At 35.4% G+C, this 144,179-nt stretch overlaps 2 protein-coding genes across 2 annotated transcripts; both read right to left on the reverse strand.

Annotated features, from left to right (window-relative positions):
• Positions 1 to 12,336: 12,336 nt before the first annotated feature.
• On the reverse strand, positions 12,337 to 17,243 carry LOC139898547 (uncharacterized). The gene is made up of 13 exons (XM_071881298.1): positions 17,079 to 17,243; positions 16,885 to 16,983; positions 16,566 to 16,709; positions 16,336 to 16,451; positions 15,868 to 16,022; positions 15,066 to 15,154; positions 14,430 to 14,967; positions 13,830 to 13,931; positions 13,587 to 13,741; positions 13,415 to 13,494; positions 12,901 to 13,012; positions 12,737 to 12,811; positions 12,337 to 12,649 (listed from the first exon to the last, which is right to left on the reverse strand). The coding sequence occupies exons 2-13, from the start codon at positions 16,972 to 16,974 to the stop codon at positions 12,521 to 12,523; spliced, it is 1,785 nt and encodes a 594-aa protein (XP_071737399.1). The 5' UTR covers positions 16,975 to 16,983; positions 17,079 to 17,243; the 3' UTR covers positions 12,337 to 12,520.
• A 5,411-nt stretch (positions 17,244 to 22,654) lies between these two features.
• LOC139902036 (protein ALP1-like) lies at positions 22,655 to 95,532 on the reverse strand. Its single transcript, XM_071884695.1, has 2 exons — positions 94,300 to 95,532; positions 22,655 to 22,681 (listed from the first exon to the last, which is right to left on the reverse strand). Exons 1-2 carry the CDS (start codon positions 95,530 to 95,532, stop codon positions 22,655 to 22,657), a joined length of 1,260 nt encoding a protein of 419 aa, XP_071740796.1.
• Positions 95,533 to 144,179: the final 48,647 nt, after the last annotated feature.

Genomic DNA, 144,179 nt, shown 5'->3' on the forward strand with positions numbered 1-144,179 from the left:
GAAATCGTTTTCGGAATTATTCGACTTGGCTAGAGGTTTCGAGTCGTATTCACGATCGAAGAGGGGTGAATCTTCAAGTGAGAGAAGAGTTGTTTCTTATGGTGCTCCGAGTAAGAGGACTAAGGGTCCGAGTGTGAGCACGGGTGGTACGCGAACGGATATATCGGATTCTAGTGCGGCTAGATGTTACAATTGTGGCGTAAGGGGTCACAAGTCTTGGGAATGTTCGGTACCAAAGGGTGGTAGTATGGTGTGCTTCAATTGCCAAAAGGAAGGACATCGTAAGTCGGAATGTCCCAAGTTAGCGGGGACGGGTGCGGCGAGGAGACGTTAAGGTACGTTTCATTTTAATAAATAGGTCTTTTGATTATTTATAAAATGCCGGTTGAGTTTGAGTTGTATGCCTTTGTTGTGCATGTTATGCTATGGGTGACGTTCCTAATGGAAGTACCCTAAGGTGATGTTTGATTGTCGGGCGAAGGGCGTAAGACTTGGTGCAACCAAGCATTCCTTAGTATTTGGGGTATGTTTCTACCAAGCCACGGAAATGGTTTTGGTGTTCGATTGTTAAGCGCGTGTTCGCTTGTGTGTTGAAGTTGATGAACCACGAGGTTCGTCGGGTGATTGGAACCTTTGAGATCGAGTGTTTAAAATCTCGATGTGCGTTGGTAATGGAGTCTTTATGACGCGACATTAGGTGCCTCTTTTATACCTACTAGCGTGGTGTCGACTCCGATTGTGTTGTAGTTACATTGTACTTAGGATACCGGGAGGAACCCTTAAGTACACGAGTGACTCGGTGAAATTGACAACTATAGTAATTGGATGATTGCGAGGGTGTAGTTTGTGTAATGCGTGGTACACTTTTCGTTCGAAATGTTTAAGGATTGTTTGAAATCCTTCGTATGCTCAAGGTTGGAGCAAGATGTGATAATGGGTCGTGTGTACCCAATCGTTGGTAAAGTCTACATTTGGTAGCATTGTACGGTTGTACGAGTGTGATATAGGAACGTGGTTCCAAGAGGGGGAGTCGCATTTCCGCACGAGGAAGTTTTAGTGTGATATTTCGGATGATGTTTTTGGTAGATCCGGAAATTTCGTTGAGACCTAGTTTTGGTCAACTTGCGGTAGAGTACAATTTTGGTTAAATTATACTTATGATATTGGATTGGAATTACCACTGAGGTGGTAATGTGGTAAATCTCGTTGAGAGATAATGGACGTGTTTGGTGAGCAAGGTGAAATCCTTCGGTTAAGGGAGGTGTGTGTCGGATTCTCTTTTGGGGAATCATTGTTTGGTACCTATGTTCGATATAGGTGGTTCTTGCTCGATTGTGGGGATGGTTAGTGGTATCCGTTAGGATTCACTATAGTGTAGCAGTGCGCGATGTTGCACTACTCGTTGTTTGAGGCCGAAAGTGCGTATGTGATAGATGAAGCATGACTTTCGGAGTCCGCTGACTTCATCATGGGATTGTGATTAATGAAGCATGATCTTCGGGTCCGCTGACTTCATTATGGTATGGTTGATTGATGAAGCATGATCTTTAGGGTCCGCTGACTTCATCATGGGAGTACGTGATTGGTGGAGCATGACTTTCGGGTCCGCTGACTTCATCATGAGCGTGGTGTTATATCGGTGAAGCATGATCTTCGGGTCCGCTGACTTTATCCGGTGTTGAGATTGGTGAAGCATGATCTTCGGGTCCGCTGACTTCATCATGGTTGTGAATCGCGTGTGTTTTCGGATTCACGATGACGCGTGTAGTTTCGGTCATCTTAACGAATGAATCTCGTGTAGTTCGGATTCATGGTGACTCGTGTAGTTCGGTCATCTTATTGAGGTAGTAATCTCGTGTGGTTTCGGATTACTAAGGCTCGTGTAGTTCGGCCAACCTCGATGTTGTGGAAGTGAATCTCGTGTAGTTCGGATTCACAAATGACTCGTGTGGTTTCGGTCATTGTATTGAGGAGTGAGTCTCGTGTAGTTCGGATTCACAATTGACTCGTGTAGTTCGGTCATTCCTCCGGGATAGTGACTCTCGTGTAGTTCGGATTCACTATGGCGCGTGTAGTTCGGCCATTCCCGATTGTTGTTGTGGTGAAGGTAGTGAGTCGCGTGTAGTTCGGATTCACTAAGGCGCGTGTGTTTTCGGCCAGCCTTCGTGTTGTGTGATCTGTCGGTTGTTTTATACACCGATGGTGGGGTCGTGAGGACCATGTTGTGTGATTAGTGATGCGATAGCCGTGTTTCGCTCACATGTTGTTACGGGTGTGACGAAAGTCGATTTTGTACACCTTGGGTTCTAGCGTTGCCATGATTGTTTCGGGCGTTATCGGTTTTAACCGTTTGTTATGATGTTACGGTAGTTGCGCTTTGGTCGTATTGCGCACTACAAGGGATGTTAGTGGTTGGTGTTGTCCGTAAGGATTCGTTTGGTTCGGTCTTCATCGTTTCGGGTTGTTGACCTTAGGTTGAGACTTGGTTGCTTTTAGCGTTGCACTCGGTAACAGTACGCTAAGGGATTTATATCTCGGTACGAGATTGGTTGAGTTTTCCTGATGTTAGGGAATGAGCATGGTTTTAGTGCTCGGATGGTGATTTGAATAAATCGCGGGTGACGATTTAGTTGTGGAAGGCGATTCGTTGGGAAGGAATTGCTTAGGAAAGTCGGATTGGGACTTATGTCGGGAACCGTAGAGTGAGGTCCACTTGGTTAAGTGATGAGGATCACGAGGACGTGATCGAGTTTAAGTGGGGGAGAGTTGTAAGACCCGAATATTTATCTTGCTTGTTTGTGTATTAAGACGTTCGAGATTGGGTTTCGCGGATTATTTATATAAAGTTTAAAATGCAAAAGAATCTGTTTCAGTTAGGTCGCGCGCCGCGCGGGGATTCGGCGCGCCGCGCCGTTTGCTGCTGACAGAATCCCTTGTTTTTTAATTGGTTTAAATGAAGGGCAAATGGGTAATTTCACTTGAGGCCGGATTTGTGAGGCTTATGAGCTAGTTTGGATCAGTTTTGGATCCCATTCACATCCACTCATCATCTTCATCCATTTTTAGAGAGAGAGTAAGAGTTTAGAGAGAGATTGGAGGTTTTGGTGAGGAAGAAGCTCGAATCGTTCAAAGTCTCGGGTTTTAAAGTTGTTCCTTTCGTTCTCGGCTACACGGTGATAGTATTGGTAAGCTCAAACTCCGAATTTCAATTATCTAATTTGATATTCAAGTTAGGGTTTTGAGTTAATTTGTTGTAAAACCCTTTTAGGTGATGAAGTGACTTTAGTGATGCTAGTAATCGGGTTTATTGTTATTGTTGGTGGGTTTCGGTTTGGTGAACAAATTGGTTATGTTTAGAACTTGAAATTGGGTTTAATCACTAGGTTTAGTGATTGTGGAAGTATTGAAACCTATTTAGGGTTATTTGGTTGACTAACTTTGACTTTGGGTCAAATTAGGGTTTGGTGGTGATTATGACCCAATTGGCGATTTAATGAAGTTTATAAACTTAAAATGGATTAAGTTGAAGTATAAAACCGAGTTAAATGTGTTTTGGTGTCAAAACTTGTAAAGAATGAGATTTTGACCTTTATGGGTCAAAATTAGGGTTTAAGTGTCATTTTGGGCAAGATAGGTGTTTAACACCTATGATCGGGTTTAATTGGCGTATTAAGACCATTCTCACTTGTGTTAGTGATTATTGATTAGTTTTGGGCACGGTTTGTGCTTGGAAGTGCATTTGGGTCGAAATTGCACTAAGTGACGAATTGGGCTGATTTGTAAATCCACTCTAAGTGTATTGTTGTAATTGTGATAATGGAATAGGTATTTTCCATTGGCGAGTTGCGGATTACTTGGAAGCTTTCTTCAAGACTTCAAGGTGAGTGATATTATCCTATGTACATATGTATGTGTAGGATGGGTGCGGGTCGGGTGAAGTGATTCTCGGCTATAGAGCTCACTTCACATGTAGGTGGACTTGATGGACTTTTGTATAAGTCCAATTGGCACGGTTGTGCGTTTTGGTTGACCATCTTTGGCGAAGTACACGTTCGTGTGTACATTATCACACGTGATTGTGATTTGGATGTTGTGGCCCCGATGTGGTGGATTTTATAATCCCGTGACCGTGGGTTTGAGTTGGAGAAGTGAATCGCGTGTGGTTTCGGATTCACGATGACGCGTGTAGTTTCGGTCATCTTATCGAATGAATCTCGTGTAGTTCGGATTCATGGTGACTCGTGTAGTTCGGTCATCTTATTGAGGTAGTAATCTCGTGTGGTTTCGGATTACTAAGGCTCGTGTAGTTCGGCCAACCTCGATGTTGTGAAGATAGTAATCTCGTGTGGTTTCGGATTACTAAGGCTCGTGTAGTTCGGCCAATCTTCATTGTGGTATTTGGTTCTCGGTATTGGGTTAAGGTGTTAACCTTGTTCGTTTATATTGTTATACATATTAATGTATTGTTGTGTTGTAGCTAACCCTCCGGGTGTAGCTATTTGGAGATGTTCACTTTGTCGTTGGTGGACTCATATTTGTTGTTGTACCTTTAGCTTGATGCTTAGAGATTGTACGGTATGCTTAGTGTAGTTGCTTTATATTTGGATGCTACGGTATGCGGTATTTGTTGTGTGGCGTATTCATTTTATACATATATATGTATGTAGTATATTATCATTCACTAAGCGTTAGCTTACCCTCTCGTTGTTGACTCTTTTTATAGATTGCATGCGGATGGTGGCTCGGGTAAGCGCGAGGATTAGAGGACTTGCATAGTTTGCGTAGAAGGCTTGCTTTTGGATTTATTAGGATTGGGTAGTGTATCCCCAATCGCCATGCTCGGCTTTGTTTTGTATTAAGAGTTTTATGGTCTAAAATTGTATTTTTATACTTAAAGGGTAATTTGGGCACGTGTGGGCCCCACTTTGTAAAACTCGCTCAAACCTTAGTTATGTGCTAGTTTTACATATATTAATGTACGGTTAAAAGCGTTTTGGCTAAATGTGTCGGGAACTAGTCAAACATTTTCGTTAAATTGACTTCCGGGGACAGCGGGCTGTCCAGGTGATTTGGCGCGCCGCGCGCCCACCTGGCGCGCCGCGCGGATGAACTGCACCAGAAATTTTTTTTTATGTTGTGAAAATTAACGGGGTTTTGACGTGGTTTGGTTTGGGTTGTTACAATGTATATAAATAATAAATAATGTAATTTTGTGATGACCCGAAAATTTTTGACCAAATTTAAACTTAATCTTTGTATGATTAACATTTTCGACACGATAAGCAAAGTCTGTAAAACTGAATCTCAAAATTTTTGAACTACTTTTATATATTTAAATACCCTTCGGTTATTTTCGACGATTCGCGAACAATTATATGTAAATAGATACATATATACTATAACTTGAAAATGTAATAATGTATTAATTATTTGATACCGTACATGAAATTTATTGGTTTAAATATCTATTTGAATATATATGATAAGTTGAAATATTTATTATTAAAATTTATTTATAAATAACTTCCAATGTGTATTTAAAAACTGATTTATGTATATTAAAAAAAATATATATACATATATATAATTTCAAGTTATTTAGTAAACGATAGTAACATTTTCAAATTGCTACAGTACCCAAAATGCTACAGTGTTTTCGAAAATCACTATTTGCTACAGTGAAATTGACTTTGCTACAGTGAATTGCTACAGTAAAAATTGACTTTGCTACAGTAACTTTGCTACAGTAAACACTATTTTAAAATGTATTTCAAAAAAATAGTGAGACGATGATTTATAGAAGTAAATGACCAAAACACTCAAATGTATAAGTTATATTTTGAGAGGTATAATTTAGGGATAATCTAAGTCTATATTTTGACAAGTGTACGTGTTACAAAACGTAAAATGCTAGTTTTCTAAGCGTACGAAAATGCGTTTGAAAATCCGGAACCGGGACCCGAGTCAAGAAGAAACGCCCGACGCAACGGACCAAAAATATCTAGTCTACTATGCACAAGAATAAAATATAATATATAAATAATTATATTAATTATTTATATATTTATATTTATTTTATATTATGTCGACAAGCTAGGAGCCAAAACAATGTGAGCTGTCCCTGGTCCTCATGCGAGTCGCATGGCCAGAAGGCCATTTCCATGCGAGTCGCATGACTCCAGATTTCAGGCCAGGTTCTATAAATTGCAACATTTTCTGCCGAGTAAAGAAAGAAAAAAAAAACACACACACATATATTACTCCGTATTTATTATTATTATTATTATTATTATTATTATTATTATTATTATTATTATTATTATTATTATTATTATTATTGTTATTATTAAGATTAATATTATTATTAATCTTATTATTATTATTAGTAGTATTAATATTATACATAAAATACTACGACGAGGTCTTGAGCGTGTCACTTTCAAAACGAGTTTCCGAGCGAGCTAGAGCTAAGGAAAATATGGGTTATTACCAAGGAGGTTATGGGTAATGTTCGGGGGTATTTTTGTGAAGCAAACCTCGTGTTTATCATCTCCGATGCGTCTACGTGCTTTCCTACAATATTGTATATCAATATTAAACAGTGAGTTTCATATGATCCCTTTTACTCAATATATTTTTGGGCTGAGAATACATGCGACTGTTTATAAATACTGAAAATACCAGATTTACATGCGCAGTTTTATAAACTGTTTTACCAAATGGATACAAATACTAAAACTGATTTTGTGTGAGTTTCATAAGATCCCTTTTACTCTCTACATTTTTGGGCTGAGAATACATGCAAATGCTTTATTAACCGATATACAATATTTATATGCGTGAGTTTCATTTGCTCCCTTTTTAATTGCTTTTGCAATCTATATTTTTGGGCTGAGAATACATGCACTTTATTTTAAACGCAATGGATACAAGTACATACTAAATTCTACACCGAGTTTGAACCGAAAATCCCTTAGCTTTGGTAACTAGTAACTGCCAGTTATAAGAACTGGTGGGCGCGAGTAGTAGTATATGGATCCATAGGGCTTGATATCCCCGTCCGAGCTAGAGCACTAGCCTTTTAACGGACGTATGCTATTTGAGAAGCGTACACGTTGGTTTGCGTGTATTATTAAGATGATTATACAAAGGGTACAAATTATATAAGCATTAAAGTTTAGTTACCAGGGTGCTCAATTTTGTAGAACCGATTAATAAACGTTTCGGATGAAACAACTGAAATCTTGTGATCCACCTTTTATGTAAAACCTATTGATAAACGTTTTGAATAAAACAACTGAACTTTTGTAATCCACATTGATATACGGATTATGTGTAATATTAAAACTATGAACTCACCAACCTTTGTGTTGACACTTGAAGCATGTTTATTCTCAGGTTTCTAGAAGTCTTCCGCTGTTTGCTTATATGTTAGACAAGCTATGTGCATGGAGTCATACATGGCATATTTTTCAAGGAAACGTTGCATTCACCAAATCATCACCATGTATCTTATTTTGACTGTACTGTCAACGGAAGTACTATTGTAAACTATTATTTACAGTGATTGTCTATATGTAGAAATCATCAGATGTTGAAAACCTTTGATTTAAATATTCATTTATGGTGTGCCTTTTCAAAAGAATGCAATGTTTACAAAACGTATCATATAGAGGTCAAATACCTCGCAATGAAATCAATGAATGACGTATTGTCCATATGGATTTGGAGTGATCGTCACAAATTTAAATATAAAATAATAAAGGTGAGGGTGTGATTAGGAAGAAGTATGTCATGATTGAAAGTTGTATGCGATGACCATGTGATGGAGAGGAAATTGAGAGAAAATGTTGATGCAGCGCTGATATAGCTGCGTTCCGGAATAAAAGAATTTCATGGTTGAGATTGGTCTAATAAAAAATTTTCTTTGGTTCTTAATTATTTAAGATTAATGTATCAACGTATTATGTAGAAAAGATAGTGATTGTTTTACCAACTACTCATCAATATATTAATTTATAATAACAAGACCAGTGATCGTATAAATGGTATAAGTGAGTGACATCGTTAATTGTTAGATGATTTCAATTATCTACCTCGTACGAAATTTTAATAATTACACTTTTATACGTGTTTAACAATTGTACGATCTTAAAAGTAAACAAGAGTGAAGTTTCTTATGATGGACATTATATGTGTAACATATTTGCAAAATAAAACTACAATAAATAGTGCATCTTTCCAACAATAAAAACATTTAATGCTCGTCAACAAATATGATGAAACATACAATGCACCAACACACTTCTAATCAATACTTTAGGATGGAATTGCAACGGTTCATAAGTTGTAGGGACTACATGGCAAAACTTTATGCAAGTTTGACCAAATGTTTTCTTTTTCTTGACGATTGATTAAACAAACATTAGTTATTACTCCGTAGTTATTAGTTATATTAGATTTTTGCAATACTACACTACTCTACTACTCTCTCCCTCTCAATATAATTGTCTGCGCTCTTTTCAAAATATATCAAATTAACGATTCGCTTTTATAAATAAATACTTTTTTTAAAGCATAACTTATATATTAAACTCAACAAAAGTTACACAAGAAAGAGGCCTTAACAATTGCCAAGCCCCTCACAACATCTCAAAATCTCACAGCCTGTATGTACATTGTCTATTGTTGCTAAGATAGTAACCAATTGACAAACTTCACACTAGAAGACCAAATGGTAATTGGTCTGACGGTATCGTGATGACCCTGTTAATCAAGAGGTTGAGGGTTCAAGTCTCGTTGTGAACACATTTCGTGAATTATTGTAAATATTCGTGTAAAGTGGGTGAATTTGCCTTTTAAAAAAAAAAAAAAAAAAAAAAAAAAAAAAAACTTCACACTAGATGATAACAAACTTCACACTAAGAATGTGAATTATGTGACCAACTATCCCAATCTATTTGTTTCGACTTGCACCTTTTCGCAATTCAATTGTAGCTTAACACTTGAATCCCGCTAAGGGCTACCGGACTAGTCCAACACAACCTTTTGATTACGACTTTTTCAAATGAGGTAATCACTCGTCCATTCAACCGTTTGCCATATCTTTGCACCCTTTTCCGACATCACATGATTTGCATTACCTTCGAATAATTCACTAATACTCAAATTTGTTACACCACCAAATCCCCACCAATTGTAAATCTTGGACCATATCTCGAAATTTAGAGGGCAAAGAACAAGCGAGTGGTCAACCGACTCAACGCCGCATCACAAATAAGGCAACTGACGGAGTTCAAGTCGATACCTCGCTTATCTAATTCCTCCAATACTGGAAGACACCTTCGCTTATATACTGCTATTTCAAACTTGAATTCAAGCTCAATTCGAACTCGTTTGAACTCGTTTATGATCATAAAAAATCTTTGGATAACTAATATTTCTTGAATAATTAATAAAAATTAACTAATTTTTCTAATGTTGATTTAGTTGTGTAATGCTTGTATTTATAAATATCACATTTCAACATTTAAAATTTATGGAATCCTTACATATAGATTTATAGTTCTCTCATTTCATCTCACTTTCTTTTTTAATTCAATGTGGGATGAAGTAAATAAAGGAATTTCATCCCACGTTGAATGTGAGAAAAAAAATGATACCAAGAAGGTGTTTATAAATATAAGACTCAAGCGTTGATTGTTTCATATAATTAACATTTATATTTTACTAGTTAAAGTTTAACTTTCTAGTTACATACTCTAGTTATAAATTTAGTACTAATATGTATAAGTCTTAAATTAATATTATAACTTTTCATACAAGCTTGCTCGACATGCTCGCTTAGTTTGGCTCGTGTAGCTCGACTCGTCTAAACATAACTGAGCATACGAACTATTCGAGCCATATAAGCTCGCTTACTCGTTCGATTATTAAACGAGTTTTCGAGCGAGTCGAGTCGGATATCAACTTTTCCATACTCAGCTTGTGAAACTAACCGAACAATATTTTTGTTCGAACTCGGCTTGAATTCGAATTCGTTAAAGCTCAAACTCGAAATAAGTGAGCTCGAACTCGAGTAGCTCATTAAAAGCTCGGTTCGTTAATGACCCTAGGTATATCTAGGGTCGTGTTTGCTAGTGGGCTAAGTGGACAATGGCACCGAGCACCATCAGGATAAGTGGCACCATTTATTTATACCCAATAGAGTATATTAGGGTCATTTTTATGTGCAAATATAATATTAATTTTGATCATCATTTAGTCCAAAAAAATTATATACAATCATTCAATGTGTCCAAAAGTTTATAAATTGAATTTTTTTTGTAAAGAGACACCAACGTCAATGTCATTTGGTTGTAAACCTATTCCAACAATTTAGGAGTTCCTCAAATTGTAAGATTGGCATTTAATAATATAATTCGACGTGCGAATGAGTCGTCTAACTTGCTCCAAACCCTTAAAATGTATTAGTTATGTTAATCCATATTTATTTAAATTATCAATATTCAAATCGGTTCGTACACGCCCCTATAGAGAATATGAACATGGCATTATTAAGCATTACTCCAATTAGTTAGTTAATATGGTTGTTGGATTACCGTATTGTGTTTTCTGACTTTCTGTTTTATTTTAATTTTAAAGAAATAAAATGAAATGAAATGAAATGCTATATTTAATCTTTATTTCTGACTTTCTGTTTTGGTTTAATAATATTTGCCTTTCAAAAAAAGAAATAAAATGAAAATTTAAAATGAAATGATACTTCGTATGATTTACATGTCATCCATAGTATAGCACTCCGAGTAGTTTGATATGCTATATTTAATCCTTATTTTATGGTATTCGGAACTTGGTGGCCTATTATGCCATATAAATAAAACCTTAAAGAAGTAATAATAAGGATAACCTTTAAGTTAACCATTAATTACAAAGTTAATATTTTCAACATAAAAATACATATTTCAATAAATAAATTAACCTATAAATTCAAGTATGTAAAATAATATGAACAATTAACACTTGACAAAAAACGCTTAAACGTAGCTCTTAATGCTACATTTAAAATTGTACATAAATTTATAACCAATTACGAATAATATACTTTGGTAAAAGGTACAAATCATGAGTCATGGCTGACAAAAATAAATTATTAATGTGTTTTTCTCACTGGAAAATGAAAACCATACAGAAAAACTCGCATACAGTTTATAACTGATACACTCAAGTCGTATGTACTTATGTAGTATTACAATAGATTAACCTTGATACTAAACCACAAATACCAAAGGGTGTCGATTTATATGGTGGTATCATCCATCAACCATGGCCAGTTTTGCAAAAGTAGGTCGTGGTGGCTAGGAGACCTCCCAGACTTGTTTCCGACTTTGTCAAAGTCGGTTAAAATGTCGGTCAAAGTCGGTCGAGACATCCCGAGAAAGTCAAAGTCGGTCAGAGTCAACGAAAGTCAAAGAAGAATATGATAAAGGCTTCTTTTTTGTGTATAACTCAACGTTGATCAACGACCATCTGGACCCCGTCTCGACCAACTAGTCCCACACAGGTCCCGACCGTCTCGTCTCTGTCTCACGACTTATTCAACCTTGACCACATCAACACATCCGTCATGAGCCACCGCCCACAACCTCACAACGCTACGTTACACACACTACAATCACACAACTATACATCTATACACACAACATAGTAGACTAGGGCCATGGGCTCATCTTTATTGCACGCATACTATAGCAGACTAGAGCCACCAGTGTATACAGTAGCAGCATAGATGATGACATAACATCACCTTTTGGGGTTGAAGATCCTAATAGTTGTATAATTGTCTAAACTCTAAACACATCCATTTGTATGGAAAACAGCCTTAGACAATAAACTCAAATTCATGGAAAAGTATATCCTTTGATACATGTAAAGGTGATTTAAGTAAAACAAGATTCTTAGCTTGTGAGTGTGAAGAATATGTTCTCATTTGCGACGAGGATGAGGTCGATAAGGATCTAGTGACGGACTCAAACCCGTCACGTTTAACTACGGGTCAAAACAGGCCAGTACACTTTGGTCCAAAAACACTAGCTCGTCCATACTCCATAATATTACAGTACATAGCTAAGGTGTTAACTATCATCACATCAACGATACAACTACAATAATCGCTTTAAAGCATTTAATTTAATACATATGAATTAGAAACTTGTGGGCATTTAATATAGATTTTGGGTCAAAATTCAAGTAAATGGGTCAAAATCGTCACCTCTAAATGAGCTCCAGCCACAGTTTCTAAATGAAACAAAAGATAACAGAATGTAGAAAGGACTAGTAAGAACAATGATTTTTCTGATTTTCTGTAAATATAGCTTACAAGACTCTGTCAATACACACATCTAAAGTCTATTATCTCAACCATGACACAAAAATTTTAGGACACCAAACTTGCAAATTCTTAAGGCAAAATTGCATTTGTAGAACATTTAGAACCTATGCTTGTGTTTCCAAAACTGACCTAGTTATTATCATCACTAGTATTTTCCGATTCGTCTTCATCGTCATAAAGTATATCTTCTTCATCCTCATCTTCACTTTCTTCGTCTTCGTCTTTCGAAACTTGACTTTTGTCAACAGCCTTATTGAACTGCAAAGAATTTGATAACAAGTTACTAATATAAAAATATGAACATATTACACAGATATTTTATATGATGCTTTTGATGAGAGAAACCTGTGCGGCCAAAAGTTGAAAGCGTCCTGATAACTGCAATAAAGACTGAATACCATCTCCTTTTGACTTCGTAAGCTGCAATAGATTATAAAAATATATTAGGCCAACAAATATAATTCATAACAATGCATTGTAATAAGGCATAAATAAATAAATAATTGTACCTTATACAAGGAATCGATTAGTTGTGATGTTTGGTCTTCAGATTTGAGGTAGTTGCCATGATGCACTAATAAGCAACAAACCCATGGAAGAACGTATTCTCCATTTATCGATCTGTAACAGAATGTCTCAAATAGATTAGAACACTGTGTTCATTTAAAACGTAAATGTTCATTCGGGTTTCGGGTAAGTTGAATATTAGGAGGTGGCAAATGGGTCAGGAAATGTGTTAAAACAGGCTCAGGGTAATATTAGCCCAAAACTTACTAGTATTTAATATTAGTGTTTTAACTTAGTGGAACAATCAGGATTACAAATCACATCATTTCGATAAAATCTAATGTGTTAAGAAACTGGATTTTTTAAGATATTGCAATAAAAAAAACTTCAGGCAACTTTTGAACTCTTTCTTTTTTAGCTACTTTATTAATTTAAAAACAATAACCGATTCAATGTATCTATAAGTAAGAAAATTAAAAAAGAAAAAAAAAACACTTAAGAATATGAGGAACACACCTTGATTGCCACATGGCCAACAATAACTTAAACAATGTAGACGCATCATCTGGTGTCATAGACGAAACAGCTGCTTTCATCTGTTGATATTGATATAGTAAAAATACGAATATGAAACAGCGGGCTACGTGAAGAAAAAAAACACAATCCGAATATGTGAATGACCAAAAACCTGTTTTTGTGGTACATTAGCTTCAATGTTGACACCGTTTAAAAGTTTAGATAGCAAAATTGTATTAGACGTAAGATCCTTATAACTTGATAGGATGCCTTCAGCTCTCAAACGGTCTTCCAGGCATAAGGTTACTCTATCCACTTCCATATCATCTGACCATCAAATTGAATGATATTTAACTAAAAATATGTCATAATTATAGCTACAAATAGTATTTGCAATAAATATAAAATATGATACCTTTAGTTGAAGGCATATCTTGGCTTTTGGCATCAGAAAGATTATGAATACTGGGAACGGGTAGTAACGCGCCTTCAGTATTTGCACGGTCTAAAGCTGTAACTGTTGAAATTAAATTACAAGGTTGTTATTATATGATACACAGATAGCAAAGGGTAGCACACGTATTACTGTTGTAAAATTCAGCAGACGCGTCGGTTTGGGGACTAGCATGTCCCGACTTGCCCAAAAACGCCTTAAAAGTCATTCAACGCTAAAAACGGGTCAAAGTCGGGCTGAGTCAGCTGAGTCGGGTCTAAGTCAGTCAGAGTCAACGTTGCATAAAAAAAATTTGTACTTTTTAAAATTAGATTTTGTGTCATATATCTATGTTTAATGTTTAATATCTTACGTGTAACATATACATATGTTTAATTTACCTCCCCCATACGAGATTAGTTATTGTTGTTGTATATATATGTTCAAATTATTTAATACTAAAAGTCAACAATGGTCAATGCTCGACTCGTGCCTGACGTCCCTCCAAGGTCCCGACCGACTCGTCCCCGACTCGCGACTTTTACAAACTTGGTTATTGTGATAATGAAAACAACCACTTACCGTGATTCTGCTTGTCTAACCCTTTCTTTGACTTTTGAAATTGGGTCAAAGGTAAGAGAATCCCGTCCATGGAGCTTGTTAGTTTTGCATCTGTGCCACACTGTATTGAGATTTTCTCAAACGTCGGTTTTATTAGCAGTCCATGGGCAAGAAAAGCATGCCCGGTTGCAGGTTTTGAGAAATTCTGTAATTTTGCAGAGAATATAGTGGGGACAGCACCCTTGTAATTCTTGGATAAATCATCGTCTACGGATACCATGACTTTTGTTGATTTTGACTTGTGTAATTCCTCAATATCTGTTCCAGTCCAAAAGTAACAAACACCCATTTCTGAAATGGCGAGCACAGATAGACCTGAATTATCTACACCGTACGACTTGCTATCAATAAAGATAGCAGGATGGTCCATCGCAAGTACGCAACAAGCTGACTTCTTTTTGCTGCCGTCTATTTCCCAAACCGCAACGTATCGTTCTCCAACAGCAGATGAAAGTACGTATTTACCGTTATCGGAGAAGGTCATACACCGAACAGAACCCTATTAAAAAATTAGTGATTTAGAAAAATTACAACAGAAAGGCATTTATTTATATGTTCAAATTTTAGCAAGGGATAAATATAAGTTTATGAACTTACAGGATGTCCAGAAAACTTTTGCATCTTTTTAAGGTCTGAACAGTTGAAGATCTTTAATTGAGCAGCCGCAGTTGCTATATGCTTCCCATCTGATGTTAGGGATTATAAACGCAAATTAACACAAACTCTCCAAAAAAAACTAAGCCACAAGAACCATATGAATGAAATTTATTAAGACAATACAAAATTAACCCTAAAATAAACACACTCTCTCCAAAGGTTCAGAGTGGATTATAAAAGGGATTTTTCTATTTGTAGCTCTTACTAACTTCCATCAAGAAACCGAGAACCTGTCACGCGGTAACTGTTAAATTGTGGATTTAAAAAATGACGTCGAGTTTTTAACCGTTTATGAGCAACCACAAAAACATCAACAACAAAACCCAATCCCTCACTTGCGAGGTATGGGGGAAGTGAGATGTAGACAATCCTTCATCTACTCTAGAATAGAAAAAGGTCGTTTCTCCACCCACGTGTCGAGAAAGAATTCTCCACCCACGGGAAGAGAAAGTCCTCCCTCTCTCTACTCGAGGAGAGAGAGATTGCTTCCTAGAGGACCTCCGGCCAACAGTAAAAAAAAACAAAATAAATAAATAAATAACAATATGTACATGAGTGTGGTACACGGCTCTCAAGAGAAAAGCAAGAGCGGAGCGATAGACATAAATAAACACATAAACGTACATACAAAACATTCATTTAAACATACATACATGCATTCATTCATTCATTCATTCATACATACATATATAGCCATAGCCCTTATACAAATAGCAAAGTCGTTATAAAAGATGTAGTATACCTGATGAAACAGACATCGAAGATACGGCTTTTGAAGAGGCTTTAAACTTGCGCAACAAGTTCCCTGTCATGGAATCAAGTTCACATACCATCCCATCAGCACCAGCAGTATACACATACGATCCAACTGCAGGAGATGATATAGCAGTGACACCCCTGCACGTTTTAGCCAAAATAAACACACAACGAGATACTTAAATTGCAACTAGTTGATTCCCATCAAGATTAAAATACATATACCGTCTCTTTTTCAATTAACCTCGGTATCCGACCCGCTTTGTAAGCTGACTAATCCTATGGCGACCACCCAGTTACAAATATCATCTTTATGACATTAAGTTTGGTTTTGACAAATTAGAATCCTTGAGTTCAATTCATCTTTACAAATTTAGTTATTTTATTTACCTCTTGATATAATGGATAAAAAAGCAACGAATGATATCCGCCAAAGAATGAAACCGAGACTCACCCAGGATGGCAATCACTAACCCTCCACTTTGATTGACCAACAGATACATCCAACGCCAATACATCACCACCTCCGGTTCCTAATATCAGCAACGAATTTCGCTGCTTCCTTTTTTTCTAATCAAAAAACACTCCAGTTAGCCAATAACATATTAACCATACCTTACTTTCTGTAGCAAACAAAGCATGCATTTCGTTTATAATTATAACAACATAAAGAAAAAAGTAAACCTTCTTCTCCATGCTCAACCACTTCATACAAGTATAATCAACCGACAAGTGTCCACCTTTCGGTTTAGCGAAAAAGTCTGTTTCATCTGTGGACGCAATATTCGCAAAGTCTGTCTGTATATGGCCCTTAATTGTGTCCCAAATCTAAAATGCATAATGAAATACATCTCACAATTAACACCAGATAATAAATTTTACACAGTATGGAAAATTAATGAACTGCTAAACCATTTATAAACTATATTATTATTATTATAATTAATTAATTAATTAAGATATTTAGCTAATAGAACAGAAATAAAATATAAAAAAATAAAACCTTAATTCGGCCGTCACCGGAGCTAATAGCAAGGAATTCAAATGATGGGCTGAAGCATGTCAATACATCTCTGATATTTGTTGACTCCATTATAAAACCCTAAATATACACACATGAGAGTTGGATAAACTTAAACTGGAAAAAAAGTCAATAGATATATGGATTGAAGTGATGGCACGAAGAAATGGAGATACCTGAGCTACAAGATATGGGGTGATAGGACTGTGGCGGAGGAAAGTGGCGGCGCCGGTGAAACGGTGGTGGTTGTTTTTAAATATACTCGTGAACTGTGGAGCTAGCGGCGCCTTTTTTGTGCTAGTTAAGGGATGGTTCGAAAATTAAACCCTCTCCGTTTTTATGAAAACCCAACCCTTTCTATGTTCTAAAAATGTTTGTTACTCCTTGCAAAAATTGTTTAGTGTCAAATCTATTTAAAAAAAAAAAACATAGAGTTTAAAAACTACTTTTTTTTTTTTTTTTTTTTAAGTTTTATCACTTACTTTTATCTATCTTTTTGTTTACATGTATAAAGTAGTGGCACAAAACAACTTTACCACATTATTTTTCTACATTTATGAAAGTAGAAAATTAATTTGGGAAATGCTTAAAAGGAATAGTAGACAGCAGAATTGAGATTAAGAAAGTACTATTTTATTCCGGCAATAAAACTCAAAATTTATATAAATCTATTGACCGATGAAAGACCATATCAAAATATAAAGGATTTCTAGCGAGTCTCGCAACAAAAGTAAACAAACCTAGAGCAACCTAGCCAAAAAGCTTAACTAAGGATGAGTGGAGTCGGAGCGGAGCAACCGAACCACTGACAAGCACAACACTACACAAACAACTAGAATAAATCTGGATAAACAAAAAAAAAAAAAAACTACATATCAAACAAAGAACTAGACGTGCATCTCTTAAACAAAACACACAACACCGAAACTAAATCAAAATAAAGACATAAAAGCACAATAAATTGAAGAAAAAAAATAACCATCTCAAACAAGCCAACAAATGAACCACAGCAGACCAAACGATCACTTAAAACACAATTGAAGCAAACCAACTCAATCACATCCGAGCTTATCAGTGACTTGTGAGGCTTTCTTTCCACTCGACCCCGCTTGAACAATTTTCCATCGACCTTCACAAATCTAACAGACATTTTTGATCGGGTCGAGAATGAATAAACTTTAGGCGAGCAGAAAGAGGCGGACCCCACTAATTTGTCTTCAACCGTAAACGGACCAATCAACGATACATAGAAATAACCCACTGGAACACTCAATTGCTCCCAAACTCAGGATCACCGTCTTTGACGCGCAAAACAAAAGAAGTATTGCTACCAGAAAGAGGCGGACCCCACTAATTTGTCTTCAACCGTAAACGGACCAATCAACGATACAAAGAAATAACCCACTGGAACACTCAATTGCTCCCAAACTCAGGATCACCGTCTTTGACGCGCAAAACAAAAGAAGTATTGCCACCAAAACCATTCTTCTTTGATTTCGTCTTAGATTTTCCCCAAGGTGCTTCATTCTTACTAGAACCTAAGCCCGAGGTTATTGATGGAGTTTTGAGTGAAATTTCACCCATGCGTCTCTTAAATAGAGTACTGCATGAATCGTCAACACACATATATTTTTTTAAAAAAAAAAACTAAATTTATCATCATGAACACACTCTCATGTTGTTAATTGCAAACTGAACCTCATTAGATGCCAAACCAAACACAGGGGCGGAACCATGAACCAAGCAATTAGAATGAGCAACACAGGCCACATTAGAACCTAAACCACAAATTTTCTTAGAATTTATGTATGTGATATTTTGATTGCATTTTCATGCATGAGGGATTGCCAAATATTCTCAACTCATTCTCTTATCTTCATGTTTTACAGATATGTTAGTATTCCTCCTTTTGTTTAAGAACCACTATAAGATGAATATGGTCGAACTGATGTTACAATTCATTCTATCCATATGGTTGTAAATAAGATAACCAACTATTATTTTGATATTTCAACCCTTTTATGTATGAGTGGATTGTTGCCAAAGTTATGTTGTACATGAATGTCTTATATAGTTTTTTAGATACATTTGAGTTTTGTAAATCAATATTATTACCAGTCACATAAGAAAGTTTTTCAGACTGTGGAAATATGTAAACATGTGGCAAGGTAAGTTTCATGAGCAATCTCTGTCATGTCCTGTTGTCGGCTTAGTAGACGTATAATTTTTCAAATTCCATAATTTTTGACACCATTGAGTTTGACAGTTTGTATCCGAATTGGTTTGCAGTATCTGAATTGGTTTGGACTATTTATATTTTTGCTGTCAGTAGCAATGGTACACATGTATTTGGTGATAGTGTCTATGGTTAAACTTACCTTTAGTATCTATAGGTGCAGCTGTTTGTAACAATTATTTGAACAAAGTCATGTGTCTATTTAGACATGAAGGTTGATCTCTCTTGTATGATAAGTCTATTGTGTGTTATAAATTGATTTCTTGATTTATAATAGTTTTGTTATATGTTGAATGTCAATGAAGTTGTCATACCTTTTCATTTTGTAGCAACTTTAGAGTTTCTAGTATGAGAGCATGTTGATAAGTTTGTTGCTCAGGATGAAACGTTTAAGGGTATTTGTTAATACACCCTTTTATTTAAAGGCTAAATTATCTTTTTGGTAACGATCGTGATAGTTCTCATCCTCACATATATGTCAAATTCTTTGAAAAAGATTGTTCATATTAAACTTTTCCCACTCAACCATACACCATTCCTTCGCCATTCATTAATGTCTTCTTGTGCAATCTATAAGAAAAACTCTCAAAAATCCAAACCTCTCAATAAAAAGAAGGTGATTGCTAGTGCTCATTATAGCCCGTCAAAGGGGCACAAAAGGAAGAAATTGAAGGCCAGAGAGTTAATTGAAGAAGTGGAAGTTGAGTATGAAGAAGTTGGAGGTCAAACGTAGGCTGTTCAAACTCCTCGATTTCCTAGCAAACCAATTAAAAGTCAGTGGTAAGCGTTTAAACCTCAAGAAAAACCCTAATGATAGAAAAAAAAAATGAGGAATTCGACAACTTTTTAGAAGGTATGTTCGATAGTAGTGAACGCCCGAATAAATCTAAGCCTTGAGGATAGCGATGTGGAACAATAGGGGAGTTGGAAATAATGATAAAGGGCGTAGGGTTGTATAGCGAGGCTAGAACACATGCCTTATTTCTTTACTACCATCACCTCATTAACGAATAATCTCGACATCGTCCCCTTGAGGTTAAAAAATCTAACTTTGTTGCCCATATGGTGGTCGATAATTACATTCGAGTTAGGAGCTAATTTGGAAAATTATAATAGCTAATTCTTTTGGTGCTGGTCCTCATCGGAACATTTTTTCAGACTTGTCACGCTTTAAATCGTGTAATCTTTCTCCTGTGTGGTGTGAACTGATGTAACTTCAAAATTCGAATGCATTATTCGATATTCCACAAAGTTGGCAATGTGAGATTGGTAATTGATCGAATATATCACTTTGAAGGGATATTTGGGTGGGAGTTTCCAAACTTGGGAATTTCGACTTCTATGGATTTGTATGAAGTCAATTGTATACTTTATTGTCTTATTGGATCCTTCTGATCTCGATCCTTATAAAGAAGATGAGATACATGGAGTACTTTCAATTGAAAAGGTTTTCAATTGGGGAGAGGATTCGAATTATGCCGCTTTCGTTGCTCGGATAAAGATGAAAGTCTTTCAGTGGTTAGTAAGCTTGAAGATATGTGTGAGTCTCTAATTCTATGTATGGAAGACCGATCCGTGGATGCTACTGTATAAGTGTTTATTTGTAATGCTTGTAATCTTAATTTGGCATTTGCTTGATTGTGAATGTTGCTGCAGTTTGGAAGGTATGTGAAATTTGCTAGAGTTTGTAAGGCCTTTTTATATATGGTGAGCTTTTTCAAGTAGACAAAGTATTGTGCAAGTCCACTTGTTTCTTTTGTACTTTGAAATTTTTCACTACTTTGCGAAAATTTTATGAATTTAATTCCTGTTTTTTGCAAAAAACAAAAAAACAAAAGGATAACTTTATCTTCAAATAGATTTATAGATTTATCTAAATAACTAGTGAAATGACCTGTGAAATCACGAATTTGTTTAAACGAAACAATTTAATGACATGTTTTAGGTATTAAGTGAATGTAAATGCTAAAGTCATTTATTTTAGTGACCCGTTTGACTAAGAAATTTGTCGATGTTTTTACAAATATACAGAGACATTTATTTTCGCATACATATGTAACGTAATTAATTTCGTAAAAAATAATCCATATTTAAATATTAATAATATAATAATTATAATTATTTTATTAAAAGTAAGTAATAATAATAAAGCTCGCTCAAAGTTGAGTATTTATATTTTTAATAATAATAATTATTATTAGTAATAATATGCCCTTTAAATTTTTTTAGAGAATTAAAATACAATTATTATACAAAGGTTGTACAATATGCTTTAAAATTTGGGTGTTCTATAGAAGATTTTACAATTTAGGAGAGATTAGTATTTCTTTTTATAAAAAAATTAGTATTATTTTTTTAATTAAATTAATATAAAATTATGACATCATCATTATGAAAATTGAAGAGTAATTATCTTAATGATGATATCATTATTTTAGAACTTTATATGACTATATAGATATAGATGGATACATAGATACGGATTATTATATTTATGATTTATGGATATACTTGTTAGACCATTCGTAATGGTGACCGGTGTCACTTTTGGTGCCACTTGCCTTTTTGCACTTTTTTGCTGAGTAGGACGTGTTACTTTTCTGAGTGGAGTAGTGGTGGTGTTACTTTTCTGGTGTTACTTTTAGTGGAATGCTGAGGTGACATTTTATTTTTCTTTTTTCTGTTTTATTTAATTTTATTTATATTATTATATGATTATATTTATTTTTTAAAAATATTTTAAAATTCTAACGGCTATATTTATAACCGTTTTTTGTTTTTTTTTAAACGGCTAGTTTTTTTACCCCTATATATACAACCACTCTTCTCAAATCATAAACACGCACTTCATCTCTTCTAAAACTCTCAAACTATAAACACACACACTTCAAAATGAGCCAGTTGAATGTTGTTGTTAAAGTTCACTACGGAGGTGAATTTTGATCGCGAAATGATGAATTATAACGAGTGTGAAACACGAGATTATTACATGGATTTTTGTAAGTGTCCAAGTTATATATGGTTGCTTGAGTTGCTACAGCGAGACATAATCTACCTCACTAAACAAATCTGGTTTTTCAAAAAACCCAACGCTCGTGCCTCGCTACTAGAAGAAGATCACGATTGGTTTGGTGCGATTGGGCGAGCCTTGTTACGTAACCAACCAATTAACATTTACACCGAATTGATTGATGAAAGCTACTCCATTTCTGCAAGTGAAGATGAAGCTGCTCCTGAATCTCAGCCGTGGCAGCAATACGATATTCGCGATTACGAAGATTGATGAATGTGTTTGTTGAAAATAGCCGTCAGGAATTAATGTAATCATTTTTAGGAACTAAGTTGTTTTTCTATTTATAAGAAATAATGTAATCGTTTTTAGGAATTATTATAATAAACGGCTATATTTTATGAAATATCAATCTATCATTACAACTAAACGTGAATTACATTAATTGAAATTACATAATTTAAAAAATCATTAACGAAACTATAAAATACGTAACAAATTACTCATTATTTGTGACGTCCTCCAGATAGGGCCTGGAAGAATAACGTCATTAAATATATCAAATCACAATTGTATAAACGAGAACTACCCTATATGAGACGTTTTATTGAGTTTTGCAGCGGAAGATAAATAGATTACATTGTATTTAATGAACAATGCATTAAATGTCTTTAATTGATATGATATGAAATGCATGACTCCAAGCATGGCAAGCAATCATCATCAAAGTAGCAGATATACAGCGGAAGCAATATTTAAGTACCTGAGAATAAACATGCTTAAAGTGTCAACACAAAGGTTGAGTGAGTTCATAGGTTTGTCATAAATAATGATTTCAGTAATAGTGTTAGACCACAAGATTTTTGTTCATAAGCTTGGCCTCGCAGGGACCAATTAGTAGATCTCGCAGATCCAAAAGTTGTTCATGAAGTTGGTCTCGCAGGGACCAAAAAGAAGATCACGCAGACCCAAAAGTTATTCATAAGCTTGTCTCACAAGAACCAATTAGTAGATCACGCAGATCCAAAAGTTGTTTATAAGCTTGGTCTCACATGGACCAATTAGTAGATCACGCAGATCCAAAAGTTGTTCATAAGCTTGGTCTCGCAGGAACCAATTAGTAGATCACGTAGATCCAAAAGTTGTTCATAGTTTGCCCCAAAGACAAGTTGTGTTTATACTTGTCGGTTAGGAACTTAGTCGGACATAGTTGGGTATAGCATAGTTTAAAGTTGGTACTTGTGTCTAGCATATAAAATAGTTATAAAAATTGTGCATGTATTCTCAGCTCAAAAATGTAAAGAGTAAAAGGGAATCAAATAAACTCACGAAAAATCAGTTTTAGTATTTGTATTCATTTCATAAAAACAGTTATAAAAGTAGAGCATGTATTCTCAGCCCAAAATATAGATAAAAAGGGAACTATGAAAACTCACGAAAAATCAGTTTTAGTATTTGTATTCATTTCATAAAAACAGTTATAAAAGTAGCGCATGTATTCTCAGCCCAAAAATATAGATAAAAAGGGAACTATGAAAACTCATGAAAAATCAGTTTTAGTATTTGTATTCATTTCATAAAAATAGTTATAAAAGTAGCGCATGTATTCTCAGCCCAAAATATAGATAAAAAGGGAACTATGAAAACTCACAAAAAAACAGTTTTATATATATTAAAACATATAATGAACATATAATGGTAATCAAACCAGTATTTTTATTATTTATATCTGTTATTGCTTATTTATATTAATAATATATGTGATGCCCCGTACAAAACCATCGTGTACGAATCATCAACAACAGGATCATTACAAGGTTAAGTACTATATGCGTTTTCAAAAAGAGTTTGCATTCAATAATAATGTGATGTCTAAACCAACATCGAATGTTTTACAATCCAAAAGCGTGCTTCACTAAGTAGAAGCAAATAATAAGTGTATGTGACCACAATGGTCGTTACAAGTCATAATTCAAAAGTACTAAAGTTTGAATGCAAGGTAAAGTAGTTCATGCGATGACAACTCTAAGCAGCGGGTGTCTACAGCACGACTAGTACACAGCGGAAGCTAACCTCAAGCACCTGAGAAAAACATGCTTAAAAACGTCAACACAAAGGTTGGTGAGCTATAGATTAAGTATAACAGTATGTAAGGTAGGCCACGAGATTTCAGTGCTACAAAGAGCGTTTCAAAGCAGTATGATAAAGTATATGTTAACCGTGGGCACTTGGTAACTAACTTAACGTTTATACCCCCTGAATAAGGAAATCTTTGATTCTAAATTTTCAATGGAGAGATAGACTCTTCACGTTATACTAGTACTCGCCTCGAGGGTGAATAGTCCTGACGAACGTTTTCAGAAACCGATGAGAACTTGCTCCGACAAACGTTTTTGGAAACAGATAAATCTTTCGCGACGCAAATTTCTTGAGAAACTTGTTCTAACTAACGTTTTCGAGTCCTGATGTACCCGTTCAAACATACCTTACAGAAATGTACCTCATTTCAGATCGAGATTCTTGTTTCACTTCTAGATTTCGGAGTGCTTTACGAAAAGCCCCGGGACCACGTTTAAACATGAGTACAACACATCAACGCCAAAAAAAAAAAAAAAAAAAAACACATACGATTCAAATCTTGGAAATCATAAAACGAATTCGTGTTATCGACTTCAAAATTTTTTGAGAAAAGTCATTGCCTTTACTAATTTCTCTTACGCCGATGGTTATCATTCAAGTCTTAACGTCACACCTTTTGAAATCTTATGTGACCGGAAACGTCATTCTCCTTTTGTAGAACCAAGTAAATGATAATCAAACCACCGAACCCGAGCTAATTCATGGAACAACCAAGAAACTTCTTTAACCTCAGAAAGGCTCGAGACGACCGTAGTCGCCAAAGGAGCTATGCCACTGTTAGACGTAAACTTTTCAAATTCCATGTGGAAAACCGCGTAACGTTAAAAGTCGCACCTTGAAAAGGTGTAGTCCGTTTCGGAAACGTAGAAAGCTAAATCCGCGATATTTTTAGTCCTTTTGAAATTTTGGGGTGTGTTGTGCCCGTTGCTTACCGCTTCGAACTTCCGACTCAAACAAATTCCGTTCATCCTACATTCTGTGTATCAAACTTAAAGGCGTGTCTTGCGAGACAAGAACTTGTTATCCTCTTCGATGAACTTACTATCAACGATAAACCTCACTTCCAAGGAGGACCGGTTGAAACTATAAATCGTGGAACCAAACTTTAAACCAACGTAAAATCGCGACTGTCGAAGTTCGCTGAAATACCCGAGGGAGTACCTTCACTTATTCGTAGGACCGACAACGCAAGATCTCGAGGAAGAAACAACGACTACTACTTCCAACTAAATTTCGGGACGAAATTTCTTTTAAGGTGTAGGTAATGTAACATCCCGCGTTTTTCCGTTAAATTTATTTTTAACACTATCTTTTTTTTTTAAATAATACCTTTCGTTATTTAAATTCGTATTTTTTCCGATGACTAACTTTCTTAATATTCCCGTTATTTAATTATAACATCACTTGTTTACTCGAGCATTTTAAGAAATATTCGTTTGGTTAACTCCCGCACCCGACAACAAACTTGAGGGACTAATCTTGGCATTTGGCCAAATGTTTGGTGACTAGTCACCACCTCCCCATCTCATCCATTCATTTTCCTCTTCTCCTTCTACCTCCTTTCTCTCTTCCATTTTTGAACCATAAACACCCAACTCACAAATTCATCATCTAAATCCGATTGGAGAAGCAAACATCAAAACAAATTACATTTTCGTGATCCTCTCTTCATCCTCTTCGATTTGGTACCAATTTCATAGCTTGGGGTAAAGTTTCTAAAAACTCTAGATTTCTCTAAATTCGTGTTTTTGACTTGAAATGGTGTTAGTTAGTGTCTATGGCTCGTGTATAACATGAATATATGTTTTGTTTGCTCGATTCGTTGTTTTGAGTAACTAGTTTGAACATTTGAAATGGGTGTGCTTAATCTTTGATTTTAGATGAGTTAATGTTGTTAAATTGTTAAAGTTTATGTTTTAAAAGTGTTACTAGCATCTTTAACATCAATTTGATGTGTAGGTTGACTTGGAAAACATCATTTACATGATTATTGGTTTTGTGATTCTTGATTAGGGTTTGATGAACTCTAAAAGGAAATTTTAATGCTTTGAATGCCATGAAATGTTATTAGTTAGTGATTAGTTGTATTGTATGTTTCATTACCTTCAAAACGGCATATCATATGTGTGAATTGCATTCCCGAATCTTGAAATGCGTTTTATGAACTTGAAACTTCGATTTTGAATATTTAACGATCATTTATTGAGGTTTTCATTGTTGTTAATGATGGAATTGATTCATGAAATGTGTTTAGTTGTTTTCCTTGTCAAAATACCTTTCCGATGATATAAGATACATGCTTTGGTTGTTCGCGGGTCATAAATGGTGATTGGTTGAAGTTAGGTTCGTGCATAAAACTTAAAAACTGCCAGAATTCTCTGCACATGTAATGGCACGGCGCGCCATATACCCGCGCGGCGCGCCAAAGTGGTCTGTCCAACTTTGTCGATTTTTGAATAATGTTTGCTATGCTACGCACCTCCGATTCACATGTAACTTGTTCTAACATGCTCATATATGATTAAAAACCTCAGAAAAATAGTTCGGGACCCGACCCGAACGTGTTGACTTTTCGTTGACTTTGACCGACCGAAGTTCGACTTTTTGTCAAACTTAACCAAATGATTGTGCAATCTTCCTAACTTGTTTCTATACTTGTATCTTGCATGAAACTTGACAAATTGATTCACATGCTATATTTAATCGAGTCGTAACGAGCCATAGGACTAATTGAACACATTTCGCCCGACCTTGTGACATAACCGGTTAATTAATACAACTTACTTGTTTAGGTCAAGGCTAAGCAACTATCATGCCCACGTTTACTTTGTGAAGTACTTTTATACTCGTGCACTCGATGTGAGATCATAGTCCCATCTTTCAAACAACTTTTATGCTTTAAACTATGGGATGAGAAACATATACGTATCATACTTTTATACATTGAACACAAGTACAAAAACGAACATTCAACGTACGGGTTTGAACAAAAAGCCTCAATTCAATTATCATTAGTTACACTTGCAGGGTGTAAACGTGAACTTATATTATGTGATCACATGGGCTTGACGAGCCTCATTCGGACGGTTCGCTACCGTTAGCGGATGAAATATATTTTCGGGTCTAGTGTATGTTCTAACACTACGCAAAGGGTGCAAAACAGTTAAGTTTGATAATTGGGTGCCCGGGATACAAACAACAACTTTGGAATGCAAATGATTTTGATAATCATCTTATACTAAATCTTGTGGTTCAAATACAACGTTTACTAAAACACCTATGATTTCACCAACGTTTTTCGTTATGTTTCTCAGGTTCATACATGGCTATTTGATACATGCTTCCGCGTACACTCATACTTGCTTGGGGTCAAGCATACATACATGCATACGCTAGTGATAGCACATGTGGATTCAAACATATTGTTTACATACTTACGCTATTTATAGCAACCGCGATTTTAAACTAATTATGTCGCAAGTTACCTCATTTATAATTTATACTTTTGCAAACTTAAAATTGTTGTCTAACGGTTTTGTAAACTAAACTTTGAAAGCATGATACGTTTCAAAAGAATGCGACATAATTTTGGTCAAACGAGTCTCATATAGGGACTACGACCATGTTTCGGGACCTCAGTTAGCGACGCCGTCAATGACGATTTTGGTCGGGTCGCCACAGATGGTATCAGAGCGTTGGTTGTAGGGAACTAGGATGTGCATTAGTGTGTCTGACAAAGTCGTTGGGACGCATTAGTGAATCTAGACTACAACCGGATAGTTAGCCATTGCATTTTGACATACATTTGCTATAGATAGCACTTACTTGACTACTTGTGCATTATACTTGAATCATTCTTAGGCAAACTTCTTGATGGTACCAAGCTTTCATCATACGAATCCGTATTCTGCCACTTTCTGGTAACACACGTAAATTCAAAATTCATACACGTATGGATGACGACGACTTCATTAGTCACACTTGTTCGGGAACTCTGTCTCCTGGATTGTTATTTGCCACCGTTTCAACTTACTATCGGTTTCCCACTGGTGTTTCTTACTATCTACTTTTTGGTGTTACTACCATCACTACTCTAGGTGAGTATCGTCATCAACATTTATCACTACGGTTCTGTGCTACTCGTTATCATGACTCGTTACTCTTTTCATACCTGAATACATTATTGTCTGACTCGAACCGCATTGACGTGAACAAACATTTATACACTTCCCTCGGGGAACGCTTCTTTAGAATTGCAGAAATTCTTTCGATTTAATACGAGTCACGTTTGAGACGACGTTACACTTTGTTCATTCTAGATCTTCACAGTTACACGAACTTGATGTTATGGAGTGATGTGGGAATGGAGGTATGAGTTAGCGTAATATAACGACACTCAATCAACGTGGTTATATTACGGTAAGCCATACCAAAGTTCTAATGACTCGTGATGGTGATTGGACTCGATCAACCTAATCACCACCATGTGCCATGTACATGACTTCATCTATTCATGTTTGGACATCTGAAAACTCCGAAAGTACTGACAACAACCATACCGGGGACACACCTTCGAATATTGTCGAACCATATTTATGCTTCCGAATGAATGACGAATTCTTTCAACTTCAAACATACGTTATACATGAATACTATCTCGTCCTCGCACAGTTTTATCAACGAACTACAATATACCTGTTATGCTCACACTGAGGTGGAAACTTCTCTCGTATTACACTCGTACTTTCGTATAAGGAAATCTTTGATTCTAAATTTTCAATGGAGAGATAGACTCTTCACGTTATACTAGTACTCGCCTCGAGGGTGAATAGCCCCGACGAACGTTTTCAGAAACCGATGAGAACTTGCTCCGACAAACGTTTTTGGAAACAGATAAATCTTTCGCGACGCAAATTTCTTGAGAAACTTGTTCTAACTAACGTTTTTGAGTCCTGATGTACCCGTTCAAACATACCTTACAGAAATGTACCTCATTTCAGATCGAGATTCTTGTTTCACTTCTAGATTTCGGAGTGCTTTACGAAAAGCCCCGGGACCACGTTTAAACATGAGTACAACACATCAACGCAAAAAAAAAAAAAACACATACGATTCAAATCTTGGAAATCATAAAACGAATTCGTGTTATCGACTTCAAAATTTCTTGAGAAAAGTCATTGCCTTTACTAATTTCTCTTACGCCGATGGTTATCATTCAAGTCTTAACGTCACACCTTTTGAAATCTTATGTGACCGGAAACGTCATTCTCCTTTTGTAGAACCAAGTAAATAATAATCAAACCACCGAACCCGAGCTAATTCATGGAACAACCAAGAAACTTCTTTTACCTCAGAAAGGCTCGAGACGACCGTAGTCGCCAAAGGAGCTATGCCACTGTTAGATGTAAACTTTTCAAATTCCATGTGAAAAACCGCGTAACGTTAAAAGTCGCACCTTGAAAAGGTGTAGTCCATTTCGGAAATGTAGAAAGCTAAATCCGCGATATTTTTAGTCCTTTTGAAATTTTGGGGTGTGTTGTGCCCGTTGCTTACCGCTTCGAACTTCCGACTCAAACAAATTCCGTTCATCCTACATTCTGTGTATCAAACTTAAAGGCGTGTCTTGCGAGACAAGAACTTGTTATCCTCTTCGATGAACTTACTATCAACGATAAACCTCACTTCCAAGGAGGACCGGTTGAAACTATAAATCGTGAAACCAAACTTTAAACCAACGTAAAATCGCGACTGTCGAAGTTCGCTGAAATACCCGAGGGAGTACCTTCACTTATTCGTAGGACCGACAACGCAAGATCTCGAGGAAGAAACAACGACTACTACTTCCAACTAAATTTTGGGACGAAATTTCTTTTAAGGTGTAGGTAATGTAACATCCCGCGTTTTTCCGTTAAATTTATTTTTAACACTATCTTTTTTTTTTAAATAATACCTTTCGTTATTTAAATTCGTATTTTTTCCGATGACTAACGTTCTTAATATTCCCGTTATTTAATTATAACATCACTCGTTTACTCAAGCGTTTTAAGAAATATTCGTTTGGTTAACTCCCGCACCCGACAACAAACTTGAGGGACTAATCTTGGCATTTGGCCAAATGTTTGGTGACTAGTCACCACCTCCCCATTTCATCCATTCATTTTCCTCTTCTCCTTCTACCTCCTTTCTCTCTTCCATTTTTGAACCATAAACACCCAACTCACAAATTCATCATCTAAATCCGATTGGAGAAGCAAACATCAAAACAAATTACATTTTCGTGATCCTCTCTTCATCCTCTTCGATTTGGTACCAATTTCATAGCTTGGGGTAAAGTTTCTAAAAACTCTAGATTTCTCTAAATTCGTGTTTTTGACTTGAAATGGTGTTAGTTAGTGTCTATGGCTCGTGTATAACATGAATATATGTTTTGTTTGCTCGATTCGTTGTTTTGAGTAACTAGTTTGAACATTTGAAATGGGTGTGCTTAATCTTTGATTTTGGATGAGTTAATGTTGTTAAATTGTTAAAGTTTATGTTTTAAAAGTGTTACTAGCATCTTTAGCATCAATTTGATGTGTAGGTTGACTTGGAAAACATCATTTACATGATTATTGGTTTTGTGATTCTTGATTAGGGTTTGATGAACTCTAAAAGGAAATTTTGATGCTTTGAATGCCATGAAATGTTATTAGTTAGTGATTAGTTGTATTGTATGTTTCATTACCTTCAAAACGGCATATCATATGTGTGAATTGCATTCCCGAATCTTGAAATGCGTTTTATGAACTTGAAACTTCGATTTTGAATATTTAACGATCATTTATTGAGGTTTTCATTGTTGTTAATGATGGAATTGATTCATGAAATGTATTTAGTTGTTTTCCTTGTCAAAATACCTTTCCGATGATATAAGATACATGCTTTGGTTGTTCGCGGGTCATAAATGGTGATTGGTTGAAGTTAGGTTCGTGCATAAAACTTAAAAACTGCCAGAATTCTCTGCACAGGTAATGGCGCGGCGCGCCATATACCCGCGCGGCGCGCCAAAGTGGTCTGTCCAACTTTGTCGATTTTTGAATAATGTTTGCTATGCTACGCACCTCCGATTCACATGTAACTTGTTCTAACATGCTCATATATGATTAAAAACCTCAGAAAAATAGTTCGGGACCCGACCCGAACGTGTTGACTTTTCGTTGACTTTGACCGACCGAAGTTCGACTTTTTGTCAAACTTAACCAAATGATTGTTCAATCTTCCTAACTTGTTTATATACTTGTATCTTGCATGAAACTTGACAAATTGATTCACATGCTATATTTAATCGAGTCGTAACGAGCCATAGGACTAATTGAACACATTTCGCCCGACCTTGTGACGTAACCGGTTAATTAATACAACTTACTTGTTTAGGTCAAGGCTAAGCAACTATCATGCACACGTTTACTTTGTGAAGTACTTTTATACTCGTGCACTCGAGGTGAGATCATAGTCCCATCTTTCAAACAACTTTTATGCTTTAAACTATGGGATGAGAAACATATACGTATCATACTTTTATACATTGAACACAAGTACGAAAACGAACATTCCACGTACGGGTTTGAACAAAAAGCCTCAATTCAATTATCATTAGTTACACTTGCAGGGTGTAAACGTGAACTTATATTATGTGATCACATGGGCTTGACGAGCCTCATTCGGACGGTTCGCTACCGTTAGCGGATGAAATATATTTTCGGGTCTAGTGTATGTTCTAACACTACACAAAGGGTGCAAAACAGTTAAGTTTGATAATTGGGTGCCCGGGATACAAACAACAACTTTGGAATGCAAATGATTTTGATAATCATCTTATACTAAATCTTGTGGTTCAAATACAACGTTTACTAAAACACCTATGATTTCACCAACGTTTTTCGTTGACAGTTTTCTATATGTTTCTCAGGTTCATACATAGCTATTTGATACATGCTTCCGCGTACACTCATACTTGCTTGGGGTCAAGCATACATACATGCATACGCTAGTGATAGCACCTGTGGATTCAAACATATTGTTTACATACTTACGCTATTTATAGCAACCGCGATTTTAAACTAATTATGTCGCAAGTTACCTCATTTATAATTTATACTTTTGCAAACTTAAAACTGTTGTCAAACGGTTTTGTAAACTAAACTTTGCAAGCATGATACGTTTCAAAAGAATGCGACATAATTTTGGTCAAACGAGTCTCATATAGGGACTACGACCACGTTTCGGGACCTCAGTTAGCGACGCCGTCAATGACGATTTTGGTCGGGTCGCCACAATGTTTATGCCGTTGTATAACCCACACATATATAAGTTTAATTACTCGTGCCTAGTATGTAAAACATAAAATCCGCATGTATTCTCAGTTCCCAAAATAAATTAAAGTAAAAAGGGAATGCTATAACTCACAATGATAAAGTAGCGGTAAAAGTCGAGTCGGGAAAAGTGTGCAAGTAATCGGTCCGAAAGTCCTCAACCTAAGTCAAATAATACTAAGTCAGTAAATCGTCTGAAAAGGTTCAAAAGTATGTAAATAAGGTCTTAAAGGTCATCATCAATCATCATTTAACAAAAGGTGTATAGTAGGTTTCGTTCATGAAAGTAGTTTAAAACAAAGTCTGACTTTGATCAGTCACCACGGCCTCTACCCTTATTAAATTAAGGTGAGACCAGTGGCCATGGCTCCGTATATGAGTCCTTTAAGTGTGGTAAAATTTACAGAAACAAAATCGTCTTCGTTTGACCGTGACGACGGTCTAAGTGCGAGTAGGTCAGAAATTTCTGCACAACGTTAAAGGACATAGTGACGATCGGAGGGCCATAAATCCTAAACCGTAACTCGGATTAAGTCGAGTCCTATATGAAAAGTTATCTACTCGAAAAGATTTATTTTAAAATCATAATCACAACAGCCCAGGTCTACTGGTCTGTTACAGAAACCCTAAAATAGTAGGTAGCAGACAGAAAGCAGAAAAATAATGGGTTCCGGTGAGTTTGGTGCTTGATGTTCATCATGGTTCTCATCCTTGATGCCTATAGCTTCAAGTGTACAACTCATTGATGTGTTTACATCATCTTTACCAAGTTTTGACCATCATAACCCTAGTGTAAGTCTAAGACATGAAGCACAACTTACTTAAGAGTTGTATGAAGTTTGATGAACCAAAGTTATATCAAAGTCTTAGATCTAACACATACATGAACTTTAAAGCTAATAATAAGTTACAAACTTGAAAATGAACTTGTAAATCAAGATCTTAAGATGTAGAACATAGTTCTTAGTTAGATCTTGAAGATCCAAGACCCAAAAGTCTAGATCAAGCATAAGTATACAAAGTTATTTTTAAAGAAAACCTATTTGTGTGTTCTTGAACTTTCAAAGTTAACTTTTAGTTCAAGATTAATGAGATCAAGGTTAACTAGTAACACTTGACCAATAATAACCAACAAACATAAAATTAAAGTGCAAGTAACTAAATAAACAAGTAAATTATTCATGGTTGTTCATACTTTAAAGATTCAAACCAAAGTTTGATCTTTAGAAAGTAAACTTTAAAGTTTACTTCATGAACTTCAAGTATGCTTTCAACAACACATGAGCTTTAATCTTTGAAACATTATATGTAGAACCTAAACTAGAGAGTTTAGTTCTTGAATGTTCTTGTTAATACAAGATAAAGTGATGAACAAACTAGTGAGTTTGATTCATAATAACATGTAAGTAAAGAAAGATAACAACAACTAGTAATCAACACAAGTAACAAAAGATTTAACAAAAAAGGAATGATGATGATGAATGCCTTAAGATTTCGGTTTTACAAGGAGAAAAAGAAGAGAAAAGAAGTTCATAATGCTTACTAGAGTAGAGAGAATAATGAAAGGAAAAGAAAAGTTGCAAGTATGAAATGAAGAGTGTGTTTGAATGAGAGGATTTGTGAGTGTGTAGTAAGTAAACAAAAAAGATTTGAATCCCTTCTAACCCCCTTGAAAGCCACGGCTGCAGCAGAAAAGAAGGGAGGGAAGCAAGTGTTTGATGGTTACAAGCATGTAGTTGTCCTTAAAGGTGGTTAAAATGGGTGTATGCATGGGGAGAACAACTAACTAGATTCCAATAAGTCTTAAACTAACTAGTTCACATATAATTGATACTTACAAGTGCAAGACATGGGCTACTAAGTCCATTAATAATGTAGGGTGGGCTTAAGAGTCTTTAATCAAGAGTCCATTTACTTAAAACAAGCCCAAGTTCAATAATTCACAAGTTAAAACCAATTAAAAGCCCAAGTAATTAACCAACAACCTTAGTTAATTAAAATGATTAATAAAACTTAATCATGAATGCAAATAATACTTGAAAATATTATTTGTGAAGTTTCGTGTGTCACAAAGACGTTTCGGGCACTTAAAAGTCAAGTACGGGCAATCATGGTAACATGTAAATGTAATAACATACATTCGTGTTATCACGCATATTATTAATAATAATTATTAATAAATAAACGTTGGAAATTCCAGGGTCGTTACATTACCCACTTGTTAAAGAAAATTTCGTCCCGAAATTTAAGCTGAGGTAGATGGAGGAGTCGGGAAAAGGTGAGGATACTTCCGCATCATTTGATCCTCTCGCTCCCAAGTAAACTCAGGTCCTTGTTTGGCATTCCATCGTACTCGGACGATCGGAATCTTGTTGCATTTCAAAGTTTTGATCTTACGATCCATAATTTCAACAGGCTCTTCCACAAAGTGGAGTTTGTCGTTAATTGTAAGTTTCTCAAGTGGTATGATAAGTTCGGGTGCAGCAAGACACTTCTTAAGGTTTGACACATGGAAGGTAGGATGAACTGAGCTCAACTGTGCTGGTAAATCCAAACGGTAAGCAACGGGTCCAACACGTTCCAAGATTTCAAAAGGACCAATGTATCGTGGGTTTAACTTTCCACGTTTTCCAAAGCGAATCACACCTTTCCAAGGTGCAACCTTCAACATTACACGATCACCAACGTTGAATTCAAAATCTTTACGTTTAAGATCAGCATAACTCTTTTGGCAATCACGGGCAGTCTTAAGTCTAGCTTGAATCTGAGCAATCTTCTCCGTTGTTTCGTGGACTACCTCGGGTCCGGTGATTTGCTTTTCGCCTACTTCGGCCCAACAATGCTTCAAAAGGTGCAGCATTAATGCTTGAGTGATAACTGTTGTTGTACGAGAATTCGGCGAGTGGTAAATGCCTTTCCCAAGCCTTTCCAAAATCAATGACACATGCACGTAACATGTCCTCCAAGGTCTGAATCGTTCGTTCACTTTGTCCGTCAGTCTGTGGATGATACGCAGTACTCATGTCAAGACGAGTTCCCATGGCTTCTTGCAAAGAACGCCAAAATCTAGAGGCAAAATGGGGATCGCGATCGGAGATGATCGATAAAGGTACACCGTGATGAGATATAACCTCCTTGATGTATAATTGAGCAAGTCTTTCCATTGTATCAGTTTCCTTCATCGCTAGAAAGTGTGCAGATTTGGTAAGACGGTCAACAATAACCCAAATAGTATCGTATCCGCCCACCGTCTTCGGCAGCTTGGTGATAAAATCCATCGTTATCCGTTCCCACTTCCATTGTGGGATTTCTGGTTGTTGAAGTAAACCAGAAGGTCTCTGATGTTCGGCTTTAACTTTCGAACAAGTCAAACACTTCCCAACATAAGTTGCAACGTCCTTCTTAAGATTCGGCCACCAATACTGTTCTTTAAGGTCGTGGTACATCTTGCCCGCTCCAGGGTGAATTGAATATCTCGATTTGTGTGCTTCATCGAGTATCAGGTTTCGTAGATCTCCATAAAGAGGTACCCAAATCCTTCTGGCATAACATCGGAGTCCAGTATCCCTAACCTCGAATCGAGAGACAAGTATGTTCAAATGTTCGTGAGATATATTCTCCTTCTTGAGAGCCTCATCTTGGGCTACTCTGATCTGGCTGTTGAGGTTCGAATGGATGGTGATGTTCAGAGCCCTAACACGAAGAGGTGTCGTCCTCTCCTTTCGGCTTAAAGCGTCAGCTACAACATTGGCCTTGCCAGGATGATAACGGAGTTCACAATCGTAGTCGTTGAGCGTCTCAATCCATCGACGCTGTCTCATATTCAGTTGCTTCTGATCAAAGATGTGCTGGAGGCTCTTGTGATCGGTGAAGATAGTGCTCTTAGTCCCATACAAATAGTGTCTCCACAATTTGAGTGCAAAGACAACGGCTCCAAGTTCAAGATCATGCGTAGTGTAGTTCCGCTCGTGAATCTTCAATTGTCGGGAGGCATAGGCAATAACCTTTGAGCGTTGCATCAGTACACAACCAAAACCACTTTTCGATGCATCACAATAAACAACAAAGTCGTCACTGCCCTCAGGAAGTGATAGGATAGGTGCGGTGGTTAACTTCTTCTTCAAAGTTTGAAATGCTGATTCGTGTGCGGGTTCCCAAATGAACTTCTTGCCCTTGTGAGTCAGTGCGGTCAAAGGACGCGCAATCAGGGAAAATCCTTCAATGAACCTTCGGTAATAACCAGCGAGACCTAGGAATTGGCGAATATGAGTCGGAGTAGTGGGGGTCTCCCACTTGCTGATGGCTTCAATCTTGGTGGGATCAACTTTGATACCCTGGTCGCTCACAACATGACCCAGAAACTGTACTTCCTTCAACCAAAATTCGCACTTGGAGAATTTGGCGTAAAGTTGCTCTTGTCTTAAGAGTTCAAGCACTAATCGGAGGTGTTGCTCATGTTCTTCTTCGCTCTTAGAGTAGATAAGGATATCATCTATGAATACGATAACAAACTTATCCAAGTACGGCTTACAGACACGATTCATAAGGTCCATGAACACGGCAGGTGCATTTGTTAAACCGAATGGCATCACGAGAAACTCATAATGACCATAACGGGTCCTGAATGCAGTTTTCATCACGTCGCTTTCCTTCACCCTCAAATGGTGATAACCGGATCGCAAATCGATCTTTGAGTAGACACTCGATCCTTGTAGTTGATCAAAAAGATCGTCAATTCGTGGAAGAGGATACCGATTCTTGATAGTCAATTTGTTTAGTTCACGGTAGTCGATACACATACGGAAGGATCCATCCTTCTTTTTCACAAACAGAACAGGTGCGCCCCAAGGCGAGAAGCTTGGTTGGATAAATCCTCGATTAAGTAGTTCTTGTAGTTGGCTTTGTAATTCTTGCATCTCGGAAGGTGCGAGTCTATAAGGTGCGCGAGCTACAGGTGCAGCTCCTGGCACTAAGTCAATCTGAAACTCTACTGCTCTCTGCGGCGGCAATCCAGGCAATTCCTCTGGGAAGACATCGAAAAATTCGTTCACAATTCGAACGTCGTTCACGCTCTTCACCTCAGTTTCTACCGCTTTCACATGTGCTAGGACAGCAAAACGTCCCTTCTTCATAATCTTTTGCGCTTTCACGCAACTAATGAGGTTCAGCTTCGAGGTACATCTCTCTCCATAGATAACCAGGGGTTCGCCATCTCCTTGTGGTATGCGAAGTACTTTATCTCCACAGATAATATCGGCCCTTATCTTGCTCAACCAATCCATACCGACGATCACGTCAAAACTTCCTAGTTTGATAGGTATCAAATTAATTTCGAAATCTGCACCAGCTATGTTGATAATAGCTCCTCGACTAATGTGGTCAACTTTTTCAAGTTTACCGTTGGTGACCTCGACAAGCATACTCTCTTTTAACGGGACTAATGACCAATTAATCTTATCGCAAAAATGTCTACATACATAACTCCTATCCGCACTAGTATCAAACAAGACAGAAGCTAAAAGATTGTTGATTTTGAATATACCTATCACCAAGTCGGGGTTATCGCGTGCATCCCTTGCATTAACATTAAAAGCTATACCACGGGGTGGCCCGCCATCTTTTCGCTTGTTGGGGCATGCATTTCTGAAATGGCCCGTCTGTCCACATTCGTAGCACTTCTTCGGCCCATTGGTGTTTGGCTTCCCATTCAAAGTGGTGACCTTGCAGTCTTTCCCGATATGCCCAGCCCGTTGACACTTCTCACAGACAACATTGCAATACCCAGTGTGGTGTTTGTAACACCTCTTGTATTGTGGTAAGGTTCCTTTGTAGTTCGGGTTGGTGTTGATGTTGTTGTTGGGATTAGGGTTTCCACCGTTGTTGTGCCTCTTGGCGGGGGTTTGATCGTAGTTTCTCCCCCTGTTGTTGTTGTTGTTGTTGTGGTTGTTGTGGTTGTTGTCCCATTTCCTCTTTTCGCTACTACCAGCCTCAAACTTAGCCTTCTCCAGCTCATCAATAATGATTTGGTTCATGAGAGTATGCGCCATGCGCATTGCTTCGGGAACATTCGGTGGTTTGGACGATGTGACGTTTCCTTTGATGGACTTAGGGAGTCCCCAGAAGTATCTCTCCATACACTTGAATTCCGGGGTGACCATTGTCGGACACATAAGAGCTAGTTCCAAAAATCTCCTGTTGTAGCCATCAAGGTCGTTCCCAACGGCCTTTAACTGCATAAATTCGATTTCCATCTTCTGAATTTCGGTTCTCGGACAATACTCATCAATCATAGCAGCCTTGAATTCCTCCCATGGCGTAGCATACGCCTCATCGATGCCTTTTGCTTGAGCTAACGTGTTCCACCACATTAGCGCGCTGTCAGATAGCGTGCACGAAGCAAACTTGGTCTTGTTGTCCTCGGAACAGTTGCTAACTCAGAATACTGATTCAAGTTTCTCGAACCATCTGGTGAGACTAACCGGTCCCTCGGTTCCACTAAAGTTATGCGGTTTGCAGCTCTGGAATTCCTTGTAAGTACACCCATTTCGAACGGGTGGGATAACCGGTGGTGGTGGCGGTGGAGCTTGGAGGTTTCTTTCTGCTAGTGCTGCGGCTACACGTTCTTGGATCATCTCTTCAATTTGAGCAGCAGTAGGTGTGGATCGACCGTTAGCCATGATGTTCTAAACAAAAAATTTGACTCAAGTCAAAATCCAGTATGCAAGTAGTAATAATACAGTATATAGTAACCAACATGGAATCAAAACATCACATGTTATTAAATAACGCATCTAGGTACAAATACCACAGAATCATCATACAGTAATGTAAATAGAACATCGTGCAAAGATTAAATAATGCAAAGTTCCATTAATAATAATAATAAGTTTCATACATCCGAATAAGTCCGTACAATACATGAGTAATACAATAAACTACAACTAGATTAAATAATGAAATCTAAATACAAAAGTCATACGGTGAAGGTGGGTGAAGGATGTCTAAAACCTGAGCCAACTGCTCCTCGAGCTCAGTAACCCGAGCTCGGAGGATTCCTACCTCCCTTGTTAATTCCTCGACAGTGGGAGCTGGTGGGGCAGGCGGTGCCGGCGGTGCAGGTGGTGCCGGTGGTGCTGGTGGTGCCGGTGGTGCAGATGGTGCAGCCCTCACAAAACGAGGTTCAGATGTCCCGGCTCCAGAAATAGTCAGCACGTAACTAGGTGCCTTACGTATGAGTGGGTTGGCAGGGTACGACACAAGCCGCTTACGGGCAGTAACCCTCCGACGCCGACCAAAAGCGTCAGTGAAAGCACGACCTCCATTCACCCCTGGAATAATGGTGCCATCAGGACGGTACCGCTTCTTCGGCGGGGTGGAGGGTGCCTGTATAGGTATATCAGCAGGGTCCTCGTCGTCACTGGAGTCATCCGAAGAGGTGTCGTCTGATGGAGCATCAGTGGAAGACCCGTCGTCTGAATCATGTGGTGGCGACACGGGTGGCTCAACTGGCAGTCCAAAGGCGGCCAACATCTGTCTGTGTCTGCCTGGCGGAATCAGCACTAAACGTCCGTCGGGAGTGCTTCGGCAAGGCGTGCACATATGGTTACGAAATGGCCCTTCCCCGAACTCCGCGGGAATCTCAATCCCACCGATGCGGGGCTGTGACCCCAAGGGTCCGGGAGCAGACGGAGCTGGAATCTCCGTAGGGCCTACGTGTCCATCGGAAGCAGCCACTGGGGCAGGTGTACTACTACTGGCTTCGGAAGTAGAAGCTCCGGGATCACTAATGGGTAGCGGGACTGGTGGATCGGCAACGGTGGTAGGTGGAGTAGCTGAAGAGTCTAAACTGCCCAAAATGCTAGCAGGTGGTACATCCGATATCTGAACAAGGAAAATAAATTTTCCATGTCAGTAAGTCATAAAGCAAGCACGTATTAGGCCAAAAGTTTAAATCATGTATAACAATAAGTAGCATGGCAATAGCAGCAAATCATACGAAGGTAGCATGCAATCGAAAGCAAGTAATAACATGCAGTAGTGAAATCATGTAGTAGCATACGGCATATAGCGGTAACCGTAAGCAGCAGTATGCAGTAAGTTCAGCAGAAACAAGTAAACTAGCAAGTTGTAGATTAGTCCTATTAGTGAATCCTACTCGGGTCAGTCTTAGACTCACTAATGCAACCTAATTCCCTACAACCAATGCTCTGATACCAAATGTGATGCCCCGTACAAAACCATCGTGTACAAATTATCAACAACAGGATCATTACAAGGTTAAATACTATATGCATTTTCAAAAAGAGTTTGCATTCAATAATAATGTGATGTCGAAACCAACATCGAATGTTTTACAATCCAAAAGCATGCTTCACTAAGTAGAAGCAAATAATAAGTGTATGTGACCACAATGGTCGTTACAAGTCATAATTCAAAAGTACTAAAGTTTGAATGCAAGGTAAAGTAGTTCATGCGATGACAACTCTAAGCAGCGGGTGTCTACAGCACGACTAGTACACAGCGGAAGCTAACCTCAAGCACCTGAGAAAAACATGCTTAAAAATGTCAACACAAAGGTTGGTGAGCTATAGTTTAAGTATAACAGTATGTAAGGTAGGCCACGAGATTTCAGTGCTACAAAGAGCGTTTCAAAACAGTATGATAAAGTATATGTTAACCGTGGGCACTTGGTAAATAACTTAACGTTTATACCCCCTGAAAGTACACTTGGCAAGTGCGTATGTTTACGAAGTATTAAACACTCGTTAAATGCTAGCGCTACTAGCCCGAGTGGGGATGTCAAACCCTATGGATCCATATCTAAGATTCGCGTTCACGGTTCAAAAACCAATGATTAAACGTTACCGAGCTAAAGGGAATGTTTATGCCGTTGTATAACCCACACATATATAAGTTTAAGTACTCGTGCCTAGTATGTAAAACATAAAATCCGCATGTATTCTCAGTTCCCAAAATAAGTTAAAGTAAAAAGGGAATGCTATAACTCACAATGATAAAGTAGCGGTAAAAGTCGAGTCGGGAAAAGTGTGCAAGTAATCGGTCCGAAATTCCTCAACCTAAGTCAAATAATACTAAGTCAGTAAATCGCCTGAAAAGGTTCAAAAGTATGTAAATAAGGTCTTAAAGGTCATCATCAATCATCATTTAACAAAAGGTGTATAGTAGGTTTCGTTCATGAAAGTAGTTTAAAACAAAGTCTGACTTTGATCAGTCACCACGGCCTCTACCCTTACTAAATTAAGGTGAGACCAGTGGCCATGGCTCCGCATATGAGTCCTTTAAGTGTGGTAAAATTTACAAAACAAACTCGTCTTCGTTTGACCGTGGCGACGGTCTAAGTGCGAGTAGGTCAGAAATTTCTGCACAACGTTAAAGGACATAGTGACGATCGGAGGGCCATAAATCCTAAACCGTAACTCGGATTAAGTAGAGTCCTATATGAAAAGTTATCTAATCGAAAAGATCTATTTTAAAATCATAATCACAACAGCCCAGGTCTACTGGTCTGTTACATAAACCCTAAAACAGTAGGTAGCAGACAGAAAGCAGAAAAATAATGGGTTCCGGTGAGTTTGGTGCTTGATGTTCATCATGGTTCTCATCCTTGATGCCTATAGCTTCAAGTGTACAACTCATTGATGTGTTTACATCATCTTTACCAAGTTTTGACCATCATAACCCTAGTGTAAGTCTAAGACATGAAGCACAACTTACTTAAGAGTTGTATGAAGTTTGATGAACCAAAGTTATATCAAAGTCTTAGATCTAACACATACATGAACTTTAAAGCTAATAATAAGTTACAAACTTGAAAATGAACTTGTAAATAAAGATCTTAAGATGTAGAACATAGTTCTTAGTTAGATCTTGAAGATCAAAGACCCAAAAGTCTAGATCAAGCATAAGTATACAAAGTTATTTTTAAAGAAAACCTATTTGTGTGTTCTTGAACTTTCAAAGTTAACTTTTAGTTCAAGATTAATGAGATCAAGGTTAACTAGTAACACTTGACCAATAATAACCAACAAACATAAAATTAAAGTGCAAGTAACTAAATAAACAAGTAAATTATTCATGGTTGTTCATACTTTAAAGATTCAAACCAAAGTTTGATCTTTAGAAAGTAAACTTTAAAGTTTACTTCATGAACTTCAAGTATGCTTTCAACAACACATGAACTTTAATCTTTGAAACATTATATGTAGAACCTAAACTAGAGAGTTTAGTTCTTGAATGTTCTTGTTAATACAATATAAAGTGATGAACAAACTAGTGAGTTTGATTCATAATAACATGTAAGTAAAGAAAGATAACAACAACTAGTAATCAACACAAGTAACAAAAGATTTAACAAACAAGGAATGATGATGATGAATGCCATAAGATTTCGGTTTTACAAGGAGAAAAAGAAGAGAAAAGAAGTTCATAATGCTTACTAGAGTAGAGAGAATAATGAAAGGAAAAGAAAAGTTGCAAGTATGAAATGAAGAGTGTGTTTGAATGAGAGGATTTGTGAGTGTGTAGTAAGTAAACAAAAAAGATTTGAATCCCTTCTAACCCCCTTGAAAGCCACGGCTGCAGCAGAAAAGAAGGGAGGGAAGCAAGTGTTTGATGGTTACAAGCATGTAGTTGTCCTTAAAGGTGGTTAAAATGGGTGCATGCATGGGGAGAATGATGTCAAAGCTAAGGGATACGAAATAGTTTATATTTTACTAGGAAAAACTATTAAATACGATAAAATTTTACACAAGATATTTATTTATTTATAGAATGGATATACTTAAACCTTGCTACAACACTTATAGGCAGTGTACCTAATCGTACAGTAGTGTAGTTTTTAGTAAGTCCGGTTCGTTCCACAGGGAATCTTTTTTAAACAAAGCTCAACGCTATATTAATTTACTTTTATAAAAATACAAACATATATATAAGTAATATTATTATTATAAAGGGGGATTTTTACAGTTTAATGACCGGTTTGTCGATTTTAAGATTTTAGTCGCAGTTAAAACCTAATGTAAAATATAAAATAAATACAAGACTTAAATTAAAGCGTAAAGTAAATAACGATAATGAAATTGCGAATAATAAAAGTGCGATAAAATAAACTTGCGATAATTAAAAAGGACGATAATTAAAAGTGCAATTAAATAACAATAAATAAAAGTGCGATAATTAGAAGTGCAATTAAATATAAAATAAAGGAAATTAAATATGAAATAAAAGAATTATGCTTATTTAAACTTCCGTAATCATGATGTTTGACGTGTTGATTTTAGTTTTATGCCCATGGGTTAATTGTCCTTTGTCCTAGATTATTTAATATGTCCGTCTGGTTTTTGTCCATAACAGTCCATCAGTCATAAATATAAAGTGCGAGTGTCCTCGTCAAATTATCCTTATACCCGAAATTAAATATTCCAACTAATTGGGGATTTAAACTGTAACAAGATTTTAATACTTTGTTTAATAATTACACCAGGATGTCGACTGAGTGTAACCCAAGGTTTTAATATTTTGTTATCAATTATACCAAATGTCCTTGTACATAATTTCACCCCTGTTTTAATTATTCTAGTGGCTATTAATCCATTCCCGTGTCCGGTTAAATGAACGATTATTCGTACATATAAATACCCCGCCCATCGTGTCCGATTGAGTGTATATGGTAATTTATAGGGACGCCCAATTGTAAATCTTTATATTAACATTAACAAACTATCATTTAGTTAAACAAATATAAAGTCCATTAATAGCTCATAGTCTGATTTCCACAAGTGTCGTTCTTTTGTCCAAACCCCAATTATGGTACAAAGCCCAATTACCCAATTTTAGTAATTAGCCCAACATCATGATTACTTCGTTTTAAATAAGCATAATAATAACTTAGCTACGAGACATTAATGTAAAAAGGTTGAACATAACTTACAATGATTAAAAATAGCGTAGCGTTACACGGACAGAATTTCGACTTACACCCTTACAATATTCGCTAACATACCCTTATTATTAGAATTATAATTAAAATTAAAATTAAAATATAAATTATAAATATAAATATATCGTATGAATGAGGAGAAAAAAGATGATGATTTGCGATCAGAATTCGGTTGCTTTTATAGGAAAAGTCGACTTTTGAGGCTCCGCGACTCGCGGCATTTTTGCCTTCAAACTCCGCGAGTCGCGGAGAATGAAATTACAGCTCAGTCCCTTGGAGTCTTTCTCTGCCGACGGTTTTTATTTATAAATATAATATATATATAATTAATATAATTAATTATATATTATATTATATTTATATACATAGTTAACTTGTAATTTTTAGTCGAATTAATAATTAATAATTACCGTAATTAATGCTCGATTAGGGTTTCCTGTGCGCGTGTCAGAGAAGCTCCGCGAGTTGCGGTGATTAATGAGGAAAACCCCGCGAGTCGCGGGGATCAGAAATTCAGCTGACATGGTTGAGTTTTTACGCGTTTTCTTTATTTATTTTTTTTTTATTTTATGTTTTCTGTTTTTTAAATAAATAAAAGATTTTAAAATAAAACTTATATTTTTATAAACTAAAATAGAAATAAAGAAACTTATAAAACTTAAATATTTAACAAAATCTTAAAAATGCTTATATTTTTGTTTTTTTTTTCTTTTTATATTTTTAAAACGTATTTTTACAAAAACGAATTTTAATAAAAGTTAACTAATTTTTTTTTTCTTATTAGCGTTGCGCTTCCGGCTTTTAAGAGTGTTCCCCGGCAGCGGCGCCAAAAATACTTGATGTGAAGCGAGGTGTATATAAAATAGCTTATATTTTACTAGGAAAAACTATTAAATACGATACAATTTTACACAAGATATTTATTTATTTATAGAATGGATATACTTAAACCTTGCTACAACACTTATAGGCAGTGTACCTAATCGTACAGTAGTGTAGTTTTTAGTAAGTCCGGTTCGTTCCACAGGGAAATCTTTAAACAAAGCTCAACGCTATATTAGTTTACTTTTATAAAAATACAAATATATATATAGGTAATATTATTATTATAAAGGGGGGTTTTTACCGTTTAATGACCGGTTTGTCGATTTTAAGACTTTAGTCGCAGTTAAAACCTAATGTAAAATAATAAATACAAGACTTAAATTAAAGCGTAAAGTAAATAACGATAATGAAATTGCGAATAATAAAAATGCGATAAAATAAACTTGCGATAATTAAAAAGTACGATAATTAAAAGTGCGATAAAATAAATTAACAATTAATAAAATGCGATAATTAGAAGTGCAATTAAATATAAAATAAAGGAAATTAAATATGATATAAAAGAATTATGCTTATTTAAACTTCCGTAATCATGATGTTTGACGTGTTGATTTTAGTTTTATGCCCATGGGTTAATTGTCCTTTGTCCTGGATTATCTAATATGTCCGTCTGGTTTTTGTCCATAACAGTCCATCAGTCATAAATATAAAGTGCAAGTGTCCTTGTCAAATTATTATTATACCCGAAGTTAAATATTCCAACTAATTGGGGATTCGAATTGTAACAAGGTTTTAATACTTTGTTTAATGAATACACCAGGTTATCGACTGCGTGCAAACCAAGGTTTTACTACTTTGTTAACAATTACACCAATTACCCTTGAATGTAATTTCACCCCTGTTTTAATTATTCTAGTGGCTATTAATCCATTCCCGTGTCCGGTTAGATGAACGATTATTCGTACATATAAATACCCCGCCCATCGTGTCCGATCGAGTGTATATGGTAATTTATAGGGACGCCCAATTGTAAATCTTTATATTAACATTAACAAACTTTCATTTAGTTAAACAAATATAAAGCCCATTAATAGCCCATAGTCTAATTTCCACAAGTGTCGTTCTTTTGTCCAAACCCCAATTATGGTACAAAGCCCAATTACCCAATTTTAGTAATTAGCCCAATATCATGATTACTTCGTTTTAAATAAGCATAATAATAACTTAGCTACGAGACATTAATGTAAAAAGGTTGAACATAACTTACAATGATTAAAAATAGCGTAGCGTTACACGGACAGAATTTCGACTTACACCCTTACAATATTCGCTAACATACCCTTATTATTAGAATTATAATTAAAATTAAAATATAAATTATAAATATAAATATAAATTTTACGTATGAAGAGGAAGAAAAAGATGATGAATTTTGATCAGAATTCGGGTTGCTTTATAGCCAGAGTTGAAAATTGGGGCTCCGCGACTCGCGGCAAAATGCCCTTAAAACTCCGCGAGTCGTGGAGATAGAAATTACAGCTCAGTCCTTGGAGTTTTCTCTGCCGACGGTTTTTAATATATATATATAATATATATATAATTAATATAATTAATTATATATTATATTATATTTATATACATAGTTAACTTGTAATTTTTAGTCCGTTGCGTCGAGCGTTAAGAGTTGACTCTGGTCCCGGTTCCGGATTTTCGAACGTCCTCGCGTACAATTTAATATCTTGTACTTTGCGTTTTGAATCTTGTACTCTTGTGATTTCGAGACGTTTCTTATCAATAATTGGAACCTTTTTGATTGTATTTTGTTCTTTTGAGCTTTTTGGTCGTTTGCGTCTTCAATTCGTCGAATCTGTCTTTTGTCTTCACCTTTTATTATTTAAACGAATATCACTTGTAAATAGAACAATTGCAACTAAAAGCTTGTCTTTCTTGAGGAATAATGCTATGAAATATATGTTCGTTTTTAGCATTATCAAATATTCCCACACTTGAGCGTTGCTTGTCCTCAAGCAATATTGTCTTGAAATACTATAATCACTTCTTTATTCTTCACACTTTGTACATCAGTGATTTCTATACGGCGGTATAAACAATGGTAGTAACGATATGGTTTACAGTCCCACATGACTATAAAAATTTAGATCCATTAAGGAAATTGGATCTTTATGAAAACATTTGATCTTTTGAAAATTAAATCTAGTTTTTACCCTAGATAAGTTTTCCGGAATAACCCTTTACCGGTGTTTGCAAAATATTTTTGTGGGTTTGGTGGGTTTCAGATTTGAAAATTTTAGCTCAAAACTTGCGGTTTTGTGTCACCCACTTGCTAACCTTGTATTTGGAAAGCAACACGTCCAGTTTACTTGTTCCGTATATTACCTTTCGGCAAACTACCGTCCGGTTGTAAAGGAAAGCGTTGAACAAGCAACTGTTAAGGCAATGTCCCGTGACATGCTTTTGATTATGGTCTGTAACGTGTCGGACGCAATTACTATCCTTGGTAGGAGCAATAGTAAAGCTCATCCTTATAATTTGTCGGTTTGGCACAAAGTCCTGTCTTTGACCATGCTATGCAACCACCGTTCTTACGGTTGACACCCGATTTAGTTCAGGTGACCTAATGAATTCCAGGTGAATTCCTAGGATTTTACGTTCAATGGTAATGAACGCATTGAAAATGGGTTTTCAGAAAACAAATCGGTTTGTATTTTTGATCAAAATATTTTCTCGTTCAAGCTCGAGTTTAGATATCATCGAATTCCATGAGTTTGTAATTCTCAATCTTTAAGGTCAATCTCTAGGATTGAGTAATATCAGTCTTAAAAGCTGATTTTTAATCTTTAAGGAGATTATCCTTTCTGGGGATCTGATTCATTAGTCTTATCAAGCTAATTTGCACGGTGCCCCCCCATTGTACGAGATAAATCCTTCTCATGGTTAGGATAAATCTGACCACTTGGCGACCCTGTTTTATGCTGAGGTCCGTGGATTTCCTGCTGATTTTAGTGATGACTTTTCTAGATTTTTCGTCAACCTACAGCTGGTCTGAACGACAACTTTATGACCTAAATCAAGAAGCGCGTTTCTTTTTAGGAAGACTTTACTTCCTTTTAATGATGGAATTGATTCATCATGTAGATCCATCTCTTCTTTTCTTTCATCGGGTAAAACAGTTTAGTTTAGTCCAAAGCAAAAGTATTTTCAGTTATTTGTTACAGATATATGTGACATATGTTTAAGATAACTTGGTAAATTTTCCCACACTTGGCTTTTATTTTCCTTTTTATCGTCCTCTATTCCATTTTAAATGAATTTTAACATTTTAGTTTGTTTCTCAATTTATGTCCTTTCCGAGGTAACAATAATTTCGGTGTTAAAACCTAGTTTTATCGTTCATAAATATGTATAAACATGATTTGAATTCATTTAATTGAAAATTTTTACTAGAATTGGGTAGTCAGTATATAAGACTAGGGCTGTTCTTTTTTATCAGAGAGCACTAGATTCTAATACAACTACTGCTTTACTAGTATTTTTAATGGTAACCAAATGTATAAAGTAAAAAATTTTAAAATCCGAAAGAATTTAACCCCTTCCCACACTTAAGATCTTGCAATGCCCTCATTTGCAAGAAATCAGTAACAATTTAAATTATTGAGGGTGATTTGTGTGAAAATGATTAAATTTTTACCAAAGTTTCCAAATATATTGGCGTTTGTTTGCTGAATGATAAATGGTGCACATCATTTGTTCATTCCGTCTTGTTGTTATTTCACATGTATTTTGCATCTTGTCGTCAAAATTAGTTGCTTTTGCTGAACTTAATGCCAGTCTTTGAAAATGCGTTGTTTTACCCTGTTGTGTACATAAGATAAACTGCAAACATATATACATATTTTTGAAGTTTGGTATATTACCCCACATTCAAAAATTATTAAAATCTAAGAATAAAAGTTAGAAATTATAAAAATGATTACAATATTAACAAAAATATTAAATGTATCAATAATTACAAATTACAAAATAATAAAAAATAATAAGTAAACTAAGGATGATATTGGTACCAATAGGGGTTCCACGCATAACCATAAGTGCTATAGAATGCTTCGGCAGGGTCATACGTAGGATATGGTGGCTGCATCTCTATCGACCAAGGAGGGAAGACGGGTTTCGGTGTAGGAATATAGTTTCTACCTATATGTTGGCAATGCGCTATGATCTGGTTCTGATGAACTTGCCAATCTTCAAATGCTCTCTGTCTAGCATTTTCGTATTCCTGAGAAGCTATAAACCTATGCATTTCTTGCATCTCATTCCCCCCTCCTACATTACCTTGTTCCTGGTTTCTCTCCACCTGTGGATGTCTACCATGGTATCGTACTGCGGCGTTATTTCGCCGCTTCAAAACTTTCGCACCATGGTATACATTTAAACCTATAGTGTCGCGGGGTTCCGGCTCTTCTAGTAATAATCCCCCCCGACTTATATCCACACCGAGATATTCACCAATCAAAGTAATAAAAATACCACCTCCTATTATGCTATGTGGACGCATCCCCCGAACCATAGCTGATAAATAATAACCCACACAATATGGTATACTTACAGCGCTGTGTGGGTCTCGAATACACATATGGTAAAACAAATCCTGTTCATTTACTTTTTCTTTGTTCTTACCCCTTTGTGTAATCGAATTAGCTAAAAACCTATGTATCACTCTTAATTCGGCTCTATCTATATCCAAATAAGAGTAGTTTCCCCCTTTGAAACGGTGATGGCTTGTCATTTGACTCCACACACCGTGTGTATCAAAATTCTCATCTATCTTTCTACCGTTTAGTATCAATCCTCTACAATCGACAGACGCTAACTCCTCAGGCGTATATATACGTAAAGCCTGAGCCATGTCCAGTAAAGACATGTGTCGCATCGAACCGCCTAACAAAAATCTAATAAAAGAACGATCGGTTAAACTAGCTACCCGATCATTCAACTCTATACTACATAACAACTCTTCACACCATACTTTATATACAGGTCTGCGTATGGTGAATAAATGTATCCAGTCATTAAAAGAAGAATTACCATACCTCTGTACCAGTAATTCCCTAATTGGCCCGGCCAATTCTACAGCTTCTAAGGGTCCCCATTCTATGACCCTCGGTACCTCAACAACCTTAGAGTGAAGAGTATGCAAACCCCGTTGATATTTTGGATAATCTATCCAAAGTCTGTCAAATCTCAGGTTCGGGTGCAACTCTTCCAAATGCATATCGGAAAAGGTCATGACTGGATGAGGTACATCCTGCTTGTAGTAGTTATCTACCTCCTGTTGTTCCAAGTTCTCAGCAGGAGCATGGCGGGCTTGGGATGAAGATTCACCCCTTTCATTCTGCAAAACACATCAAACACAAATTTTGTGCATCCAAATATGCATTAGTGTCAGCAAAATCATCAATTAAAATAATTACAATGACATGATCAATTTATATCAAACTTAAGCTTATTTTCACATATTTATCAAATCTACACTTTTTCAAATAAGCATATACGAAAATTTTCGCCAAGTTCATAAGCATTCAACTCAAATAACATGTCAAAATAATCATTACTAGCAAATAAACAAGTCTCAAATGGCATTATCTTTCAAAAATCAAGTTCATGAATTTTGGACTTGAAAAAGTCCACTTTAATTCTCAAAATCATGTTTAGGCTTAAAGTTTGGATCATTTAACTACCTAGACATGTTACACTACTCAATTTAGCAACAATTCATGACAAAAATCGGCCATAACCTGTTTATATCAAAAAGCCCCAAATTTGCTCAAGAACACAAACCCTAGATTATTCAAAATTTGAAGTTTAAGGCTTCTAATCATGTTAAACAGCATCAATCTAGGTTATACAAGCATAATACATAAATAATTTAAGTCTAATTACACTAAAAAGCATCAAAATCAAATTGGGGAAAAAATAGCTCAAGAACACCAAATTTCGAATTAAATGGTGTTTAGGTGTAGAAATTTACCGTTTTTCTTGAGAAATTCTTAGATAGCATCCTTCTTAACATGATTTTAGCAAAAAATTTGGTGATTAACGGTTAAAAATTGGGATTTTTGGGGGTGATTTTCGGGTTTTTTCGGGTCTGTTTTCGCAGTATTTTTGCTGTGTTTTGTGTGGGAGAGTGAACTGATCGTTTGCAGCTCTTATTTTTTTTCTGTAATCCGGTCTCTCCGCGAGTCGCGGAGATTTAGGCTCCAAACTCCGCGAGTCGCGGAGTTTGGTATATTTTTTTTTTTTTTTTTTTATAATAATTAACTTTTGAAAACAATTAAGACATTAATTTTAAAATTTTGTTTCCCTTGTTATTTAGGACGAGGTCGTTTCGGATCGATATCCTAGTCCGTCCCTCGACAAAATTTTAAAATTTGTCTTTTAGTAGCGATTGTTTTAAAAGCTAAGATTTTTGGGTTTTTTAATGTTTTTGGCATACTTTAAATCAATAAGATTAAAAATAATGATAATAAAAGTTCTCGTCCCTCCCTCGGGTAAAGCAATTTCGGTTCAAAGACCTAGTCTTCAACTTACGACGAATTTTAAAAATCATATTCTTAACTTAATGAGATAAAGTAAATTTTTGTTTTTAAATTCACACAACTTAAATATAAAATTCAAAATTAAAAATTAAAAATTAAAAATTCACACCAAACTTAAAATTTGAAATGCATAAAATTAAAATTTCATATTTTAAAAATTAAAAATTCATACCAAACTTAATTTAAAAATTTATATTATAAATTCATATCAAACTTATATTAATTTTTCAAATATTTACAATTTTAAATATATTGTTTTTACAAAGTTTACAATATTAATTTAAGATTTAAATATTAAGATTAAAAACATGGTAAAATTAAAAATCTTTTTGTCTTTTTATCCCACTTTAATCAATCAAATATTATCAAAAATATGCGCCCCTCTTTTCGGTAAAGTAATTTCGGTTCCAAGACCTAATTTAACTCATGACGAATTTTTGAAATATTTTGGGTTGATTGATTAAAGATATTTATACCTTAAGAATAAACGTTAAATTTCGCAGTGATGTAATAAATTTTTGAATGATATCAATAATTTCGGTCGCCAAACCTAATTTTATTCAATACCAATTTAATACTTTTTAGCGAACAAATTAGCGTTTATTATCAAAAGGTTAAAAATAAAAACTAAAAATAAAAACTGTACAGACATACCTGTGAAATAGATTTCTTAGTTATATGATCTATTATATTCATAAGATAGTCGGTTTAATTGATTTTCCATGGCTCCAAAGGCGTAACCTCGAGCATTCAGTGTCTTTTCTTCTAAACATATGAACGGTCCTTCTCTGCATAAAGTAACAAATTCGGTATTTGAATAGGTTTGATTATTTGAACATTTACCTCCATGTGACCATTTTCCGCATTTGTGACATCTTTCTAGGTGTCGTGCTCTTCTTTTCGCTGCGGATTTTGATTTTCCTTTACCAAATTGTAACTTATTATCTTCGCATCTGGATCCTTTTCTAACTCCGTCCATTCTTTCTCTGATTACTGATACTAATTCGCTCGGTAGTATATCATTATTTCGTTTAGTGATCAAAGCGTGTAGCATTAGACCATGGTTTAGTTCACAGGCAGTCTTCATTTCGTAAAAACCTAAAAAAAATAAAAATTCAGAATGGGGGGAGAAGACTAGTTCTTTAGGGTCTGCTAGGGAAAGACCATACGTGTTCCATTTTCGAGAACTACACGAAAACAGACAATCTAACTCTAACAGAAATATATATTATCCTTTAAAGACTTGATTCTCCCCACACTTAGTTAGCTGTGGTATCGAAATTGTGATTAACTTCATTGTCGACTTCCATCGGACCATGTATGTAATGTTTAACTCTGTGACCATTAACTTTAAATTCAATCCCATTTGAATTTATCAATTCTATCGTTCCGTATGGGAAAACTCTTTTGACTACGAATGGTCCAGACCATCTTGATTTCAATTTTCCAGGAAATAGCTTGAATCGTGAATTGAAAAGAAGAACTCTGTCTCCTTCTTTAAATTCTTTTGAACTTCTGATTCTTTTATCATGCCATTTCTTCGTTCTTTCTTTATAGATTAACGAATTTTCGTATGCTTCATGTCTTAATTCTTCTAATTCATTTAGTTGACTTAATCGTAGACGTCCGGCTTCATGTAAATCAAGATTACATGTCTTCAAAGCCCAAAATGCTTTGTGTTCAATTTCTACTGGAAGATGACATGCTTTTCCATAAACAAGTCTAAAAGGTGTGGTTCCAATTGGAGTTTTGTAGGCTGTTCTAAAAGCCCAGAGTGCATCCTCCAATTTAATGGACCATTCCTTCGAATTTGATCCTACGGTTTTCTCTAGAATACGTTTTAAAGCTCGGTTGGTATTTTCAACTTGTCCACTTGTTTGTGGATGATATGCGGTGGAGATTTTATGAGTTACTCCATATCTTTTAAGAACTTTCTCAAGTTGATTATTACAGAAATGAGTACCCCGATCACTTATTAAAGCTTTCGGTGTTCCAAACCTTGCAAAAAGACGTTTTAAAAAGTTGACTACAACTCGTGCATCGTTAGTTGGGAGAGCTTGTGCTTCCGCCCATTTAGATACATAATCAATGGCTACGAGTATATATAAATTATTATGAGATTTTGGAAATGGACCCATAAAGTCAATACCCCAAATGTCAAATACTTCACATACTTGGATGACATTTTGTGGCATTTCATCACGTTGACTTATTTTTCCGGCCCTTTGACATGCATCACAGGATTTGCAAAGAAGGTGTGCGTCTTTGTAAATTGTAGGCCAATAGAATCCAGCTTCATAAACTTTTCTTGCTGTTAGTTGAGGCCCATAATGCCCTCCTGTTGGTCCTGTGTGACAATGGTTTAATATTTTACTAGCTTCATCTCCAAATACACATCGGCGTATTATTCCATCGGGACAACTTTTAAACAGATGTGGATCTTCCCAGAAATAGTATTTTATATCACTGAAGAATTTCTTTCGTCTTTGGTACGATAATCCTTTTTCAAGGAATCCACAAACTAAGTAGTTTGCATAGTCTGCAAACCATGGGATTTCTTTATAATCTATCTTCAATAGATATTCATCAGGAAAGTTGTCTTGTATGGCCGATTCATTTAGAACTTCTAATTCGGGATTTTCAAGACGAGAAAGATGATCAGCGGCGAGATTTTCTGCTCCTTTTTTATCTCGGATTTCAATATCAAACTCTTGTAAGAGTAAGATCCAACGGATTAATCTTGGTTTAGCATCTTGTTTTGAAAATAGGTATCTAAGAGCAGAATGGTCGGTATAGACCACCGTTTTTGCTAGAACGAGATATGATCGAAATTTGTCAAAAGCAAAGACAATAGCAAGGAGTTCTTTTTCAGTAGTTGTATAGTTCGTTTGTGCTCCTTGTAATGTCTTGCTAGCATAATATATAGGTTGAAATCGTTTTTCAATCCTTTGTCCTAAAACGGCTCCCATTGCAAAATCACTTGCATCGCACATTAGTTCAAATGGTAGATTCCAATTTGGTGTTATCATGATCGGCGCATTAGTGAGTTTTTCTTTAAGAATATTAAAAGATTTGATACACTCATCTGAAAAGATGAATGGCGCATCCTTTTCTAGGAGTTTATTCATAGGAGTGGCAATTTTAGAAAAATCTTTTATAAAACGTCGGTAAAAACCGGCATGCCCTAGAAAACTCCTAACTCCTCTAACATTGGTGGGATGTGGAAGTTTAGCAATTACATCTACTTTAGCTCTATCCACTTCAATTCCTTCTTTTGAAATTTTATGTCCAAGAACGATGCCTTCTTTAACCATGAAATGGCATTTCTCCCAATTAAGTACTAGATTTGATTTTTCGCATCTAATTAGCATTCGTTCCAGATTAACTAGACATGATTTAAATGTATCACCGAAGACTGAAAAGTCATCCATGAATACTTCCATGCATTCTTCTATCATGTCGTGAAAAATTGCCATCATACACCTTTGAAAGGTTGCAGGGGCGTTACAAAGTCCAAATGGCATTCTTTTGTAAGCAAAAGTACCATAAGGGCACGTGAATGTGGTTTTCTCTTGGTCCTCGGGTGCTATTGGAATTTGAAAATATCCGGAAAATCCATCTAGAAAACAATAGTAACTATTTCCGGCTAATCTTTCCAACATTTGATCTATAAAAGGTAAGGGAAAGTGATCTTTTCTGGTGGCGTCATTTAATTTTCTATAATCAATACATACACGCCATCCTGTTACAGTCCTAGTAGGAATAAGCTCATTTTTCTCATTTGTAATGACAGTCATGCCACCCTTCTTAGGTACGCATTGAACTGGGCTTACCCATGGACTATCAGAGATTGGATAAATTAAACCTGCATCTAGCAGTTTAATAATCTCTTTCTTAACTACATCTTGCATATTAGGATTTAATCTTCGTTGGCGTTGCACATACGTTTTATGACCTTCTTCCATAAGGATTTTATGTGTGCAATACGAAGGACTTATTCCTTTAATATCATGAATTTTCCATGCAATGGCTGGTTTATGAGCTTTCAACACAGAAATGAGTTGTGATTTCTCATTTTCAGTAAGAGAAGACGATATTATTACAGGTAATTCAGATTCACCATGTAAATAAGCATATTCCAAATGGTTTGGAAGTGGCTTTAACTCTAATTTCGGAGGTTCTTCTATCGATGATTTATATCGATATCTGTCTTCTTCTTTTAGCATTTGAATTTCTTCTGTTGTTGGTTCATATCCATTAGCTATAAGTGTAGCTAACATTTCAGCTTCATCAATTGGTTCATTACCTTCTCCTAAAGAACATTCTCCTGTTCTTTGTAATTCTGGAAATTCTTCTAATAATTCTGCATGTGCATCTATAGTTTGAATATAATAACATGTATCATCTGCAGATTGTGGTTGTTGCATTGCTCTATCAACTGAAAAGGTAACACTCTCATCCTCTATACTTAGGGTCAGTTTCTTACCGAACACGTCTATCATTGCTTTAGCCGTGTTTAAGAATGGTCTTCCTAATATGAGAGGAACTTGGGAATCTTCTTCCATGTCCAAAACAACAAAATCTACTGGAAATACTAAAGTACCAACTTTAACTAGCATGTTCTCCATTATCCCTCTAGGATATTTTATTGATCTATCGGCTAGTTGTATGCTTATTCTGGTTGGTTTCAATTCTCCAAGGTCTAGTTTAGCGTATAGTGAATACGGCATTAGATTTATACTAGCACCTAAGTCTGCCAATGCTTCTATTGAACTAAGACTACCCAGAAAACATGGAATTGTGAAACTTCCTGGATCAGATAGTTTTTCTGGTATCTTATTCAACAGCACTGCTGAACAATTGGCATTCATAGTGACAGCCGAGAGTTCTTCCATTTTCTTTCTATTCGTGATCAGATCTTTCAAGAATTTAGCATATCTAGGCATTCCTGAAATCACATCAATGAAAGGAAGATTTACATTTATCTGTTTAAACATATCCAAGAATTTGGATTGCTCGGCTTCAAGTTTTTCTTTCTTCATTTTACTTGGGTAAGGAAGTGGTGGTTGGTATGGTTTAACATAAGGTTTATCCTTAACTGTGTTATCTTCATTAACCTTTTCAACTACCGGTTCTTTTTCCTTTTCTTGATCAGGTTGTGGTTCTTGTGGAGTAGGAATGGTTTCATCAGAAGTTACAGGTATTTCCGGTGGTTTAAGTGTTGTACCACTTCTTGTGGTAATAGCTTTAGCTGTTTCATTCCGGGGGTTAGCATTTGTATCACTAGGTAGACTTCCCGGTTTTCTTTCACCTATTAACCTTGCTAGGTTACTTACTTCTTGTTCTAGATTTTGAATAGAAGCTTGTTGATTTCTAAATGCTTGAGCATTTTGTTCATTAGTTTGTTTTTGAGATGTGAAAAACTGCGTTTGAGTTTCAACTAGCTTCGTCATCATATCTTCTAAATTCGGCTTTTTATCATCGGTTTGTTGTGGTGGTTTGTTTTGAAAATTAGGTCTTTGCTGATTGTAAGTATTATTGGATACTTGTTGATTGCTAGGACCTTGTTGGTTGTTGTATGGAATATTTCGGTTATAATTCTGGTTTTGATTGTAAATCGGTCTTGGCGGTTGATAATTATTCTGATAATTATTTCCAGGCCTTTGGTTTATGTATGAAATATTCTCTCTTTGTTCCATTGTTAATTCAATACTGAGACAATCTTTTGTCAAATGTGGTCCTCCACACTGCTCACAACTAATTCTTATAGCATGAATATCTTTAGTCATCTTTTCCATTCGTCTCTCGAAAGCATCTATCTTTGCCGAAATGGAATCTAAGTCATGGCTAGAATCGGCTCTAGCTGCTTTAGATGATCTAATGATATCTTTTTCTTGGTGCCACTCATGTGAGTGGGAAGCAGTGTTGTCAATAATTTTGTAAGCATCAGTTTCGGTTTTCTTCATAATAGAACCACCAGCTGCTATATCTATGTCTTTTCTTGTAGTGATGTCGCATCCTCGGTAGAATATTTGTACTATTTGACAGGTGTCTAAACCATGTTGCGGACATCCTCTTAATAACTTTCCATATCTTGTCCACGCCTCATATAGAGTTTCATTTGGCTTCTGTGTGAACGTAACAATTTCTGCTTGAAGTCTTACGGCTTTAGATGCAGGAAAGAATTGTTTAAGAAATTTGTCAATTAAAACATCCCATGTATCAATCGCTTCTTCAGGTAACGATTCCAACCAATCTTTGGCTTCTCCCTTTAAAGTCCAGGGAAATAACATGAGATATATCTGTTCATCTTCCACTTCTCGGATTTTAAATAGTGTGCAGATCCTATTAAAGGTACGTAGATGTTCATTTGGATCTTCCTTCGGCGCACCACTAAATTGGCATTGATTAGTCACCATGTGTAGAATTTGTCCTTTGATTTCATAATCTGGCGCATTAATGTCTGGATGAGTAATTGCGTGACCTTGGCCAGTGCGTTTAGCTCTCATTCGGTCTTCCATACTTAAAGGTTCCAGATTCTCCATAATTGAATTTGTTGACTCGGTATCACTAGATGATTCTGATTTAATGGTTCGTTCCTCAACAATCTCTGTTTGAATGATTGGTGGTTCCGGAGGAAAGTTTAGTGGTTCAGGATCTATGAACCGTTCCTGAATATTCCCCGGATTCTCAATTGTGAGGTTTGTTTCAAAAACTGGATTATCGGAAATTTGAACTGAAGTACTTGGTCGACTGGATGATGATTCTAAAGAAAAATCAACGGCGGTTATATTTGTTAAACGATGTCTTGATCGAGTTACAGGTGGTGAACGTACAAAAGGTGATGTACGTCTTGCTCGGTGCATTCACAGAATATCCTATTAGTTTTAAAAAGGAAAGAAAAATTATAATAAGTTATCCAATCAATAGACTTTTCTGATTTTGCCCACGTTTCGAATAGCCAAAAGATGCAGCAGAGGGGCAGGATTCGTTTGGTCTCAATATAATTGAGGACTGTTTGGCTCCAATAACCCGGTCCACGTACAAATCCAACTATTACTACGAACCAGAAAATTTTGATGTCTATCAATTTAACCACTTAAAATAAATTTTCGTAATTTTAAGAAATTTAGATAAGAAGTAGAATAAAAATCTATGTCCTAAAAACTAGAATAGCGAGAAATAAGAGAGAAAAAGAGTTCGTCGAAAAAGGTTGAAAAAGAAAAAATGGTTGAAAAATAAAAGGTGACGGAAAAATAAAAGAAACTTATAAAAACTTAAAAATACTTGACTAACCTAACCTTATTACTACAACTAACTTAAAATTATAATCGCAAATTGAAATTACTAATTGGAATGATAATTGGTACATAGTAAAAGGTCTAAAAATATTAAAGCTTACAAGAGAAACTAAATCCCAAATGGAAATAACTTAAAAAGAAACTAAAACTTAAAAAGGCGTCGCAAAATTCTAAAGCACCTAAATCTTAGTCTAAAGAAAAAGCACTTAAGGAATTCTACGGCAAAGCCTAAAAATCTAGAAGTAAAAATAACTATGGCAAAAACTAAGTTTAGAATTAAATATGAGCTAAAAAAAATACAAATATTACGCTACAACGATTAAAAAGGTACAAAATATAAAAATATACAAAAAGTTGTAAAAAGTACAATTTTTATAAAAATATTATTTTTATATTATTTATTTTATAAAACTACTAATTTTACAATTTTATTAAACTAATTTATACTAAATACATTAAATTAAATAAAAACTAAAAATAAAACTAAAATTAATAATAATAATAATAATAATAATTAGGTTTAAAATAATAATAATTAATAATTACCGTAATTAATGCTCGATTAGGGTTTCCTGTGCACGTGTCAGAGAAGCTCCGCGAGTTGCGGTGATTAATGAGGAAAACCCCGCGAGTCGCGGGGATCAGAAATTCAGCTGACAGGGTTGAGTTTTTACGCGTTTTCTTTATTTATTTATTTTTTTATTTTATGTTTTCTGTTTTTTAAATAAATAAAAGATTTTAAAATAAAACTTATATTTTTATAAACTAAAATAGAAATAAAGAAACTTATAAAACTTAAATATTTAACAAAATCTTAAAAATGCTTATATTTTTGTTTTTTTTTTCTTTTTATATTTTTAAAACGTATTTTTACAAAAACGAATTTTAATAAAAGTTAACTAATTTTTTTTTTCTTATTAGCGTTGCGCTTCCGGCTTTTAAGAGTGTTCCCCGGCAGCGGCGCCAAAAATACTTGATGTGAAGCGAGGTGTATATAAAATAGCTTATATTTTACTAGGAAAAACTATTAAATACGATACAATTTTACACAAGATATTTATTTATTTATAGAATGGATATACTTAAACCTTGCTACAACACTTATAGGCAGTGTACCTAATCGTACAGTAGTGTAGTTTTTAGTAAGTCCGGTTCGTTCCACAGGGAAATCTTTAAACAAAGCTCAACGCTATATTAGTTTACTTTTATAAAAATACAAATATATATATAGGTAATATTATTATTATAAAGGGGGGTTTTTACCGTTTAATGACCGGTTTGTCGATTTTAAGACTTTAGTCGCAGTTAAAACCTAATGTAAAATAATAAATACAAGACTTAAATTAAAGCGTAAAGTAAATAATGATAATGAAATTGCGAATAATAAAAATGCGATAAAATAAACTTGCGATAATTAAAAAGTACGATAATTAAAAGTGCGATAAAATAAATTAACAATTAATAAAATGCGATAATTAGAAGTGCAATTAAATATAAAATAAAGGAAATTAAATATGATATAAAAGAATTATGCTTATTTAAACTTCCGTAATCATGATGTTTGACGTGTTGATTTTAGTTTTATGCCCATGGGTTAATTGTCCTTTGTCCTGGATTATCTAATATGTCCGTCTGGTTTTTGTCCATAACAGTCCATCAGTCATAAATATAAAGTGCAAGTGTCCTTGTCAAATTATTATTATACCCGAAGTTAAATATTCCAACTAATTGGGGATTCGAATTGTAACAAGGTTTTAATACTTTGTTTAATGAATACACCAGGTTATCGACTGCGTGTAAACCAAGGTTTTACTACTTTGTTAACAATTACACCAATTACCCTTGAATGTAATTTCACCCCTGTTTTAATTATTCTAGTGGCTATTAATCCATTCCCGTGTCCGGTTAGATGAACGATTATTCGTACATATAAATACCCCGCCCATCGTGTCCGATCGAGTGTATATGGTAATTTATAGGGACGCCCAATTGTAAATCTTTATATTAACATTAACAAACTTTCATTTAGTTAAACAAATATAAAGCCCATTAATAGCCCATAGTCTAATTTCCACAAGTGTCGTTCTTTTGTCCAAACCCCAATTATGGTACAAAGCCCAATTACCCAATTTTAGTAATTAGCCCAACATCATGATTACTTCGTTTTAAATAAGCATAATAATAACTTAGCTACGAGACATTAATGTAAAAAGGTTGAACATAACTTACAATGATTAAAAATAGCGTAGCGTTACACGGACAGAATTTCGACTTACACCCTTACAATATTCGCTAACATACCCTTATTATTAGAATTATAATTAAAATTAAAATATAAATTATAAATATAAATATAAATTTTACGTATGAAGAGGAAGAAAAAGATGATGAATTTTGATCAGAATTCGGGTTGCTTTATAGCCAGAGTTGAAAATTGGGGCTCCGCGACTCGCGGCAAAATGCCCTTAAAACTCCGCGAGTCGCGGAGATAGAAATTACAGCTCAGTCCTTGGAGTTTTCTCTGCCGACGGTTTTTAATATATATATATAATATATATATAATTAATATAATTAATTATATATTATATTATATTTATATACATAGTTAACTTGTAATTTTTAGTCCGTTGCGTCGAGCGTTAAGAGTTGACTCTGGTCCCGGTTCCGGATTTTCGAACGTCCTCGCGTACAATTTAATATCTTGTACTTTGCGTTTTGAATCTTGTACTCTTGTGATTTCGAGACGTTTCTTATCAATAATTGGAACCTTTTTGATTGTCTTTTGTTCTTTTGAGCTTTTTGGTCGTTTGCGTCTTCAATTCGTCGAATCTGTCTTTTGTCTTCACCTTTTATTATTTAAACGAATATCACTTGTAAATAGAACAATTGCAACTAAAAGCTTGTCTTTCTTGAGGAATAATGCTATGAAATATATGTTCGTTTTTAGCATTATCAGTAACGTCTTACTAGCATAATATATAGGTTGAAATCGTTTTTCAATCCTTTGTCCTAAAACGGCTCCCATTGCAAAATCACTTGCATTGCACATTAGTTCAAATGGTAGATTCCAATTTGGTGTTATCATGATTGGCGCATTAGTGAGTTTTTCTTTAAGAATATTAAAAGATTTGATACATTCATCTGAAAAGATGAATGGCGCATCCTTTTCTAGGAGTTTATTCATAGGAGTGGCAATTTTAGAAAAATCTTTTATGAAACGTCGGTAAAAACCGGCATGCCCTAGAAAACTCCTAACTCCTCTAACATTGGTGGGATGTGGAAGTTTAGCAATTACATCTACTTTAGCTCTATCCACCTCAATTCCTTCTTTTGAAATTTTATGTCCAAGAACGATGCCTTCTTTAACCATGAAATGGCATTTCTCCCAATTAAGTACTAGATTTGATTGTTCGCATCTAATTAGCATTCGTTCCAGATTAACTAGACGTGATTTAAATGTATCACCGAAGACTGAAAAGTCATCCATGAATACTTCCATGCATTCTTCTATCATGTCATGAAAAATCGCCATCATGCATCTTTGAAAGGTTGCAGGGGCGTTACAAAGTCCAAATGGCATGCGTTTGTAAGCAAAAGTACCATAAGGGCACGTGAATGTGGTTTTCTCTTGATCTTCGGGTGCTATTGGAATTTGAAAATATCCGGAAAATCCATCTAGAAAACAATAGTAACTATTTCCGGCTAATCTTTCCAACATTTGATCTATGAAAGGTAAGGGAAAGTGATCTTTTCTGGTGGCGTCATTTAATTTTCTATAATCAATACACACACGCCATCCTGTTACAGTCCTAGTAGGAATAAGCTCATTTTTTTCATTTGTAATGACAGTCATGCCACCTTTCTTAGGCACGCATTGAACTGGGCTTACCCATGGACTATCAGAAATTGGATATATCAAACCTGCATCTAGCAGTTTAATAATCTCTTTCTTAACTACATCTTGCATATTAGGATTTAGTCTTCGTTGGCGTTGCACATACGTTTTATGACCTTCTTCCATAAGGATTTTATGTGTGCAATACGAAGGACTTATTCCTTTAATATCATGAATCTTCCATGCAATGGCTGGTTTATGAGCTTTCAACATAGAAATGAGTTGTGATTTCTCATTTTCAGTAAGAGAAGACGATATTATTACAGGTAATTCAGATTCACCATGTAAATAAACGTATTCCAAATGGTTTGGAAGTGGCTTTAACTCTAATTTCGGAGGTTCTTCTATCGATGATTTGTATCGATATCTGTCTTATTCTTTTAGCATTTGAATTTCTTCTGTTGTTGGTTCATATCCATTAGCTATTAGTGTAGCTAATATTTCAGCTTCATCAATTGGTTCATTACCTTCTCCTAAAGAACATTCTCCTGTTCCTTGTAATTCTGGAAATTCTTCTAATAATTCTGCATGTGCATCTATAGTTTGAATATAATAACATGTATCATCTGCAGATTGTGGTTGTTGCATTGCTCTATCAACTGAAAAGGTAACACTCTCATCCTCTATACTTAGGGTCAGTTTCTTACCGAACACGTCTATCATTGCTTTAGCCGTGTTTAAGAATGGTCTTCCTAATATGAGAGGAACTTGAGAATCTTCTTCCATGTCCAGAACAACAAAATCTACTGGAAATACTAAAGTACCAACTTTAACTAGCATGTTCTCCATTATCCCTCTAGGATATTTTATTGATCTATCGGCTAGTTGTATGCTTATTCTGGTTGGTTTCAATTCTCCAAGGTCTAGTTTAGCGTATAGTGAATACGGCATTAGATTTATACTAGCACCTAAGTCTGCCAATGCTTCTATTGAACTAAGACTACCCAGAAAACATGAAATTGTGAAACTTCCTGGATCAGATAGTTTTTCTGGTATCTTATTCAACAGCACTGCTGAACAATTAGCATTCATAGTAACAGCCGAGAGTTCTTCCATTTTCTTTCTATTTGAGATTAGATCTTTCAAGAATTTAGCATATCTAGGCATTCCTGAAATCACATCAATGAAAGGAAGATTTACATTTATCTGTTTAAACATATCCAAGAATTTGGATTGCTCGGCTTCAAGTTTCTCTTTCTTCATTTTACTCGGATAAGGAAGTGGTGGTTGGTATGGTTTAACATAAGGTTTATCCTTAACTTTGTTATCTTCATTAACCTTCTCAACTACCGGTTCTTTTTCCTTATCTTGATCAGGTTGTGGTTCTTGTGGAGTAGGAATAGCTTTATCAGAAGTTACAGGTATTTTAGGTGGTTTAAGTGTTGTACCACTTCTTGTGGTAATAGCTTTAGCTGTTTCATTCCGGAGGTTAGCATTTGTATCACTAGGTAGACTTCCCGGTTTTCTTTCACCTATTAACCTTGCTAGGTTACTCACTTCTTGTTCCAGATTTTGAATAGAAGCTTGTTGATTTCTAAATGCTTGAGCATTTTGTTCATTAGTTTGTTTCTGAGATGTGAAAAACTGCGTTTGAGTTTCAACTAGCTTCGTCATCATATCTTCTAAATTCGGCTTTTTATCATCGGTTTGTTGTGGTGGTTTGTTTTGAAAATTAGGTCTTTGCTGATTATAAGTATTATTGGATACTTGTTGATTGCTAGGACCTTGTTGGTTGTTGTATGGAATATTTCGGTTATAATTCTGGTTTTGATTGTAAATCGGTCTTGGCGGTTGATAATTATTCTGATAATTATTTCCAGGCCTTTGGTTTATGTATGAAATATTCTCTCTTTGTTCCATTGTTAATTCAATACTGAGACAATCTTTTGTCAAATGTGGTCCTCCACACTGCTCACGACTAATTCGTATTGAGTGAATATCCTTAGTCATCTTTTCCATTCGTCGTTCCACAGCATCTATCTTTGCGGAAATGGAATCTAAGTCATGGCTAGAATCGGCTCTAGCTGCTTTAGATGATCTAATGATATCTTTTTCTTGGTGCCACTCATGTGAGTGGGAAGCAGTGTTATCAATAATTTTGTAAGCATCAGTTTCGGTTTTCTTCATAATAGAACCACCAGCTGCTATATCTATGTCTTTCCTTGTAGTGATGTCGCATCCTTGGTAGAATATTTGTACTATTTGACAGGTGTCTAAACCATGTTGCGGACATCCTCTTAACAACTTTCCATATCTAGTCCAAGCCTCATATAGAGTTTCATTTGGTTTCTGTGTAAACGTAACAATTTCTGCTTGAAGTCTTACGGCTTTAGATGCAGGAAAGAATTGTTTAAGAAATTTTTCAACTAAAACGTCCCATGTATCAATCGCCCCTTCAGGTAACGATTCCAACCAATCTTTGGCTTCTCCCTTTAAAGTCCAGGGAAATAACATGAGATATATCTGTTCATCCTCCACTTCTCGGATTTTAAATAGTGTGCAGATCCTATTAAAGGTACGTAGATGTTCATTTGGATCTTCCTTCGGCGTACCACTAAATTGGCATTGATTAGTCACCATGTGTAGAATTTGTCCTTTGATCTCATAATCTGGCGCATTAATGTCTGGATGAGTAATTGCGTGACCTTGGCCAGTGCGTTTAGCTCTCATTCGGTCTTCCATACTTAAAGGTTCCAGATTCTCCATAATTGAATTTGTTGAATCGGTATCACTAGATGATTCTGATTTAATGGTTCATTCCTCAACAATCTCTGTTTGAATGATTGGTGGCTCCGGAGGAAAGTTTAGTGGTTCAGGATCTACGAACCGTTCCTGAATATTCTCCGGATTCTCAATTGTGAGGTTGGGTTCAAAAAATGGATTATCGGAAATTTGAACTGAAGTACTTGGTCTACTGGATGACGATTCTAAAGAAAAATCAACGGCGGTTATATTTGCTAAATGTCTTGATCTAGTTACAGGTGGTGAACGTACAAAAGGTGATGAACGTCTTGCTCTGTGCATTCACTGAATATCCTATTAGTTTTAAAAAGGAAAGAAAAATTATAATAAGTTATCCAACCAATAGACTTTTCTGATTTTGCCCACGTTTTGAATAGCCAAAAGATGCAGCAGAGGGGCAGGATTCGTTTGGTCTCAATATAATTGAGGACTGTTTGGCTCCAATAACCCGGTCCACGTACAAATCCAACTATTACTACGAACCAGAAAATTTTGATGTCTATCAATTTAACCACTTAAAATAAATTTTCGTAATTTTAAGAAATTTTAGATAAGAAGTAGAAAAAATTCTAAGTCCTAAAAACTAGAATGGTGAGAAATAAGAGAGAAAAAGAGTTCGTCGAAAAAAAAAAGGTTGAAAAATAAAAAGTGACGGAAAAATAAAAGAAACTTATAAAAACTTAAAAGTACTTTGACTAACCTAACCTTATTACTACAACTAACTTAAAATTATAATCGCAAATTGAAATTACTAATTGGAATGATAATTGATACATAGTAAAAGGTGTCTAAAAATATTAAAGCTTACAGGAAAAACTGAATCCCAAATGGAAATAACTTAAAAAGAAACTAAAACTTAAAAAGGCGTCGCAAAATTCTAGAGTACCTAAATCTTAGTCTAAAGAAAAAGCACTTAAGGAATTCTACGGCAAAGCCTAAAAATCTAGGAGTAAAAATGACTATGGCAAAAACTAAGTTTAAAATTAAATATGAGCTAAAAATACAAATATTACGCTACAACGCTTAAAAAGGGACAAAATATAAAAATATACAAAAAGTTGTAAAAAGTACAATTTTTATAAAAATATTATTTTTATATTATTTATTTTATTAAACTATTAATTTTACAATTTAATTAAACTAATTTAACTAAAATATAAATTAAATAAAACTTAAATTAAAAATAAACTTAATTATAATAATAATAATAATTAGGGTTAATAATAATAATAATTAATAATAATCCGTAATAAATGCAGGATTAGGGTTTTGTCGCCTGTCAGAAAGTCTCTTTGAGTCGCGGTATTTATTGCATCAAACCCCGCGAGTCGCGGGGTTCAGAAATTCAACTCTGGAGCTGTTTTAATTTACGCGTTTTTTTTTTATGTTTTCTAATTTTCTGTTTTAATATAAATAAAAGATATTTAAATAAAACTTATATTTTTATAAACTAAAATAAAAATAAAGAAACTTATAAAACTTTTTAACAAACTCTTAAAAATATATAAATTTTTGTTTTTCTTTTTATATTTTCGAATATTCAAAACGTATTTTTACAAAAGCGAATTTTAATAAAAGTAAATAAAAAATCTTTTTTTTTATATTAGCGTTGCGCTTCCGGCTTTTAAGATAGTTCCCCGGCAGCGGCGCCAAAAATACTTGATGTCAAAGCTAAGGGATACGAAATAGTTTATATTTTACTAGGAAAAACTATTAAATACGATAAAATTTTACACAAGATATTTATTTATTTATAGAATGGATATACTTAAACCTTGCTACAACACTTATAGGCAGTGTACCTAATCATACAGTAGTTTAGTTTTTAGTAAGTCCGGTTCGTTCCACAGGGAATCTTTTTTAAACAAAGCTCAACGCTATATTAATTTACTTTTATAAAAATACAAACATATATATAAGTAATATTATTATTATAAAGGGGGGTTTTTACCGTTTAATGACCGGTTTGTCGATTTTAAGACTTTAGTCGCAGTTAAAACCTAATGTAAAATATAAAATAAATACAAGACTTAAATTAAAGCGTAAAGTAAATAACGATAATGAAATTGCGAATAATAAAAGTGCGATAAAATAAACTTGCGATAATTAAAAAGGACGATAATTAAAAGTGCAATTAAATAACAATAAATAAAAGTGCGATAATTAGAAGTGCAATTAAATATAAAATAAAGGAAATTAAATATGAAATAAAAGAATTATGCTTATTTAAACTTCCGTAATCATGATGTTTGACGTGTTGATTTTAGTTTTATGCCCATGGGTTAATTGTCCTTTGTCCTAGATTATTTAATATGTCCGTCTGGTTTTTGTCCATAACAGTCCATCAGTCATAAATATAAAGTGTGAGTGTCCTCGTCAAATTATCCTTATACCCGAAGTTAAATATTCCAACTAATTGGGGATTTAAACTGTAACAAGATTTTAATACTTTGTTTAATAATTACACCAGGATGTCGACTGAGTGTAACCCAAGGTTTTAATATTTTGTTATCAATTATACCAAATGTCCTTGTACATAATTTCACCCTTGTTTTAATTATTCTAGTGGCTATTAATCCATTCCCGTGTCCGGTTAAATGAACGATTATTCGTACATATAAATACCCCGCCCATCGTGTCCGATTGAGTGTATATGGTAATTTATAGGGACGCCCAATTGTAAATCTTTATATTAACATTAACAAACTATCATTTAGTTAAACAAATATAAAGCCCATTAATAGCTCATAGTCTGATTTCCACAAGTGTCGTTCTTTTGTCCAAACCCCAATTATGGTACAAAGTTCAATTACCCAATTTTAGTAATTAGCCCAACATCATGATTACTTCGTTTTAAATAAGCATAATAATAACTTAGCTACGAGACATTAATGTAAAAAGGTTGAACATAACTTACAATGATTAAAAATAACGTAGCGTTACACGGACAGAATTTCGACTTACACCCTTACAATATTCGCTAACATACCCTTATTATTAGAATTATAATTAAAATTAAAATTAAAATATAAATTATAAATATAAATATATCGTATGAATGAGGAGAAAAAAGATGATGATTTGCGATCAGAATTCGGTTGCTTTTATAGGAAAAGTCGACTTTTGGGGCTCCGCGACTCGCGGCATTTTTGCCTTCAAACTCCGCGAGTCGCGGAGAATGAAATTACAGCTCAGTCCCTTGGAGTCTTTCTCTGCCGACGGTTTTTATTTATAAATATAATATATATATAATTAATATAATTAATTATATATTATATTATATTTATATACATAGTTAACTTGTAATTTTTAGTCCGTTGTGTCGAGCGTTAAGAGTTGACTCTAGTCCCGGTTCCGGATTTTCAAACGTCCTTGCGTACAATTTAATATCTTGTACTTTGCGTTTTGAATCTTGTACTCTTGTAATTTCGAGACGTTTCTTATCAATAATTGGAACCTCTTTGATTGTCTTTTATTCTTTTGAGCTTTTTGGTTATTTGCGTCTTCAATTCGTCGAATCTGTCTTTTATCTTCACCTTTTATTATTTAAACGAATATCACTTGTAAATAGAACAATTGCAACTAAAAGCTTGTCTTTCTTGAGAAATAATGCTATGAAATATATGTTCGTTTTTAGCATTATCAGAGAACAACTAACTAGATTCCAATAAGTCTTAAACTAACTAGTTCACATATAATTGATACTTACAAGTGCAAGACATGGGCTACTAAGTCCATTAATAATGTAGGGTGGGCTTAAGAGTCTTTAATCAAGAGTCCATTTACTTAAAACAAGCCCAAGTTCAATAATTCACAAGTTAAAACCAATTAAAAGCCCAAGTAATTAACCAACAACCTTAGTTAATTAAAATGATTAATAAAACTTAATCATGAATGCAAATAATACTTGAAAATATTATTCGTGAAGTTTCGTGTGTCACAAAGACGTTTCGGGCACTTAAAAGTCAAGTACGGGCAATCATGGTAACATGTAAATGTAATAACATACATTCGTGTTATCACGCGTATTAATAATAATAATTATTAATAAATAAACGTTGGAAATTCCAGGGTCGTTACATTACCCACTTGTTAAAGAAAATTTCGTCCTGAAATTTAAGCTGAGGTAGATGGAGGAGTCGGGAAAAGGTGAGGATACTTCCGCATCATTTGATCCTCTCGCTCCCAAGTAAACTTAGGTCCTTGTTTGGCATTCCATCGTACTCGGACGATCGGAATCTTGTTGCGTTTCAAAGTTTTGATCTTACGATCCATAATTTCAACAGGCTCTTCCACAAAGTGGAGTTTGTCGTCAATTGTAAGTTCCTCAAGTGGTATGATAAGTTCGGGTGCAGCAAGACACTTCTTCAGGTTTGACACATGGAAGGTAGGATGAACTGAGCTCAACTGTGCTGGTAAATCCAAACGGTAAGCAACGGGTCCAACACGTTCCAAGATTTCAAAAGGACCAATGTATCGTGGGTTTAACTTTCCACGTTTTCCAAAGCGAATCACACCTTTCCAAGGTGCAACCTTCAACATTACACGATCACCAACGTTGAATTCAAAGTCTTTACATTTAAGATCAGCATAACTCTTTTGGCGATCACGGGCAGTCTTAAGTCTAGCTTGAATCTGAGCAATCTTCTCCGTTGTTTCGTGGACTGCCTCGGGTCCGGTGATTTGCTTTTCGCCTACTTCGGCCCAACAATGCTTCAAAAGGTGCAGCATTAATGCTTGAGTGATAACTGTTGTTGTACGAGAATTCGGCGAGTGTCAAATGCCTTTCCCAAGCCTTTCCAAGATCAATGACACATGCACGTAACATGTCCTCCAAGGTCTGAATCGTTCATTCACTTTGTCCGTCAGTCTGTGGATGATACGCAGTACTCATGTCAAGACGAGTTCCCATGGCTTCTTGCAAAGAATGCCAAAATCTAGAGGCAAAACGGGGATCGCGATCGGAGATGATCGATAAAGGTACACCGTGACGAGATACAACCTCCTTGATGTATAATTGAGCAAGTCTTTCCATTGTATCAGTTGTAGTGACCCGAACTTTTCCATGTTTATATATATTAATTGAGATTGATATTTACATGATTAAATGTTTCCAACATGTTAAGCAATCAAACTTGTTAAGACTTGATTAATTGAAATATTTTTCATATAGACAATTGACCACCCAAGTTGACCGGTGATTCACGAACGTTAAAACTTGTAAAAACTATATGATGACATATATATGGATATATATATAGTTGACATGATACTATGATAAGTAAACATATCATTAAGTATATTAACAATGAACTACATATGTAAAAACAAGACTACTAACTTAATGATTTTTAAACGAGACATATATGTAACGATTATCGTTGTAAAGACATTTAATGTATATATATCATATTAAGAGATATTCATACATGATAATATCATGATAATATAATAATTTAAAATCTCATTTGATATTATAAACATTGGGTTAACAACATTTAACAAGATCGTTAACCTAAAGGTTTCAAAACAACACTTACATGTAACGACTAACGATGACTTAACGACTCAGTTAAAATGTATATACATGTAGTGTTTTAATATGTATTTATACACTTTTGAAAGACTTCAATACACTTATCAAAATACTTCTACTTAACAAAAATGCTTACAATTACATCCTCGTTCAGTTTCATCAACAATTCTACTCGTATGCACCCGTATTCGTACTTGTACAATACACAGCTTTTAGATGTATGTACTATTGGTATATACACTCCAATGATCAACTCTTAGCAGCCCATGTGAGTCACCTAACACATGTGGGAACCATCATTTGGCAACTAGCATGAAATATCTCATAAAATTACAAAAATATGAGTAATCATTCATGACTTATTTACATGAAAACAAAATTACATATCCTTTATATCTAATCCATACACCAACGACCAAAAACACCTACAAACACTTTCATTCTTCAATTTTCTTCATCTAATTAATCTCTCTCAAGTTCTATCTTCAAGTTCTAAGTGTTCTTCATAAATTCTACAAGTTCTAGTTACATAAAATCAAGAATACTTTCAAGTTTGCTAGCTCACTTCCAATCTTGTAAGGTGATCATCCAACCTCAAGAAATATTTGTTTCTTACAGTAGGTTATCATTATAATACAAGGTAATAATCATATTCAAACTTTGGTTCAATTTCTATAACTATAACAATCTTATTTCAAGTGATGATCTTACTTGAACTTGTTTTCGTGTCATGATTCTGCTTCAAGAACTTCGAGCCATCCAAGGATCCGTTGAAGCTAGATCCATTTTTCTCTTTTCCAGTAGGTTTATCCAAGGAACTTAAGGTAGTAATGATGTTCATAACATCATTCGATTCATACATATAAAGCAATCTTATTCGAAGGTTTAAACTTGTAATCACTAGAACATAGTTTAGTTAATTCTAAACTTGTTCGCAAACAAAAGTTAATCCTTCTAACTTGACTTTTAAAATCAACTAAACACATGTTCTATATCTATATGATATGCTAACTTAATGATTTAAAACCTGGAAACACGAAAAACACCGTAAAACCGGATTTACGCCGTCGTAGTAACACCGCGGGCTGTTTTGGGTTAGTTAATTAAAAACTATGATAAACTTTGATTTAAAAGTTGTTATTCTGAGAAAATGATTTTTATTATGAACATGAAACTATATCCAAAAATTATGGTTAAACTCAAAGTGGAAGTATGTTTTCTAAAATGGTCATCTAGACGTCGTTCTTTCGACTGAAATGACTACCTTTACATAAACGACTTGTAACTTATTTTTCCGACTATAAACCTATACTTTTTATGTTTAGATTCATAAAATAGAGTTCAATATGAAACCATAGCAATTTGATTCACTCAAAACGGATTTAAAATGAAGAAGTTATGGGTAAAACAAGATTGGATAATTTTTCTCATTTTAGCTACGTGAAAATTGGTAACAAATCTATTCCAACCATAACTTAATCAACTCGTATTGTATATTATGTAATCTTGAGATACCATAGACACGTATACAATGTTTCGACCTAGAAGGGCGACACATCTATATATATTTCGGAACAACCATAGACACTCTATATGTGAATGTTGGAGTTAGCTATACACGGTTGAGGTTGATTCCAAAATATATATAGTTTGAGTTGTGATCAATACTGAGATACGTATACACTGGGTTGTGGATTGATTCAAGATAATATTTATCGATTTATTTCTGTACATCTAACTGTGGACAACTAGTTGTAGGTTACTAACGAGGACAGCTGACTTAATAAACTTAAAACATCAAAATATATTAAAAGTGTTGTAAATATATTTTGAACATACTTTGATATATATGTATATATTGTTATAGGTTCGTGAATCAACCAGTGGCCAAGTCTTACTTCCCGACGAAGTAAAAATCTGTGAAAGTGAGTTATAGTCCCACTTTTAAAATCTAATATTTTTGGGATGAGAATACATGCAGGTTTTATAAATGATTTACAAAATAGACACAAGTACGTGAAACTACATTCTATGGTTGAATTATCGAAATCGAATATGCCCCTTTTTATTAAGTCTGGTAATCTAAGAATTAGGGAACAGACACCCTAATTGACGTGAATCCTAAAGATAGATCTATTGGGCCTAACAAACCCCATCCAAAGTACCGGATGCTTTAGTACTTCGAAATTTATATCATATCCGAAGGGTGTCCCGGAATGATGGGGATATTCTTATATATGCATCTTGTTAATGTCGGTTACCAGGTGTTCACCATATGAATGATTTTTATCTCTATGTATGGGATGTGTATTGAAATATGAAATCTTGTGGTCTATTATTATGATTTGATATATATAGGTTAAACCTATAACTCACCAAAATTTTTGTTGACGTTTTAAGCATGTTTATTCTCAGGTGATTATTAAGAGCTTCCGCTGTTGCATACTTAAATAAGGACGAGATTTGGAGTCCATACTTGTATGATATTGTGTAAAAACTGCATTCAAGAAACTTATTTTGTTGTAACATATTTGTATTGTAAACCATTATGTAATGGTCGTGTGTAAACAGGATATTTTAGATTATCATTATTTGATAATCTACGTAAAGCTTTTTAAAATCTTTATCTATGAAATAAAGGTTATGGTTTGTTTTAAAAATGAATGCAGTCTTTGAAAAACGTCTCATATAGAGGTCAAAACCTCGCAACGAAATCAATTAATATGGAACGTTTTTAATCAATAAGAACGGGACATTTCAGTTGGTATTCGAGCGTTGGTCTTAGAGAACCAGAATTTAACATTAGTGTGTCTTATCGAGTTTGTTAGGATGCATTAGTGAGTCTGGACTTCGACCGTGTTTACTTGAAAAATGATTGCTTAACAAATTTTGTTGGAAACTATATATTTTTAACATGTGAATATTATGTGATATATTAATCTCTTAACGCGTTTGATATTATGTGAATGTCTACCTCTAGAACAAGTCCCATTGACTCACCTAATAATAATGAAGAGTCAAATGTAAATTGGAATGATTCGTGGACTGATTCACAAGTTCCCGAAGAGGAACCGGAAGAAGAGTCGGAACCGAAAGAAGAATTGGAAACGGAAGAAGAATCAGAACCGGATGAAGAAGTAGAACCGGTGGGGGAAATAATAAAACGGTTAAGTAAAAGAAAATCCTCAACCAACCGACCAAGGTTAATTATGGTCAATGGTGTTTCCGCCAAGGAAGCAAAATATTGGGAGGATTACCAATTCTCCGATGAATCGGATTCCGACGAGAATTCCGATGATGTTATAGAAATTACCCCAACTGAATTTAAAAAGGCAAAAGAAAATAATAAGGGAAAGGGCATAAAAATAGAGAAATCTAATTCCAACCCCGATGAACTTTATATGTATCGTCAACCCCCGAAGTCCTTAAGTTGTAACAATGACCCGGGAACCTCTAAACCACCAGGTTTTTCTAAACCGTTGTGGAAAACGACAGTTAGTATTAGGGGAACATCATATATCCCTAGAAACTTGGCAAAACGAACCAAAACCGAAGAAGAAGAAACGAGCGAGTCGGAATAAGATAGTTGTATTCGTGTGATGTAATATATGTAATATAGTGTTCTTATGCTTTATGATATATGTAAAAATTTCTTGTATTAATAAGTATTTTTTTATGAATCTAACTCTTGTCTATTTTACAGTTTAAAAACACAAAATGGATAGACAACCCAATATTTTAAGAGACCTACCCGGAGACATGATTGATGAAATCTTGTCTAGAGTCGGCCAGAATTCCTCGGCACAACTATTTAAGGCGAGATCAGTTTGTAAGACATTCGAAGAATATTCCAAGAATGTCTTGGTTTATAAGAGACTTTCGTTTGAAAGATGGGGGATATCACATTGGGAAACCCATAAGTTACGATGTGTTTACTTTGACGCATATATTGCGGGGAACCCAAATGCTATTTTACGCAACGGGTTAAGAAATTATTTTGACTCAATATATCCGAATATTGGACTTCGTGATTTAGAAAAAGCGGCTAACATGCAACATAAAGAAGCATGTTATGCTTACGGATTAGTAATGTTCGCTTCTCACCAAAGTGAGAACAAGAACATCGGGCTACAACTATTAAACAAAACGTTTCCACAAGTGACGGAGTCGGTAATTGGGGTAAGAAATGAGGTTTTTAGATTATTACGGGACTGTTGGACATTACATAACCCTCGTCCCTTTGACGACGTTACAACACGCTGTCTTATCAATGACCATAACAGTTATGTTCCACAAGACCAAGGATGGGAAGTAGTCCTAGTAAAACCAGAATGCATGACTTGTTTCTGGACGTATGAATTACGTGTCTTTATTGCCTTTGCTGAACGACTTGTGTACTAGCTAGAATTATCTTCACAACTATCTTGTATCAAAGTTATTGTGTGCTATATTTCATGCTTTATGTAAAATAAGCGGTATTGTAAGTTTGTAAAATATTGTATAAAAGTTTGAACGCGAAATATTATTATAATCAGTTTTTCATATAGAATTGTAGTAGTTGAATTGTATATTAGCTACTAAGTATGAACTTAACGGGTAGGTACTACCCGAATTTAAACTTATAAAACGCTAATATGAAGAAAAAGCTTTTATAAATGAGTTCATATTATGCTACGAAATACTATTAACTACTCTTAATATTCTGTATGATTAACTTGTTCCATTTGACTATTTTGAAGGAAATGGCACCGACTACTCGACACACCGTGAATATGAATGAAGAGGAATTCCGTACTTTTCTAGCTTCAAACATAGCCGCAGTACAGGCTGCGCTACATACCAACAATAACCTTGGATCTAGCAGTACAGGAAATCGTGTAGGATGCACCTACAAAGAATTCACTGCCTGCAAACCTTTGGAATTTGATGGAACCGAAGGACCGATCGGATTGAAACGGTGGACCGAGAAGGTCGAATCGGTGTTTACCATAAGTAAGTGTACTGAAGAGGACAAAGTGAAGTACGCTACGCATACCTTCACAGGTTCTGCGTTAACATGGTGGAATACCTATCTAGAGCAAGTGGGACAAGACGATGCGTACGCACTACCGTGGTCAGCATTCAAGCACTTGATGAACGAGAAGTACCGTCCCAGAACTGAGGTCAATAAGCTCAAGACAGAACTTAGAGGGTTACGAACCCAAGGATTTGATATTACCACGTACGAAAGACGATTCACAGAATTGTGCCTATTGTGTCCGGGAGCATTCGAAGATGAGGAAGAGAAGATCGACGCATTTGTGAAAGGATTACCGGAAAGAATCCAAGAAGATATAAGTTCACACGAGCCCGCCTCCATACAACAGGCATGTAGAATGGCTCACAAACTAGTGAACCAGATTGAAGAAAGAATTAAAGAACAGACTGCTGAAGAGGCCAATGTGAAGCAAGTCAAAAGAAAGTGGGAGGAAAACGGTGATAAGAATCACCAATACAACAACAACAGCAATTACAACAATTATCCCAACAATCGCAGCATCAATCGCAACTACAACAAACGGCCCAACAACAACAACAACAACAACAACAGCAACTACAACAATCATCCCAACAACAATAATAACCGCAACAACAACAACAATCAGAAGCAGCTATGCCAAAGGTGTGAAAAGTATCACTCGGGGTTCTGCACCAAATTTTGCAACAAGTGTAAAAGAAATGGTCATAGCGCGGCGAAGTGTGAGGTCTACGGACCAGGGGTTAATAGAACGAAAGGAACAAATGGTGTCGGAATGAGTAATGGCGGAGCAAGTAGTGTCGGAGCAAGTTATGCCAATGTAGTTTGTTATAAATGTGGAAAACTGGGCCACATTATTAGAAATTGCCCGAACCAGGAGAACACGAATGGACAAGGCCGCGGAAGAGTTTTCAATATTAATGCGGCAGAGGCACAGGAAGACCCGGAGCTTGTTACGGGTACGTTTCTTATTGACAATAAATCTGCTTACGTTTTATTTGATTCGGGTGCGGATAGAAGCTATATGAGTAGAGATTTTTGTGCTAAATTAAGTTGTCCATTGACGCCTTTGGATAGTAAATTTTTACTCGAATTAGCAAATGGTAAATTAATTTCAGCAGATAATATATGTCGGAATCGAGAAATTAAACTGGTTAGCGAAACATTTAAGATTGACTTGATACCATTAGAGTTAGGGAGTTTTGATGTGATAATCGGTATGGACTGGTTGAAAGAAGTGAAAGCAGAGATCGTTTGTTACAAAAATGCAATTCGCATTATACGAGAAAAAGGAAAACCCTTAATGGTGTACGGAGAAAAGGGCAACACGAAGCTACATCTTATTAGTAATTTGAAGGCACAAAAACTAATAAGAAAAGGTTGCTATACTGTTCTAGCACACGTCGAGAAAGTACAAACTAAAGAAAAGTGCATCAATGATGTTCCCATTGCAAAAGAATTTCCCGATGTATTTCCGAAAGAATTACCGGGATTACCCCCACATCGATCCGTTGAATTTCAAATAGATCTTGTACCAGGAGCTGCACCAATAGCTCGTGCTCCTTACAGACTCGCACCCAGCGAGATGAAACAACTACAAAGCCAATTACAAGAACTTTTAGAGCGTGGTTTCATTCAACCAAGCACATCACCGTGGGGAGCTACTGTTTTGTTTGTCAAGAAGAAAGATGGTACATTCAGGTTGTGTATCGACTACCGAGAGTTGAACAAACTTACCATCAAGAACCGCTACCCACTACCGAGAATCGACGACTTATTTGATCAACTACAAGGCTCGTCTGTTTATTCAAAGATTGACTTACGTTCCGGATATCATCAAATGCGGGTGAAAGAAGATGATATTCCAAAGACTGCTTTCAGAACACGTTACGGTCATTACGAGTTTATGGTCATGCCGTTTGGTTTAACTAATGCACCAGCTGTGTTCATGGAACTTATGAACCGAGTGTGTGGACCATACCTTGACAAGTTTGTCATTGTTTTCATTGATGACATACTTATTTACTCAAAGAATGACCAAGAACACGGTGAACATTTGAGAAAGGTGTTAGAAGTATTGAGGACAGAAGAATTGTACGCTAAGTTTTCAAAGTGTGCATTTTGGTTGGAAGAAGTTCAATTCCTCGGTCACATAGTGAACAAAGAAGGTATTAAGTTGGATCCGGCAAAGATAGAAACTGTTGAAAAGTGGGAAACCCCGAAAACTCCGAAACACATACGCCAGTTTTTAGGACTAGCTGGTTACTACAGAAGGTTCATCCAAGACTTTTCCAGAATAGCAAAACCCTTGACTGCATTAACGCATAAAGGGAAGAAATTTGAATGGAAGGATGAACAAGAGAAAGCGTTTCAGTTATTGAAGAAAAAGCTAACTACGGCACCTATATTGTCATTGCCTGAAGGGAATGATGATTTTGTGATTTATTGTGACGCATCAAAGCAAGGTCTCGGTTGTGTATTAATGCAACGAACAAAGGTGATTGCTTATGCCTCTAGATAATTGAAGATTCACGAGCAAAATTATACGACGCATGATTTGGAATTAGGCGCGGTTGTTTTTGCATTAAAGACTTGGAGGCACTACTTATATGGGGTCAAAAGTATTATATATACCGACCACAAAAGTCTTCAACACATATTTAATCAGAAACAACTGAATATGAGGCAGCGTAGGTGGATTGAATTGTTGAATGATTACGACTTTGAGATTCGTTACCACCCGGGGAAGGCAAATGTGGTAGCCGATGCCTTGAGCAGGAAGGACAGAGAACCCATTCGAGTAAAATCTATGAATATAATGATTCATAATAACCTTACTACTCAAATAAAGGAGGCGCAACAAGGAGTTTTAAAAGAGGGAAATTTAAAGGATGAAATACCCAAAGGATCGAAGAAGCATCTTAATATTCGGGAAGACGGAACCCGGTATAGGGCTGAAAGGATTTGGGTACCAAAATTTGGAGATATGAGAGAAATGGTACTTAGAGAAGCTCATAAAACCAGATACTCAATACATCCTGGAACGGGGAAGATGTACAAGGATCTCAAGAAACATTTTTGGTGGCCGGGTATGAAAGCCGATGTTGCTAAATACGTAGGAGAATGTTTGACGTGTTCTAAGGTCAAAGCTGAGCATCAGAAACCATCAGGTCTACTTCAACAACCCGAAATCCCAGAATGGAAATGGGAAAACATTACCATGGATTTCATCACTAAATTGCCAAGGACTGCAAGTGGTTTTGATACTATTTGGGTAATAGTTGATCGTCTCACCAAATCAGCACACTTCCTGCCAATAAGTGAAGATGACAAGATGGAGAAGTTAGCACGACTGTATTTGAAGGAAGTCGTCTCCAGACATGGAATACCAATCTCTATTATCTCTGATAGGGATGGCAGATTTATTTCAAGATTCTGGCAGACATTACAACAAGCATTAGGAACTCGTCTAGACATGAGTACTGCCTATCATCCACAAACTGATGGGCAGAGCGAAAGGACGATACAAACGCTTGAAGACATGCTACGAGCATGTGTTATTGATTTCGGAAACAGTTGGGATCGACATCTACCATTAGCAGAATTTTCCTACAACAACAGCTACCATTCAAGCATTGAGATGGCGCCGTTTGAAGCACTTTATGGTAGAAAGTGCAGGTCTCCGATTTGTTGGAGTGAAGTGGGGGATAGACAGATTACGGGTCCGGAGATTATACAAGAAACTACCGAGAAGATCATCCAAATTCAACAACGGTTGAAAACCGCCCAAAGTTGACAAAAGAGCTACACTGACATTAAAAGAAAAGATATAGAATTTGAAATTGGAGAGATGGTCATGCTTAAAGTTGCACCTTGGAAAGGCGTTGTTCGATTTGGTAAACGAGGAAAATTAAATCCAAGGTATATTGGACCATTCAAGATTATTGATCGTGTCGGACCAGTAGCTTACCGACTTGAGTTACCTCAACAACTCGCGACTGTACATAACACTTTCCATGTCTTGAATTTGAAGAAATGTTTTGCTAAAGAAGATCTCACTATTCCGTTAGATGAAATCCAAATCAACGAAAAACTCCAATTCATCAAAGAACCCGTCGAAATAATGGATCGTGAGGTTAAAAGACTTAAGCAAAACAAGATACCAATTGTTAAGGTTCGATGGAATGCTCGTAGAGGACCCGAGTTCACCTGGGAGCGTGAAGATCAGATGAAGAAGAAATACCCGCATCTATTTCCAGAAGATTCGTCAACACCTTCAACAGCTTAAAATTTCGGGACGAAATTTATTTAACGGGTAGGTACTGTAGTGACCCGAACTTTTCCATGTTTATATATATTAATTGAGATTGATATTTACATGATTAAATGTTTCCAACATGTTAAGCAATCAAACTTGTTAAGACTTGATTAATTGAAATATGTTTCATATAGACAATTGACCACCCAAGTTGACCGGTGATTCACGAACGTTAAAACTTGTAAAAACTATATGATGACATATATATGGATATATATATAGTTAACATGATACTATTATAAGTAAACATATCATTAAGTATATTAACAATGAACTACATATGTAAAAACAAGACTACTAACTTAATGATTTTTAAACGAGACATATATGTAACGATTATCGTTGTAAAGACATTTAATGTATATATATCATATTAAGAGATATTCATACATGATAATATCATGATAATATAATAATTTAAAATCTCATTTGATATTATAAACATTGGGTTAACAACATTTAACAAGATCGTTAACCTAAAGGTTTCAAAACAACACTTACATGTAACGACTAACGATGACTTAACGACTCAGTTAAAATGTATATACATGTAGTGTTTTAATATGTATTTATACACTTTTGAAAGACTTCAATACACTTATCAAAATACTTCTACTTAACAAAAATGCTTACAATTACATCCTCGTTCAGTTTCATCAACAATTCTACTCGTATGCACCCGTATTCGTACTCGTACAATACACAGCTTTTAGATGTATGTACTATTGGTATATACACTCCAATGATCAGCTCTTAGCAGCCCATGTGAGTCACCTAACACATGTGGGAACCATCATTTGGCAACTAGCATGAAATATCTCATAAAATTACAAAAATATGAGTAATCATTCATGACTTATTTACATGAAAACAAAATTACATATCCTTTATATCTAATCCATACACCAACGACCAAAAACACCTACAAAAACTTTCATTCTTCAATTTTCTTCATCTAATTAATCTCTCTCAAGTTCTATCTTCAAGTTCTAAGTGTTCTTCATAAATTCTACAAGTTCTAGTTACATAAAATCAAGAATACTTTCAAGTTTGCTAGCTCACTTCCAATCTTGTAAGGTGATCATCCAACCTCAAGAAATATTTGCTTCTTACAGTAGGTTATCATTCTAATACAAGGTAATAATCATATTCAAACTTTGGTTCAATTTCTATAACTATAACAATCTTATTTCAAGTGATGATCTTACTTGAACTTGTTTTCGTGTCATGATTCTGCTTCAAGAACTTCGAGCCATCCAAGGATCCGTTGAAGCTAGATCCATTTTTCTCTTTTCCAGTAGGTTTATCCAAGGAACTTAAGGTAGTAATGATGTTCATAACATCATTCGATTCATACATATAAAGCAATCTTATTCGAAGGTTTAAACTTGTAATCACTAGAACATAGTTTAGTTAATTCTAAACTTGTTCGCAAACAAAAGTTAATCCTTCTAACTTGACTTTTAAAATCAACTAAACACATGTTCTATATCTATATGATAAACTAACTTAATGATTTAAAACCTGGAAACACAAAAAACACCGTAAAACCGGATTTACGCCGTCGTAGTAACACCGCGGGCTGTTTTGGGTTAGTTAATTAAAAACTATGATAAACTTTGATTTAAAAGTTGTTATTCTGAGAAAATGATTTTTATTATGAACATGAAACTATATCCAAAAATTATGGTTAAACTCAAAGTGGAAGTATGTTTTCTAAAATGGTCATCTAGACGTCGTTCTTTCGACTGAAATGACTACCTTTACATAAATGACTTGTAACTTATTTTTCGGACTATAAACCTATACTTTTTCTGTTTAGATTCATAAAATAGAGTTCAATATGAAACCATAGCAATTTGATTCACTCAAAACGGATTTAAAATGAAGAAGTTATGGGTAAAACAAGATTGGATAATTTTTCTCATTTTAGCTACGTGAAAATTGGTAACAAATCTATTCCAACCATAACTTAATCAACTCGTATTGTATATTATGTAATCTTGAGATACCATAGACACGTATACAATGTTTCGACCTAGAAGGGCGACACATCTATATATATTTCGGAACAACCATAGACACTCTATATGTGAATGTTGGAGTTAGCTATACAGGGTTGAGGTTGATTCCAAAATAGATATAGTTTGAGTTGTGATCAATACTGAGATACGTATACACTGGGTCGTGGATTGATTCAAGATAATATTTATCGATTTATTTCTGTACATCTAACTGTGGACAACTAGTTGTAGGTTACTAACGAGGTCAGCTGACTTAATAAACTTAAAACATCAAAATATATTAAAAGTGTTGTAAATATATTTTGAGCATACTTTGATATATATGTATATATTGTTATAGGTTCGTGAATCAACCAGTGGCCAAGTCTTACTTCCCGACGAAGTAAAAATCTGTGAAAGTGAGTTATAGTCCCACTTTTAAAATCTAATATTTTTGGGATGAGAATACATGCAGGTTTTATAAATGATTTACAAAATAGACACAAGTACGTGAAACTACATTCTATGGTTGAATTATCGAAATCGAATATGCCCCTTTTTATTAAGTCTGGTAATCTAAGAATTAGGGAACAGACACCCTAATTGACGTGAATCCTAAAGATAGATCTATTGGGCCTAACAAACCCCATCCAAAGTACCGGATGCTTTAGTACTTCGAAATTTATATCATATCCGAAGGGTGTCCCGGAATGATGGGGATATTCTTATATATGCATCTTGTTAATGTCGGTTACCAGGTGTTCACCATATGAATGATTTTTATCTCTATGTATGGGATGTGTATTGAAATATGAAATCTTGTGGTCTATTATTATGATTTGATATATATAGGTTAAACCTATAACTCACCAAAATTTTTGTTGACGTTTTAAGCATGTTTATTCTCAGGTGATTATTAAGAGCTTCTGCTGTTGCATACTTAAATAAGGACGAGATTTGGAGTCCATACTTGTATGATATTGTGTAAAAACTGCATTCAAGAAACTTATTTTGTTGTAACATATTTGTATTGTAAACCATTATGTAATGGTCGTGTGTAAACAGGATATTTTAGATTATCATTATTTGATAATCTACGTAAAGCTTTTTAAAACCTTTATCTATGAAATAAAGGTTATGGTTTGTTTTAAAAATGAATGCATTCTTTGAAAAACGTCTCATATAGAGGTCAAAACCTCGCAACGAAATCAATTAATATGGAACGTTTTTAATCAATAAGAACGGGACATTTCATCAGTTTCCTTCATCGCTAGAAAGTGTGCAGATTTGGTAAGACGGTCAACAATAACCCAAATAGTATCGTATCCGCCCACCGTCTTCGGCAGCTTGGTGATAAAATCCATCGTTATCTTTTCCCACTTCCATTGTGGGATTTCTGGTTGTTGAAGTAAACCAGAAGGTCTCTGATGTTCGGCTTTAACTTTTAAACAAGTCAAACACTTCCCAACATAAGTTGCAACGTCCTTCTTAAGATTCGGCCACCAATACTGTTCTTTAAGGTCGTGGTACATCTTGCCCGCTCCATGGTGAATCGAATATCTCGATTTGTGTGCTTCATCGAGTATCAGGTTTCATAGATATCCATAAAGAGGTACCCAAATCCTTCCGGCATAACATCGGAGTCCAGTATCCCTAACCTCGAATCGAGAGACAAGTATGTTTAAATGTTCGTGAGATATATTCTCCTTCTTGAGAGCCTCATCTTGGGCTACTCTGATCTGGCTGTTGAGGTTCGAATGGATGGTGATGTTCAGAGCCCTAACACGAAGAGGTGCCGTCCTCTCCTTTCGGCTTAAAGCGTCAGCTACAACATTGGCCTTGCCAGGATGATAACGGAGTTCACAATCGTAGTCGTTGAGCATCTCAATCCATCGACGCTGTCTCATATTCAGTTGCTTCTGATCAAAGATGTGCTGGAGGCTCTTGTGATCGGTGAAGATAGTGCTCTTAGTCCCATACAAATAGTGTCTCCACAATTTGAGTGCAAAGACAACGGCTCCAAGTTCAAGATCATGCGTAGTGTAGTTCCGCTCGTGAATCTTCAATTGTCGGGAGGCATAGGCAATAACCTTTGAGCGTTGCATCAGTACACAACCAAAACCACTCTTCGATGCATCACAATAAACAACAAAGTCGTCACTGCCCTCAGGAAGTGATAGGATAGGTGCGGTGGTTAACTTCTTCTTCAAAGTTTGAAATGCTGATTCGTGTGCGGGTTCCCAAATGAACTTCTTGCCCTTGTGAGTCAGTGCGGTCAAAGGACGCGCAATCAGGGAAAATCCTTCAATGAACCTTCGGTAATAACCGGCGAGACCTAGGAATTGGCGAATATGAGTCGGAGTAGTGGGGGTCTCCCACTTGCTGATGGCTTCAATCTTGGTGGGATCAACTTTGATACCCTGGTCGCTCACAACATGACCCAGAAACTGTACTTCCTTCAACCAAAATTCGCACTTGGAGAATTTAGCGTAAAGTTGCTCTTGTCTTAAGAGTTCAAGCACTAATCGGAGGTGTTGCTCATGTTCTTCTTCGCTCTTAGAGTAGATAAGGATATCATATATGAATACGATAACAAACTTATCCAAGTACGGCTTACAGACACGATTCATAAGGTCCATGAACACGGCAGGTGCATTTGTTAAACTGAATGGCATCACGAGAAACTCATAATGACCATAACGGGTCCTGAATGCAGTTTTCATCACGTCGCTTTCCTTCACCCTCAAATGGTGATAACCGGATCACAAATCGATCTTTGAGTAGACACTCGATCCTTGTAGTTGATCAAAAAGATCGTCAATTCGTGGAAGAGGATACCGATTCTTGATAGTCAATTTGTTTAGTTCACGGTAGTCGATACACATACGGAAGGATCCATCCTTCTTTTTCACAAACAGAACAGGTGCACCCCAAGGCGAGAAGCTTGGTTGGATAAATCCTCGATCAAGTAGTTCTTGTAGTTGGCTTTGTAATTCTTGCATCTCGGAAGGTGCGAGTCTATAAGGTGCACGAGCTACAGGTGCAGCTCCTGGCACTAAGTCAATCTGAAACTCTACTGCTCTCTGCGGCGGCAATCCAGGCAATTCCTCTGGGAAGACATCGGAAAATTCGTTCACAATTCGAACGTCGTTCACGCTCTTCACCTCAGTTTCTACCGCTTTTACATGTGCTAGGACAGCAAAACGTCCCTTCTTCATAATCTTTTGCGCTTTCACGCAACTAATGAGGTTCAGCTTCGAGGTACATCTCTCTCCATAGATAACCAGTGGTTCGCCATCTCCTTGTGGTATGCGAAGTGCTTTATCTCCACAGATAATATCGGCCCTTATCTTGCTCAACCAATCCATACCGACGATCACGTCAAAACTTCCTAGTTTGATAGGTATCAAATTAATTTCGAAATCTGCACCAGCTATGTTGATAATAGCTCCTCGACTAATGTGGTCAACTTTTTCAAGTTTACCGTTGGCGACCTCGACAAGCATACTCTCTTTTAACGGGTATAATGACCAATTAATCTTATCGCAAAAATGTCTACATACATAACTCCTATCCGCACTAGTATCAAACAAGACAGAAGCTAAAAGATTGTTTATTTTGAATATACCTATCACCAAGTCGGGGTTATCGCGTGCATCCCTTGCATTAACATTAAAAGCTCTACCACGGGGTGGCCCGCCATATTTTCGCTTGTTGGGGCATGCATTTCTGAAATGGCCCATCTGTCCACATTCGTAGCACTTCTTCGGCCCATTGGTGTTTGGCTTCCCATTCAAAGTGGTGACCTTGCAGTCTTTCCCGATATGCCCAGCCCGTTGACACTTCTCACAGACAACATTGCAATACCCAGTGTGGTGTTTGTAACACCTCTTGTATTGTGATAAGGTTCCTTTGTAGTTCGGGTTGGTGTTGATGTTGTTGTTGGGATTAGGGTTTCCACCGTTGTTGTGCCTCTTGGCGGGGGTTTGATCGTAGTTTCTCCCCCTTTTGTTGTTGTTGTTGTTGTGGTTGTTGTGGTTGTTGTCCCATTTCCTCTTTTCGCTACTACCAGCCTCAAACTTAGCCTTCTTCGGCTCATCAATAATGATTTGGTTCATGAGAGTATGCGCCATGCGCATTGCTTCGGGAACATTCGGTGGTTTGGACGATGTGACGTTTCCTTTGATGGACTTAGGGAGTCCCCAGAAGTATCTCTCCATACACTTGAATTCCGGGGTGACCATTGTCGGACACATAAGAGCTAGTTCCAAAAATCTCCTGTTGTAGCCATCAAGGTCGTTCCCAACGGCCTTTAATTGCATAAATTCGATTTCCATCTTCTGAATTTCGGTTCTCGGACAATACTCATCAATCATAGCAGCCTTGAATTCCTCCCATGGCGTAGCATACGCCTCATCGATGCCTTTCGCTTGAGCTAACGTGTTCCACCACATTAGCGCGCTGTCAGATAGCGTGCACGAAGCAAACTTGGTCTTGTTGTCCTCCGAACAGTTGCTAACTCGGAATACTGATTCAAGTTTCTCGAACCATCTGGTGAGACTAACCGGTCCCTCGGTTCCACTGAAGTTATGCGGTTTGCAGCTCTGGAATTCCTTGTAAGTACACCCATTTTGAACGGGTGGGATAACCGGTGGTGGTGGCGGTGGAGCTTGGAGGTTTCTTTCTGCTAGTGCTGCGGCTACACGTTCTTGGATCATCTCTTCAATTTGAGCAGCAGTAGGTGTGGATCGACCGTTAGCCATGATGTTCTAAAAAAAAAATTTGACTCAAGTCAAAATCCAGTATGCAAGTAGTAATAATACAGTATATAGTAACCAACATGGAATCAAAACATCACATGTTATTAAATAACGCATCTAGGTACAAATACCACAGAATCATCATACAGTAATGTAAATAGAACATCGTGCAAAGATTAAATAATGCAAACTTCCATTAATAATAATAATAAGTTTCATACATCCGAATAAGTCCGTACAATACATGAGTAATACAATAAACTACAACTAGATTACATAACGAAATCTAAATACAAAAGTCATACGGTGAAGGTGGGTGAAGGATGTCTAAAACCTGAGCCAACTGCTCCTCGAGCTCAGTAACCCGAGCTCGGAGGATTCCTACCTCCCTTGTTAATTCCTCGACAGTGGGAGCTGGTGGGGCAGGCGGTGCCGGCGGTGCAGGTGGTGCCGGTGGTGCTGGTGGTGCCGGTGGTGCAGATGGTGCAGCCCTCACAAAACGAGGTTCAGATGTCCCGGCTCCAGAAATAGTCAGCACGTAACTAGGTGCCTTACGTATGAGTGGGTTGGCAGGGTACGACACAAGCCGCTTACGGGCAGTAACCCTCCGACGCCGACCAAAAGCGTCAGTGAAAGCACGACCGCCATTCACCCCTGGAATAACGGTGCCATCAGGATGGTACCGCTTCTTCGGCGGGGTGGAGGGTGCCTGTATAGGTATATAAGCAGGGTCCTCGTCGTCACTGGAGTCATCCGAAGAGGTGTCGTCTGATGGAGCATTAGTGGAAGACCCGTCGTCTGAATCATGTGGTGGCGACACGGGTGGCTCAACTGGCAGTCCAAAGGCGGCCAACATCTATCTGTGTCTGCCTGGCGGAATCGGCACTAAACGTCCGTCGGGAGTGCTTCGGCAAGGCGTGCACATATGGTTACGAAATGGCCCTTCCCCGAACTCCGCGGGAAAATCAATCCCACCGATGCGGGGCTGTGACCCCGAGGGTCCGGGAGCAGACGGAGCTGGAATCTCCGTAGGGCCTACGTGTCCATCGGAAGCAGCCACTGGGGCAGGTGTACTACTACTGGCTTCGGAAGTAGAAGCTCCGGGATCACTAATTGGTAGCGGGAACGGTGGATCGGCAACGGTGGTAGGTGTAGTAGCGGAAGAGTCTAAACTGCCCAAAATGCTAGCAGGTGGTACATCCGACATCTGAACAAGGAAAATAAATTTTCCATGTCAGTAAGTCATAAAGCAAGCACGTATTAGGCCAAAAGTTTAAATCATGTATAACAATAAGTAGCATGGCAATAACAGTAAATCGTACGAAGGTAGCATGCAATCGAAAGCAAGTAATAGCATGCAGTAGTGAAATCATGTAGTAGCATACGACATATAGCGGTAACCGTAAGCAGCAGTATGCAGTAAGTTCAGCAGAAACAAGTAAACTAGCAAGTTGTAGATTAGTCCTATTAGTGAATCCTACTCGGGTCGGTCTTAGACTCACTTATGCAACCTAATTCCCTACAACCAATGCTCTGATACCAAATGTGATGCCCCGTACAAAACCATCGTGTACGAATCATCAACAACAGGATCATTACAAGGTTAAGTACTATATGCATTTTCAAAAAGAGTTTGCATTCAATAATAATGTGATGTCGAAACCAACATCGAATGTTTTACAATCCAAAAGCATGCTTCACTAAGTAGAAGCAAATAATAAGTGTATGTGACCACAATGGTCGTTACAAGTCATAATTCAAAAGTACTAAAGTTTGAATGCAAGGTAAAGTAGTTCATGCGATGACAACTCTAAGCAGCGGGTGTCTACAGCACGACTAGTACACAGCGGAAGCTAACCTCAAGCACCTGAGAAAAACATGCTTAAAAACGTCAACACAAAGGTTGGTGAGCTATAGTTTAAGTATAACAGTATGTAAGGTAGGCCACGAGATTTCAGTGCTACAAAGAGCGTTTCAAAACAGTATGATAAAGTATATGTTAACCGTGGGCACTTGGTAACTAACTTAACGTTTATACCCCCTGAAAGTACACTTGGCAAGTGCGTATGTTTACGAAGTATTAAACACTCGTTAAATGCTAGCGCTACTAGCCCGAGTGGGGATGTCAAACCCTATGGATCCATATCTAAGATTCGCGTTCACGGTTCAAAAACCAATGATTAAACGTTACCGAGCTAAAGGGAATGTTTATGCCGTTGTATAACCCACACATATATAAGTTTAAGTACTCGTGCCTAGTATGTAAAACATAAAATCCGCATGTATTCTCAGTTCCCAAAATAAGTTAAAGTAAAAAGGGAATGCTATAACTCACAATGATAAAGTAGCGGTAAAAGTCGAGTCGGGAAAAGTGTGCAAGTAATCGGTCCGAAATTCCTCAACCTAAGTCAAATAATACTAAGTCAGTAAATCGTCTGAAAAGGTTCAAAAGTATGTAAATAAGGTCTTAAAGGTCATCATCAATCATCATTTAACAAAAGGTGTATAGTAGGTTTCGTTCATGAAAGTAGTTTAAAACAAAGTCTGACTTTGATCAGTCACCACGGCCTCTACCCTTACTGAATTAAGGTGAGACCAGTGGCCATGGCTCCGCATATGAGTCCTTTAAGTGTGGTAAAATTTACAGAAACAAACTCGTCTTCGTTTGACCGTGGCGACGGTCTAAGTTCGAGTAGGTCAGAAATTTCTGCACAACGTTAAAGGACATAGTGACGATCGGAGGGCCATAAATCCTAAACCGTAACTCGGATTAAGTAGAGTCCTATATGAAAAGTTATCTAATCGAAAAGATCTATTTGAAAATCATAATCACAACATCCCAGGTCTACTGGTCTGTTACAGAAACCCTAAAACAGTAGGTAGCAGACAGAAAGCAGAAAAATAATGGGTTCCGGTGAGTTTGGTGCTTGATGTTCATCATGGTTCTCATCCTTGATGCCTATAGCTTCAAGTGTACAACTCATTGATGTGTTTACATCATATTTACCAAGTTTTGACCATCATAACCCTAGTGTAAGTCTAAGACATGAAGCACAACTTACTTAAGAGTTGTATGAAGTTTGATGAACCAAAGTTATATCAAAGTCTTAGATCTAACACATACATGAACTTTAAAGCTAATAATAAGTTACAAACTTGAAAATGAACTTGTAAATCAAGATCTTAAGATGTAGAACATAGTTCTTAGTTAGATCTTGAAGATCCAAGACCCAAAAGTCTAGATCAAGCATAAGTATACAAAGTTATTTTTAAAGAAAACCTATTTGTGTGTTCTTGAACTTTCAAAGTTAACTTTTAGTTCAAGATTAATGAGATCAAGGTTAACTAGTAACACTTGACTAATAATAACCAACAAACATAAAATTAAAGTGCAAGTAACTAAATAAACAAGTAAATTATTCATGGTTGTTCATACTTTAAAGATTCAAACTAAAGTTTGATCTTTAGAAAGTAAACTTTAAAGTTTACTTCATGAACTTCAAGTATGCTTTCAACAACACATGAACTTTAATCTTTGAAACATTATATGTAGAACCTAAACTAGAGAGTTTAGTTCTTGAATGTTCTTGTTAATACAAGATAAAGTGATGAACAAACTAGTGAGTTTGATTCATAATAACATGTAAGTAAAGAAAGATAACAACAACTAGTAATCAACACAAGTAACAAAAGATTTAACAAACAAGGAATGATGATGATGAATGCCTTAAGATTTCGGTTTTACAAGGAGAAAAAGAAGAGAAAAGAAGTTCATAATGCTTACTAGAGTAGAGAGAATAATGAAAGGAAAAGAAAAGTTGCAAGTATGAAATGAAGAGTGTGTTTGAATGAGAGGATTTGTGAGTGTGTAGTAAGTAAACAAAAAAGATTTGAATCCCTTCTAACCCCCTTGAAAGCCACGACTGCAGCAGAAAAGAAGGGAGGGAAGCAAGTGTTTGATGGTTACAAGCATGTAGTTGTCCTTAAAGGTGGTTAAAATGGGTGCATGCATGGGGAGAACAACTAACTAGATTCCAATAAGTCTTAAACTAACTAGTTCACATATAATTGATACTTACAAGTGCAAGACATGGGCTACTAAGTCCATTAATAATGTAGGGTGGGCTTAAGAGTCTTTAATCAAGAGTCCATTTACTTAAAACAAGCCCAAGTTCAATAATTCACAAGTTAAAACCAATTAAAAGCCCAAGTAATTAACCAACAACCTTAGTTAATTAAAATGATTAATAAAACTTAATCATGAATGCAAATAATACTTGAAAATATTATTCGTGAAGTTTCGTGTGTCACAAAGACGTTTCGGGCACTTAAAAGTCAAGTACGGGCAATCATGGTAACATGTAAATGTAATAACATACATTCGTTTTATCACGCGTATTAATAATAATAATTATTAATAAATAAACGTTGGAAATTCCAGGGTCGTTACAATATATTTGCTATTTTAAATGTTATATAGGTATATTTTATATGAATATTTATTTTATATATTTTAAACACATATTATTTGTTTCAATAATATCAATATAGTTATGTAATATATTAAATATATTTTTAATGTAAATATCAATTGATTGTTAAAGTAATAATTATAATAGTACTAAAATGATTGTACTGATAATATTAATAATTCAATTTAAATTGTAGCTTAAGTATTTTCTAAAATTTTTATATTTGTAATAATAATAATAATGTTAATATGATATTAAAAATGATAGTACTCATAATAATAATTGTAAATATAATACTTAATACTAAATTTGAATGTTATAATGATAGTAATGATAATTTTTGTAATAATGATAATAACGATAATAATAATAATAATTTCAATAAAGATGGTAATTTTTGATAAAAATGATAAGATAAAATAATACTTTTAATTATAATCATGTTTTTAATATTAATGTTAATAATAACTTTAATATTAGTAATAATAAAAATAGTACCAATAATTAATAATATCAATAATAATAATATTGGTAAAAATGATAATAATTAGTAATAATAGTACTAATACTTAATAATAATAATAATAATAATAATAATAATAATAATATAATAATAATAATAATAATAATAATAATAATAATAATAATAATAATAATAATAATAAATGAGAAAGGAAACTACCTTATACATAGCTTTTCTAAAAAAAATGTCCAAGACGGGACTCGAACCTGAGACCTCCCGCTCACACACAACACCCCATAACCACTCCTCTGCCATTGCTTTTCCGTTTTAATACTAGACTAGATACATATATATATAACCCGTATAACTGCTTCTTCTTCTTCATAATCCCATTCGACCAGAGACAGTTTAAATCGTTCCTAAAAATGATTTTAGATATTTTAAAACAATCATAAATAATCAAAATCAGATGTTTGTATAAAAAGGAAAACGAAAGAGAAGAAAAAAAATGATTTTCACTGCTACTGCAGTCGCGACCCAAAACACACAAAAAATATTGATTTTTGGACTAGAGATCGTTTTAGATAATACTTACAACACGAATTAGGTTTCAAATATATCCTAGAATCTTTCTAAATCCTTAATTGAACTTGAAACATTGACTTCGAAATTAGAACTCGATAAAACGAATGGAAACCTGAGATTTTGCAGATAGTATGAATGAAGGATTCCTAACAACTTTGCTTTATTACATTATGAAATTTGATTCGTATTTGAAGTATTGATTAAATGAAGCAAGAACAGGGGACGACCCCTTTATATCTGTTTTAAATTCGAATTGAAGGGTTGTATATAATTGAGTGTATTAATGCAGTACTTATAATCAATCATATTTGTTGTGTATTGATTATTGATCGACAAGAAAGAACAAAATTAAGACCAGTAAGGATTTAAAATATATATCGCGCTATATAAAAATATGGAAGCAGGTAATAAAAATTTAAAGCAGATATGGAAATCACGATTAATAAACAAAAAAAAGATCACAATGGATTGAAAAACAGATCATGATCAGTTTTAAAAGCAGGTTAAAAATATATATAATTAGTGTACTGTTTTTGACTTTTATATATATATATATATATATATATATATATATATATATATATATATATATATATATATATATATATATATATATATATATATATATATATATATATATATATATATTGATATTATTATAAATATATTAATGAATATATATTAATAATAATAATTTGATAATATTAATACTAACAATGATAATTTTAATTATAATTAATAATAATGATAATAATCATTATAAAATGTTAATAATACTATTAATAATAATAATATTATTAATAATAAGTTGTATTAGAAATAATGATATTTATATTAATCTTAATAATTGTAGTAAAAAGTGATAATACTAATAATATTAATAATATATTAGTATTATATTAATGATATTAGTAATTAATAATAATAATATTAATAATACTGATATAGTAATAATGATTGTAAATGTTAAAAATAATTAATGATAATATTGTTTAAAACAATACTAATAATAATATTAATACGTAATTATTTACAAATAATTGTTCGTGAATCGTCGGTATTGATCGAAGTTAAATGAATTCATGAAAAGATTTTGTTTAAATTAACTCGAAAATTTTTGGGTTGTTATATTATTATTAGCAGACCAAAAATAAGGTGATAAGTTCCAAACGTGCTCGGTTAAATCTGCCTCTAATTGTTGGTGAACTTGCTTGTCTCTTATTTCCTTAACCCTTGCATCTCGATCCCTCAAATCCCGTTCCAACCTTCGTGGTGGGTTCCTTTCTATCATTCTTTCTTCTCTCCTTCCAATAGCAAAACCGTTATTTTCTTGAATCATGTTATGTAATACAATACAAGAATACATATGTCTTCTAATTTTGTTGAAGTCTTTAGATCTCGCCGGAGTCTTTAACATTGCAAATCTACCCTGTAATACTCCAAATGCACGCTCAATATCTTTCCTTGCACTTTCTTGAAAACGTTTAAATTTTTTACGTGGTTCGTCAATTGGATTATGAGGCGCTTTTACCAACATGACCCAATCTGGGTATATACCATCGCCTAGGTAATACCCTCTTTCGTAGTGACGCCCGTTGACATCAAATGGTGAAGGTGGAGCCGTTCCATCTTTTATAGAGTTGAAAATTGGTGATGCATTTAGAACGTTAATATCATTGTTCGAACCTGCCATACCAAAGAATGCATGCCATATCCACAAATCTTGTGAGGCGACTGCTTCAAGCATTACAGAAGGCCCTTTTTGATCACCTCTTGTGTATTGCCCTTGCCAACCAACAAGACAATTCTTCCACTCCCAATGCATACAATCTATACTACCAAGCATACCCGGTAAACCATGTTTTTGTTCGTGAAAATTATAAAGTCTAGCGATATCTTCGGCAGTGGGTTTTCGCAAATATTCTCTAGGAAACAAATGAAATACGTATTTGCAGAAATAATCTAAACATAAAGTGGTCGTTTTCTCACCTATTTTTATGTATTCGTCAAACAAATCGGGTGTAGTTCCATACACCATTTGACGTATGGCCGCTGTACACTTTTGAAGAATCGTCAAACTTTGACGACCTGTTGCATCGGGACATTCCCGAAAAAACAAAAAATATTCAGGAATATCGGTACTATTAAAATTAGATATACCTTCCACAATTCGGAGAAATAACTGACGACTCATTCGATAACGTCTCTTAAATTTATTTTCGGGATACATTGGTGTCTCCGAAAAATAATCATTATCTAACCTTAAAGCAGCATCTTCACGATCCCTAGCAATAAAAACCCGGCTTCGAGGGAATCGCCAACTGCTTGCTTCTCCATCGACTTCTTCTTCCGTTAAACTATTAATAAAACTAACAATTTTTTCATCATCAAGAAACTCGAGCATTTTGTAAAGCATCTTCCATTTTGGAAAAAAATAAAATTGTTGTTTGTATGTTATTTGATTAAAATAAAAGAATAGAAGTAGGATTGATGATGTTTGTGTGTTAAAAATTCATGTAATGTAATGTACATATATATATAGAAAAAAAAATTACTGAATTTTTTTTTTATAGCCAACGGCTATATGAAATAGACGAACCAGTGTTTGCCACGTGTCACCAACGGCCGTGACCTCCCCCGTTTCTTCTCCCCAAACGCGTAAGTGACGGCAACAAGTGCCGCCTGGTTACGGCTTATCTCCGGCGTTTCTGGTGCCACTTGGACAAGTAACGAGGTCACTTAGGACCCGTTACGAATGGTCTTACCGAGTATTGGAGTAAGTTGACTAAATGAAACTAAAAATTTTGTTCAACCACTGTCCACTGGACCTCTTTAGACCTCTTTAAGAAGCTTTTTAATTCGATAATACGTAGACATACATTACCCTCCACGCGCCAAACTATTGCAATGTCTACTAGGATAATCATTAACCATTTTACGTATATGCCCTTTCTGCTCATTAGGTTTTTTGCATTTTTAATATTGAAAGTTAAGGATGTTTTGTTCAGATTAATTGATAATTGTGTTAGGTAAATATTATTAATTGGTGAAATCTATACATTTCATTAACTACTAAATACAATTTTTAAAGAAAGTTTTGAGACAATCTTCTTTAAAAATGTCATATTAAAAAAAATCTATTTTGAAACAGAATCAAAAATTTAATAGTTGGTTTCCTTTAAATACGACGTCAAACTATACTACAACCTCGGATCGTTGGTGAAACCATTATGATCAAATGAGAGGTTCGAGACTTTGTAGTACATATCTAAGTTCAATAACTATACAACCATAGAATTTGTAATTTTTTTCCCTAAAAAATAATGGGTGTCATAAAAATAGTCCACAACGTGTTTTATGTGAGAGATTAACTATACTTATAATCATACGTTGTTAAAATAATTTTGTTTTGGATTTTGCTAAAGACAACTTTAAAGGTTGTCGATAATATACGGTAAGTCATTGTACATGACGGTTACTTGTCAGTTTTATTATGGCGGTTATCAAAATGTACAATATCCACATAAAGTGTAGTTGTCAAATTTCTTTAAAATTTAGAACAAAGGAAATTAGTACTCCGTACTTGTCAATTTTATTAAGGTTGTCGTTAGCAAAATTCATTTTTTATAATATTTTACCTTTTGACATGTAAAATATGTTGATGAAATAAACTAATGGTGCGTTTGATAAAACTGAATGATTTAGTGCTGAATGGTTCATAATCTGAATGGTACAAAGCCTCTGAATAAAGTTTGCTCTGAATGAAAATAAGCTGTTTGATAATCGTTTTAAATGAACGATTATGAATTGAGTAAAATTACCTTATTAACGTGTTACATGAATAAAAAATACAATATACTTGTTGGTTACACGTTCTGGATATGATTTGAAAGAAATATTACAGAAAAATTAGGCTATTAATGGTTAAGAGAGTGTTTGAACTCTGAACGGTTCAGCACTGAATTCTGAACCATTCAGAACCATATGTCATTCAGAGGTCATAAACAAACACGCAGAATGCTGAATGGATCAGCTTTCAGTGCTGAATCATTCCATTACGAGACAAACAAACGCACCCTAATTTTATAAAAATTTTAAGGATTTTATGAATAAAAGAAATTAGTGTACAAAATACTTCTCTTTTATATAATGAAAAGTCAAGCCACATAAGTGTACCATGAAAATTAATAAAACTTGTGTCAAGTATCATCTGGTGAAGGAAAAATTCGATTAAACAACTCACCTCATTTTATTTCTTATCAAAAAGAAAGAAGTTTCATTTTCAATTTATTTTTTTTATTTTTTTATTATTTTTTTATTTGGTAAGCGAGGAAACCCTCCTATGAACGAGTATATTGGCTCCCCCATAGAAGGTAAAACCTGGGTAATCAAGTCCCCCGAGCGCGAGACCTGGTACCGGGTGAATTGTCATTTTCAATTTTTTTTTTTTTTTTTGTAAGCAAGGAAACTCTCATATGAATGAGCACATTGGCTCCCCCATAGAAGGTAAAACCTTGGGTAATCAAACCCCCCGAGCGCAAGACCTGGTACCGGATGAATTGCGCATTATGCGCACCCTCTTGTCACACTCCCTTTTTGAACAATTTGGCATAGCCAAGGATTGAACCCGGGTGGTGTGCTTCATTGGGCAACTCGGTGGCCACTCAGGCAAGCCTGAGTGGTTAATCATATATTCAATTTAGATATTAGAAAGATTACTATATATATAAAAAAATAAAAAAATTCCCAACTATTCTTTCTGCCTCTCAGTGTGTCATTATACCCGAGAGATAGAAAGAGTTAATTCTACCCATGAGTGCTTCATTGAGTCATTTTCAATTTAGATATTAGAAAGATTACTATTACTATATATATAGAAAAATATAAAAATTCCCAACTATTCTTTCTAGTTGAGCGTCTCAGTGTGTCATTATACCCGAGAGGTAGAAAGAGTTAATTCTACCCATCTTGCTTAATATAAATGGAATTTTTTGATAGTTATAGTCTAAGGTTACAATATATAAAAGTCAAGAAGTTGATAATTCACGTTTTACCTTGCGATAAGTTTGTGTTAGTGCTCAAGGCTTGATTACCCGATATTTTACCTTCTATGAAGGAGCTAATATGCTCGTTCATATGAGGGTTTTCTCGCTTACCAAAAAAAAAAGTTTGTGTTAAGCATTAAATTAATGTTAACATTAAGGAAAAAAATATATTCTATTTGTTCATCATGCTCGTACATATATTGAGGATGACTTATTTAAATTTGTAGTTATTATTAATCAGGTTACTTAATGTCCATATAATTGCATTGAATATGCTCTTAATGTTCATATTTTTTTTTGAAAGGCAATATGATTTTATTAAACTATATACGCAAGAGTACAATGTACTATGTGGGATAACCGAACTCACACAAAGCAAACGCACCTATCTACAACAACAAGAGCTATAAGCGGACACAAGAAGAGTATCCCTCAATTAGCTCAAACCACAATAACGCACAATTAACACAGAAAATTTAACATATAAGACTCTTAGGGTTGACTAGCCATGTGTTCCAATCAATCGATAACAACTTGCATCTTTTCGCGATCCATTCATAACTCTTCGATTGTATTTCGTTGAGCGCCACCGGAGAGTTCCAACATATGTTCTTGAAGACCTGCCTATTTCGATTTTTCCATATAAGATACCCGCATGTCCACTCTACCGCTTGCCAAATTTTGGTTCCAACTTCCGTCATTTGAAAAGAAGAGTACCCTCTAAATGAGTTGCTTTGATCGAAATTCCCACGATTTATTTCGAACCATTTGAAGATTCTTTTCCAAACTTCATTGCTTGTGTTGCATTTAAAAAGCGCGTGTTGCACCGTTTCAATGTCACTATCACAAATGGGACACCGAACGGAATGAAGGTCAATTCCCCTTTTGTCAAGTTCCGACAATACGGGGAGTTTACCATTCATTGCTCTCCAAACAAAGACCTCGACTTTTTTCAGAACCAAATTATTACGCATCGTTTCAATACCTGAAGCCCTTGAGGTGATAATCTTTGACCGCACTAAATCCGAGAGAACCTTTGTTGAGAAATTTCCATTAGAAGTAAGTGCCCATAGCCATCGATCATCTTTCTCATTATTATTCACCACACCATGAATTATTTGTTGCAATTCTTCAAATTCCGTCCCCGTTCTTCCTCTAGGATTATTCACCCAATCCCACGACCCATGATTCGAACTCCCATCCCAACCCAATCTTTTGTGAACCGAAACATTCGGGTCACGCTCAAGACGAAACAGTCTCCTAAAACGATCCTTGAAAGGCGTGTCTTCAAACCAAGTGTCGAACCAAAACGAGGTGTCTTTACCATTGCCAAGCTCTTTTTTGAAGGATTTTATGAATCCGCAACCAAGCTCCTCAAGATGTATCCCTGTTTTAGCAATCATGCTCCACATAGAATGGTAAGTACAATTAAAAGCCCCACCCGAATCCAAAAGCCCCGAAACCCCGTAGATGCTTTTGATGACTTTAACCCACAAAGAGGAAGTTTCGGTTAAGAACCTCCACCACCACTTGCCGATTAAAGCCATATTTTTAGCACGAAGTGATCCAATATTTAACCCACCCTCCGCAAAAGGACGCATCACATTTTCCCATTTAACCCAAGAAATTTTTTTTCCCTCACCCTTCCCACCCCAAAAGAAAATACGTCTTACACTCTCAAGTTTTTTAAGAATAGAGGACGGAGCGCGGAAGAGCGAGAAGTAGTACAACGGCAAGCTATTGAGAACCGAGTTCACAAGAGTCAACCTTCCACCAAAAGACATAGCCCGAGCTTTCCAATCCGCAAGCCATTTTTCAAATTTACCCAAAACCGGTTTCCAATTGACCTTTTTATTCATATTCGCACCTATCGGGAGGCCAGGATATATGCATGGAAAAGAACCAACTACACACCCAAATTTTCTAGCCATAAGATTAACATCCGCATCATCAACACCAACCCCAAAAATGCTACTCTTATGATAATTTATTTTAAGTCCGGAAGCAAGTTCGAAGCACTTCAACAATTTCATTAAATTCACAAAATTATCGTCCCCCCACTTACCAAAGAAAATCGTATCGTCCGCGTATTGAAGATGGGAGATCGGAATACTATCACGTCCCACCTCCACACCCGAGAAAAGATTGGACCTAACCGCCGCCTTTGTGAGCCAATTAAGCCCCTCCGCCGCAATGATAAAAAGAAAAGGCGAAAGAGGATTACCTTGTCGTACCCCCCGTTCAATTTTAAACTCATTAGTGGGAGAACCATTGACTAAAATCGAAATAGTGGCCGAACTAAGACACGCGAACATCCATTTTCTCCATTTCTCCCCAAAGCCCATGAGTTTCATCATTTCCATAAGAAATCCCCAATTGAGACTATCAAAAGCTTTCTCAAAATCCAACTTAAAAACAAAACTCGCGATGTTCCCTTTCTTAAGATAATCGAGCGTCTCATTAGCAATTAATACACCATCCATAATATTACGCCCTTTGATAAACGCACTTTGTTCAAATGCCACTAGATTCGGAACCACCTTCTTGAGACGATTAGAAAGTAACTTTGAAATAATCTTATATAGACTCCCAATCAAACTTATAGGACGATAATCATTAATATTCACAGGGTCACTCTTCTTTGGTATCAACGTGACAAAAGAAGCGTTACACCCCTTCGAAATTTCACCCGAATCCCAAAATTGTCTGATTGTTTCGGTGAGGTCCTCACAAATAATACCCCAAATTTTTTTAAAGAATCTCATATTAAAACCATCCGGACCCGGTGCCTTCGTACTCGCACAACTTTTAACCGCCTCCCATATTTCCTCATCCGAAAATATTGCTTCTAATTGTGTTGCTTCGTCGCGACTCAGCAGAAAAAGAGATTGGTCAGACCCGGAAGCTGTCATGTTCCCCTCTTCAACCTGTCTGCTAACATCAGGCCCATCAAGGCCCATTCCGGATACCTCAATACCATTACCCAACTGACTGCCCATCTGCCAGCTTCGACCCAGCCCGCTGTGATGATCACGGCCCACATCATGAAATGTCCCGTTCTTATTGATTAAAAACGTTCCATATTAATTGATTTCGTTGCGAGGTTTTGACCTCTATATGAGACGTTTTTCAAAGACTGCATTCATTTTAAAACAAACCATAACCTTTATTTCATCAATAAAGGTTTAAAAAGCTTTACGTAGATTATCAAATAATGATAATCTAAAATATCCTGTTTACACACGACCATTACATAATGGTTTACAATACAAATATGTTACAACAAAATAAGTTTCTTGAATGCAGTTTTTACACAATATCATACAAGCATGGACTCCAAATATCGTCCTTATTTAAGTATGCGACAGCGGAAGCTCTTAATAATCACCTGAGAATAAACATGCTTAAAACGTCAACAAAAATGTTGGTGAGTTATAGGTTTAACCTATATATATCAAATCATAATAATAGACCACAAGATTTCATATTTCAATACACATCCCATACATAGAGATAAAAGTCATTCATATGGTGAACACCTGGTAACCGACATTAACAAGATGCATATATAAGAATATCCCCATCATTCCGGGACACCCTTCGGATATTATGATATAAATTTCGAAGTACTAAAGCATCCGGTACTTTGGATGGGGTTTGTTAGGCCCAATAGATCTATCTTTAGGATTCGCGTCAATTAGGGTGTCTGTTCCCTAATTCTTAGATTACCAGACTTAATAAAAAGGGGCATATTCGATTTCAATAATTCAACCATAGAATGTAGTTTCACGTACTTGTGTCTATTTTGTAAATCATTTATAAAACCTGCATGTATTCTCATCCCAAAAATATTAGATTTTAAAAGTGGGACTATAACTCACTTTCACAGATTTTTACTTCGTCGGGAAGTAAGACTTGGCCACTGGTTGATTCACGAACCTATAATAATATATACATATATATCAAAGTATGTTCAAAATATATTTACAACACTTTTAATATATTTTGATGTTTTAAGTTTATTAAGTCAGCTGTCCTCGTTAGTAACCTACAACTAGCTGTCCACAGTTAGATGTACAGAAATAAATCGATAAATATTATCTTGAATCAATCCACGACCCAGTGTATACGTATCTCAGTATTGATCACAACTCAAACTATATATATTTTGGAATCAACCTCAACCCTGTATAGCTAACTCCAACATTCACATATAGAGTGTCTATGGTTGTTCCGAAATATATATAGATGTGTCGACATGATAGGTCGAAACATTGTATACGTGTCTATGGTATCTCAAGATTACATAATATACAATACAAGTTGATTAAGTTATGGTTGGAATAGATTTGTTACCAATTTTCACGTAGCTAAAATGAGAAAAATTATCCAATCTTGTTTTACCCATAACTTCTTCATTTTAAATCCGTTTTGAGTGAATCAAATTGCTATGGTTTCATATTGAACTCTATTTTATGAATCTAAACAGAAAAAGTATAGGTTTATATTCAGAAAAATAAGTTACAAGTTGTTTTTGTAAAGGTAGTCACTTCAGTCGAAAGAACGACGTCTAGATGACCATTTTAGAAAACATACTTCCACTTTGAGTTTAACCATAATTTTTGGATATAGTTTCATGTTCATAATAAAAATCATTTTCTCAGAATAACAACTTTTAAATCAAAGTTTATCATAGTTTTTAATTAACTAACCCAAAACGGCTCGCGGTGTTACTACGACGGCGTAAATCCGCATTTACGGTGTTTTTCGTGTTTCCAGGTTTTAAATCATTAAGTTAGCATATCATATAGATATATAACATGTGTTTAGTTGATTTTAAAAGTCAAGTTAGAAGGATTAACTTTTGTTTGCGAACAACTTTAGAATTAACTAAACTATGTTCTAGTGATTACAAGTTTAAACCTTCGAATAAGATAGCTTTATATGTATGAATCGATTGATGTTATGAACATCATTACCACCTTAAGTTCCTTGGATAAACCTACTGGAAAAGAGAAAAATGGATCTAGCTTCAACGGATCCTTGGATGGCTCGAAGTTCTTGAAGCAGAATCATGACACGAAAACAAGTTCAAGTAAGATCATCACTTGAAATAAGATTGTTATAGTTATAGAAATTGAACCAAAGTTTGAATATGATTATTACCTTGTATTAGAATGATAACCTACTGTAAGAAACAAATATTTCTTGAGGTTGGATGATCACCTTACAAGATTGGAAGTGAGCTAGCAAACTTGAAAGTATTCTTGATTTTATGTAACTAGAACTTGTAGAATATATGAAGAACACTTAGAACTTGAAGATAGAACTTGAGAGAGATCAATTAGATGAATAAAATTGAAGAATGAAAGTGTTTGTAGGTGTTTTTGGTCGTTGGTGTATGGATTAGATATAAAGGATATGTAATTTTGTTTTCATGTAAATAAGTCATGAATGATTACTCATATTTTTGTAATTTTATGAGATATTTCATGCTAGTTGCCAAATGATGGTTCCCACATATGTTAGGTGACTCACATGGGCTGCTAAGAGCTGATCATTGGAGTGTATATACCAATAGTACATACATCTAAAAGCTGTGTATTGTACGAGTACGAATACGGGTGCATACGAGTAGAATTGTTGATGAAACTGAACGAGGATGTAATTGTAAACATTTTTGTTAAGTAGAAGTATTTTGATAAGTGTATTGAAGTCTTTAAAAAGTGTATAAATACATATTAAAACACTTCATGTATATACATTTTAACTGAGTCGTTAAGTCATCGTTAGTCGTTACATGTAAGTGTTGTTTTGAAACCTTTAGGTTAACGATCTTGTTAAATGTTGTTAACCCAATGTTTATAATATCAAATGAGATTTTAAATTATTATATTATCATGATATTATCATGTATGAATATCTCTTAATATGATATATATACATTAAATGTCTTTACAACGATAATCGTTACATATATGTCTCGTTTAAAAATCATTAAGTTAGTAGTCTTGTTTTTACATATGTAGTTCATTGTTAATATACTTAATGATATGTTTACTTATCATAGTATCATGTTAACTATATATATATATCCATATATATATCATCATATAGTTTTTACAAGTTTTAACGTTCGTGAATCACCGGTCAACTTGGGTGGTCAATTGTCTATATGAAACATATTTCAATTAATCAAGTCTTAACAAGTTTGATTGCTTAACATGTTGGAAACATTTAATCATGTAAATATCAATCTCAATTAATATATATAAACATGGAAAAGTTCGGGTCACTACAGTACCTACCCGTTAAATAAATTTCGTCCCGAAATTTTAAGCTGTTGAAGGTGTTGACGAATCTTCTGGAAATAGATGCGGGTATTTCTTCTTCATCTGATCTTCACGCTCCCAGGTGAACTCGGGTCCTCTACGAGCATTCCATCGAACCTTAACAATTGGTATCTTGTTTTGCTTAAGTCTTTTAACCTCACGATCCATTATTTCGACGGGTTCTTCGATGAATTGAAGTTTTTCGTTGATTTGGATTTCATCTAAGGAATAGTGAGATCTTCTTTAGCAAAACATTTCTTCAAATTCGAGACGTGGAAAGTGTTATGTACAGCCGCGAGTTGTTGAGGTAACTCAAGTCGGTAAGCTACTGGTCCGACACGGTCAATAATCTTGAATGGTCCAATATACCTTGGATTTAATTTCCCTCGTTTACCAAATCGAACAAAGCCTTTCCAAGGTGCAACTTTAAGCATGACCATCTCTTCAATTTCAAATTCTATATCTTTTCTTTTAATGTCAGCGTAGCTCTTTTGTCGACTTTGGGCGGTTTTCAACCGTTGTTGAATTTGGATGATCTTCTCGGTAGTTTCTTGTATAATCTCTGGACCCGTAATCTGTCTATCCCCCACTTCACTCCAACAAATCGGAGACCTGCACTTTCTACCATAAAGTGCTTCAAACGGCGCCATCTCAATGCTTGAATGGTAGCTGTTGTTGTAGGAAAATTCTGCTAACGGTAGATGTCGATCCCAACTGTTTCCGAAATCAATAACACATGCTCGTAGCATGTCTTCAAGCGTTTGTATCGTCCTTTCGCTCTACCCATCAGTTTGTGGATGATAGGCAGTACTCATGTCTAGACGAGTTCCTAATGCTTGCTATAATGTCTGCCAGAATCTTGAAATAAATCTTCCATCCCTATCAGAGATAATAGAGATTGGTATTCCATGTCTGGAGACGACTTCCTTCAAATACAGTCGTGCTAACTTCTCCATCTTGTCATCTTCTCTTATTGGCAGGAAGTGTGCTGATTTGGTGAGATGATCAACTATTACCCAAATAGTATCAAAACCACTTGCAGTCCTTGGCAATTTAGTGATGAAATCCATGGTAATGTTTTCCCATTTCCATTCCGGGATTTCGGGTTGTTGAAGTAGACCTGATGGTTTCTGATGCTCAGCTTTGACCTTAGAATACGTCAAACATTCTCCTACGTATTTAGCAACATCGGATTTCATACCCGGCCACCAAAAATGTTTCTTGAGATCCTTTTACAATTTTTTTTTTTTTTTTTTAAAAATGATTTTTTTTTTACAAATTAATATTTTTTTTTTATAATTATTATTTTTTTTTCAAAACTTTTTTTTTAATTCATTTACTATTCATGAATAGTAAATGAAAATAAATTAATTAATTTACTATTCACATAAAAGCGACATGATAGAAATTATTAATTACAATTTACATAATATACCCCTGAAGTATTTAATAAATACGACTTTTTAAAACTTTTACGATTCAAAATATATTCTAAAATATTATTATATTATTATATTCTATTTCAATATTATTATATTATTATATTCTATTTCAATATTATTATATTATTATATTTTATTTCAATATTATTATAATTAAAAATATAGCGTTTTAGCGCTCCCCGGCAGCGGCGCCAAAAACTTGATGATGTAGCGTGAGGGTACGAAATAGTATTATTTTTAATACAAAATACTACAAAATATGACACAAGTTTTATTAATTTACGGATGGGATATACCTAAACCTTGCTACAACACTATAGGCAGTGTACCTAATCGTAGAGTAGTGTAGTTTTTAGTAAGTCCGGTTCGTTCCACAGGGAGCTGGTGATACTTACTATATTTTTAACTATATTTATACAAAATATATATAATTATATAAGTAGTAATATTATTATAAAAGGGGGGTTTTACCGTTTAATGACCGGTTTGTCGATTCTATATTTTAAGCGTAAAGATAAATGACGATAATTAAAGTGCGTAAAATAATGACAATAAATAAAATGACAGTAAATAAAATTGCGAGTAATAAAATGACAGTAAATAAAGATACGATGAGAAATATAATAAAAGAATTATGCTTATTTAAACTTCCGTAATCATGATGTTTGACGTGTTGATTTTAATTTATTACCATGGGTTAATTGTCCTTTGTCCTGGTTTATTTGATACGTCTATCTGGTTTTTGTCCATAATAGTCCATCGGTCATAAAAATAAAGTGCGAGTATCCTCGTCAAATTACCCTTATACCCGAAGTCAAATATTCCAACTGATTAAGGATTTAAACTGTGACGCAGTTATCACTTCTGTCAACAATTACACCAGTTATCACTGTATGTAATCCACCCCTGTTTTAATTAGTTTATGAATATTAATTCATCCACTTGATCAGAATGAATAATCAATTACCCAACCCAATTGATTAATTAAATGATTATAACAGATTCCATATGAACATCACTAAATAGGACAACCATAATCATTATTAATTATTAGGTTAATTAATTTGAAGATAGGTTCGACAGACTCCAATGAGTTGTCACTCAATTAGACAATACCCCCCATCTATTAATAGTCAATAGTTCAATTTCCACAAGTGTCGGTCTTTTGCCCAAACCTTAATTATGGTCCAAAGTTCAATAACCCCTTCTTAATATTTTAGCCCAACATCACGATTACTTCGGCTCAAATAAGCATAATAATAACTTAGTTATGATACATTAATGTAAAAAGGTTGAACATAACTTACAATGATTAAAAATAGCGTAGCGTTACACGGACAGAATTTCGACTTACACACTCAAACGATCTCTATCATAAATCTTATTATTATCATAATTTAAAATTAAAATTAAGATTATTGTTATATCTTATTAAGTTAACATTATGATAGAGATATAGAATATAGATATTGATAATTGATATTGATAAATAAGAAAAAGATAGAAAAAGGTGTGTTTTTACATTACGATTACAAAGCCTTTTATAGGCAAATTTAGAAATTGAATTTTCACTTATGACCCCTGAACTATGCTCAATTAACAACTTTTTATTATTTAATATTATTCTTATTATGAATTATTTAAATATTATATTTTATTCTTGTGCATAGTTGACTCGTAATTTTTACACCGTTGCGTCGAGCGTTGAGAGTTGACTCTGGTCCCGGTTCCGGATTTTCGAACGTCCTTGCGTACAATTTTATATTTTGTACTTTGCGTTTTGTAACTTGTACTCTTGTCATTTTTAGACGTTCCTCATCAATAATTTGAACCTTTTTGATTGTATCTTGTACTTTTGAGCTTTTTGGACCTTTGTGTCTTCAATTCGTCGTTTTCGCCTTTTGTCTTCGCACTTATTTAAAATAAACGAATATTACTTGAAAATGGAACAATTGCAACTAAAATCTTGTCTTTCTTGGGGGATTTTGCTATGAAATATATGTTCCTTTTTAGCCTTATCAATATCCCCACACTTGAGCGTTGCTTGTCCTCAAGCAATACAGTCTTGAAATAATATAATACATCACACGAATCACTTCTTTATTCTTCACACTTTGTACATCAGTGATTTTGATAGAGCGGTATAAACAATGATAGTAACGATATGGTTAAAGGTGGGTGTGTCATCCACAGTTGGCTTGGGTTTAGGACAACGACACTTGCAATCAAATAGCCGATTTACTTTCGGTTTCCAAAGCAAAGTGCACATTTGAAAGGCGGTTTACAGTCCCACATGACTATAAAAATTTAGATCCTTTAAGGAAATTGGATCTTTATGAAAACATTTGATCTTTTGAAAATTCAAGCTAGATTTTACCCTAGACAAGTTTTCTGATTTGATCCATCATCGGTGTTGCAAAATATATTTGTGGATCAATATTTTGGCTAAAACTTTTAGGTTCGTGTAATCCACTGCTATCCCGGTATCGGAAAGTACACATCCAGTTTACTTGTTCCGTATATTATCTTTCGGTAAACTACCGTCCGGTTGTAAAGGAAAGCGATGAACAAGAAACTGTTAAGGCAATGCCCCGTGACATGCAGATGATTATGGTCTTTTAACGTGTCGGATGCTAGAACTATCCTTGGTAGGAGCGATAGTAAAGATCATCCTATGATTTTTTGGTCTGGCACAAGGTCCTGTCTCCGACCATGCTATGCAACCACCGTTCTTACGGTTGACACCCTATTTGATTCAGGTGACCTAATGAATTCCAGGTGAATTCCTAGGATTTTACGTTCAATGGTAATGAACGCATTGAAAATGGGTTTTCAAAAAACAAATCGGTTTGTATTTTTGATCAAAATATTTTCTCGTTCAAGCTCGAGTTTAGATATCATTGAATTCCATGAGTTTGAATTCTCAATCTTTAAGGTCAATCTCAAGGATTGAGTAATATCAGTCTTAAAAGCTGATTTTTAATCTTTAAGGAGATTATCCTTTCTGGGGATCTGATTCATTAGTCTTATCAACCTAATTTGCACGGTGCCTCCCCATTGTACGAGATAAATCCTTCTCATGGTTAGGATAAATCTGACCACTTGGCGACCCTGTTTGATGCTGAGGTCCGTGGATTTCCTGCTGATTTTAGAGATGACTTTTCTAGATTTTTCGTCAACCTACAGCTGGTCTGGACGACAACTTCTTGACCTAAATCAAGAAGCGCGTGTCTTTTTCGGAAGACTTTACTTCCTTTTAATGATGGAATTGATTCATCGTGTAGATCCATCTTTCTTTCAAATATATTATAGTAAACCGGGTAAAACTGATTAGTATCATCCAAAACAAAAGTACCTGCAATAATCTTGTACAAAGATATGTGATAGATAATTTTTAATTGAATAACTTGGTACATTCTCCCCACACTTAGTTTCTTTCTTTGCCTTTTTATTCTCCTTTATTCCATTTTAAATGAATTCAAGCATTTTAGGTTGTTTCTCAATTTATGTCCTTTCCGAGGTAACGATAATTTCGGTATTAACACCTAGTTTTCATCGTTCATAAATATGTATAAACATGATTTTGAGTTCATTTAGTTGAAAATTTTTCAAATTTTCACAAAATTTGGCAAATAAACCAAGTATAAACCTGAGAGAATTTATAACCCTTCCCCACACTTAAGATCATGCAATGCCCTCATTTGCATGAAATCAGACTATAATTTAAATTCATGAGGGTGATTAGCGTAGAAAAGTGATTAAAAATACCGAGTTTGCAAACATATTGTTATTTCACATTTGATTTTTTGCGTCTTGTCAAAATCAGTAGCTTTTGCTGAACTTCATGACAGTCTTTGAAAGTGCGATGTTTTACCCTGTTTTGTACATAAGATAAAATACAAACATATATATATATATATATATATATTTGAAGTTTGGTTTATAACCCCACTTTTCAAAAATTTATAAAGTATAATATTTTTGGCATACTTTAAATCAATAAAATTAAAAATAATGATAACAAAATTTGTCGCCCCGCCCTCGGGTAAAGTAATTTCGGCTCAACGACCTAGTCTTCAACTCACGACGAATTTTAAAAATCATATTTTTAACTTAATGAAATAAAGTAAATTTTGTTTTTTTAAAATCACAATAAAACATAAATTAAAATGCATATTAATTTCAAATAAAACCTAAAAAAAATAAAAATTCAGAATGGAGGGAGAAAACTAGTTCTTTAGTGTCTGCTAGCGGAAAAGACCAATCGAATTCCATTCTCGGAACTACACGAGAACAGAACAACTAACTCTAGACAGCATTATCTTTTTAGAACATTCGAATCTCCCCACACTTAGGTAGCTGTGGTGTTGAAATTGTGATTAACTTCATTGTCAATTTCTCTTGGTCCATAATCAACTTGCCTATCTGTGACTTTTTCTTTAAGCCAGTGCCCGGCTTCGTCCGTAATATCCCATAATTCAACTAGCTTCGCCCTTTCTTTAGGCGACAGATTGGATACTAACCGGTTACATAACTTAAAGTTTCCCTTACTTTTAGCATCAATAACCCGTTTAAAAAGTTTCTTCATTGAACTGTTAATAACGGGGTTATTTAATTTCGTATCAACTATGGGGTTCTTTATTATCAAGTCATCATTAGGTGTTACTTCATTTTCCCCACACTTAGGCGTTCTATTATTGTTAAGCATTACCGTTGGAGTTGGTAAAACAACATGGTTCTTACCAATCGTTTTTGTCGGTTCAACGGTTTTGGTTTGTGGATATTTAGACTGTCGAATCATAAAGGTGATCGATTTCTCATCATTACTAAGTGTCATTCTACCCTTTCTTACATCAAATAACGCCCCGGTGGACGCTAAGAATGGTCGACCTAAAATTAGAGGAACGTTTGAGTCCTCTTCTATGTCAATGACAATGAATTCGACTAGAAAGGTTAAATTACCTACTTGAACGGGTAGGTTGTCAGCAATTCCAACTGGGTGCTTAATGGTTTGATCAAGGAGTCGAACACTCATATCCGTTGGAGTTAACTCACCTACACCTAATCTCTTATATAATGAAAGAGGCATAACACTCACACTTGAACCTAAATCTGCTAGTGCATCATACATGACATAGTCACTAAGTAGACAAGGAACAATAAATTCACCCGGATCACCTACCCTAGGTGGAGGATTTGGTGGAACTGTCTTCACCGGGTTTACTTCTACTGTTTTTGTTTCTTGCATTTTTTTATTCTTCTTCTTCTTCTTTCCAGAGGTATCACAAACTTTATTACCTATTACTTGCTCATACTCAACTCCTTTTCTTGGAAACGGGATGGGTGGTCTGTATGGTGCCACCACTGGCTTTACATACTCGGGTGGTGGTGGTGGTGTAACTTCTTCATTGTTACTTACATCTAAAACTTTCCCATCTTCTGGTATTGGTTTTTCAGAATTTGTTGATATCATGTTAACATTTTCATTCCGAGGATTTACTTCATTATTACTCGGTAGCTTTCCTTGTTCCCTTTCACTCATCAATCTAACAAGAGTACCTACTTGTTTTTCTAGATTCAAAATGGAAGCTTGTTGAGTTCTAAATGACTGCTCAAACCTCTCATTCGTTTGGGTTTGAGTTTCAATAAATTGTGTTTGAGATTCAACTAGCTTAAATACCACTTCTTCCAGATTTGACTTCTTCTCGTCGGTTTGTTGTGGTGGTTTATACAAGCCAGGTCTTTGTTGATTGAAAGTGTTGTTTTGAGTTGGTTGGTTATTCGGACCTTGTTGGTTATACGAGTTATTGTCGGGTCCTTTTGGATTGTAAAGAATGTTTTGATTTCGATTGAAGTTTGGCCTTGGCGATTGATAATTATTCTGATAACTATTTTCCAGCCTTTGGTTCATGTAGACAACATTCTCACGTTGTTCCATCGTTTGTTCAATGTGACAGTCTTTCATTAAGTGTGGTCCACCGCATTGCTCACAACTAATTCGTATTGCGTGAATATCTTTATTCATCTTTTCCATTCGTCTCTCGAAAGCATCTATTTTTGCGGAAACGGAATCAAAGTTATGGCTAGAATCGGCTCTAGCTGCTTTAGATGAACGATATATATCTTTCTCTTGGTGCCACTCATGAGAGTGGGAGGCTGTGTTATCAATAATTTTGTAAGCTTCAGTTGCGGTTTTCTTCATAATGGAACCACCAGCTGTTATGTCGATGTCTTTTCGTGTAGCAACGTTGACACCTTGGTAGAATATTTGTACTATTTGATAAGTGTCTAAACCGTGTTGAGGACATCCTCTCAACAACTTTCCAAATCTTGTCCACGCCTCATATAGAGTTTCATTTGACTTTTGTGTGAACGTAACAATTTCTCCTTGAAGTCTCACGGCTTTAGATGCCGGAAAGAATTGTTTAAGAAATTTTTCAACTAAAACATCCCATGTGTCAATCGCCCCTTCAGGTAACGATTCTAACCAATCTTTGGCTTCTCCCTTTAAAGTCCAGGGAAACAACATGAGATAGATCTGCTCATCTTCCACTTCTCGGATTTTGAATAGTGTACAAATTCTTTTAAACGTACGAAGGTGTTCGTTAGGATCTTCATTCGGTGCACCACTGAATTGGCATTGGTTAGTTACCATGTGTAGAATTTGTCCTTTGATTTCATAATCTGGCGCATTAACTTCTGGCTTAATAATGGCGTGACCTTGGCCCATGCGTGTGGCTCTCATTCGATCTTCCATACTTAGAGGTTCCGTTACTTCCATAATTAAATTTGTTGAATACGAATCACTAGAGGATTCTGATTTAATGGTTTGTGGCTCAGGAGGAATAATTAGTGGTTCAGGATCTTGGAATTGTCCTTGAATATGCTCCGGGTTCTTAATTGTGAAGTCGGGTTCAAAAGATGGATTATCGGAAATTTGAGTTGGAGTTCTTGTTCGACTAGATGACGATTCTAAAGAAAAATCAACGGCGACAATATTTGCTAGATGTCTTGATCGAGTTACAGGTGGTGAACGTATGAAAGGTGGTGAACGTTTTGCTCGGTGCATTCACAGAATATCCTATTAGTTATAAAAATAAGAAAAACTTATATAAGTTGTCCAATCAATAGACTTTTCTGATTTTGCCCACGTTTCGAATAGCCAAAAGATGCAGCAGAGGGGCAGGATTCGTTTGGTCTCAATACAATTGAGTACTGTTTGGCTCCAATAACCCGGTCCACGTACAAATCCAACTATTACTACGAACCAGAAAATTTTGATGTTTAACGCCTTGATTCGAGTAAAATTTTTTTTTTTTTTTTTTTTTTTTTTTGAAAAGTTAAGTCACTGGCCGGACAAGGCTTATGCCGCGGCGCGGCAAGCCTTGTCGCGGCGCGACACAACACAGGAAATTTTAGACTCCTTAACCTTGCTTCTGTTCCCAACTTCAGTTATATGCCGCGGCGCGGACCCCTTTGCCGCGGCGCGACATAACCCTAATCCGGGTGCCTGACCTGCAACATTGTATTTAAACCAACTTTTGCACGTTCCATCATTCTCAAACACATTTAAAACAACCAAATTCATACACAAACTTAAGATTCAGTTTCTAACATCGTATACCATCTAATAACAACATTTAGACATCAAACGTGTTTTCATGAAACAAAACCATCATTTGGTCCCAAATTCAATAATGACAAACATGACACTTCAAATACATGGCGTTTGATAAGCGGTAACCATAGAGCGTGATTACAAAAGGGACTTGCAATACCACTTACGCTAATGCCAATGCTCCTCCAGCTCTTCACACGGGTTCCTTACCTTCTCGATGAACCTTAGCACCTAAAACATAAAACATCATGGGGGTAAGCTTTTACACTTAGTGAGTTATAGGAAAGTAACAAAACACAAAACATAAATCATTTGGGCATAATCAAAACACTTATCCTTCAACCCTTAGATTGCTTGCATACTTTCGGATCCGATCATTCATACCATAGGCATGACTTACTAGGCCGAACCTAGTAATCATGTCTAAGCTAAACATAGACATACTAAATATGCCTAAGCTATCATCATCTCATACATAGACACCCGAAGTGTCTAAGCTAACATGAACCATAGGCAAGATTACTAGCAATGTAATAACCTTGCCTAAGCTAAGCATCATCCATAGACACAACTATTGAGCTAACCCAATAGTTCTATCTAAGCTACGTAACTAGTGCACTTAGTCGTTACTCTCTTGCACGGATGCAATCCGAGAACACTAAGCCACTCTTGACCCGCCCATATTACCCCCTATAAACTCACCTTGCTTAATTGAATTTCCTTGGTCACTTGTAACTTCTTTTCCTTGATTAGCACCTATACATGAGCTAATCTCATTAATCACATAACTAAATCAAAATCACAACTTTCTTGAATCATTACGTCATTCATACTTACACTTACACTTTACCCCCTAATCACAACATACATTCATTCATACTTTCTAACTTTGAACTCATCTTTTCTAAAACAAGCTTGTTACCAATCAAACATCACATTTTAATCATGTATATTACTAACTCATCACTTTTAGCTTTATCATGCAACTTTTCCTTTAATCCTTTCATTAAACATCAAATGTGCATAATAATTCAATTTCATTACTAACACCATTAACTTATCAAATTATCAATTTCTATAACTTATGACTATAACAAAAGTTCATACATGAGCATCCTTCATCAAAATTTCTAGCTAGAACACAAAATCATCTCATTGAGGCATTTTAACAAACGCTTGGTGTGCATGACTAGAAATCTAACTAGAACATCATCATTCTCACCATAATCATGCCATAAATCTATAATGCAAGTTCATACATGTAATTACTTCCAAAATCAACAACAAATCCATACTAACTCATCCAAATGTGCACAATTTAACAAATAGCAACTTTCTTAAGCATAATCTCATCATTAGCATACAATGCAAGCAATAATTAGACACAAAATCCATACCTTGTCTTTTAGAGTTTTAAGAACCCTAATTGTGCACAATGAAGATGAAATTGGAAGATTAGAGCTTGCTAAAGTGATTAGGGTGTGTTAGATTTCACAAATTCAAGCTTGCATGAGTTAAATTTCAACAAATGATGGATCCTCCTTCTTCCCTTGCAAATGTCGACATACACAACCCAGGAGCACTCTCTGTATATTATTTTTTTGTGAATAATAATCAATTTCCAGCATTTCTAATTTCTTTTATTAAAACAACTATGGCATAATTGCAATTTCTACCCTCCCCATGTAAACTATAGTTAAGGAGGTCCTAAATCATAACCTTGCATCTTTAGTCCCTTGAAACTTAACTAACAACATTAACTTTCGTCCATTTAACATAAAATATCCTTTACCATTAATTTCTTAGCAATAAAATTTTACATAAAATAATACCTTAAATATTTGGGGTGTTACAACTCTCCCCCTCTTGGATTGTTCGCGTCCTCGCGAACCATTCTTGATGCAACGCCGGATAATATTTTATGAGCCATTCTTCGGGTTCCCATGTGCATTCGGAACCTTTTCTAAATTGCCATAATACCTTCAACAATATAACCGACTTATTTCTCAAGTGCTTAACCTTTTGATCCAAAATCTTTACCGGCTTCTCCGCATATCTTAACTTATTATCGACCTCAATTTCATTTAAAGGAACATAGGTTGAATCATCCGCCAAACACTTTCTCAATTGTGACACGTGAAACGTGTCATGTATATTACTCAATTCATCGGGTAAAGCCAAACGGTAGGCTACCTTCCCAACTTTCGCCACTATCTCAAATGGTCCCACGAACCTTGGACCCAATTTTCCCCTCTTTCTAAAACGGATGATGCCTTTCCATGGAGAAACTTTTAGCATCACTTTATCACCTACTTGAAATTCTATCGGCTTTCTCCTCTTATCAACATATGACTTTTGTCTATCTTGTGCCGCCTTCATTCTTTCACGAATTTGATCAATCATCTCGGTGGTTTGTTGCACTATTTCCGTGCTTCCCAATTCTCGTTGACCTACCTCGCCCCAACAAATCGGGGTTCTACACCTCCTTCCATACAACATCTCATATGGTGCCATTCCAATTGTAGAGTGATAACTATTGTTGTATGAAAATTCAACTAAAGGTAAGTGAGTATCCCAACTACCACCAAAATCGATAACACATGCTCTTAACATATCCTCGAGAGTTTGTATAGTCCGCTCACTTTGACCATCCGTTTGCGGGTGAAACGCGGTACTTACATGTAACTTAGTACCCATTTCCTCTTGAAATTTCCTCCAATATCGAGATGTAAATCGAGTGTCTCTATCCGAAACTATGGAAACCGGCACTCCATGCCTTGCAACAACTTCTTTCATATACAACTTAGACATTGCTTCCGATGACGAAGCTTCTCTTATTGCCAAAAATAATGCACTCTTAGTCAATCTATCAACAATAACCCAAATTGCATCGTGTTGTCTAGGGGTCTTAGGCAACTTAGTCACTAAATCCATCGTAATATGCTCCCATTTCCACACCGGTACCTCTAAAGGTTGCATTTCACCGTAGGGCATTTGATGATCGGCTTTCACTTGAAGACAAGTAAGACACTTGTGCACATACTTAACTATATCCCTCTTCATTCCCGGCCACCAATAGTCTTTCCTTAAATCTCTATACATTTTCGTAGCACCGGGGTGAATCGAATACTTAGACTTGTGAGCTAAGTCAAGGAGCTCACTTCTAACATCACTTTGCAAAGGTACCCAAATTCTCCCATATCTAAGCCTTAAACCACGAGAATCTACCACAAAATCGTCAACTTGCCCCTTGATTCTTTCTTTTCTCACGTTTTCGGGCGATAATGCTTCACCTTGTGCAACACGAATATCATCAAATATTTGAGGTGATATTACCATAGCCAAGCTTGTTATCTTAATCGGTTGATGACTTGACTTCCTACTAAGAGCATCCGCTACTACATTCGCTTTTTCCGGGGTGATATAAGATCTCACAATCATAATCTTTCACCAAATCGAGACCTCTCCTTTGCCTATCGTTCAAATCCCTTTGATCAAACAAATACTTTAAGTTCTTATGATCGGTATAAATGGAAAACTTAACACCATAAAGATAATGACGCCAAATCTTTAGAGCAAAAACCACGGCCGTCAATTCTAAATCATGCGTAGGATAGCGTTTCTCGTGTTCCTTCAATTGTCGGGAAGCATAAGCTATGACCTTCCCATTTTGCATCAATACACACCCTAAGCCTTTCTTAGAAGCATCACAATAAACCGTCATGTTCTCATTCCCTTCCGGTAAAACCAATATGGGAGCTTGAACGAGCTTTTCCTTAAGGAGTTGAAACGCTTGTTCTTGCTTTTCTTCCCATCTCCATGGCACACTTTTACGAGTCAACTTGGTGAGTGGGGTGGCTATTCTAGAAAAATCTTGTATAAATCGCCGATAATACCCCGCTAAACCTAGAAAACTCCTAACCTCGGTAGGATTCGTAGGTGGTTCCCATCTCATAATTGCCTCTATCTTCACCGGATCAACACAAATACCCTTCTTGTTAATGACATGGCCCAAAAATTGAACTTCACGAAGCCAAAACTCGCACTTAGAGAACTTAGCAAACAATCTTTCCCTTCTTAAAGTCTCTAATACTTGTCTTAAATGTACCGTATGTTCCTCTTCACTCTTAGAATATATCAAAATGTCATCAATGAACACAATTACAAACCTATCAAGCATCGGTCGACAAACTCTATTCATCAAATCCATAAACGCGGCCGGAGCATTTGTTAATCCAAACGGCATAACCACAAACTCATAATGACCATACCTTGTTCGAAAAGCTGTTTTAGGGACATCTTCTTCCCTCACCTTCAATTGATGGTAACCCGACCTCAAATCTATCTTTGAAAAGAAACTTGCACCTTGCAATTGATCAAACAAATCGTCTATCCTCGGCAACGGATACTTATTCTTAATAGTGACTTTATTCAATTCTCGATAATCAATACACATTCTCATAGTTCCATCCTTCTTTTTCACAAATAAAACCGGAGCTCCCCAAGGTGAACTACTAGGGCGTATAAAACCTTTATCTATCAAATCTTGCAATTGAGTCATCATTTCTCTCATTTCCGATGGGGCTAATCGATATGGAGCTTTGGCAATTGGCGTGGCCCCGGGTATCAAATCTATTCTAAACTCTACCTCTCGCTCGGGAGGTACACCGGGCAATTCACTTGGAAACACATCCGGAAACTCGTTAACTATTGGTACATCATCTAATTCAACAACCTTTTTCAAATCATCAACAACATGTGCCAAAAACGCACAACACCCATGAGACAAAAATCTTTTAGCCTTAGCATATGTGCATATAGGAATTGCACGCCTAGCTCGTTCCCCATAAATCCATATAACTTTTCCACTTGGTGATTGAACTAACACTATTTTCTTACGACACAAAATTATCCCCTCATTGTTATCTAGCCAATCCATGCCCACAATTACTTGAAATTCACCCATTTGCATGGGTATTAAATCAATGACAAACTTTTCATCATCCAAAATAATTTCACACCCCTTAATGATACTATACACCATCACGGTCTTATTATCCGCTATTTCAACCTCTAATGGGTGTTCTAACATACTTGGGGTCATATTAAAATGCTTACAAAAAGAATATGATACAAACGACCGCGTAGCACCGGAATCAAACAAAACATGCGCAGGTAAAGAGTTTACAATAAAGGTACCTGACACCACATTTTGGGACTCCTTCGCTTCGAGTGCGGTAATCTGATGAGCTCGGGCCCTTGGTCGGCTATCACTAGTCTTCGGTTCCGTCTTAACCTCTTTCTTAACACTACCACTAGCTAAATCCTTCTTGTATTCCGGACATTCGGCTTGAAAGTGACCTTTCTCAAAACAATAGTAACATTGCTTACCTTTCTTAGGGCATTCGGCGGCCCTATGACCCGGCCTCCCGCAAGAGTAACAATCGGTGGTACCCGCTTTACATTCACCCGTATGATTCTTACCACACCTGGTACACGACTTGGCTTCTTTCCCACCGCTCTTACCCGACACAAAACCCCCTTTTGACTTGTGCGGGGATTCGAAACCAAACTTACCCTTTTTCGGACTAACATTTTGCATTACCTTGGAGTCTTGATCTAACTTTCGCTTGAACGCCGCCTTCTTCCTAAGTTCATGTTCTCTAACAAGTGCTCGATTCATCATCTCGGCTAAAGTCTTATAAGTACTCTTATCGATAAACTCACTTATTTCGGGATTCAACTTTTCATGATAATGATCCATCATCAACTTGGGACTTGACACGAAGTCCGGACAAAAACGAGACTTATCATTAAACTCGGCATTAAACTCGGTCACCGACTTACCTCCATGCTCTATATTCATAAACTCGGATTTCAACCTACTAACCTCGGCGGGTGGAGCAAATTGGGTCATAAACATTTCACGGAACTTGTCCCATGAGAAACTCGTAGCCACGTCTCGCCCATGAGACTTAACTATAAAATTCCACCACTCGTATCCACTACCCTTCATTTGATGAGCCGCATAAATTACCTTCAAATGTTCGGGGCATTCACACAACATGAAGGTTTCTTCAATCTCATCAATCCATCTTTGACTAACAATAGGGTCAACCTTACCATGAAACTCGGGAGGATGGCAATTTGCGAAGTTCTTATATTCAAAACGGTCATCCTTTCTCTTAGGGGCTTCTACCTCTTCTTGCCTTACTCCACTTCCCCCTTCACCTCTTAAGGTAGGGTTATTAGCAACAAAAGTCTTTAACTTCTCATCTAATTGATCATTGATCAACGTCTTAATCTTCTCTAACAAAGTTGGAGTATAACGTATCAAGGCTTGCCCTATTTGCCCCGAAATGTCATTTGGCATGTTAACTTCTCCCGATTCGTTTTGAGAGTCTTCTATAGACTCCGCGGATGGGGTGCGGACGTACTCATCATCCTCATCTTGACCTCGGTTTGGTGATACAATAGCCATTTCTAAAAAAAATTACATTCAACCCATTAGTTCAAATACCGATAACACCATTATTCAACAAAACCAAACCATTCGAAAGAATTCCTAACTCGATTCACCATGACTATAGTAGACGTTCATGTGTACTAAAATGAAGTAATAACAATGGCCTGTTGTTATTACACCATTTCATTACACATTAAGTCCACTATGACATCATGGCTAACGGGTATCAAACTCCTTTCATAGATCAATCATTATACTACGGGTCTAGTCGATGACTCTACCCTATGGAGCATGGCACAACTATACGACTATAACACTTATGCAAGTCCTAAACCGCTTATCCTTTCACAACAATGGTTTAAGCCTAGATAATCCCTATCGTGGATTACCCAAGTCCCTTAAACCACAGCTCTGATACCAACTTTTAACGCCTTGATTCGAGTAAAATTTTTTTTTTTTTTTTTTTTTTTTTTGAAAAGTTAAGTCACTGGCCGGACAAGGCTTATGCCGCGGCGCGGCAAGCCTTGTCGCGGCGCGACACAACACAGGAAATTTTAGACTCCTTAACCTTGCTTCTGTTCCCAACTTCAGTTATATGCCGCGGCGCGGACCCCTTTGCCGCGGCGCGACATAACCCTAATCCGGGTGCCTGACCTGCAACATTGTATTTAAACCAACTTTTGCACGTTCCATCATTCTCAAACACATTTAAAACAACCAAATTCATACACAAACTTAAGATTCAGTTTCTAACATCGTATACCATCTAATAACAACATTTAGACATCAGACGTGTTTTCATGAAACAAAACCATCATTTGGTCCCAAATTCAATAATGACAAACATGACACTTCAAATACATGGCGTTTGATAAGCGGTAACCATAGAGCGTGATTACAAAAGGGACTTGCAATACCACTTACGCTAATGCCAATGCTCCTCCAGCTCTTCACACGGGTTCCTTACCTTCTCGATGAACCTTAGCACCTAAAACATAAAACATCATGGGGGTAAGCTTTTACACTTAGTGAGTTATAGGAAAGTAACAAAACACAAAACATAAATCATTTGGGCATAATCAAAACACTTATCCTTCAACCCTTAGATTGCTTGCATACTTTCGGATCCGATCATTCATACCATAGGCATGACTTACTAGGCCGAACCTAGTAATCATGTCTAAGCTAAACATAGACATACTAAATATGCCTAAGCTATCATCATCTCATACATAGACACCCGAAGTGTCTAAGCTAACATGAACCATAGGCAAGATTACTAGCAATGTAATAACCTTGCCTAAGCTAAGCATCATCCATAGACACAACTATTGAGCTAACCCAATAGTTCTATCTAAGCTACGTAACTAGTGCACTTAGTCGTTACTCTCTTGCACGGATGCAATCCGAGAACACTAAGCCACTCTTGACCCGCCCATATTACCCCCTATAAACTCACCTTGCTTAATTGAATTTCCTTGGTCACTTGTAACTTCTTTTCCTTGATTAGCACCTATACATGAGCTAATCTCATTAATCACATAACTAAATCAAAATCACAACTTTCTTGAATCATTACGTCATTCATACTTACACTTACACTTTACCCCCTAATCACAACATACATTCATTCATACTTTCTAACTTTGAACTCATCTTTTCTAAAACAAGCATGTTACCAATCAAACATCACATTTTAATCATGTATATTACTAACTCATCACTTTTAGCTTTATCATGCAACTTTTCCTTTAATCCTTTCATTAAACATCAAATGTGCATAATAATTCAATTTCATTACTAACACCATTAACTTATCAAATTATCAATTTCTATAACTTATGACTATAACAAAAGTTCATACATGAGCATCCTTCATCAAAATTTCTAGCTAGAACACAAAATCATCTCATTGAGGCATTTTAACAAACACTTGGTGTGCATGACTAGAAATCTAACTAGAACATCATCATTCTCACCATAATCATGCCATAAATCTATAATGCAAGTTCATACATGTAATTACTTCCAAAATCAACAACAAATCCATACTAACTCATCCAAATGTGCACAATTTAACAAATAGCAACTTTCTTAAGCATAATCTCATCATTAGCATACAATGCAAGCAATAATTAGACACAAAATCCATACCTTGTCTTTTAGAGTTTTAAGAACCCTAATTGTGCACAATGAAGATGAAATTGGAAGATTAGAGCTTGCTAAAGTGATTAGGGTGTGTTAGATTTCACAAATTCAAGCTTGCATGAGTTAAATTTCAACAAATGATGGATCCTCCTTCTTCCCTTGCAAATGTCGACATACACAACCCAGGAGCACTCTCTGTATATTATTTTTTTGTGAATAATAATCAATTTCCAGCATTTCTAATTTCTTTTATTAAAACAACTATGGCATAATTGCAATTTCTACCCTCCCCATGTAAACTATAGTTAAGGAGGTCCTAAATCATAACCTTGCATCTTTAGTCCCTTGAAACTTAACTAACAACATTAACTTTCGTCCATTTAACATAAAATATCCTTTACCATTAATTTCTTAGCAATAAAATTTTACATAAAATAATACCTTAAATATTTGGGGTGTTACATGATGTCTATCAATTTAACCACTTAAAATAAATTTTCGTAATTTTAAGAAATTTAGAGAAGAAGTAGAAAAAAATCTAAGTCCTAAAAACTATAATGGCGAGAAATAAGAAAGAAAAAGATTGCGCGTCGAAAAAGGTCGAAAAATTAAAAGGTCGAAAAATAGGCGTCGAAAAATAAAAATAAGAAAGTAATGCGAAATACGGCGTCGTAAAATTCTAAAGCACCTAAAACTTAATCTAAGGAATAAGCACTTAAGGGATTTTACGGCAAAGCCTAAAAATTCTAGAAGTAAAAATAACTATGGCAAAACTAAACTTAATACTAAAAGTTGCGACTATAGTCTAAAAATCTAAAGGTAATAAAACTAAAAAAAACAATTTTTTTTTATAGACAAAATCTTAAAAAATATATATTTTTTTTTAATAATTTTTTTTTTTTTACGTTTTTTTTTTTACGTTTTTGTTTTTTTTTTACGTTTTTTTTTTTTTTTAAGTTTTTTTTTTTTAAAAACGAATTTTTTTTTCTAAAAAAAAACGTTTTTTTTTTTACAATTTTTTTTTTTTTTTTTAAAAATGATTTTTTTTTTATAATTATTATTTTTTTTTCAAAACTTTTTTTTTAATTCATTTACTATTCATGAATAGTAAATGAAAATAAATTAATTAATTTACTATTCACATGAAAGCGACATGATAGAAATTATTAATTACAATTTACATAATATACCCCTGAAGTATTTAATAAATACGACTTTTTAAAACTTTTACGATTCAAAATATATTCTAAAATATTATTATATTATTATATTCTATTTCAATATTATTATATTATTATATTCTATTTCAATATTATTATATTATTATATTTTATTTCAATATTATTATAATTAAAAATATAGCGTTTTAGCGCTCCCCGGCAGCGGCGCCAAAAACTTGATGATGTAGCGTGAGGGTACGAAATAGTATTATTTTTAATACAAAATACTACAAAATATGACACAAGTTTTATTAATTTACGGATGGGATATACCTAAACCTTGCTACAACACTATAGGCAGTGTACCTAATCGTAGAGTAGTGTAGTTTTTAGTAAGTCCGGTTCGTTCCACAGGGAGCTGGTGATACTTACTATATTTTTAACTATATTTATACAAAATATATATAATTATATAAGTAGTAATATTATTATAAAAGGTGGGTTTTACCGTTTAATGACCGGTTTGTCGATTCTATATTTTAAGCGTAAAGATAAATGACGATAATTAAAGTGCGTAAAATAATGACAATAAATAAAATGACAGTAAATAAAATTGCGAGTAATAAAATGACAGTAAATAAAGATACGATGAGAAATATAATAAAAGAATTATGCTTATTTAAACTTCCGTAATCATGATGTTTGACGTGTTGATTTTAATTTATTACCATGGGTTAATTGTCCTTTGTCCTGGTTTATTTGATACGTCTATCTGGTTTTTGTCCATAATAGTCCATCGGTCATAAAAATAAAGTGCGAGTATCCTCGTCAAATTACCCTTATACCCGAAGTCAAATATTCCAACTGATTAAGGATTTAAACTGTGACGCAGTTATCACTTCTGTCAACAATTACACCAGTTATCACTGTATGTAATCCACCCCTGTTTTAATTAGTTTATGAATATTAATTCATCCACTTGATCAGAATGAATAATCAATTACCCAACCCAATTGATTAATTAAATGATTATAACAGATTCCATATGAACATCACTAAATAGGACAACCATAATCATTATTAATTATTAGGTTAATTAATTTGAAGATAGGTTCGACAGACTCCAATGAGTTGTCACTCAATTAGACAATACCCCCCATCTATTAATAGTCAATAGTTCAATTTCCACAAGTGTCGGTCTTTTGCCCAAACCTTAATTATGGTCCAAAGTTCAATAACCCCTTCTTAATATTTTAGCCCAACATCACGATTACTTCGGCTCAAATAAGCATAATAATAACTTAGTTATGATACATTAATGTAAAAAGGTTGAACATAACTTACAATGATTAAAAATAGCGTAGCGTTACACGGACAGAATTTCGACTTACACACTCAAACGATCTCTATCATAAATCTTATTATTATCATAATTTAAAATTAAAATTAAGATTATTGTTATATCTTATTAAGTTAACATTATGATAGAGATATAGAATATAGATATTGATATTGATAAATAAGAAAAAGATAGAAAAAGGTGTGTTTTTACATTACGATTACAAAGCCTTTTATAGGCGAATTTAGAAATTGAATTTTCACTTATGACCCCTGAACTATGCTCAATTAACAACTTTTTATTATTTAATATTATTCTTATTATGAATTATTTAAATATTATATTTTATTCTTGTGCATAGTTGACTCGTAATTTTTACACCGTTGCGTCGAGCGTTGAGAGTTGACTCTGGTCCCGGTTCCGGATTTTCGAACGTCCTTGCGTACAATTTTATATTTTGTACTTTGCGTTTTGTAACTTGTACTCTTGTCATTTTTAGAAGTTCCTCATCAATAATTTGAACCTTTTTGATTGTATCTTGTACTTTTGAGCTTTTTGGACCTTTGTGTCTTCAATTCGTCGTTTTCGCCTTTTGTCTTCGCACTTATTTAAAATAAACGAATATTACTTGAAAATGGAACAATTGCAACTAAAATCTTGTCTTTCTTGGGGGATTTTGCTATGAAATATATGTTCCTTTTTAGCCTTATCAAAAACAATGACAAACTTGTCAAGGTATGGTCCACACACTCAGTTCATAAGGTCCATGAACACAGCTGGTGCATTAGTTAAACCAAACGGCATGACCATAAACTCGTAACGTGTTCTGAAAGCAGTCTTTGGAATATCATCTTCTTTCACCCGCATTTGATGATACCCGGAACGTAAGTCAATCTTTGAATAAACAGATGAGCCTTGTAGTTGATCAAATAAGTCGTCGATTCTCGGTAGTGGGTAGCGGTTCTTTATGGTAAGTTTGTTCAACTCTCGGTAGTCGATACACAATCTGAATGTACCATCTTTCTTCTTGACAAACAAAACAGGAGCTCCCCACGGTGATGTGCTTGGTCGAATGAAACCACGCTCTAAAAGTTCTTGTAATTGACTTTGCAGTTCTTTCATCTCGCTGGGTGCGAGTCTGTAAGTAGCACGAGCTATTGGTGCAGCTCCTTGTACAAGATCTATTTGAAATTCAACGGATCGATGTGGGGGTAATCTCGGTAATTCTTTCGGAAATACATCAGGAAATTATTTTGCAATGGGAACATCATTGATGCTCTTTTCTTCAGTTTGTACTTTCTCGACGTGTGCTAGAACAACATAGCAACCTTTTCTTATTAGTTTTTGTGCCTTCAAATTACTAATAAGATGTAGCTTCGTGTTGCCCTTTTCTCCGTACACCATTAAGGGTTTTCCTTTTTCTCGTATAATGCGAATTGCATTTTTGTAACAAACGATCTCTGCTTTTACTTCTTTCAACCAGTCCATACCGATTATCACATCAAAACTCCCTAACTCTACTGGTATCAAATCAATCTTAAATGTTTCGCTAACCAGTTTAATTTCTCGATTCCGACATATATTATCTGCTGAAATTAATTTACCATTTGCTAATTCGAGTAAAAATTTACTATCCAAAGGCGTCAATGGACAACTTAATTTAGCACAAAAATCTCTACTCATATAGCTTCTATCCGCACCCGAATCAAATAAAACGTAAGCAGATTTATTGTCAATAAGAAACGTACCCGTAGCAAGTTCCGGGTCTTCCTGTGCCTCTGCCGCATTAATATTGAAAACTCTTCCGCGGCCTTGTCCATTCGTGTTCTCCTGGTTCGGGCAATTTCTAATAATGTGGCCCGGTTTTCCACATTTATAACAAACTACATTGGCATAACTTGCTCCGACACTACTTGCTCCGCCATTACTCGTTCCGACACCATTTGTTCCTTTCTTTCTATTAACCCCTGGTCCGTAGACCTCACGCTTCGCCGCGCTATGACCATTTCTTTTACACTTGTTGCAAAATTTGGTGCAGAACCCCGAATGATACTTTTCACACCTTTGGCATAGCTGCTTCTGATTGTTGTTGTTGCGGTTATTATTGTTGTTGGGATGATTGTTGTAGTTGCTGTTGTTGTTGTTGTTGTTGTTGTTGTTGTTGGGCCGTTTATTGTAGTTGCGATTGATGTTGCGATTGTTGGGATAATTGTTGCGATTATTGTTGTAATTGCTGTTGTTGTTGTATTGGTGATTCTTATCACCATTTTCCTCCCACTTTCTTTTGACTTGCTTCACATTGGCCTCTTCAGCAGTCTGTTCTTTAATTCTTTCTTCAATCTGGTTCACTAGTTTGTCAGCCATTCTACGTGTCTGTTGTATGGAGGCGGGCTCGTGTGAACTTATATCTTCTTGAATTCTTTCCGGTAATCCTTTCACAAACGTGTCGATCTTCTCTTCCTCATCTTCGAATGCTCCCGGACACAATAGGCACAATTCTGTGAATCGTCTTTCGTACGTGGTAATATCAAATCCTTAGGTTCGTAACCCTCTAAGTTCTGTCTTGAGCTTATTGACCTCGGTTCTGGGACGGTACTTCTCGTTCATCAAGTGCTTGAATGCTGACCACGGTAATGCGTACGCATCATCTTGTCCTACTTGCTCTAGATACGTATTCCACCATGTTAACGCAGAACCTGTGAAGGTATGCGTAGCGTACTTCACTTTGTCCTCTTCAGTACACTTACTTATGGCAAACACCGATTCGACCTTCTCGGTCCACTGTTTCAATCCGATCGGTCCTTCGGTTCCATCAAATTCTAAAGGTTTGCAGGCAGTGAATTCTTTGTAGGTGCATCCTACACGATTTCCTGTACTGCTAGATCCAATGTTATTGTTGGTATGTAGCGCAGCCTGTACTGCGGCTATGTTTGAAGCTAGAAAAGTACGGAATTCCTCTTCATTCATATTCACGGTGTGTCGAGTAGTCGGTGCCATTTCCTTCAAAATAGTCAAATGGAACAAGTTAATCATACAGAATATTAAGAGTAGTTAATAGTATTTCGTAGCATAATATGAACTCATTTATAAAAGTTTTTTCTTCATATTAGCGTTTTATAAGTTTAAATTCGGGTAGTACCTACGAGTTAAGTTCATACTTAGTAGCTAATATACAATTCAACTACTACAATTCTATATGAAAAACTGATTATAATAATATTTCGCGTTCAAACTTTTACACAATATTTTACAAACTTACAATACCGCTTATTTTACATATAGCATGAAATATAGCACACAATAAATTTGATACAAGATGGTTGTGAAGATAATTCTAACTAGTACACAAGTCGTTCAGCAAAGGCAATAAAGACACGTAATTCATACGTCCAGAAACAAGTCATGCATTCTGGTTTTACTAGGATTACTTCCCATCCTTGGTCTTGTGGAACATAACCGTTATGGCCGTTGATAAGACAGAGTGTTGTAACGTCGTCAAACGGATGAGGGTTACGTAATGTCCAACAGTCCCGTAACAATCTAAAAACCTCATTTCTTACCCCAATTACCGACTCCGTCACTTGTAGAAACGTTTTGTTTAATAGTTGTAGCCCGATGTTCTTGTTCTCACTTTGGTGAGAAGCGAACATTACTAATCCGTAAGCATAACATGCTTCTTTATGTTGCATGTTAGCCGCTTTTTCTAAATCACGAAGTCCAATATTCGGATATATTGAGTCAAAATAATTTCTTAACCCATTGCGTAAAATAGCATTTGGGTTCCCCGCAATATATGCGTCAAAGTAAACACATCGTAACTTATGGATTTCCCAATGTGATATCCCCCATCTTTCGAACGAAAGCCTTTTATAAACCAAGGCATTCTTAGAACGTTATTCGAATGTCTTACAAACTGATCTCGCCTTAAATAGTTGTGCCGAAGAATTCTGGCTGACTCTAGACAAGATTTCATCAATTATGTCTCCGGGTAGGTCTCTTAAAATATTGGGTTGTCTATCCATTTTGTGTTTTTATACTGTAAAATAGACAAGAGTTAGATTCATAAAAAAAATACTTATTAATACAAGCAATTTTTACATATATCATAAAGCATAAGCACACTATATTACATATATTACACCACACGAATACAACTATCTTATTCCGACTCGCTTGTTTCTTCTTCTTCGGTTTTGGTTCGTTTTGCCAAGTTTCTAGGGATATATGATGTTCCCCTAATACGAGCCGTCATTTTCCACATTGGTTTAGAAAAACCTGGCGGTTTAGAGGTTCCCGGGTCATTGTTACAACTTAAGGACTTCGGGGGTTGACGATACATTTAAAGTTCATCGGGGTTGGAATTAGATTTCTCTATTTTTATGCCCTTTCCCTTATTATTTTCTTTTGCCTTTTTAAATTCAGTTGGGGTAATTTCTATAACATCATCGGAATTCTCGTCGGAATCCGATTCATCGGAGAATTGGCAATCCTCCCAATATTTTGCTTCCTTGGCGGAAACACCATTGATCATAATTAACCTTGGTCGGTTGGTTGAGGATTTCCTTTTACTTAACCGTTTTATTATTTCCCCCACCGGTTCTATTTCTTCATCCGATTCCGATTCTTCTTCCGGTTCCGATTCTTCTTCCGGTTCCGACTCTTCTTCAGGTTCCTCTTCGGGAACTTGTGAATCAGTCCACGAATCATTCCAATTTACATTTGACTCTTCATTATTATTAGGTGAGTCAATGGGACTTGTTCTAGAGGTAGACATCTATCACATAATATCAAACGCGTTAAGAGATTAATATATCACATAATATTCACATGTTAAAAATATATAGTTTCCAACAAAATTTGTTAAGCAATCATTTTTCAAGTAAACACGGTCGAAGTCCAGACTCACTAATGCATCCTAACAAACTCGATAAGACACACTAATGCAAAATTCTGGTTCTCTAAGACCAACGCTCGGATACCAACTGAAATGTCCCGTTCTTATTGAATAAAAACGTTCCATATTAATTGATTTCGTTGCGAGGTTTTGACCTCTATATGAGACGTTTTTTAAAGACTGCATTCATTTTAAAACAAACCATAACCTTTATTTCATCAATAAAGGTTTAAAAAGCTTTACATAGATTATCAAATAATGATAATCTAAAATATCCTGTTTACACACGACCATTACATAATGGTTTACAATACAAATATGTTACAACAAAATAAGTTTCTTGAATGCAGTTTTTACACAATATCATACAAGCATGGACTCCAAATCTCGTCCTTATTTAAGTATGCGACAGCGGAAGCTCTTAATAATCACCTGAGAATAAACATGCTTAAAACGTCAACAAAAATATTGGTGAGTTATAGGTTTAACCTATATATATCAAATCATAATAATAGACCACAAGATTTCATATTTCAATACACATCCCATACATAGAGATAAAAGTCATTCATATGGTGAACACCTGGTAACCGACATTAACAAGATGCATATATAAGAATATCCCCATCATTCCGGGACACCCTTCGGATATGATATAAATTTCGAAGTACTAAAGCATCCGGTACTTTGGATGGGGTTTGTTAGGCCCAATAGATCTATCTTTAGGATTCGCGTCAATTAGGGTGTCTGTTCCCTAATTCTTAGATTACCAGACTTAATAAAAAGGGGCATATTTGATTTCAATAATTCAACCATAGAATGTAGTTTCACGTACTTGTGTCTATTTTGTAAATCATTTATAAAACCTGCATGTATTCTCATCCCAAAAATATTAGATTTTAAAAGTGGGACTATAACTCACTTTCACAGATTTTTACTTCGTCGGGAAGTAAGACTTGGCCACTGGTTGATTCACGAACCTATAACAATATATACATATATATCAAAGTATGTTCAAAATATATTTACAACACTTTTAATATATTTTGATGTTTTAAGTTTATTAAGTCAGCTGTCCTCGTTAGTAACCTACAACTAGCTGTCCACAGTTAGATGTACAGAAATAAATCGATAAATATTATCTTGAATCAATCCACGACCCAGTGTATACGTATCTCAGTATTTATCACAACTCAAACTATATATATTTTGGAATCAACCTCAACCCTGTATAGCTAACTCCAACATTCACATATAGAGTGTCTATGGTTGTTACGAAATATATATAGATGTGTCGACATGATAGGTCAAAACATTGTATACGTGTCTATGGTATCTCAAGATTACATAATATACAATACAAGTTGATTAAGTTATGGTTGGAATAGATTTGTTACCAATTTTCACGTAGCTAAAATGAGAAAAATTATCCAATCTTGTTTTACCCATAACTTCTTCATTTTAAATCCGTTTTGAGTGAATCAAATTGCTATGGTTTCATATTGAACTCTATTTTATGAATATAAACAGAAAAATTATAGGTTTATATTCGGAAAAATAAGTTACAAGTTGTTTTTGTAAAGGTAGTCATTTCAGTCGAAAGAACGACGTCTAGATGACCATTTTAGAAAACATACTTCCACTTTGAGTTTAACCATAATTTTTGGATATAGTTTCATGTTCATAATAAAAATCATTTTCTCAGAATAACAACTTTTAAATCAAAGTTTATCATAGTTTTTAATTAACTAACCCAAAACAGCTCGCGGTGTTACTACGACGGCGTAAATCCGGTTTTACGGTGTTTTTCGTGTTTCCAGGTTTTAAATCATTAAGTTAGCATATCATATAGATATATAACATGTGTTTAGTTGATTTTAAAAGTCAAGTTAGAAGGATTAACTTTTGTTTACGAACAAGTTTAGAATTAACTAAACTATGTTCTAGTGATTACAAGTTTAAACCTTCGAATAAGATAGCTTTATATGTATGAATCGAATGATGTTATGAACATCATTACTACCTTAAGTTCCTTGGATAAACCTACTGGAAAATAGAAAAATGGATCTAGCTTCAACGGATCCTTGGATGGCTCGAAGTTCTTGAAGCAGAATCATGACACGAAAACAAGTTCAAGTAAGATCATCACTTGAAATAAGATTGTTATAGTTATAGAAATTGAACCAAAGTTTGAATATGATTATTACCTTGTATTAGAATGATAACCTACTGTAAGAAATAAAGATTTCTTGAGGTTGGATGATCACCTTACAAGATTGGAAGTGAGCTAGCAAACTTGAAAGTATTCTTGATTTTATGAAACTAGAACTTTTGGAATTTATGAAGAACACTTAGAACTTGAAGATAGAACTTGAGAGAGATCAATTAGATGAAGAAAATTGAAGAATGAAAGTGTTTGTAGGTGTTTTTGGTCGTTGGTGTATGGATTAGATATAAAGGATATCTAATTTTGTTTTCATGTAAATAAGTCATGAATGATTACTTATATTTTTGTAATTTTATGAGATATTTCATGCTAGTTGCCAAATGATGGTTCCCACATGTGTTAGGTGACTCACATGGGCTGCTAAGAGCTGATCATTGGAGTGTATATACCAATAGTACATACATCTAAAAGCTGTGTATTGTACGAGTACGAATACGGGTGCATACGAGTAGAATTGTTGATGAAACTGAACGAGGATGTAATTGTAAGCATTTTTATTAAGTAGAAGTATTTTGATAAGTGTATTGAAGTCTTTCAAAATTGTATAAATACATATTAAAACACTACATGTATATACATTTTAACTGAGTCGTTAAGTCATCGTTAGTCGTTACATGTAAGTGTTGTTTTGAAACCTTTAGGTTAACGATCTTGTTAAATGTTGTTAACCCAATGTTTATAATATCAAATGAGATTTTAAATTATTATATTATCATGATATTATCATGTATGAATATCTCTTAATATGATATATATACATTAAATGTCTTTACAACGATAATCGTTACATATATGTCTCGTTTAAAAATCATTAAGTTAGTAGTCTTGTTTTTACATATGTAGTTCATTGTTAATATACTTAATGATATATTTACTTATCATAGTATCATGTTAACTATATATATATCCATATATATGTCATCATATACTTTTTACAAGTTTTAACGTTCGTGAATCACCGGTCAACTTGGGTGGTCAATTGTCTATATGAAACATATTTCAATTAATCAAGTCTTAACAAGTTTGATTGCTTAATGAAATGTCCCGTTCTTATTGATTAAAAACGTTCCATATTAATTGATTTCGTTGCGAGGTTTTGACCTCTATATGAGACGTTTTTCAAAGACTGCATTCATTTTTAAAACAAACCATAACCTTTATTTCATAAATAAAGGTTTAAAAAGCTTTACGTAGATTATCAAATAATGATAATCTAAAATATCCTGTTTACACACGACCATTACATAATGGTTTACAATACAAATATGTTACATCGAAATCAGTTTCTTGAATGCAGTTTTTACACAATATCATACAAACATGGACTCCAAATCTTGTCCTTATTTTAGTATGCAACAGCGGAAGCTCTTAATATTCACCTGAGAATAAACATACTTTAAACGTCAACAAAAATGTTGGTGAGTTATAGGTTTAACCTATATATATCAAATCGTAACAATAGACCACAAGATTTCATATTTCAATACACATCCCATACATAGAGATAAAAATCATTCATATGGTGAACACCTGGTAACCGACATTAACAAGATGCATATATAAGAATATCCCCATCATTCCGGGACACCCTTCGGATATGATATAAATTTCGAAGTACTAAAGCATCCGGTACTTTGGATGGGGTTTGTTAGGCCCAATAGATCTATCTTTAGAGTTCGCGTCAATTAGGGTGTCTGTTCCCTAATTCTTAGATTACCAGACTTAATAAAAAGGGGCATATTCGATTTCGATAATTCAACCATAGAATGTAGTTTCACGTACTTGTGTCTATTTTGTAAATCATTTATAAAACCTGCATGTATTCTCATCCCAAAAATATTAGATTTTAAAAGTGGGACTATAACTCACTTTCACAGATTTTTACTTCGTCGGGAAGTAAGACTTGGCCACTGGTTGATTCACGAACCTATAACATTATATACATATATATCAAAGTATGTTCAAAATATATTTACAACACTTTTAATATATTTTGATGTTTTAAGTTTATTAAGTCAGCTGTCCTCGTTAGTAACCTACAACTAGTTGTCCACAGTTAGATGTACAGAAATAAATCGATAAATATTATCTTGAATCAATCCACGAACCAGTGTATACGTATCTCAGTATTGATCACAACTCAAACTATATATATTTTGGAATCAACCTCAACCCTGTATAGCTAACTCCAACATTCACATATAGAGTGTCTATGGTTGTTCAGAAATATATATAGATGTGTCGACATGATAGGTCGAAACATTGTATACGTGTCTATGGTATCTCAAGATTACATAATATACAATACAAGTTGATTAAGTTATGGTTGGAATAGATTTGTTACCAATTTTCACGTAGCTAAAATGAGAAAAATTATCCAATCTTGTTTTACCCATAACTTCTTCATTTTAAATCCGTTTTGAGTGAATCAAATTGCTATGGTTTCATATTGAACTCTATTTTATGAATCTAAACAGAAAAGTATAGGTTTATAGTCGGAAAAATAAGTTACAAGTCGTTTTTGTAAAGGTAGTCATTTCAGTCGAAAGAACGACGTCTAGATGACCATTTTAGAAAACATACTTCCACTTTGAGTTTAATCATAATTTTTGGATATAGTTTCATGTTCATAATAAAAATCATTTTCTCAGAATAACAACTTTAAAATCAAAGTTTATCATAGTTTTTAATTAACTAACCCAAAACAGCCCGCGGTGTTACTACGACGGCGTAAATCCGGTTTTACGGTGTTTTTCGTGTTTCCAGGTTTTAAATCATTAAGTTAGCATATCATATAGATATAGAACATGTGTTTATTTGATTTTAAAAGTCAAGTTAGAAGGATTAACTTTTGTTTGCGAACAAGTTTAGAATTAACTAAACTATGTTCTAGTGATTACAAGTTTAAACCTTCGAATAAGATAGCTTTATATGTATGAATCGAATGATGTTATGAACATCATTACTACCTTAAGTTCCTTGGATAAACCTACTAGAAAAGAGAAAAATGGATCTAGCTTCAATGGATCCTTGGATGGCTCGAAGTTCTTGAAGCAGAATCATGACACGAAAACAAGTTCAAGTAAGATCATCACTTGAAATAAGATTGTTATAGTTATAGAAATTGAACCAAAGTTTGAATATGATTATTACCTTGTATTAGAATGATAACCTACTGTAAGAAACAAAGATTTCTTGAGGTTGGATGATCACCTTACAAGATTGGAAGTGAGCTAGCAAACTTGAAAGTATTCTTGATTTTATGAAACTAGAACTTTTGGAATTTATGAAGAACACTTAGAACTTGAAGATAGAACTTGAGAGAGATCAATTAGATGAAGAAAATTGAAGAATGAAAGTGTTTGTAGGTGTTTTTGGTCGTTGGTGTATGGATTAGATATAAAGGATATGTAATTTTGTTTTCATGTAAATAAGTCATGAATGATTACTCATATTTTTGTAATTTTATGAGATATTTCATGCTAGTTGCCAAATGATGGTTCCCACATGTGTTAGGTGACTCACATGGGCTGCTAAGAGCTGATAATTGGAGTGTATATACCAATAGTACATACATCTAAAAGCTGTGTATTGTACGAGTACGAATACGGGTGCATACGAGTAGAATTGTTGATGAAACTGAACGAGGATGTAATTGTAAGCATTTTTATTAAGTAGAAGTATTTTGATAAGTGTATTGAAGTCTTTCAAAATTGTATAAATACATATTAAAACACTACATGTATATACATTTTAACTGAGTCGTTAAGTCATCGTTAGTCGTTACATGTAAGTGTTGTTTTGAAACCTTTAGGTTAACGATCTTGTTAAATGTTGTTAACCCAATGTTTATAATATCAAATGAGATTTTAAATTATTATATTATCATGATATTATCATGTATGAATATCTCTTAATATGATATATATATATACATTAAATATCTTTACAACGATAATCGTTACATATATGTCTCGTTTAAAAATCATTAAGTTAGTAGTCTTGTTTTTACATATGTAGTTCATTGTTAATATACTTAATGATATATTTACTTATCATAGTATCATGTTAACTATATATATATCCATATATATGTCATCATATACTTTTTACAAGTTTTAACGTTCGTGAATCACCGGTCAACTTGGGTGGTCAATTGTCTATATGAAACATATTTCAATTAATCAAGTCTTAACAAGTTTGATTGCTTAACATGTTGGAAACATTTAATCATGTAAATATCAATCTCAATTAATATATATAAACATGGAAAAGTTCGGGTCACTACAGTACCTACCCGTTAAATAAATTTCGTCCCGAAATTTTAAGCTGTTGAAGGTGTTGACGAATCTTCTGGAAATAGATGCGGGTATTTCTTCTTCATCTGATCTTCATGCTACCAGGTGAACTCGGGTCCTCTAGGAGCATTCCATTGAACCTTAACAATTGGTATCTTGTTTTGCTTAAGTCTTTTAACCTCACGATCCATTATTTCGACGGGTTCTTCGATGAATTGAAGTTTTTCGTTGATTTGGATTTCATCTAACGGAATAGTGAGATCTTCTTTAGCAAAACATTTCTTTAAATTCGAGACGTGGAAAGTGTTATGTACAGCCGCGAGTTGTTGAGGTAACTCTAGTCGGTAAGCTACTGGTCCGACACGATCAATAATCTTGAATGGTCCAATATACCTTGGATTTAATTTCCCTCGTTTACCAAATCGAACAACGCCTTTCCAAGGTGCAACTTTAAGCATGACCATCTCTCCAATTTCAAATTCTATATCTTTTCTTTTAATGTCAGCGTAGCTCTTTTGTCGACTTTGGGCGGTTTTCAACCGTTGTTGAATTTGGATGATCTTATCGGTAGTTTCTTGTATAATCTCAGGACCCGTAATCTGTCTATCCCCCACTTCACTCCAACAAATCGGAGACCTGCACTTTCTACCATAAAGTGCTTCAAACGGCGCCATCTCAATGCTTGAATGGTAGCTGTTGTTGTAGGAAAATTTTGCTAACGGTAGATGTCGATCCCAACTGTTTCCGAAATCAATAACACATGCTCGTAGCATGTCTTCAAGCGTTTGTATCGTCCTTTCACTCTGCCCATCAGTTTATGGATGATAGGCAGTACTCATGTCTAGACGAGTTCCTAATGCTTGCTGTAATGTCTGCCAGAATCTTGAAATAAATCTGCCATCCCTATCAGAGATAATAGAGATTGGTATTCCATGTCTGGAGATGACTTCCTTCAAATACAGTCGTGCTAACTTCTCCATCTTGTCATCTTCTCTTATTGGCAAGAAGTGTGCTGATTTGGTGAGACGATCAACTATTACCCAAATAGTATCAAAACCACTTGCAGTCCTTGGCAATTTAGTGATGAAATCCATGGTAATGTTTTCCCATTTCCATTCCGGGATTTCGGGTTGTTGAAGTAGACCTGATGGTTTCTGATGCTCAGCTTTGACCTTAGAACACGTCAAACATTCTCCTACGTATTTAGCAACATCGGCTTTCATACCCCCCACCAAAAATGTTTCTTGAGATCCTTGTACATCTTCCCCGTTCCAGGATGTATTGAGTATCTGGTTTTATGAGCTTCTCTAAGTACCATTTCTCTCATATCTCCAAATTTTGGTACCCAAATCCTTTCAGCCCTATACCGGGTTCCGTCTTCCCGAATATTAAGATGCTTCTCCGATCCTTTGGGTATTTCATCCTTTAAATTTCCCTCTTTTAAAACTCCTTGTTGCGCCTCCTTTATTTGAGTAGTAATGTTATTATGAATCATTATATTCATAGATTTTACTCTAATGGGTTCTCTGTCCTTCCTGCTCAAGGCATTGGCTACCACATTTGCCTTCCCCGGGTGGTAACGAATCTCAAAGTCGTAATCATTCAATAATTCAATCCACCTACGCTGCCTCATATTCAGTTGTTTCTGATTAAATATGTGTTGAAGACTTTTGTGGTCGGTATATATAATACTTTTGACCCCATATAAGTAGTGTCTCCAAGTCTTCAATGCAAAAACAACTGCGCCTAATTCCAAATCATGCGTCGTATAATTTTGTTCGTGAATCTTCAATTGTCTAGACGCATAAGCAATCACCTTCGTTCGTTGCATTAATACACAACCGAGACCTTGCTTTGATGCATCACAATAAATCACAAAATCATCATTCCCTTCAGGCAATGACAATATAGGTGCCGTAGTTAGCTTTTTCTTCAATAACTGAAACGCTTTCTCTTGTTCATCATTCCATTCAAATTTCTTCCCTTTATGCGTTAATGCAGTCAAGGGTTTTGCTATTCTGGAAAAGTCTTGGATGAACCTTCTGTAGTAACCAGCTAGTCCTAAAAACTGGCGTATGTGTTTCGGAGTTTTCGGGGTTTCCCACTTTTCAACAGTTTCTATCTTTGCCGGATCCACCTTAATACCTTCTTTGTTCACTATGTGACCGAGGAATTGAACTTCTTCCAACCAAAATGCACACTTTGAAAACTTAGCGTACAATTCTTCCTTCCTCAATACTTCTAACACCTTTCTCAAATGTTCACCGTGTTCTTGGTCATTCTTTGAGTAAATAAGTATGTCATCAATGAAAACAATGACAAACTTGTCAAGGTATGGTCCACACACTCGGTTCATAAGGTCCATGAACACAGCTGGTGCATTAGTTAAACCAAACGGCATGACCATAAACTCGTAATGACCGTAACGTGTTCTGAAAGCAGTCTTTGGAATATCATCTTCTTTCACCCGCATTTGATGATACCCGGAACGTAAGTCAATCTTTGAATAAACAGACGAGCCTTGTAGTTGATCAAATAAGTCATCGATTCTCGGTAGTGGGTAGCGGTTCTTGATGGTAAGTTTGTTCAACTCTCGGTAGTCGATACACAACCTGAATGTACCATCTTTCTTCTTGACAAACAAAACAGGAGCTCCCCACGGTGATGTGCTTGGTCGAATGAAACCACGCTCTAAAAGTTCTTGTAATTGGCTTTGTAGTTCTTTCATCTCGCTGGGTGCGAGTCTGTAAGGAGCACGAGCTATTGGTGCAGCTCCTGGTACAAGATCTATTTGAAATTCAACGGATCGATGTGGGGGTAATCCCGGTAATTCTTTCGAAAATACATCGGGAAATTCTTTTGCGGCGGGAACATCATTGATGCTCTTTTCTTCAGTTTGTACTTTCTCGACGTATGCTAGAACAGCATAGCAACCTTTTCTTATTAGTTTTTGTGCCTTCAAATTAATAATAAGATGTAGCTTCGTGTTGCCCTTTTCTCCGTACACCATTAAGGGTTTTCCTTTTTCTCGTATAATGCGAATTGCATTTTTGTAACAAACGATCTCCGCTTTCACTTCTTTCAACCAGTCCATACCGATTATCACATCAAAACTCCCTAACTCTACTGGTATCAAATCAATCTTAAATGTTTCGCTAACCAGTTTAATTTCTCGATTCCGACATATATTATCTGCTGAAATTAATTTACCATTTGCTAATTCGAGTAAAAATTTACTATCCAAAGGTGTCAATGGACAACTTAATTTAGCACAAAAATCTCTACTCATATAGCTTCTATCCGCACCCGAATCAAATAAAACGTAAGCAGATTTATTGTCAATAAGAAACGTACCCGTAACAAGCTCCGGGTCTTCCTGTGCCTCTGCCGCATTAATATTGAAAACTCTTCCACGGCCTTGTCCATTCGTGTTCTCCTGGTTCGGGCAATTTCTAATAATGTGGCCCGGTTTTCCACATTTATAACAAACTACATTGGCATAACTTGCTCTGACACTACTTGCTCCGCCATTACTCGTTCCCACACCATTTGTTCCTTTCGTTCTATTAACCCCTGGTCCGTAGACCTCACACTTCGCCGCGCTATGACCATTTCTTTTACACTTGTTGCAAAATTTGGTGCAGAACCCCGAGTGATTCTTTTCACACCTTTGGCATAGCTGCTTCTGATTGTTGTTGTTGTTGCGGTTATTATTGTTGTTGGGATGATTGTTGTAGTTGCTGTTGTTGTTGTTGTTGTTGTTGTTGTTGGGCCGTTTGTTGTAGTTGCGATTGATGTTGCGATTGTTGGGATAATTGTTGCGATTATTGTTGTAATTGCTGTTGTTGTTGTATTGGTGATTCTTATCACCGTTTTCCTCCCACTTTCTTTTGACTTGCTTCACATTGGCCTCTTCAGCAGTCTGTTCTTTAATTCTTTCTTCAATTTGGTTCACGAGTTTGTGAGCCATTCTACATGCCTGTTGTATGGAGGCGGGCTCGTGTGAACTTATATCTTCTTGGATTCTTTCCGGTAATCCTTTCACAAACGCATCGATCTTCTCTTCCTCATCTTCGAATGCTCCCGGACACAATAGGCACAATTCTGTGAATCGTCTTTCGTACGTGGTAATATCAAATCCTTGGGTTCGTAACCCTCTAAGTTCTGTCTTGAGCTTATTGACCTCGGTTCTGGGACGGTACTTCTCGTTCATCAAGTGCTTGAATGCTGACCACGGTAGTGCGTACGCATCGTCTTGTCCTACTTGCTCTAGATAGGTATTCCACCATGTTAACGCAGAACCTGTGAAGGTATGCGTAGCGTACTTTACTTTGTCCTCTTCAGTACACTTACTTATGGCAAACACCGATTCGACCTTCTCGGTCCACCGTTTCAATCCGATCGGTCCTTCGGTTCCATCAAATTCCAAAGGTTTGCAGGCAGTGAATTCTTTGTAGGTGCATCCTACACGATTTCCTGTACTGCTAGATCCAAGGTTATTGTTGGTATGTAGCGCAGCCTGTACTACGGCTATGTTTGAAGCTAGAAAAGTACGGAATTCCTCTTCATTCATATTCACGGTGTGTCGAGTAGTCGGTGCCATTTCCTTCAAAATAGTTAAATGGAACAAGTTAATCATACAGAATATTAAGAGTAGTTAATAGTATTTCGTAGCATAATATGAACTCATTTATAAAAGTTTTTTCTTAATATTAGCGTTTTATAAGTTTAAATTCGGGTAGTACCTACCCGTTAAGTTCATACTTAGTAGCTAATATACAATTCAACTACTACAATTCTATATGAAAAACTGATTATAATAATATTTCGCGTTCAAACTTTTATACAATATTTTACAAACTTACAATACCGCTTATTTTACATAAAGCATGAAATATAGCACACAATAACTTTGATACAAGATAGTTGTGAAGATAATTCTAGCTAGTACACAAGTCGTTCAGTAAAGGCAATAAAGACACGTAATTCATACGTCCAGAAACAAGTCATGCATTCTGGTTTTACTAGGACTACTTCCCATCCTTGGTCTTGTGCAACATAACCGTTATGGCCGTTGATAAGACAGCGTGTTGTAACGTCGTCAAAGGGACGAGGGTTACGTAATGTCCAACAGTCCCGTAATAATCTAAAAACCTCATTTCTTACCCCAATTACCGACTCCGTCACTTGTGGAAACGTTTTGTTTAATAGTTGTAGCCCGATGTTCTTGTTCTCACTTTGGTGAGAAGCGAACATTACTAATCCGTAAGCATAACATGCTTCTTTATGTTGCATGTTAGCCGCTTTTTCTAAATCACGAAGTCCAATATTCGGATATATTGAGTCAAAATAATTTCTTAACCCGTTGCGTAAAATAGCATTTGGGTTCCCCGCAATATATGCGTCAAAGTAAACACATCGTAACTTATGGGTTTCCCAATGTGATATCCCCCATCTTTCAAACGAAAGTCTCTTATAAACCAAGACATTCTTGGAACGTTCTTCGAATGTCTTACAAACTGATCTCGCCTTAAATAGTTGTGCCGAGGAATTCTGGCCGACTCTAGACAAGATTTCATCAATCATGTCTCCAGGTAGGTCTCTTAAAATATTGGGTTGTCTATCCATTTTGTGTTTTTAAACTGTAAAATAGACAAGAGTTAGATTCATAAAAAAAATACTTATTAATACAAGCAATTTTTACATATATCATAAAGCATAAGAACACTATATTACATATATTACACCACACGAATACAACTATCTTATTCCGACTCGCTCGTTTCTTCTTCTTCGGTTTTGGTTCGTTTTGCCAAGTTTCTAGGGATATATGATGTTCCCCTAATACGAGCCGTCGTTGTCCACATTGGTTTAGAAAAACCTGGTGGTTTAGAGGTTCCCGGGTCATTGTTACAACTTAAGGACTTCGGGGGTTGACGATACATATAAAGTTCATCGGGGTTGGAATTAGATTTCTCTATTTTTATGCCCTTTCCCTTATTATTTTCTTTTGCCTTTTTAAATTCAGTTGGGGTAATTTCTATAACATCATCGGAATTCTCGTCGGAATCCGATTCATCGGAGAATTGGTAATCCTCCCAATATTTTGCTTCCTTGGCGGAAACACCATTGACCATAATTAACCTTGGTCGGTTGGTTGAGGATTTTCTTTTACTTAACCGTTTTATTATTTCCCCCACCGGTTCTATTTCTTCATCCGGTTCCGATTCTTCTTCCGGTTCCGATTCTTCTTCCGGTTCCGACTCTTCTTCCGGTTCCTCTTCGGGAACTTGTGAATCAGTCCACGAATCATTCCAATTTACATTTGACTCTTCATTATTATTAGGTGAGTCAATGGGACTTGTTCTAGAGGTAGACATCTATCACATAATATCAAACGCGTTAAGAGATTAATATATCACATAATATTCACATGTTAAAAATATATAGTTTCCAACAAAATTTGTTAAGCAATCATTTTTCAAGTAAACACGGTCGAAGTCCAGACTCACTAATGCATCCTAACAAACTCGATAAGACACACTAATGCAAAATTCTGGTTCTCTAAGACCAACGCTCGGATACCAACTGAAATGTCCCGTTCTTATTGATTAAAAACGTTCCATATTAATTGATTTCGTTGCGAGGTTTTGACCTCTATATGAGACGTTTTTCAAAGACTGCATTCATTTTTAAAACAAACCATAACCTTTATTTCATAAATAAAGGTTTAAAAAGCTTTACGTAGATTATCAAATAATGATAATCTAAAATATCCTGTTTACACACGACCATTACATAATGGTTTACAATACAAATATGTTACATCGAAATCAGTTTCTTGAATGCAGTTTTTACACAATATCATACAAACATGGACTCCAAATCTTGTCCTTATTTTAGTATGCAACAGCGGAAGCTCTTAATATTCACCTGAGAATAAACATGCTTTAAACGTCAACAAAAATGTTGGTGAGTTATAGGTTTAACCTATATATATCAAATCGTAACAATAGACCACAAGATTTCATATTTCAATACACATCCCATACATAGAGATAAAAATCATTCATATGGTGAACACCTAGTAACCGACATTAACAAGATGCATATATAAGAATATCCCCATCATTCCGGGACACCCTTCGGATATGATATAAATTTCGAAGTACTAAAGCATCCGGTACTTTGGATGGGGTTTGTTAGGCCCAATAGATCTATCTTTAGAGTTCGCGTCAATTAGGGTGTCTGTTCCCTAATTCTTAGATTACCAGACTTAATAAAAAGGGGCATATTCGATTTCGATAATTCAACCATAGAATGTAGTTTCACGTACTTGTGTCTATTTTGTAAATCATTTATAAAACCTGCATGTATTCTCATCCCAAAAATATTAGATTTTAAAAGTGGGACTATAACTCACTTTCACAGATTTTTACTTCGTCGGGAAGTAAGACTTGGCCACTGGTTGATTCACGAACCTATAACAATATATACATATATATCAAAGTATGTTCAAAATATATTTACAACACTTTTAATATATTTTGATGTTTTAAGTTTATTAAGTCAGCTGTCCTCGTTAGTAACCTACAACTACTTGTCCACAGTTAGATGTACAGAAATAAATCGATAAATATTATCTTAAATCAATCCACGACCCAGTGTATACGTATCTCAGTATTGATCACAACTCAAACTATATATATTTTGGAATCAACCTCAACCCTGTATAGCTAACTCCAACATTCACATATAGAGTGTCTATGGTTGTTCCGAAATATATATAGATGTGTCGACATAATAGGTCGAAACATTGTATACGTGTCTATGGTATCTCAAGATTACATAATATACAATACAAGTTGATTAAGTTATGGTTGGAATAGATTTGTTACCAATTTTCACGTAGCTAAAATGAGAAAAATTATCCAATCTTGTTTTACCCATAACTTCTTCATTTTAAATCCGTTTTGAGTGAATCAAATTGCTATGGTTTCATATTGAACTCTATTTTATGAATCTAAACAGAAAAGTATAGGTTTATGGTCAGAAAAATAAGTTACAAGTCGTTTTTGTAAA

Source organism: Rutidosis leptorrhynchoides, chromosome 3 (genome assembly GCF_046630445.1).
Source record: "Rutidosis leptorrhynchoides isolate AG116_Rl617_1_P2 chromosome 3, CSIRO_AGI_Rlap_v1, whole genome shotgun sequence".
Classification (NCBI taxonomy): Eukaryota; Viridiplantae; Streptophyta; class Magnoliopsida; order Asterales; family Asteraceae; genus Rutidosis; species Rutidosis leptorrhynchoides.

Excerpts from the sequence above, each read along its gene's own strand:
- LOC139902036 (XM_071884695.1), bottom strand. The coding sequence starts at position 95,532 with ATGCTCGAGTTTCTTGATGATGAAAAAATTGTTAGTTTTATTAATAGT. Across the intron at positions 22,682-94,299 it reads AGGCAGATTTAACCGAGCAC|GCCCTATCTGGAGGACGTCA; the intron begins GTTTGGAACTTA and ends TTATTCTTCCAG.
- LOC139898547 (XM_071881298.1), bottom strand. The coding sequence starts at position 16,974 with ATGGAGTCAACAAATATCAGAGATGTATTGACATGCTTCAGCCCATCA. Across the intron at positions 16,023-16,335 it reads GTTAGTGATTGCCATCCTGG|GGGTGTCACTGCTATATCAT; the intron begins GTGAGTCTCGGT and ends TAAAACGTGCAG. Across the intron at positions 14,968-15,065 it reads AAAAGTTTTCTGGACATCCT|GGTTCTGTTCGGTGTATGAC; the intron begins GTAAGTTCATAA and ends ATTTTTTAATAG.